This window comes from Vanessa cardui, chromosome 7 (assembly GCF_905220365.1).
Source record: "Vanessa cardui chromosome 7, ilVanCard2.1, whole genome shotgun sequence".
NCBI classification, from domain to species: Eukaryota; Metazoa; Arthropoda; class Insecta; order Lepidoptera; family Nymphalidae; genus Vanessa; species Vanessa cardui.
In genome coordinates, this window is record NC_061129.1 from 10072106 (window position 1) to 10216284 (window position 144179).

General features: G+C 31.7%; 15 protein-coding genes and 1 long non-coding RNA gene across 19 annotated transcripts; 8 read left to right on the forward strand and 8 right to left on the reverse strand.

Moving 5' to 3' along the window:
• The first annotated feature begins 369 nt into the window (after positions 1-369).
• LOC124530829 (activating molecule in BECN1-regulated autophagy protein 1-like) lies at positions 370-14596 on the forward strand. Its single transcript, XM_047105153.1, has 14 exons — positions 370-536; positions 950-992; positions 1134-1331; positions 3687-3745; positions 4888-5074; positions 5420-5592; positions 5689-6007; positions 6132-6252; positions 6946-7066; positions 7145-10151; positions 10238-10478; positions 10607-10735; positions 11738-11929; positions 13129-14596. Exons 3-14 carry the CDS (start codon positions 1137-1139, stop codon positions 13281-13283), a joined length of 4899 nt encoding a protein of 1632 aa, XP_046961109.1. The 5' UTR covers positions 370-536; positions 950-992; positions 1134-1136; the 3' UTR covers positions 13284-14596.
• A 3406-nt stretch (positions 14597-18002) lies between these two features.
• LOC124531158 (protein Mo25) lies at positions 18003-21523 on the reverse strand. Its single transcript, XM_047105630.1, has 7 exons — positions 21362-21523; positions 21045-21230; positions 20853-20969; positions 20635-20777; positions 20254-20422; positions 19572-19841; positions 18003-18942 (listed from the first exon to the last, which is right to left on the reverse strand). Exons 2-7 carry the CDS (start codon positions 21171-21173, stop codon positions 18763-18765), a joined length of 1008 nt encoding a protein of 335 aa, XP_046961586.1. The 5' UTR covers positions 21174-21230; positions 21362-21523; the 3' UTR covers positions 18003-18762.
• An 818-nt stretch (positions 21524-22341) lies between these two features.
• Positions 22342-26346, forward strand: LOC124530850 (lysine--tRNA ligase). Of its 2 annotated transcripts, none has more exons than XM_047105191.1 (8): positions 22342-22500; positions 22705-23077; positions 23461-23712; positions 23892-24284; positions 24357-24539; positions 24614-24774; positions 25263-25503; positions 25700-26346. In XM_047105191.1, the coding sequence occupies exons 1-8, from the start codon at positions 22466-22468 to the stop codon at positions 25796-25798; spliced, it is 1737 nt and encodes a 578-aa protein (XP_046961147.1). In that variant the 5' UTR covers positions 22342-22465; the 3' UTR covers positions 25799-26346. The 2 variants fall into 2 exon arrangements, with proteins under 2 accessions (XP_046961147.1, XP_046961146.1); XM_047105190.1 differs by having other exon boundaries at positions 22388-22633.
• A 247-nt stretch (positions 26347-26593) lies between these two features.
• Positions 26594-27883, reverse strand: LOC124530851 (deubiquitinase OTUD6B). Its single transcript, XM_047105192.1, has one exon. The coding sequence runs from the start codon at positions 27732-27734 to the stop codon at positions 26883-26885; it is 852 nt and encodes a 283-aa protein (XP_046961148.1). The 5' UTR covers positions 27735-27883; the 3' UTR covers positions 26594-26882.
• Positions 27884-28804: 921 nt separating this feature from the next.
• LOC124531072 (platelet-activating factor acetylhydrolase IB subunit beta homolog) lies at positions 28805-31298 on the forward strand. Its single transcript, XM_047105525.1, has 4 exons — positions 28805-29088; positions 29244-29450; positions 29577-29699; positions 29771-31298. Exons 1-4 carry the CDS (start codon positions 29023-29025, stop codon positions 30050-30052), a joined length of 678 nt encoding a protein of 225 aa, XP_046961481.1. The 5' UTR covers positions 28805-29022; the 3' UTR covers positions 30053-31298.
• Positions 31299-31359: 61 nt separating this feature from the next.
• Positions 31360-33336, reverse strand: LOC124531071 (NADH dehydrogenase (ubiquinone) complex I, assembly factor 6). 2 transcript variants are annotated; one of them, XM_047105523.1, is made up of 5 exons: positions 33037-33336; positions 32697-32931; positions 32377-32609; positions 31714-31876; positions 31360-31609 (listed from the first exon to the last, which is right to left on the reverse strand). In XM_047105523.1, exons 1-5 carry the CDS (start codon positions 33147-33149, stop codon positions 31430-31432), a joined length of 924 nt encoding a protein of 307 aa, XP_046961479.1. In that variant the 5' UTR covers positions 33150-33336; the 3' UTR covers positions 31360-31429. The 2 variants fall into 2 exon arrangements, with proteins under 2 accessions (XP_046961479.1, XP_046961480.1); XM_047105524.1 differs by having other exon boundaries at positions 32697-32935; positions 33037-33335.
• A 4619-nt stretch (positions 33337-37955) lies between these two features.
• On the forward strand, positions 37956-44398 carry LOC124530842 (tyrosine aminotransferase). The gene is made up of 5 exons (XM_047105173.1): positions 37956-38223; positions 40642-40970; positions 41692-42165; positions 42360-42542; positions 42901-44398. The coding sequence occupies exons 1-5, from the start codon at positions 38079-38081 to the stop codon at positions 43093-43095; spliced, it is 1326 nt and encodes a 441-aa protein (XP_046961129.1). The 5' UTR covers positions 37956-38078; the 3' UTR covers positions 43096-44398.
• LOC124530843 (ER membrane protein complex subunit 4) lies at positions 44251-45071 on the forward strand. The gene is made up of 2 exons (XM_047105174.1): positions 44251-44434; positions 44518-45071. Exons 1-2 carry the CDS (start codon positions 44379-44381, stop codon positions 44978-44980), a joined length of 519 nt encoding a protein of 172 aa, XP_046961130.1. The 5' UTR covers positions 44251-44378; the 3' UTR covers positions 44981-45071.
• Positions 44998-47418, reverse strand: LOC124530844. The gene is made up of 3 exons (XR_006966484.1): positions 47206-47418; positions 46126-46179; positions 44998-45192 (listed from the first exon to the last, which is right to left on the reverse strand). It is a non-coding gene; the product is annotated as an uncharacterized LOC124530844 (long non-coding RNA).
• A 1274-nt stretch (positions 47419-48692) lies between these two features.
• Positions 48693-63500, reverse strand: LOC124530841 (zinc transporter ZIP10). Its single transcript, XM_047105171.1, has 4 exons — positions 62989-63500; positions 52530-52671; positions 50244-50438; positions 48693-50156 (listed from the first exon to the last, which is right to left on the reverse strand). Exons 1-4 carry the CDS (start codon positions 63148-63150, stop codon positions 49237-49239), a joined length of 1419 nt encoding a protein of 472 aa, XP_046961127.1. The 5' UTR covers positions 63151-63500; the 3' UTR covers positions 48693-49236.
• A 15222-nt stretch (positions 63501-78722) lies between these two features.
• Positions 78723-92673, reverse strand: LOC124531144 (large neutral amino acids transporter small subunit 1). The gene is made up of 5 exons (XM_047105611.1): positions 91842-92673; positions 87585-87803; positions 83657-83927; positions 81618-81942; positions 78723-79294 (listed from the first exon to the last, which is right to left on the reverse strand). The coding sequence occupies exons 1-5, from the start codon at positions 92119-92121 to the stop codon at positions 78902-78904; spliced, it is 1488 nt and encodes a 495-aa protein (XP_046961567.1). The 5' UTR covers positions 92122-92673; the 3' UTR covers positions 78723-78901.
• Positions 92674-93214: 541 nt separating this feature from the next.
• On the reverse strand, positions 93215-97343 carry LOC124531232 (angio-associated migratory cell protein). Its single transcript, XM_047105730.1, has 4 exons — positions 96502-97343; positions 96110-96284; positions 94279-94395; positions 93215-93591 (listed from the first exon to the last, which is right to left on the reverse strand). The coding sequence occupies exons 1-4, from the start codon at positions 97111-97113 to the stop codon at positions 93275-93277; spliced, it is 1221 nt and encodes a 406-aa protein (XP_046961686.1). The 5' UTR covers positions 97114-97343; the 3' UTR covers positions 93215-93274.
• A 658-nt stretch (positions 97344-98001) lies between these two features.
• On the forward strand, positions 98002-99463 carry LOC124531039 (39S ribosomal protein L10, mitochondrial). Its single transcript, XM_047105453.1, has 3 exons — positions 98002-98170; positions 98253-98762; positions 99146-99463. The coding sequence occupies exons 1-3, from the start codon at positions 98152-98154 to the stop codon at positions 99379-99381; spliced, it is 765 nt and encodes a 254-aa protein (XP_046961409.1). The 5' UTR covers positions 98002-98151; the 3' UTR covers positions 99382-99463.
• Positions 99464-99939: 476 nt separating this feature from the next.
• Positions 99940-102282, reverse strand: LOC124531198 (iroquois-class homeodomain protein IRX-2). Its single transcript, XM_047105687.1, has 4 exons — positions 102227-102282; positions 101501-101757; positions 101151-101310; positions 99940-100707 (listed from the first exon to the last, which is right to left on the reverse strand). The coding sequence occupies exons 2-4, from the start codon at positions 101605-101607 to the stop codon at positions 100150-100152; spliced, it is 825 nt and encodes a 274-aa protein (XP_046961643.1). The 5' UTR covers positions 101608-101757; positions 102227-102282; the 3' UTR covers positions 99940-100149.
• Positions 102283-104799: 2517 nt separating this feature from the next.
• Positions 104800-131270, forward strand: LOC124531148 (large neutral amino acids transporter small subunit 2). Its single transcript, XM_047105616.1, has 7 exons — positions 104800-105214; positions 109983-110281; positions 116066-116191; positions 118638-118779; positions 127110-127233; positions 127868-128068; positions 129678-131270. The coding sequence occupies exons 1-7, from the start codon at positions 105072-105074 to the stop codon at positions 130077-130079; spliced, it is 1437 nt and encodes a 478-aa protein (XP_046961572.1). The 5' UTR covers positions 104800-105071; the 3' UTR covers positions 130080-131270.
• A 2004-nt stretch (positions 131271-133274) lies between these two features.
• Positions 133275-137968, forward strand: LOC124531105 (sorting nexin-21). Of its 2 annotated transcripts, XM_047105561.1 has the most exons (5): positions 133275-133337; positions 133430-133657; positions 133987-134208; positions 134308-134501; positions 135043-137968. In XM_047105561.1, the coding sequence occupies exons 2-5, from the start codon at positions 133433-133435 to the stop codon at positions 135167-135169; spliced, it is 768 nt and encodes a 255-aa protein (XP_046961517.1). In that variant the 5' UTR covers positions 133275-133337; positions 133430-133432; the 3' UTR covers positions 135170-137968. The 2 variants fall into 2 exon arrangements, with proteins under 2 accessions (XP_046961517.1, XP_046961516.1); XM_047105560.1 differs by having other exon boundaries at positions 133313-133657.
• The last annotated feature ends 6211 nt before the right edge of the window (positions 137969-144179 follow it).

A 144179-nucleotide genomic window follows, 5' to 3' on the forward strand; every position in this document is an offset into this window, starting at 1 on the left:
CTTCCTATAATTTCCTGTTTATTCGATATAACTACTTTTGGAATAATAAAAAAAGAAAAGTTCACGTTTTTATATATTTTTATTTATCTTATAATTATGGTATGATTAAAAATACTTTAATGTTCATATTTTAATTAATTTAATACTTTTTTGCAATGTTTTTGACCATGTGGCTACAATTTAAACTTCAATTTCTTATGGTATATAAAATTTTATCTGAGAATAAATATAAAATAATACTATGCGAGATGAATATTTAAAGCTTATATTCATTTAATATTTAATAATTTAAAACTTTAAGTAGCTTATTTTATCATCTGTATTATTCTGACGTTAGTTTTCGAACGCATTAGTTGATTTTGACAGTTCGCAGCTGAATGTTTGCCGAACGAGTTTCATTAACAATTTTGTATCATAAAACCAAAATCACAGTAATTTCAATAAACAAATATAATTTACAAGTTTAATTAATGCAATCAAACAAACCGTAATACGTTAATACAAACATTTTCAAATATAATTACAATATGATCCAGGTAACTGCCATTGTTTATCGACATCAAGAAGTGCGATTCATCGACAGATTGTGTACATAATTTTAAGCGATACACTTTCGACCTGTGCTCCTTTCTAATATACTATGATGAATTTGAGAAATATTAGCATAAATAAATGGAATGATTGACGCTAGGTAATAGGTTGACATTTTCCAATATGGCTCACTTCAATCTATCATTTGCGGGAAGATAGATACACTTCGATTTCTGCACATATATAAATGGACTGTTTGTTTTTCATATTATTAATGCGAATCTATTAACAAAATTTGTACATAAATTTCCTTTGGAAACGTAATTCATGAGATAATTAAACTAAAAATAATGTTTTGTAATTAGTTGTTATTCAAATTAGAAACTAAACAACTATTCGTATAATGTTTATTTTTCAGATTCCTTCGTTCTTTCCTTCATCTTTTTTCATAAATTAATAAGGTAATAAAAATTTCTTACATAATAACTTGATTTTTATAAAGAAATCATACTCGAATTACTCACAATTTTTTTACCAACGAAATGTTCTAATGAGATTTTAAAATATCGTAAATTGATGAATCCAAATCAAACCTTTCATAGGTAATGGATCCAGTGTTAGATAATGAATGGCTTGGATCCAAGAATGATGCAGTTGATGAAGCCCAAAATGTGGGCAATGTTGTCAGAAGTTGGCAATGGAGGGAGAGAGGAATTGACCCATTAAATTCCCCTCCCAACAAGACTGTTCTTGAAAATGTTGCTGAGGACATACTTGTTCAAAAACCACTAAAAATAAGAGTAAGTTTTATATATATTTTAAATAATTCATTACAAAAAATTTAAATCTATACTAAGGTTTTAGTACTTTCAAAACAATAATATGTATGCTCCTCGCTTGTATGAAATGATACAATGATTTTAACAAACAAAACTTATGCTGGCTTCTGTTTAATGAGAGTAATGAACGTCTTATTTGATTGGTAATATACTCAAATTAGCTTAACTATTTAAATAACAAACTATGACATAATAATGGCAAAAAGATGATCAGATATGTAATTAAAGATTTTACTATACATAAAGATTTCCTTAAGTAATGACCTGCATATCCACGCTTATAAGGTTTGGAGGTTAATTCACTATGCTGCTTCAGTCTCAGTTGATATACCAACAGATTACTTAAATGAATACTACCATTAAATGAATTATGAAACACAAATTGTGTATATAAAGTTTAATCATTCTTACCTGTGTTCAAACCTACAATCATTGGCTTAGATTAACCTATTCTAGCAACTAGAAGTACAATATATTTTATAAAAATATGCTCATATGATCCCACAAACACATTAAAAAATCCCTATAACTGAGATGAATATTCATAAATATGTGTGTGTGTGTATAAATAGATTTTATATGTATATAAACATCATTTTTAATTAAAAAGATTAAGAACAATACATAGTATCCCAATATACAAACTCAATATAGTTTACTACAGTATGCTATGCTCGGACACATAAATCTGTCATTAGGCTACAAATTTATTACATGCACCAATACCATTGTGGTAATTTTCAATGATTTAACTGAGTCAGAGCATTGTCTCATGTGGTTTGTCAATGCATTTGGACTATTTTTAAAACTTTCATATAATAATAAATGAGTTTATTTATAAAACAGTTTTTAGTATGATTAGTAGGAATTTTGTTGCTATTGAGTTACAAATTGTAAATTTAAATTAATAACATTTAAGTTAATATCTAAATCAATATTTTATCCTTATAAATATAGCATAGCACTGAGAATATTTATTGACTGTATAATAATATTGTTTTATGCAATAAAAAATACTATTTGTTATTTTAATTTAGTGTATTATACAAATGATGACAGATAAATGAAACACTTGATGGTAAATGGTATTTGGTTTCCATAGGCACTGGGACCATTAAACCATTTGAATGTCCTTTATAGAGATAATGAGTTACCAATCATGGAAATCAAGATTTGATATTGAACATCAACATCGAAATCTCTCACTTGCCTCCAATTTGGAGGGTATCAATAGAAAATATGTATTGCAGGTTGACAGAAAAATAACTGATATATGAGTGGTACCTATCCAGATAATATTTCTTAAATGCTGGTATGGACAGCTATTAGGCCATTGCTCAAAGTATTAATATTACATATATGTATACATTAAAATCATTTGGCAATGCTTACAACCTTATTCTGTGTAGAAGAATAAAAATATATGTTATATATAGGATTATATATAAGTAAAAGTCAGTTGTGTCAGTGATTTTGGACATTTCTCTAACAATAAGGGGCAAAGCTTTTTATATAAAATTCTCCATTTTTGTAGTTAAAAAGAGATAATCCCAGCAGTCTCTTTTTTTATATGTAAGTAATTTATCATCGATGCAACCAAGTTTAAATATTAAACCATACATAATGTTATACAAAAAATTCATTAAAAGGTTTCAAAGTATAATCTTAATCAGTCACCTTCGTAAGCCATAAAGTGGTTACTTAAAGACTTTTATGGTACATTATTGATTAAATAAAATTAAGATGAATGTTACTTCTTAAACAACAACAAATATAACTATATTTAAGTATTACATATAAGTTATATATACATACATATTTAAATATATGTATATTAAACTATTATATGTACAGTATGATATGTCTCGTCATTTTTAATTTTTACTGACATAAGTTACTTTTAATAAACAGTAAACAGCATGGTACGAAAAGCTCTTCCAGATCTTACCACATAGGAGAACTATAAAAAATATAATATTAAAATTTTCTTATATAAAATCTAATAAGCATGCAGTTGTTATGCAGTATTTTTTATGGGCCACCATGGTCACCACTACCCATAGACAATGACTCTGTAAGAAATATTAACCTTGGGAACTAAGATATTATGTCCCGTGTGCCTGTAGTTACACTGGCTCACTCACCCGTCAAACCGGAACACATCAATACTGAGTACTCTTGTTTGGCCGTAAAATAACTGATGAGTAGGTGGTACCGACCCAGACGGGCTTGCACAAAGCCCTACCACCAAGAAAATGAAAAATGATATTGGAATATATTATAATATATTAAAAATTAAATTCGTTTTAATTTCAGTGTTGCGATTTACCAGGCTATCCAAGATCAACTTATCTCATGGTATTTAGTCCAGATGGGTGAGTACTTCATGTAAACTAAAATTATTTTACTCTTTTTTCTTACGATTTATGATATTGCGAAGCGAAATTTTTTGAGTAAACTTGCATGTTTCAAAATAAATTTCAAGACATGGATCAGTTTCAATCTTTAAATTCCCCCCTGATATGAGTATCCCATAATTTAGTATTAATTCATTGACACACTCATAGAACCAGTAATATAATGGAATAGTTCTTACCAGCATTTTTATGGGATCGAAAATTGATATAAAAACTGTTCTTTTGTATTTTAAATAAACAGGAGTAGGATAAACTATTTTTAGATTTATGTAAGCATTTAGCTACTAGTTCTGACGTATTCTTCTTTCAACGGTTCATGATTAATATCTTTATTGAAAGTATAACACCAAACTTTTCATATTCAGTCTATGGTCAAAGTTCCGATAACAACTTCGTCGACGTTCAAAACGCCGTTTTTCATGAATGCATAATTAATACCATAGGTCCTTTTAGTTTTGTGTCAATTCAAAATTTAAGCTGTTTTCGTTTACCCCAAATTCCTTTCCAATAGACTACACATCAAGATTCAATTGTATTCACTTATTGTGTAATGTTCTGAAGCTGTCCTTGTTTAATAATAATATGATGTCCCTTTATAGCTATTTGTTCATATATTTCTATGTTGTTTGTACTATGAACAAAAATATGTATAATAATTTCTTCTTCGCCTGCTAAAATTTTGTTATTAATTGTTTGTATTAATGATACATATAATGGTAATATTAGTGGGTAATAATAAAAAAAACATATTTACAATCTATAATTGGGCTACAGCTGCACTAAAGTTCACTCTTCTCCTTATTAGAAGACTGTAATAAAATATTGTTATTTGGTTTCCCAGTATTTCAAATCTAATTTAATGAAAAAAAACCATAAGTGAAAGTTTAGGGATATTATTATAATATTTTCTAAATTGTGAACAATTTATCTTTTAAATAACAAGCTATGAATTAATATAATCATATTGATTGAAGTGTGGATTCGAATAGCAAAAAAAGATAAAAAGCATAGTTGTTATTCTTGTAACTTTTAGTAAATATATATATTTATAAGTAAGATACAAGTTTAAGGAAAATAATATCTATTTTCCATGTTTTTAGAACTAAAGTTGCGTCAACACATGGAAACCACAATGTATATGTATCAGAGTTGGCAAGTGGCAAACATGTTAGAATATTGAAAGGTCATCCACGAACACCGTGGTGCATTGCGTTTCATCCTTCCCATCCTCAACTAATAGGATCAGGTTGCCTCGGTGGTCAAGTGAGAGTGTGGGATATATCTAGTGTAAGCTATTTCACACATTTTCTACCAAATTTTAAGCATGCACCTAACTTATCTTATTAAACTATTAAAATAGTTATAGCCTGTTTTTTTTTACATTTATTGTTTCGAAAAGGATACACATAACTTAATCTTTATCGATTTTTGCTGAAAGTATGCGACTATATGATATCTGTATTACATTTTTAATCTTATTTGTGTACTTCTAATGAAATAAGAACACATTTGTTAACAATCGAATGTCTAAAATATGTGGTACGAAACAAATAATTATAACTTTGTTTTTAATCAAATTAATTAATCTACATGTAGTCTATTATTATTTTTTAAGAGGCACATTATGTACAGGGTGGCAGCGAAGTTTGGAACGTAAGAAATGAAACAGTCATAGCTTCTATAGCATTCCATCCTAGAGAACAATTATTAGTGATCGGTACATACAATGAGCTCTACTTTTGGGATTGGAGTCAACCCGCGCCTTTTACCAAAGTTTCTACGAATAATATTAACGAAAAAGTCAGGTAAAGACAAACAATAATAATAATATTTTATCACAACAAATTCCTATAAGAATTTATAAGTCTATATTAATAAAATATGTGTTTTTTTTATTTTAGATATGTGGCTTTTGATTCTCTGGGTTATAAACTAATAACAGGAATATCGTTGAGAGCGACGGTTGCAGGAATGAGCAGTTCTGTTCTGCAACAAAATTCAACGCTAAATCCTGCAAACAACCAAAGCAATGTAAGAAGAGACGACACTGACAATAGTCCAGGAAACAACCGGCCTCAGGACAATTCTGGTTCCACACAGGATATTATTGTGAATTCTTATCAGAATTTAGTGCAGAGATACGATAGCCTAGTGAGGAATTATCAACGGCTCTTTATGGTCCGGCATAGACTGACGGTCACCCCTCCTCCGCCAAGCACGGTAGATAAATTATTACATGTAAAATAGATATGTTGTAGTACATAATTTCAATATAGTACAGATGTTTACAAGTTTCATGTACGAGTTATTGATTTTTTTAATGTCTTGTTCGAATTCTTTGTAGATGGACCGCGGCACGGACCCCATGGAAACGGATCCGTCGCCGGAAGCGAACAGTTTCACTCGGACAGCACAAACTTCCCAAACATCACAATCATCCTCGACGCATACAGCGAACGAAGAAGGTAACATGCAAATTAAATAAATTTAACAAAAAATTGAGCCGAGATGGCCCAGTGAGTCGAGATGGCCCAGTGAGTCGAGATGGCCCAGTGAGTCGAGATGGCCCAGTGGTTAGATCGCGTGCATCTTAACCGATGATTGCGGGTTCAATTCCAGGCAAGCACCGCTGTTTCATGTGCTTAATTTGTCTTTATAATTCATCTCGTGCTCAGCAGTGAAGGAAAACATCGTGAGGAAACCTGCATATGACAAATTTCATAGAAATTCTGCCACACGTGCATTCCACCAACCCGCATTGGAACAGCGTGGTGGAATATGTTCCAAAACCTTCTCCTCAAAGGGAGAGGAGGCCTGGCTGGCTGTTGGTGTGGCCCAGTAGTTAAAACGTGTACATCTTAAGCGATGATTGCGGGTTCAAACCCACGCAAACACCACTGAATTTTCATGTGCTTAATTTGTTGTTTTAATTCATTTTGTTCTCGGCGGTGAAGGAAAAGATTGTATAATTTCATAGAAATTCTGATACATGTGTATTCCACCAACTTGCATTGGAACAGCGTGATGGAATATGTTCCAAAAACCTTCACCTCAAAGGGAGAGGAGGCCTTAGACGAGCAGTGGGATATTTACAGGTTGTTGTAACAAACAGTTTGTGATACTACGACGTCGGGCCATATATATTTTTTTGTTTACAGAAACTCCACCTCCAAGCTCTTCTAATAATACTACACAAGATAATACTGAAAATGACGATGGAGAAGGAAGTAGCCGTCTCCTTAATCTGGACGCCTTGTCTTTTGACAGTGGCCCTTCCAGGTAAAGCTATCATTGCTGGAAAAATATCATAACATCATAAACACAGATTTTCTATTTCTTTTTATATATTTTTTACAGGGAGCGTAACTTAGACCGACACGTACATTCCTTGTTTGGATCACGACCTTCTGCATTCCACCCTCTTAACGACAACCCTGGAAGATCGTTCCGAACAGTCGACCAAAACGAAAGAGCGTCCAGACTTTTGCCGAATCCTTTTTCATCGACCAGTGGGTCACAGCGACCGAGCATAATATCGTTCACTAGTAGTCCATCGACACAAACGACTGATAATGTTCCCAATACATCGCGTACGAGCATATTTCCAGCTTATAGGCCAGATTCCCCTTCGATCCTGGACTTGTCTCCTCGCAGATGGAGCGGTAGCCGGCGAATTTTTGTTTCAGTGCCAAACGAGAACTCCTCAACTCTCACAGACAATGTTTCTCCCACAAATACTACCGCTGCACAGGATACACCTATTGCTTCTACAGCGAACTCTACACAAAGGCCATCCACTTCGTACTCTTCTTCGCAAACCCAGTCTTCTGCTTCCGCGCCCGTTGATGCACAAACCATCAATGAGAGTCTCGATTTGATACGAGATATTTTAAGAGATTCAGGGACTAGGCTGTTGAATTTGATTACAAATATGTCACTATCAACGTTGGCCAGCGTCGAGGAGGAGCTGCCTCGCCGTACTAGGACAACCCGGACTCAATCAGACAACAACAACGAAGGAGAAAGTCCTCGAGAGACACCCCCGCGTGCTCGAATTTTTAGCTCCCACTTACGTCCTGGTTTCCTATCAACCAGCTCTGAATCAGACAGTGATCAGTCTCCAGAAGTCAATATTTTTAGAACTAGGAATTCTACATTTAGGGAAGAGGACACAACAGAAACTGAGAGACCTGCTGCAGAACCTTCAACTTCCGCAGCTCCTGAGAGACCCCTAAATCCCACGGATAGGCTAGTTTTTGACCTTGATGATTCTAGGACGCAAAATGCCAATTCTGAGACGGGTGGTATAAATGTTTCAGCAAACAGCAGCCGATTTCGTGTTCGGACGCAAAGTAGCACTCCTAGTGAGGGCCCAAGTACAAGCAATACTGAAGGCACCAACACTCAAGAAACACAATCCCAAAACAGCAGCAGCAGTGAATTCAACCCCAACAGGCCGTCTACCAGTAGAGATAATTTTTGGGCTAATGGTTGCGTAGTACCACCGGATGAGGCTTTTAGGAAAGTAAGGGCTGGTGTTAGTGCATTGCAGAAGCATACCATGCAACTCACTAACATGTGGCTGCGAGGTAACCGAACCACGATGCCAGAGCTGCGTAATATGTGGGAGAACCTGCGTAGAAGGATATTAATGTTACACAGAGAAACCGGTCGACAAGACTTACCCAGTTATTATACGAGGTCACTTTTAGAAAGATGTATGATGCTCACTGAAATGACGGATAATGTTACCCGTGGCTCTAGTCGAGGCGCGAGACCCACAAGCAATAGTAATCAAGGAAATTCTGAGGGCGTTAGAAATCCGGAACCTGTTAGAGATGAACCAGCTACTTCAGATAATACTAGTGTTCCCGCTGAACCCGAACAAAGTACTTCAAGGGAAAATACAAATGACAATCGGCAGCCACAGGCTAGTAGAACTTCTCAAACGAGACCAAACATTCGTTCGTCTCCATCGCTTAGGAGAAGGTTACAGTCGAGTTATAGGTGGAGGCCAGAGGATGAACTGAGACGACGATCAAGAAATTCCGCCGCTAACCGATTGTCAAATAGATATTCAAACAGGCCGCGAAGGGACTTTGCAAGAGCTATAGAGATAAGTGCGACAAGGCACGAGATACGCATGCGAGCGATGCAAGTGCTCTCTGTTATGTTTAACATGATGATGATGTGTTTGGAGGAGCGAGGCTTGAGTCAATTAATTATAAATATGTTACGTACTTTAAAAAAGGCATTAGCACTCACATGCTTAATGTTAATGACCAACAGAAACAACGGGCGTGCCAGTAACAACGCTTCACCTCAACGCGTGGATTCATTGAACGTCATCCGTTTGGAAAATGTTGACCACACTGGCCCTGTTAACGTTGATGGTCCAGATGAGTCACCACACCATTCAATGGCTAGTGAAACAGAAGAAGATCGTTTGCAAAGCAATGCTAATAAACGTATGAAAAGAGAAACATCACCAACTGTTCAACCCACGCCTGTTGAAAATAGTGCCAGGGAAAATACAAACCAACCTGCGCCAGTTATATCTCAAAGTAGCGCAATTCAAGCATGGAGTAATCGTCTCGCTGTACAAATTGCTGCTGCCAATAGAAATAATTCAGCGACTGCTAGGAACAGGCGCGAATTATATATTGAAAGTAGGCGACTTAAAGCTTTGCATAAAACAAATCCAAACGCTCATCCAATGATTAAGAAGAAAGCTCTTCCTCCAGCGTCCACTTACAGAATCCCAACATTGCGATTACTACCTAGTAGAAGAATTCCTAGGACTTTGGCTGCCTCGAGAAATTCTCAGAGCACAGAACCCGTAGCCGGCCCTTCCGGTATTCTCTCTGGTAATGACGGCGAGTCAAGTGGTCCTTCGCGATTGCCCCCTGACGTCATGAATGAATTCGAGCATAGAATAAATTTAATACGAATGGCACACATGCAAGCGGTTAGATTACGAAATGCCGCGCGAAGCCGGTTTCGACGTCTCCAAACGATACGCTTGTACACTCCCTCCTCAGTTCGCGAAATGTTTACTTTGCAGCCGGACAGTGAAAACCCGCACGAGAACAGATCTCCTTTACAGAGTAATTCGGATAATCGTCGTTCTTTTACTTCGTACGACTACAGACCTCATATTCTTACTAGAGAACGCATATTCTCCAGAGGATCCGCCAACAGGCCCTCTCAAGAGTCCGGTGAATTCCATGCGGTCATTACCAACGCCACGGTACCGTTGATGCAAGTTGGTGATCTCAGTATCAATAACCCCGACGCTCAAGGGAATCAAAACCAGAGGCTACCGAGAATCCATGAGTACTTGCAACCGATAATACTTGCTCAAGTGAGTACTTTTGAATTGTATAAAAAAACGAAACGGATGTCGGCCTTAGTGTATCATTACAAACGTTAAACTTATTGTGTCACCAGAATGCTATGGTGGTGGACGACGAGGGCAATGCTGAGGGCGGTGGAGGTAGCGGTGGTGCTGGTGGAAGGGGCCCCGGGGGTGGGGGGCCAGGCGGGGGAGGGGGGCTGGGTGGAGTTCGGCGTATGACGGGTATGGCGGGTCTGCTTGACGCGGGAATAATCTCCGAAGCGCTGCCCGCATCGTCGCATCGGGTGCAAGCCTGGGATTTCACTACGGGTAACACTCCGGATATCGCCGATAGTAAGTTATCGTTTAATATCAAATAAATAACAAATTTTATATGAATTGTATAGAGAGTTCAACCAACATTGTCGACTATTATCCTGAAATATACGGTAAACAATCAATAAACTTACGAAATTGTTCAGGTTCAAAAAATGTGGTGGTTCAGAGGTGCAGAATACACAATGACGCGAGCATCGACATATCCAAGGACGGAAGGCTCCTGGTCGCCTTGCTGCCGGTGCCTCGAATCAGAAATACTAATCACTGGTTAGGTGAGTTCGTTTGAAGATTTTATACTACTATCATCGTAAGTGAAGCTCCCCTATTTTTAATAAATAAAAAGTAATTACCGTCGCTTAATAATTCGGGAACTGGTAAGCATTTCAATATATGATTTGGTCGAATTGGTCCATTTCATAATATAGACATTACTCTCAATTAAAAAAAACACAAAGGTCGAAATGATACTGAAAACAAAAGAATCGGACATCCATTTTGCCTTGTCGCGGGATGTAGTTATGAACTATAGAAGAATAAGTAATTTGCTCATGGTTCTAAGCCGAATATTTATAATTTGTTTTAATACAGTTATTAATTAACGAGCTGAGATATCTGATTGGTGAAAACAAAAAATCACGCAAACACCACTGAATTTTCATGTGCCTAATTTGTGTTTATAATTCATCTCGTGCTCAGCGGTGAAGGAAAACATTGTGAGAAATTGTGACAAATGTATAGTAGGACACAAATTAGATGTAGCATCGGAAAATGCAATGGAATGAAATTAAAACCGATTACTGCCGATTTACTTGACCAATAGAAATAGCTCCCTATCGCGCCATTCGACGCTATTCGTCGCTATAGATTCACGCGTCAGAGAAAACAAGTGCATGTAAATCGACGCGTCAAATTGTCGAATATATTAGGTCATATGATATTACAAGTTATTAAGTTTGTGCAAAGATTATATTCGCATGAGAAATAAATACTGATAATTTGGTATAGCGTACTCAATTCGGATGTGATCGGTTTTACGAATTTTGCCGATGCTACATCTAAGTTGTGTCGTACTATAAATCCACCAACCCGCACCGGAGCAGCGTGCACAAAGCGAGAGCGAGTAGTAGTAGTACCAATGAAAACATTGTGAGGAGACCTGCATGTCTCTAATTTCAACGACATTATGAGACATGTAAATCCTTATCCCGCACCGGAGCAGCGTGCACAAAGCGCGAGCGAGTAGTAGTGGAGCAGTAAGTGGGCGGCGGTTGCAGGCGTGTACTCGCTGGAGTGGTCGCGGCTGGGCCAGTGCCTGCACACGGCGGTGCTGGAGCAGAGCGCGGTGTCGGTGGCGCTGTCGCCCACGGCGCGCCACCTGGCCGTGGGGCTGGGCTCGCGCCGCTTCACGTCGGCGCCGCACGCGCGCACCAACGTCTTCGCGCTGCTATACCGCCTCGACCCGCTCGGTGACCTATCTCACTATTACTATACGAGCCTCATTTATACCATTGGATCTGAGAAAGTGACCAATATTATGGAAATAAAAATCGTTTAAAAAATGTTCTATTGACTAGCTATTAACGTCCCAAAAACCAATGGCTGCGGGCTGCATAGCTATATTAAATTTGACATTGACCTCAGACATTGATTAGTATTTATTAATAATATATATTCATAGGGACTTGGAGTGCACCCGATGCCCGCTCGATTTAAAAAAAATGTATATAATGGTATTAATATATATAATACATTATTGACGATAATAATTGACGACCTCCATGGTCGAGTGGTGTGTACATCGGTTTTTATGGGTACGCCACTCTGAGGTCCCGGGTTCGATTCCCGATCGAGTCGATGTAGATTACCATTAGTTTTCTATGTTGTCTTGGGTCTGGGTGTTTGTGGTACCGTCGTTACTTCTGATTTCCATAACACAAGTGCTTCAGCTACTTACATTGGGATCAGAGTAATGTATGTGATGTTGCCTCATATTTATTTATTATTATTTATTTATCTTAGAAATTGACCGATACTATAGAAATAAAAGTCGTGTAAGAAAAATTTTCTATTGACTAGTTATTAACAAATGGCTGCGGGCTGCATAGCTATATTAAAAGCCCTCAGACATTCATTAGTATTTATTTATAATATATATTCATAGGGACTTGGAGAGCACCCATTGCCCGCTCGATTTAAAATAATGTATATAATGGAAATTAATATATAGAAAGAGTTTATCATACATCAAGCGAGAACTCGCAAGTCATTTGAGACAAATTTACTTTTTTTTTTATGTTATAGGTTGGCGGGCGAGCATATGGGTCACCTAATGGTAAGTGGTCACCATCACCCATAGACAATGACGTTGTAAGAAATATTAACTATTGCTTACATCGTCAATGTGCCACCAACCTTGGGAACTAAGATGTTATGTCCCTTGTGCCTGTAATTACACTGGCTCACTCACCCTTCAAACCGGAACACAACAATACTGAGTACTGCTATTTGGCGGTGGAATAACTGATGAGTGGGTGGTACCTAGACGGGCTTGCACAAAGCCCCACCACCAAGTAAAGTCAAGTTAAAGTTAAATCTCATTAGAATCGTGACACAGGTGACAGACACATGAAACCAAAAAAATAAAACAAAAACCTTTCCATTTCAGAGAGCTCGAGTCGGACCGGTTTGTCGCCTATCAAAGAGTTGGAGCAAACGTGGGAGCACGGCTTTACGAGTCTCAACTGCTTGCGATGGGCGCCACAGCCCGGACAGGGGCTCGTGTACGCCAACAACACCGGACAACTCATTATTATGAGTTGAACTGACCCAAAGAGTACATATTAGAGATTTCTTTATCGAGACATTTTCAATTGATGAGCTGAGATGGCCCAGTGGTTAGAACGCGTGCATCTTAACCGATGATTGCGGGTTCAAACCCAGGCAAGCACCACTATATATATGTGCTTAATTGTGTTTATAATTCATCTCGTGCTCGGCGGTGAAGGAAAACATCGTGAGGAAACCTGCATGTGTCTAATTTCATCGAAATTCTGTCACATGTGCATTCCACCAACCCGCATTGGAACAGCGTAGTGGAATATGTTCCAATCTCTCTCCTTAATGGAAGAGGAGGCCTTATCTCAGCAGTGGGAAATTTACAGGCTGTTACTTTACTTTTACTTTTTCAATTGATAAACGTGCACACTTATTGTATTGTCTTAACCATTGGCACTGACTATGCGATAAGAAATCTATAATGTGCGGTTACGATAACCACTCGACCTTGACCTTGTTTACACTTTGTACGAAAAAAACATTATACTTTTATTCTAACACAAACCATATCCTTCGTTGAAACTCCATCATCAAACAAACGATCGATTTAAATTTGGAATTACATTAGTAAAGGAAACCTTGTGGTTCGTAATTTTATGATTTGTGAAAATTTAAAATTCCGAGTGTAATTATATTGTATTATTGAAATGAAATCGAATCTATACTTTTTACAAGAAAATTGGTTAGTAAAAATATAAATTATGTTCGCTTATGATAATATTTAACAAAATTATATAGATATAAACGCCTGTTGTAAATTATTGCGTAAGCATTGTACAGTTCATGAAATTAGTGTTCTTAATATGATTGATCTCTTTGTATTATGCGGTCTTAAAATAATTTCATAATATAACACTAGTTTGTAATTATATCTACACGGCAAAATTAGTTTAAGGTACCATATTATATTAAATATCAACATCAGACAACCCTATCACAAAAAGGCTATGGACTCGCGATAAAATCAACAAAGATCATTTTATTCTCATAGTAACTTTATAATTTACAATATCTGCCTTCCGAATGATCCACATTAAGTAACATGTATACTTAACTTTGCATTTCTTTTACATCGAAATTCCTTAGAATGTATATTTGTATGAATGTTATTTATTGTAACTACAAATTAATTTAAAAACTTAAATAATTTATTCGTATATGAATATTCTTTCATTTTAGTTTAAACTATGTTGTAATATCGAAATTGAAAGTTCTTTTGTGACTATTTCCTTTATATGGATTATCGTTTCTTGACCTTTGGTTTGTGACCTTCAGGTCACAGGGGAAGGCTGCAATTTGAAGAGTGACAAAGCAGTATATCAAACCTGTTACTGAATGAAGTATTTAAGTTAGACATTAAATGTAAATAGTGCCTCAAGATAACACATAATAATATACTAAGAACTAAATTTTAGTGCGATATAAGGTTTGCCATATAGGGTTTGCGGCACAAAAAAGGTTAAGTTACGATGACGATGACGATTTTTATTGCAGACGCACTGCTGTACCCCAGACTACCATTTGCATTCACGATATCAGTTGCACTGATTTAATTATACATAATCCAATAATTTCAGTTCCCATAGATAAAGTCTTTGAATAATTTCAGTCTTGAACTTTTGTCTATGGTCACGGCTCCTGTGCAATTTTGTAAGTGTAATAATTTTCACTTTTTAAAAAAAATCTTAGTGTCATATAAAATTGTAGATTTCATATATTATTACTAGATTGTCGTAGAGTCCGCTTCACTTAATGTGAACAGCGTAGTACCGTAAGATGTATGTTTTTCTGTTCCGTCTCATAATATCACGAAACACTAAGTGGATGGTTTGAATTTTACTATGAAATAGGCTAGTGGTATTAATATAAGTCTAAAGCAGATCAGTTTCCTAAATACTATCCATTATTATATTTTGTAAATAACTTTTTTATTTCTGAAAATAATCAAAATACAATTCTTGTGTACATACTATATATTATTATGTTGTTAATATATATCCAAATATTGATTTTATTTTATTACAAGTTGTACGAAACGAAAACATTAAATAATATTAGAGATGTAACGGTAGTTTCATGTCAAATTATATTAAATATTAACAGAAACAGCATTATTTGTGGACGTATTATTTATTAAAAATTTTAATTGTTTTCAAACTTATAAATACAAACTGTAATAAAATAGATTATGGTACACCAGTTTATTTAAAATCCATGTAAATAATATTTCTAAATCTATATGTGTGCTTAAAGATTTCCCAGTAACTTAATAAGAGTCATTAAATTGCTTCAGTAGAACTAGAATAACTCATAGTTTGTGAAAAATAATAAACTAAGTTCTAGTTTCTTTGTTACTTCTTATCAAAGGAATTTTTATTTTCATTTCTCTTTTTTTATAAAATATAGTACTCTTCAAATTATATGTATCTCTTGATTCAATGTGTTTGTAACTTTTTTTTAAATGAAAATGGATTAAGTTTGTCTCTGAGAGACCCATTTCGAAGGAATCCGCCTCAATTTCTTAATTATAAAATCGTGCAATACACTTAACATAATACAGGAAAAAAATGTAATACCAATACCACTTAAACTGTTATCAAACAATAACATTGATATTTATAAAATAATGGTACTATGTCTACGACATTACAGCTGACACTGCCCATACTCCTACTTATATATGTATATTAATATTGACAATGTTTATTTTTATATATATTTTAGAACTGTATTAAAATTAAAATTTGCCGGCCTAAGACGTGACAGAGATGTAAATTTTATTTTCTATGTATTTCTAGAAAATAAAAACGTTATTGTCATATACTTAGCTGAAACACCGTCATAAGTTTTTATTTAACTTTTTAAACATAATAAACCAAAACGAATAAAATATATCAAATTTATAAAGAATAAAAAATATATATAGATCAAATTTAAAAAATCTGATGGAATAACTTGCAATATCAAGAGTAAATTTTTGAACCTGTAATTGTTGATTACAAAGCCGACCGTAAAAATTAACGAATAACACAATATGTTGCATTAAGATAATGTTTTATACCGATGTTTATTGCCACGTAACTAGAAATTTTACTGTATTATATTTAAGATGTAACTTAAGCCGAATTTAATAATCATGTATGTTCAATTTTATCTGTACAATTTATTTTTATGTCACGATAGTAGCAGAACGTTGTCACCTCATTACAAATGCATGAATAAATTCGGCCTTGACTATTATTTACATTAGCAGTTGAAGATCTAATTTTGTGAATGTTGTTCAAACTAATAATAATATAATCGAGATTTTATCGTCGTCGGTCTATGAAAAGCACGTTTTTAAAAACACAATTAACATTCATTAACAGACATTCATTATCAGACATGACAATGTGTACGGTTTCAAAATATACACAAAACCGCAAAAACACTTTACATAGCTAATTTATATCTTATTTTTCGTATGTATATATTTTATTTGTATTTTGTGATAAATATGAAATGTTACTTTTAAAAACTATGTTTTATTAACCATAGTTAAGCCAAGGTGTACAGTGGATTGCTTGTCTAATAAAAATTATGACAGTAGAAGTTGCAGTGTTTTCATTCATCATTTTTATTATTATATATCAAGAAAGCTAACACGCAATTCTTCCATCAGGCGTAATAAGTCTGCCAAGAAAAGCCTGGAGTTTTCAGAAAGGAAAGGTAGTCAAATCATATAATAGAACTATTTATTTTCAATATAAATACCTTTAAAAATGGTAAATACGTTAAAAATCATAAAGCTGATTGATGCTGCCTGACTATAAAGGTGCAGTAACGCTACCAATTTCAATAAAATAAGCTCATTTGAGCTGAGCTGGCCCACACACGCGTGCATCTTAACCGATGATTGCGGGTTCAAACCCAGGCAAGCACCACTATATCTATATATGTGCTTAATTTGTGTTTTATAATTCATCTCGTGCTCGACGGTGAAGGAAAACATCATGAGGAAACCTGCATAGTCTAATTTCATCGAAATTCTGCCAACCCGCATTGGAAAAGCGTTTTGGAATATATTCCAAACCCTCTCCTTAATGGAAGAGGAGGCCTTATCCCAGCAGTGAGAAATTTACAGGTTGTGTTACTTTACTTAAAGGTCATTTGTGTTGATACCGCTTGATTTTGTTACGTTAGAGTAAGCCAGTGCCAAGACAAATATTGCCTACACCTACTGACCATAGACATAACATTTTAGTTTTCGAGGTGGCGCATTGTCGATGTATTTAACAAACACCGATAATTATAGAAGTGCTTAATTTAATGTCGTAAATAAACAAATCCTGTAGCATATTGAATACCAGTATTGCACCCGTGCGTAGCCGGGGCGGGTCGCTAGTTGTTAATGTTTCTTAGTGCCAAAGACTACAAAAAGGCTTTATTTACAGAAAGCCATCAGGAGCCCTATTTGGCCGTCCTACCTTTATTAAATATATAAAAAAAAAATTAATAAAGGCAACAGTCTTTTCAAATATACTCAAACCTTAGCTAAATTATATAATCTCATAACTAAATTTCACAGTACTTAACTTTCAACTTAGTTATTAAATTTATTTTTTAGAAGTTCAATACGTATGCTTTACTCTTTAACGAGTCCGAACAATTAGCCTAATAATAATCAGAATTATAGCGCAAGGGTAAAAATAAATTAAAAATAAATAATAATGATACAAATGTTTTATTCAGTTTCAAAAATGTATCTGCATTAATGTCGCTGATAAAATAAAATAGACTTTAAAATATAGGATAAAGAAATTTCGATAATACATACAAAAAAATATTCATGAAAATATTGCAAATACTATTACAATGTTTAAGCACAGCAATGTTATATCAAAATAATGTAGTACAGAAAATATGGAACAATATTACTATCGCGTAATAAATAACCAATACTGACAATATATAAAATATATTTCCTTCATATTTAACAATCTATATTTCTGATATTGAGAGTACAAAAAAAAAACAAAAAAAGATGTCATATTTACAAGTCCTTAGATCTCGACTTTCCAAATTTCGATTCCGTTATGTTCAAATTTCAACAATGGTTCGTAAGCTAATGTGATAAAATATACTATTTCCATTGTGACTTAGGAACTGTCACAAAACACGTCATAAAACTAAAAATGGTTTTAACAACTTACAAAAGATATAAGTAAAACCAATAAAATAATGCTAATTCCTACAAATCTTTATTAAAAATGTTAATTTGCTCGTAGCACAAATATACTTTCTTCCTGACTCATCACAGACCGAATGTAAAATCCATTAGAATTCGAATGTTTTATTTTTACAGAGCCCTGTCTCAGCACACAACACCCTCTGGTGACTTAGAAGCGTTTAAATATAATAGCATCTATAACTAACTTCTTTCGAGGAGGAAGTGGCGATTTTTTAAAATGCAATAAAATAAATGTTAGTGTTCTAATGGCTTCAGCTCTTTAATTTGCTTTATTAGATAAGCCTTCTCATCATTAAACTGTTCGTCTTCAGAACGGTCTGTGTGGAACTTGGTGAGGAAATCTACCAACTTGTCTTGATTTCTTAGCAGAATGTCCAGTATTGGTTTGGGTTTATTAGGATTTGCTACAAATACCTGCAACATAATACACAATTAATGTCATTGTTGAGCTTGAAACTTACATAAATATAAGGACTCTTATAAATGTAAAAGTAGCAAATTATATCACACAACATTCTGTATGGTCTGAAATTACATAATGATGCTTAAATATAACAATTTTTGTAAATTATATAGTCTAAACTTAGGAAAATCCTGATCTTATTTTAATCTATAATATATTTTCATGAAGAAATAATTTGTACAAGAAATTTTGAAAATGTTCATTAATCATTATTTTGTTCTTAGAAATATAGCATGAAATCTTTATAAAATCAGTGTAATTTTTTAAATAAGTAGCAAATACATAGTCTAAATATAAAGAGTAACCTATTTTTTATCATCATCATTGAGTGTAGCTGATATATTTATATACATTTTTATTTTTAACACAGAAAATAATATAATAATTAACTGTAATTTTGAATTCAAAGTTTAGTAGAGAACCCATTTACATGTTTTACAAATATCCAAATGTATTGGTGTCAGGATGTGTAAGGTGTCTTGAAGAAGGAAGAAAATATAAGACGCATAAACAACACCAACAAACAGCAAAATTAACAAAAACATATTCCACATGCATAATTTTACAAAAAAATGTTTACCTTAAAAACATGGAAAGCTTCAAATTGTATGTTACGTGACTTTTCTTTAAGCATATTCATCATCAGTTTAAGGTTGTCGGGGTTGGTAATATAGCGCGTCATTATAGAAAAGTTGTGTCTGTCTAAAAGCAACTCTCCGAGTAACTTCAGACTTTGCCGTCGAGTAACATAGTTTTCAGAATTCAACAGTCGTTGATAATGACTAAACACCTTATCATAGTTAGCTTCTAAAAACTCAGCACACAAGATTTTGTGTCGAGTTAATAATTCCTTGAAATAAAATGTGTTTTGTTAATCATAAATTCTATTAAAACATTATTTTCAAGCCAAAAGAGCTGCTGCTATCTTTTTTTTTTACTAAATCAATTAACATTTAGAAAAAATTTATTAACAATTGTTCTGATAAGATTGATATGAGAATTTATCTTTAATTTCAATCTCAAATGAATGATGAAATTAACAAAAGTTGATATCAAAGAAAAGTAAAAATAAAGACAGTAGTGATGTTTAAAAAAATTAATTGAAGTATTTCATTTATGTCAGACATGAATAGTTTATACTTATCAAGCTTTGACAGGTAATGTAAGACTTTATTACCACACTAGCTTCATTCCTGTAACAGCCATATGTTGAAAACAAATACAACTATAGCTTGCAGATCATACAAATAGTTTCAACAAACCTTAAATGTAGAAAAGGCATCAGAGGCAATATCAAAAGTGGATACTTCTACATAACGGAAGAAATTGTAAAAGTCATCTGAATATAACATTATCTTGGCTAAAGCTTCATATCTAGCACACTCTCGCAGCATTGTCCCGCAGTTGGAAGCTATTTCCTGGTGTTCATATCTGTAAGGAAACATTGATAAAACTTAATTTATGCACTATGACACTAATTACTTATTAGCTAAACATTAGTAATTTTAAAATATGTTTATAGGTAATATACAGTGTGTATATAATTGAAATATATTTACCATTAGGCTCATTAAGCAAATATTTACATAAGATTATGATAATAAAACAATTATGTAAAGTTTACTAATATGTATGGATCTTACCCTGACATCAGAGTAAACAGAATCTCTGGTTTAGTACATATGTACTCAACTGTAGGGGAGCGAGTTCCTATTTGACGCCTTAAAACATTATTGAACACTTGGGCTACATCCTTCTTGCCTTCAAAGTCAATACGGTTTAAATTCTGTATGAAGAGAAGATTATTAAAAATTGAGTAATAAGAAATATATATAGAATTGTTTTATTTAAATATTTTTACTTGAATCAGAAGAAGAAGAAGGTTTGTATTATAAAGCTCCTGTGCAAGTTGAGCTACAATAATATCAGTTTGTGGCTCTGCATCAGATGTTCCATAAAGCATATTCTTGATTAAAACCTGCATTAAAAAAGGTTATATTACTATCCTTGAAAGTGGAACTTAAAAAAAGAAGAATTAATCCTTACGACCTACCAAATTCTTGCTCACATCTTCTTGTGCTTTTTCTGCTTTCTTGTCACCTCTTTCTAATGCAGTGACCGCATCTTTTAAGGACCTTACTAACTCCGCGGGGCTCTTCTGAGATTTCCCAAAAAGAGGCATAGTATTTAAATAACTTACGCGAATGATATTCGTAACAACCGTCTACATAAGATGTACCTGGAATAAACAATTATACACAAAAACAGACTATGACAAGATCACAGAACTAAGTACATGCACTTTAATGTTCACTACAATGCAAGAGAAATAAAAATGGGATTTGAATAGTTTATAAAACGCACGCCAACCTGGCACACTATCTCCGAATGTCAAATATATCTTTAGATTGGTTTTTCCTGTTCTATGGTAATAAAACAAAATTTCACTCAAATGTCCAATAATTATTAAAATAAAATCGTATCTAGCGACACAGAGCACAGACAGGCAGATGAAACGAACAGCTGTGATGTCAATACAAATATTGCCAGTAATATAAAATCAATTTTATTAAATTACAGAAAAAAAGTTCAGTTCGATCATATTTTATAAAGTTACATTTATTCTATATTCTATTATTCATATGTTAGTGATATTATATGATTTTGATATCCTCATAAACCAGATCAAGTATGGGTACTTGCTTGGATCTGGTTTCCCTTCAGTCCCTAGTTTACTAAGCCATTAAAGCAACTATAATATTAATATGAATAACATTCAGTATTCGGAACATTTTCCTACATTTTCAATACATTTTCCTATAAAATAAGAATAAAGAACAAAACTTAAATATAAGGTGCATATTTTTATTTATTACTTTAGCGGACTGGTTGGTTGCCCAATGATAAGCACTTGCTATTGCCCGATGATACCTGATACATCTTATAGTACACAATGGGATAATTGTAAATCATAATTCTGACTAATTCACTTGATCACTAAATTGTTTCATACTGGATATGGATTAAGCGAAAATATAAGAACACATTCGTTTTACTCAAATTAACACTTGCTCTTCAAAAATACAAATAAAAATATGTTGTTTCTACATATGAAACATCTAGCCACTGCACTTGCATTTAGCATTTGCAATTCAAAATTGTACGCTCAAAAGCATGTGCAACAATTATTAACACTATGTTAATTAATCAAGTAATATTATATAATAATTATATTATTTTTTATTATAGAAATAGGCATTGGTCTACCGTTTACGTATGAATTGGTTGTGCTGTATTTGTGTGTAGGTATGCCTTTAGTTTCGTCATTTCAATAAAATGAGTCATGTGTCAATGTCAAATCGAAGATTATGACATTTCAGGATCTTTTGAACGTGTCTTTGCCATTTTTTCTTAGGTTATAATCAATTTATTTGTGAATATTAACTATAAATAAAGTGAAGCTTTTCAATTAAAATGGCTGACGCGTCCAGTGAAAAAATCTCAAAAAAGTGAGTATTGTGTGAGAAATTTAGTCAAAATGTTTATATTGAAGAATATTGCTTCGTCCTTACCTACCTTGGCTGAAAGGAATTTTAAATATATACCAAATTCAGTAAAACGTTTTGCAGCAGTGAATACACGGTTGGTTTTACCCCTTACGATTAAGACATTACGGTAGATCTACATTAATATAATTAAATAATCGTTTACAGTGAATTAAAACGTCGATTGAAAGCCGAACAGAAATTGAAGGAAAAGGCTGAAAAAGCTGCACAGCAGCCTGTAGTTGTAGTAGAGAAAAAAGATGTAAAAGCTGAAGAAGAAATAAGCCCAAATGAATATTATAAACTTCGCTCAGGCGCAATAGCGGCTCTGAAGAATGGAGCCAAAGAAGATCATCCATACCCTCACAAATTTACGGTTACTATATCATTAGAGGAGTTCATTGAAAAATATAATCATTTAAATAGTGGAGAAGTTCTAGAAAATGTCACATTGTCAGTGGCTGGTAGAGTGCACTCAATTAGAGAATCTGGTGCAAAGCTTATATTTTATGATTTAAGAGGAGAGGGTGTAAAAATTCAGGTACTTAACAAAATATCTACATGTCTGGTAAACCCCTGGTAATCCAACAAATAATTTGTAACAGGAGGCTAATGATTATTGAACTACAGAATATTGCCCCTGTTTCCTCCTATTAAAGAGTATTTTTTTGTCTTTGTAATCTGACAAATTACATAACTATTTTGTTATTAACAGGATAAGACATGCTTAAAAAACATTGAGAAAGATTTCTAGATATATGTAAATGCAGTAAATCTGCTTATTATGTATGTATATGTACTGTAAACATTATATATAACAATATAGGAAGTGCTGGATTACCACGGGTCAATTATTTTAGAGTATAAAATGAAATAACAATGGTAAAAGGGTTTTCCATATATAATTATCTTTATTTTTACAAGGTTATGGCAAATGCTAAGATGTATGAATCGGAGGCCAAATTTGCTTCTGACACTGACAAATTGAGGAGAGGAGATATTATTGGTTGCATCGGTCATCCTGGAAAAACCAAGAAAGGAGAGCTCTCTGTCATACCGAAAACTGTGAAATTGCTTTCTCCATGCCTACACATGCTGCCACATCTACATTTTGGTCTTAAAGACAAAGAAACAAGATTTAGAAAGAGATATTTGGATCTAATTTTGAATGACAAGGTAAAGAGATACTTATGACTTTTAACAATATATTTAAGATATAGTTGAGCCTATTCAGACAAACTAAATATAGTGTGTTATAGTTTTATGCTTTAAGTTTATATGAAAGCAAATACTCAGGCCAATAATTATATTAATCTAATTAAAAAATAGTATAATATATAAAAATGTAATTGCAGGTCAGGCAAATATTCTATACCCGAGCGAAAATTATTGCCTATGTACGACGCTTTTTAGATAATATGGGCTTTCTCGAAATAGAAACTCCTATGATGAACATGATCCCTGGAGGTGCAACTGCTAAGCCATTCATAACCCATCACAATGACCTTAATATGGATCTCTACATGAGAATAGCACCTGAATTATATCACAAAATGTTGGTTGTTGGAGGATTAGACAGAGTGTATGAAATTGGTAGACAATTTAGAAATGAAGGTATTGATCTGACTCACAACCCTGAGTTCACTACCTGTGAATTTTATATGGCTTATGCTGATTACAACGATCTGATAACAATAACGGAAACAATGCTATCAGGGATGATTAAATCTATTCATGGTACTTACAAGGTAACATTATTTACATGTAAAAAACACTATTTGTCTTGCTGTTTTTATTATAACCATTTACCATGTTTATAGATAAAATATCACCCAGATGGACCTGAAGGTGAGGAGCTAGAAGTTGATTTTACACCACCATTTGCAAGAGTGCCTATGATTGCAACACTGGAAAAAGTTTTGAATGTTAAACTTCCAGCACCAGATAAATTAGACACGTCTGAGGCAAATGCTTTTCTGAGCCAATTATGTGAGAAGCATGAGGTATGTATGATTAGACATATATATATTCTGTGTAAAATAATAAGTTATTTATATAGAATTTGTCTTACAACTAGGTGGAATGTCCAGCACCTAGAACTACAGCTAGACTATTGGATAAACTAGTTGGGGAATTTATTGAAGAAAAATGTATTAATCCTACATTCATAATTGATCATCCACAAATTATGAGTCCATTATCTAAGTACCATAGAGAAATCCCTGGACTTACAGAGAGGTAATTTGTCTATGTTTATTAATACAACAAAACAGATTTTTATTTTATATTTTCTTATCTCTATGACTTTGATAAACTCAATAAGTATAAACATTGAACCATATCTACTTTTTACTTGCATCACCTTGCTTGCAACTTGAAGCATTCTTTATATTTTATGTTTTTTAAGTTTATAATAATTAAAAATGATAGTTCATTATTTTATATCAAAGAATTGAAAAATAAAATAAAATCAAGGCTTTTAACTACTGATATTTTTTCTTTTGTTGTGATTGAATTATTCTTATGTAAAAGCAGTTAGAGAACCTCCTTTAGATCCTTTAGATCCTCAACATAACATTTTCTTCCATTATCAAATCAATATTCTCCTATTTTAGATCATATATATATTCATTATAATCTTTTGGAATTAATGTACTTAAATAAATGTTATCTTATTATAATATATAAATCAACACTTAATTTTTATGCCTGTAATTACATTTTAGGTTTGAATTATTTATTATGAAAAAAGAAGTATGCAATGCCTATACTGAGTTGAATGATCCTGCAACACAGCGAGAACGTTTTGAACAACAAGCTAAAGATCGTGCTGCTGGTGATGATGAGACCCCTCCAACAGATGAGGCATTTTGTACTGCTCTAGAGTATGGGCTTCCACCAACTGGCGGATGGGGAATGGGAATAGACCGGCTAACTATGTTCTTGACAGATTGTAATAATATAAAAGTAAGTGTATTTGCATTCTGCCTATTTCTTTATTTGTTTAATTTTCAATTAGCATAAAACTTTATTCTCGTAATGATTATAATATACTATTAGTAAAAATGAAAATTACCATTCATTCATCAATTAAAGATACACATACTTATCAGTAGCATAGAGATAGTCATCATATCATAACTAATATAATTTCAATTTTCAGGAGGTACTCTTATTCCCAGCGATGAAACCTGATGATCCGAATAAACATTCTGAAGAAGAACCTTCACCTGATGTACAATCTACTCAGAATGGGGTATAAATAAGTTATATCTAAGAAAAAGAATACTGTGTTTTTTCTGTATTAATGATGATTTTTTCTAAAGAAATATAGCTTTTACTAATAAATCATCATCAAAACATCGTTGTTTATTTTTAAATCCTGTATATTCAATAAAAATGTCCTGTGATTGCACAAATGCAGCTCATTTCAACAGTATCACAAATATTACAAAGCAATAGTGCTTTTAACATAGAAGCTATAACTTACAAATTAAGAGCGAATAAATAATTATTTACTACCCATATGAATCTTCTGAGTATCAGGGAGCATTGGCTTTGGACAGCTCAATATTTATACAAAAGAATGACAAAATTGCTATAGTTTTTGACAAAATGTTAACCCATTAACCACCATGCTTTGATTAGTGTAATGTGGGGAATAGACCACCTGAAAGTGTGATCATTGCTTATACTTTATGGAACATATATAATGACACTGGAATTTTTTAAATCATTTCTTATACAACCAGTACACCACCAACCATTGGCACTGATATTTTAAGTCCCTTGTGCCTGTAGTTTTGACCAGCAATAAAAATATTAAGTAATGTGGTTCCAGTTTGGCAATAGAATATGATCATTAGGTGGTGTCTACCCAGATGGACTTGCAAAAAGCCCCATAAAAAAGGCTTGAAACCCTGATTGATATTGTCTGTACATTGCCACAACTAAGAATAACTTTATTTTATTTTTCAATATACAATAGTTTTAATTGTTAAGACATTGTTGACAGAAACAAAAATATGTATGCATTTAAAGTACTATTAATCAAAAATATTTCAAAAATTAAGTAAAGTTTATTGCAAAATCAGCATAACTTATAATCACTTTGGCAGCTAAAAGGTTAAAAAGAAACATCATTTACAAATACAAAAGTAAATGGTATTTTTTTATCAGAAGTCAATACATTAAACACTTATACTTCTATTTTAATGTAAATTGTTGTTGTTCAAATAATATTTGTTTTAATTCCATGAACTACTGAGAGTCCAAGATCCATTCTCACTGATATTCAGAATTTTATGAAATAGTTTGTTGACACTATACAAAACTTACAGTTCCAACTAAGCATCATCTTTATTAACAATTTGAGTTGAATTGTAATGTTCCCCTAGACTATACATATGTCTGTGGTACGATATGGTTAAGGGCGGACCCGGGAACTCAGTGCCTTGTTCTATTGCTTCAGGTCCTGAAGCCTGTATCACAGTAAGTGGACACTTTAAGCAATTGGATATGGCCCTTATCTCTAACTGTCCACCCCACACCTTTGTATTTTTTATTTTATCACAATATTCTTCAAATTCTTGATCAGTTAGCATTTCATTTGTATCAGTATTAGTGAGGAATGGCATAAAATCTTCTTTGTGCTCAAAAATATACTGAGATACTCTATCTCTTAAAGCATCTACTTGTAATTTCTTATCATACTTAAGTTCATATTGATGTGCAACAGCTTTATAAAGGCAATCACCATCCGAGGGTATTGGACAAATTTTCAAATTTCTTTCTTCTAATCTTTTGTTTATTGCTTGATTTTCTATGTTTCGAGGTCCATTGATATTTTCTATTTCTTGCATTTTGATTTCTTTTTCACGATCTCTCTCTTGTTGTATTTTTTTATCTCTTCTTTTTTGAGCTTTTGAAATTTTTGGTTTAATATCGTTTTCTATAATTTGTACATCTGATTCTATATCAGGGCTTGTACCATTTCCATTTGTTTCAATTTCTTTTTTATGGCGTTCCTCTAAATCAGATTCTAATTTTATTATTTCTGCGTTGAGTTCCTTTTTCTTTGTTTTATCATTTTTGGCTGCCTTTTTCAGAGCTTGAATTTGAGCTTGTAGCTCCTTTTTTTCTTTCTTGTGCCTTTGTTCTAATTTAAGAGTTTCATCTTCTTCACTGTTGTCTGCCATAATAAACAAATATATGTGGTATATTGAAGTTGTAGATGTATTTTAAAAATATGAATATTTAAGATTAAACTATATCTAAGTATGACTTGAAATTTAGAGGTTAGATGTATTTGCAGATGTCACTTGTCAATATAAATCTATTCTATAAGTCTCTAATTTTTATCGCATTAGTGTTTCCAACTAGAACTTTGCCATAAAGGTAGGTCTAATTTCAAAAGTTCGTAGTTTTTGACCAATCTACTGAAAAGTAGAACTCCAGAATAAATAAATGTTATTTCTAGTATCGTTAATATTTAAAAATAGGGATATTAAAAATAAAAATATTTTCTGAATAAATCTACTTATCTATCTTACTATGATAATTTTTATTATTGTGTTATAAGTTTACTCCACAATTTTGATTGGTAAATTATCCCAACTTGGCACAAAATGAAATAGTCAAATGGTGATATTTATATAGAATCTCTGGTGCAATCATTTGTTATAGCTTAACGAAGCTATTATTTATTCAACCCAAAAGTAGAGTATTTTGGTCTGTCAAGCATTTTAATGGATTATAAAAAAAATAATCAGATTTAAATCCACTGTTTGTAACTTTGTATATCATTAAAAGTTGCTAAATCTAATAAAAAGTTGATGAGAGTGGACAGCACTGATTGGGCTCAGAGGTCAGAACATTCAGAACAAAAACATTGAATTGAATTCAAGTCGACTGTATTACGCACATCGTATATTATTAAAATGTTAAATTTTATTAACATTGACATAAAAAAGTAAACAGTATTATACAGGTTATGTTTAATTTTTTTTGGTACATAAACTATTTTATGCTTAATTCCTTATTTGATTCTTCTTATTTTATTAAATTCCAATAAGCATATAACTTACATACTTTGAATCCATGAAAAAAACAAAAATCATTTAAATATAGAGTTTTATTATAGTTATTACATTTTAATTAAAAGCCGTACCAAAATTGTATTTCGAATAACTTTTAAAAGATTCCGTAAAACCACAAACAATTATTCTGTCTGTTATGTTATATCTAGAGATTTTGAACCGGGCAAGATATTTTTTCTAATCAAAAATGAAAGATCAGAGAAGCTAAAATATAATTATTTTTTATCTGTTTGCTTTTGGTATTTGGTAACTTGGTTGTAAAATTTTCTTTAATTGTTAATTTGTATTCAAAAACAGTTACAGCTAAGGTAATAAGTATTATTTAAATAAAGGTCAAAGAATAATTAAGGGTTATTATAAGTTAAATAGCATAAAAAAAACTGTTAAAATGAATCCTTGTTCTGTGGCAGCCCCACAACAAGATACTGATGGTGATGGCAGATGGAATAGCATTGTAAGTTTTAAGTTATTTTTGTTTTATATTTAAAATAGGTTCTTAAGTTTATTTCAATAAAAGATTACAATTAAAATCGTGTGAAATAATGTTTAAAACAGTTGTGATTTTGATATATTTTGATAACGAATTAAATATTTTTTTGTGTTTTACAGCATAACAGATTTCTTTCTGATGCTAAAGGGAAAGATGGAGATGTTATTTTCATCGGCGATTCTATATTACAAGCATTAGAACACACGGAAGTATGGAACCAATGGTTTGCTCCACTTCACTGCCTTAATTTTAGTATTCACAAAGATCAAACTCAAAATGTTTTATGGCGCATAAAAAATGGAGAACTTGATCATGTCGATCCAAGAGTATGTTATAAATTTTTACATATGATTATTTTTTTGTTGCTGATTTTTACTAATTGCTTCTAATAGTAATATTTGTGAAATGGTTTATGAAATATTGATAACTTTTTTAAAGCTTATATTTTATAGGTGATAGTTTTGCATGTGGGAACAAACAATGTTGACCATACTCCAGAACAAGTCTGTGAAGGTATATTAGAAATAGTCAATACGATCAGAGAAAAACATCCAAGTGTATACATTGTATTACCAGTAAGTAGAAATTATGTTATTAAAATAATATAAGTCAAGTACATAACATTAACAAATAAAAACTGTTTTAGAGTCTACTTCCAAGGGGACAATATCCCAATGTTCTGAGAGAAAAAAATTCTAAAATCAATCAACTCTTGCGTGACAAGGTTCCTTGCTTGAATAAGGTAGAGATGGTATCAATAGATAAAGGTTTCATACAGAGTGATGGCACAATTAGCCACCATGATATGCACGACTACCTCATACCAACGAATGCAGCTTGTCGGAAGGCTTTTGAACCAGTATATGATCTCCTACAACAAATACTGTCTGAAGGCGAGCCTGAAAAAGACTTGACACCCTCTGAATAATATTTTATAAACAAAGACACTCAATAGCTTTTTAATGTGCAGCAAGCTTATTGTGATTGAATAGTAGTACTTAAATTTAGCTTTTTTATCTTAGACATAAGTGTCAAATGTTTTATATTAATTTATTGTTTTCCTATTTTTACTTTTACATTCCAAATTAATTAATTATTTAATTGGCTGTGTTAACTGTTATTAGGCTCATAGAAATACACCACGCACTAATAATAATTTACATACTTAGGGAGAAGCACTGATAAATAAAATAATCTTGCATGATATACATATTGGACATACTATTATTCTTAACTATACAGGTAATTTTTACTACTTCGATAATAATAAATTCTCTTTACAAAGTCAAAATGTAAAATAGTCATTAAAATAATTTTAAATATCTTTTAATAATTATAATGTTAGACTAGATCCAGTTCTTCATGAATCAAAATGCATTTAAAGAGAAGTTGTTTTTTTACTAATTGAGGACATCAAATTGTGGAGAAAGGTTGTTATCTAAAATTATAATTCAAGATTCTGCAATGTCATTATTATGCTTTGTGTACTTATTTTTATATTGTTTAAATGGAAAATTATGTGTGTGAATCTAGCTAGTGACTTCCAAATTTTATTTTATATAAAATAGATCCATTTTTTGAAGTTAGCCTTCAAATTATTTTCAAAGGAATAACCAGTGCTCATTATCTCCTTGGAGGAATTCTGTTGTGTTGCAAACACCAAAAGCCAGAGAGAGTCCACTTTGTACACACTTACTGATTTACTCTTATGAGTTCTGTAATGTAACTAATGGGTGTTGGGAAAAATTGAGTTTTCAGGTTCCCTGGATTGTGTAAAAGCCAAACGGTTTTTGTTAAAGATAACATGTACTTTTGTAAGTTATTAATGTGTTTGAAACACTTATACTAATATGAATTACATTTAATGGAATTGAGTGTAACCAAAGATTTTTTCAGTCTCAACCAAAGTGTACATTACAATGAGAATGATATTCATATTGGATTTAAATATTTTCTAACAGGCTCAAAAAAAAAAAGACATTAAACAATAAACTGTTAAAATCCACTGTAGTTTAATAATTATCGTAATTATATTAAAAGTTACTTCCTATAATGATTGTATAAATTACCATATTTTTTTTACTGATTTTTAAACACAATGTATCTGAAAGTATTACAAATATTTATGGTACTACATATATCTACTCGAGTTGCCAAACTGCTTGAATCTCAAATGTGATTATTTATTTGCATGAATGAAAAGGCTTGGAAGTAAAAGTGCAATTTTTTCTAACAATGTTTTTTATTTCTCCTACAAATGTTCATAATTAAATATAAATTTTAATTTCCTAATAACTCATTATGATTAAAATTTATTTAAAATCCTTTTGTAGTACAAAGTTAGAGGCAATGTTGGACTGCCTTGTAACAATCTTTTATCAAAGACATTAAAGTTAACTTTCTGAAGTTTTGTTAAGTATTTATCAATGGCAATTGCTGGTAAGAAAATCTGATTTGTTATTTTCGGTACTTGAATACTTCTAGCCTGAAACAAAAGTTGTCATTATTGTACATAATAACTTCTACAAATTTTAAATCTGGAATGTATTACACATTATTACTCTAAAATTTTAATTATCTATAGTATACCTTTTCCAAGTGGCTATTGGCTCTGCTAGCTACCTCAAATATAACATTTCTCATATTTTCATCATCATTTCCTCTTAGAACAGACTCTTGACTGACTTGATGCTTCATCAATATATCCATTGGTAAAGATACTGTCTTATGATAATTAAATACATGGACTGACCTGAAAAGTATTGTTATATGATTAATAGTTTGTTATTTGATAAATAATAAGAATCACAATATTTAAGAAATTTCTGGTATAATAATAATGGTATAATTGGTGAATAATAATAATAATCCAAAAGGATCAGTGATGGACAAATTAATAGTACAAAAGTGAAATTTATTTGTGCACTATAATGGTAAGCTCTCACCCATGCAGTCACTGATTAAGCATATAACTTAGAATTTTATTAATGCACTAAAGTTCAGCTCTTTTTTTAGATATTAAACAAAGAAAAAACTTAAACAATGAAGAAAATTTAAAAAAAAAATCTAGTACAAGTATCATGATTGTATTCTAAAAACATTTCATTGATTTGCTCTATATAATTCTTAACTATGTCATAATTATAGTAAATATGGAATAAAGTCTAAAATTTATAGATTTTTTACCAAAAACGCCACACAGGATCACAATCTTAAAAGTAAGGGATTAGTTGTTACAATATCAAAACATACCTGAGTATATTAGTCATTCCCTGTGCTTTGCCTAAATGGGAGGCAGCATGATCTGCATGTACATTTGTTACACCGGCAATACAGAGGAGTAAGTAATATATTGTGGAAACTGTATTTTCAGTGTATATCTCCACATCTTCCATTGTTCTGAAGTATTTTGTTTTGAGTAAACTTTGCCTCGAGGAAATAAGCCTTTCCATATATCTTTTTGGTAATTTGTAACTATTACAAACCTACAAAGTGAGAGTATAGATAATAGTCATAAATATATCGTGATTGTGTGTAATGTGGTGGTGTGTGGTCAGTGATTTTTTATTTACCTTGTATAATTCTTGCGTAATGGGATTGGCAGGTATTTTGTGTGACTGTTGGTTTTGATATATTAAGTTGACAGCATCATGCCAGAACTGGAGTCTCATTGCTGCAGTTTGAGGATCAGTAGTTTGATCTTGAACCCTCGCTATTTCAGCATTGAATGCTCTTACAACAAAAGCTGGAGATCGAAGAGCTTTGGTCATGAGCAGTGTTGCTAAGTAATTTTCATAATCATGCTGTCTACCTGTGGAAAATTAAGACGTACGAGAAGCCCTTTTTTTTAAAAAATCCTAAACATTTTACTTCGTTACTTAAATACTAGTAAATAGATTTCTTTAATTTTACCTTACAATGTTTGCACAATATTGTAGTGAGTTTTCGCTTGATGTGGCCTTTTGGGTAACAGATCTTGTTAATGGAATATAAATCCTAAGAGTATTCTTTAAATGGTAAAACATGGTTAGTTTATGAAATATAGATTATGTGTGGTAGGATAGATAAATATATACTTAAAACGAATTATTTGATATTTTAACTATTTTTTTATTCACTGTTAATTAATTGCTTTAATATTCATTTTGTTTAAATAGTAATTAAATTGCGTATAACTCTTAGGATAGATCTGAGATCTCTCTTGAAAAATATATACTTCAAATTTCCAATGTCAAATGTCAGTTTACTGTCACTAAACACAGAGTACGTAATCCCAACGGCACGATATTATTTTCTATTTATTTTATTTGCATAAGAATTATTCACATGATAGCCTTAATTACCATGTTACTTAAAAATAATAATGACTATTGTATACTGTAAATTTATTTATTTATTAACTCTTTATCGCACCCAAACATAGGACTAAAAATTACAATTTTGCTCTACAAAGGTTGCATGAGGACAACAGGCAACCTTATCGCTAAGCAGCGATCTCTTCTAGGCAACCTTTGGGCAGAGGATCATAATTAATATTGACATATATGGGAAGGGTATTATACATATTTATGTAAACTTACTTAAATTATTGTATAACGTAATATATACTATAATAAATACCTACATAAAATATGTATAATAAAAAAAGGAGATATGCTATGATATGATATATTAACAAAACAAAAAAGTTAACAACGACAACGACTACTTCGTATTACTAATGCGACAAGTAAAAGTTCTTAAACATCCTTTTAAAAACGGCTAATGATTGTGCGCGCCTTATAGCTAAGGATAATGAATTCTAAAGTCGAGAAGCTTCAACAGTGAAGGACTTAGAATAGTAAGAAGAAGAGTGGGAAGTAATAGATAGTATTAGATTTTTATTCGCTAATAATATGGTTAAGACAGCGATCTGCCTATCCAGACTACTTCATTCAGTGCTATTTGACAAATTGGATTAGGTAGAAATCGGTACGCATTTGAGATACGATTTAAGATTAAGAAGATTTAATAAAAACCGTAAAATAAGACAGTCGTCGTGAACCCTACCTTAGTTAAACTTAAAAGGAGAATGGTGTTCAAAAAGTATCCCTTAATCTTGTTCAGGATACTAAGGTTTTGAGGAACTTATTTTGTTCTTGATTTTTGGGATTGGACGAGATGTTAAAATAAGTCACTACCTTTCAATTGAACACGAGCCACTTTTTTGCTTTCGAAATAACGCATGATCTATAACTGGTCGTGTATTTCTTTGCAACAGTATGTTATCTGCGCACCCCAAAACATTCGGGTTTTGCAGACAGTTGACATAGGCCTGTGCTTACGATTGCACAGAATACGGATTCTTGACCGAATTTCAGTCACGGTAATAATGATAATATTGTCTCGAAAGAAAACGCATGGCATTGGCATTGCTATTGCTTTAGCACATTAACTTGAGACTAGGCATAAATATTATAATTGTAATATTTAATTGTCGTCAAGTTTCAGTTACACAAATAGCTATCTATTCAAAGGTCATTTGCATAATTATCATTTATCAATTTAATACCCAATAATAGTTCATTACAATAATTAAATAATTTAGAACAAAAAAAAATACTTTAACGTAGTTTAACGTAAATACACTTAACAGATATAACGTATGTAATTTTACTAAAAATGTTTCAGTGGTGAAATTGTTTATGTACCTATATTGGAAATAATAAAGGAAACATAATATTCTAACGATGCCGAGAACGTAGCACATATAAAAAAAATCATTGAGACTTCTTGGTAGAAAGTACGAAACTAGATTCGGGTTGCACCGTGGCAAATGTCACAACCATCACGGCCCATATGTATAAGGAATAGGTGGTCGCCGTCTCCCTGTGGTTGTCGGTACCAATGGTGTATTGATAAATGTTGTGCAGTTGCAGTCGATAAATCTTTATTATGGAGTATTATTCTACTTCAGTGGTCCATAATATTGATTTATATTTTATTGTTTTGATAACAATCCCCAACAAATATTTGATAGTTACAGTTGCTATACTATAACCGTTATTGCACCACAGTTCCACCACATGTGCTATAACGGTCTCATTTTTTATTAGTTCCATATTCATATTATTCAATATTGTACCCAATTTCAGATGTCCGATCTGAAATTGGGTACAATATTATGCTATTTAGTTACGTTTGTTAAAATAATATAAAAGACTGAGGAATTGTACCCATTAAAGTCAAAAAATTAATATCGTCATGATTACAGTAATAAATTAAGTAGAGTACTTGTTAATTATTACCTAAACTCATAGATATAAAAGACCTACTTACATAACTATTTAAAATAACGCTATTATTACATATTTTTAATAAAAAACACAAAAAACAAACATGTACCTAAATAAATATTTAAATGTTTGATAAAATAAATTTAATACAATTATATTGTATAATTCGAGGATAATTTTATTTTCTATATATATTCATAGGTGGTACCTACTTAGTCATATTATACCAAAAGCATTTGTGCAAACTTGTTGAGAATATTACATTAGACATTATAGACTATTTATTCATTACTCTAAATACTATCTAACTAATTATCTTATCTAATATTGTTGGGATAAAAATCAAAAGGATGTAGTTTAGTAATTACTAAAAAGTAAATTGTGATACTGTTTGAAAATAAAAACATGTCTGTGGAGGTCTGGTTATTACAGAAAAAGAAAAAAGCACAAAAATCTGTAAAAAACAGATTTAGGGTTGCAAAATTTCAGTCTTCAGGTCATTCAATTTTGCAATAAATTATTTCAATTAGTAAGTTAGTATTTATAATTGTTTTGTTATTAAACAAAATATATTGTGCTAAGTATAGGTTTGAAGGCTTTCCGCGAGCTCGTCTGGGTCAAACGGCAAAAGGAAGTACTTACCCATATCCACTTGTTGATATTGTTGAAACTTTTACAACTCCAACAACATCATTTATCCCGTTGTTTGAGGGCAACTTTATCAGTAAGTCAGAACTCTCATCATGCTCAATGCCATGTTTAATATTAACATATTAAAAGTATAATCGTTTAAAAAGCCTAAAAAATACAGACGAATTGATAACCTCCTTCTTTTTGAAGTGGGTTAAAAATTTGACGAAAGAATAACGTTAAACAACGCAAGGACTGTATATACCTGTCTTTTTTATTCTCCTAACCATCCTGGCAAGAATTATTAATTTTTTTATTTAATCCTCGGTTATTTGATTGAATCAGTGCCAATATTTAAGACCAAACAATTATCATAAAGTGAAAATAATGATATTTTTATGAGTTTACGTATATTTTTAAAGAGCGCTGAACCCTAGCCATTATAATAATGACCTAAGCAAACTACATTAAGTTATATCATATCACAAAGTAGTTTAAAAAGAGAGGCTTACGCTATCATTATTTATTTGAAAATTGCCTATCATAGTGAGTTATGGTTATAAATGAAAATTTTATATTATTTTCAATATAGTGAATAAAAAGGAGTAAAAGGATTATCACTCGTAAAATTTTTCTGGCATAGGTAGGTAGTGAATACGTTTAAAATTTTGAACGTATATAATTAATTAATTATTAAATATTTTAACCTAGTTTCTATTTTAATATTACCATTGGTATTACATTATTTAATCATTACCTCAAAATATATGTTATATGTTTTGATAATGTTATAGTTTTTTTAATTAGGGGCTCACCTACCCCGTGCTAAGTAATATAACTTAATCGGTTACACATACATTTCTTTTTGTATTTTTTACTTTTATATCCAAATGGTTTAAATTAAAGTTAATAGTAAACCAGCTTTGAAACATAAAACAATAAACATTTTTGTTAAGCAAGTATCACAGGCAAATATAAAATGTAGGAGCTTAAAAGAAACTCTCAAGCTTAAGTCTATTATTTTGACAATTGTCATTGTATGAAGACAATTGTGAATTAAGCACGCTTATTCGTGGAAAAGAAAAGTTTATGAATGATTCGGTTTCCATTCAATCTTTCAAATGTAAACATTGCGCAATGCAAGAGTCAATGAAAAATATGTTTATCTAGTCTGAAGAAAAAGAATTAATTATTATTAGTCATTGATGCAATTTAGTTTTGTAACCATAACAAAACAATAATATTTATCGACCTTGTTTGTTTATAAAGTCAACGACTATGCTAATTTTATAAACATACGTCTTAAACTAATCCCTTCTTTTTGATAATTTAGATGGTACAAAGCAGTGGGTTATATCGATCGGTAAAAATTACATCACAACTAGAAAGGTTAGCTATGAAATCGTTCTATTACATTCTAGATAAATCTCTAGAAAAGCCTCAGTAGTATAGTACAAGTTACAAGCATTTAACGATTTGTTAGATTTATATAAATGATCTAAGGAGTAAGTCTATGCAAAAATTATTCTTATTATTGCAAATATTATGAATAGTGCGTAAATAAGATTTCCTCTGTGTATTTATGAACTTTATTGCTTTAATACAAGCTTATATAAAACTTAGCCGGTACATCCTGGACAACTTTCCGAGTACAAATTTTATCAATGGTAAATTCTATGAAATTCAGCATTAGATGATAGCAGGCACTTGTTATTTTGGGCAAATATTAACATAGTATTGCTTCGTTGGAATCCTGAATAATATGAATTTTTTATGATTGTTAGCATATGTATTTGTTTAGTACCTTTGGATCGATACCATTGTAAGTATAATTAGTATGTTAAGTGTCGCAGTAGCCAAGGGTGGAATATTTAAACAACTGGCTCCGTTGTCGTCATCTCATATACATTTTCAAACCAGTTCCGCGACTTGGAAGTTAGTATCCGCCAAATGGCAGTATTCATACAAAACTGAGACGTATCGAAAGGCAAGCTCTATTCTTGTTTCACGTTTTGCCGCAGCTTTGAATCTACAGCAACTTTTGTGCTGATGTCGCGAAGAACCCGAAGCAGACAGGAGTGGGAGGTGCGCGCTTCTACTCTAGCTAGGAAAACTACAAATCTTATCCGGCGTATCGTTGAGAACCTGCAAGTGGAACCGAACCCTAACAAAGAACTTATCGCCTTATCCATTGGTAAGTAAAGTTATCAATACTGCGACGCATCTTTGGAAAATATTTCTAGAAAGTTGCATTATTGCGTAATTTCGGCGTTTGGCGTTTGAATTTTGGTTATTCGGAAATAGAAATTAATGTAAAGAAGTGAACGGTTGTATAACTTAAATAGAAGAGCTAATCGGATTTGGAATTTAGCAAAACAAAACTTAAAATTAGAAAGGATTGAGTTGATATTTTTATTGTTCTTACAAAATTATTTATAAACAGGAATGTATTCCAGCGAAATCTGAATTTTTAAAGATTAATTGCATATGAAATATCAGCGCTTTGAGCTGAACTAAAGAGTAAAATACAGCTAAAACGAATTTTGAATAAAAAAATAAATATATAAATTATAATTAATATAATTTTACTAAAACAAAAATGACGATATTTCTATCCAAACCACATGCTTAACTAAATTTAATGTACACACAAAAGAGTCAATATAAAAAGATAAGCTATCTTCGGCACGTATTATTTATTTATTTAAATTTTTTACATAATTGTTACTTACAACCCATTTACCTCTTACCCTCAATTTATGTTCTCTATAGATAAATAAGTCACCTTTTTAAATATCACATACCATAATTACTCAATTTTGTTATCTTTTACTTTATTTTTATAAAGAAAAAGTAATCATTTTCTTAAAATTTCTTAGAACGAACGAAAATAATTTTGTATAAAAATACGGAATGTTATGAAACACTTACAAATGTGGAAAAAGAACTGGCAACAGAAAAAGCAGTTGCATTTATACAGTTTCATTTCTTATATAAATATAAGAAACAAAATTCTAAATAGAATGTACGTTAGATCAAAATGGAAAATAATTAAAATTGAATATTATTAGGATCGCCCGAAATCACCGCAATAATTCTTGCCAGTATTTCTTATTTTATAGCAATTCCCCTTATTTTGTAAGCTGATTTTAAATTTACCCAAGTCATCTGAAATTTTTTATAAAACAAGTAGTAAAAATAGAATTTTTATTGAAATGATAAATTTAAAGACAAAAATTTAGTTATTGGTCAAAACATCTTACGAAATTTATAGTTTTGATTTTAATAAACGTACATTGATGAAATATATATATATTATTCAAGATAGAATATGAAACTATTTCAAATACTTTACGAAAATTATTTATAAATCATCATTTAATTTGTATTTTTTTCTGAGGTTCGAGATTGAATGTTTTTATATATATTTACGCGATATTGACTCTATTAAATATTTAATTTTTTGGAAAGGAGTCTTTAGGTCAGAAATAATGCGTAATTCAAGGTTAACACGAACAAAACTTGTTTTTAAAATATTTTTTTAATGACAAACACAATATCACATGAATGATGAGTGTGCAAAACATAATTTTGTTTTGTACACTCTAAGCATTACTAAAATTAATTTAGGTTTACACTAAATTTTATAGTTTATAATAAAATTGAGTGTAATCATCATCATCGTGACAGGTTAAGTAAGATTAAATTGATAATAACACTGAACTTGATTAAACTCTGTTTGAAGCAAGCTTGTATTTAAATGGGCACCTGAAAGTCGCGGGCGACAACTAGTATTATATAAAAACAAGTTGTGATGAAACCGCCCGTGTATCACCCACTTTAAACGTTAAAACTTCGCCCTCGTGGGTCTAAGCACATGGTAATATAATCTATAATCTTTATAAACAAAATGGACTATCCTGGGCCAAATCGGACCGAATCTGGACCGGATCGTATTGCTTTCGTCTTGCGTCATAATGATTGGATGATGAGAGTGTTTGCGGCTACTAACTTTTCTGTTTTGTATAATTTTCGTTTTATTTCTTGTTTTTTTTTTTTATTTCTTTATATAAATAAAAAACGGTGACTGTGGTACTCGGTAAAGTTTATAAAACTTATGCTGTACTATAATAATTTGTTGCTATTTTGTATCATGCTAAACGAATAAATAAAAAAAAAAATCATTTTATTGGATTCGGTCTGATATATTCTGATATTACCGCATTCAAAAAAACAAACTTGTACTTCATATTATTTACCTATCTACTCGTAGTATAGACGAATGTCATGATGAATTCTTAATTGACTTAAAATTTTGTACAGTACTTGCACTTGTATGACGGTTTAGGACGTAGTACCTTAAATTTATAATCAAAGTTAGCGAGCGAATCATAGCGGTTATTTTATGTTAAAAATTATGTGATAATAGTATTAAATAACGAGTAATAAAAATAACATAGTCTAGTAGGTATATTATCAAAACCTTTGACTTCAAGAATATTATTTCATGACTAGTAAAGGAGGCAGTAATTTGACGGTTGATAATGATCGTTAGACATATCAGTATTCGGAAGTTGCTATAATTGTTTTGTACCCATCCTATTATTCACAGGTGATCCAACAACATTTGGAAATTTAAATCCTCCTGAACAAGTTTTACAAGCTGTTCGCGATAGTATTGAGCTAAATACGAGCCGAGGCTATGCCCCTTCTAAAGGGCATTACGAGGCAAGGGTGGCCGTAGCAAAATACAGCGCTCATCAAGGCAATGTTCATCCAGATGACGTTATATTATCCAGCGGCTGTTCACATGCGATTGAAATGGTTATAACAGCACTTGCAGATTGTGGTCAAAATGTTCTCATACCCCGGCCGGGTTTTTCTATTTACCAGACTCTGGCAGAAGGATTGGGAATTGTTATAAAGCACTACAATCTCCTGGTAAGTCCTTAAACTTTACATACTCCATAATGTATAACTCAATGAGATTAAACAAAATTAATTAATCTTATACACAGAGGCTACTTAACGTATCACATGATATTTCTAGAAAACATACTGCCAAATATATGGAATAGTGTCAACATTTTTTATGAATCCTAGTCATTTATCTAACTGTTAAAATGTCTAAAAATTATTATTATACATATCAAAACAATTTGTTTTTAATAAAATACATGATGTAAATAAATTACGTCAGTGACAACTGAACGTGGACATTTTCAATATAGCGCTACGAGCACTAAATCACTAGCTGTTCTAGGCAGACAATCATGAATTATTAAACTAAGTCTACTATTTTGATGAAGGCGTGACTGGCTTAAAATAAACTACTTATTATTGCCATTAACAGGATTTTCGGCACATCACCTCATTTAATTTAACATATCATACTATAACCGTAAACGAGTTTGAAACAGACAGAACAAGTTCTGTTTCATTGTGGTCCTTATTTGCATATTTGCGCCGCATTCTCTAAACAACTTATTAAATCCTGCGTTGTGTATTGATTGTATAATAATTCTTTAATGATAAAAGTATGATAGAGATCATACGAATCTAGCGATGCGTATTTAGTAAGTAATTGTAACTCGTTTGAAACTTGTAAGTAAGCACTAGCGATAAAACATATTTTATAAAATAAAAATATTTTATTTTACAGCCAGATGAACAATGGAAGGTAGATCTTGATGATTTAGAGAGCCAAATCGACGACGATACTGTCGCCATTGTAGTGATTAACCCATCCAATCCTTGTGGATCCGTATATGACAAAGAACACTTAAATGAAATTTTGGATGTAGCTTCAAGGAACAGATTACCAATCATAGCTGACGAAATATATGAACATTTTATTTTTTCCGGGAATAAATTTACAGCTATATCGTCTCTATCCCAAGATGTACCGGTTCTTACATGTGGTGGACTCACGAAACGGTTCCTAGTACCTGGTTGGAGAATGGGTTGGGTGATCATACACGATCGAAATAATGTTTTAGGAAAGGAAATACGAGAGGGTTTATCAAACCTTTCGATGAAAATACTCGGTCCGAATACATTAATACAGAGAGCTTTACCTGCTATTTTAGAATATACGCCGCAAAGTTTCTTTGACGACGTGTTGTTGTTTATTGAGGTGAGTGGAAAGTTCCATGGCGTCATCTTGCAATATGTTTTTTAATGCTTTTATTATGGGATGATACAGGCTTAAATATAATCAATAATAAGTCGTGCGTTACGGGTTTAAAACGTAATGCTAACGTCTATAAAAATTACATTAACGATCTTTTTTTCAATGTATTGACGAAATAAAGTTACTCGTTTTTACAGAATCAAGCGAAACTTGCTTATGAAGAACTTCGGCATGCACCAGGGTTACGACCAATCATGCCTCAAGGAGCCATGTATATGATGATTGAAATAAAATTATCGCATTTTCCTGAATTTAACAATGAGTTCAAGTTTATAGAGCGTATGGTATCAGAACAATCAGTCTTTTGTTTACCAGGGACGGTAAGATAACCAGTTTTTATAATTTTACATGTATTATTATTATACTAAAGTCATCGTTTGCGTACATGAACAAAAACTTCGATATTCAATACGATGTTCATTCTGACGGATTACATAACAATAATAATAATGATATCGGCCACGATGGCGATTCTCAGACTAGTCATTTACGCAGGAGATATTGCAAAAGTTTCTGCGCAAAGACAAAAGAATGTGCGCAGACAAGTTTATAAGTTGTTGTGATAGAAATTTAATAGTTGATTAGATCATAACTTTTAGTATATTCCAGTATAATCATATTGAATACCTCATTTTGAAGGTATAAAATTTGTTGAAAGACCACTTCTTCTCTTTTCAGTGCTTCGACTATCCAAACTTCATGCGAATTGTTTTAACCATACCTGAGGATAAAATGCGGGAAGCTTGTCAAAGGATTGTATTATTTTGTAAAGAACACGTAGTTTTTAGTGAGAAGAGAAAAGATATTGAAGAGGACGTATCGATAACGTCGGATGTTCAAGTTATATGTAACAATGACGCTCGCGCAGCTTAGATTAATTAACTAGTATAATGTATAGCTTAAGTCTCTAATCGTTGATAAGGGTCCTTATACATATTTCATAAAATATTGCTTTAAGGAAAGAAGAACTTTAGAACAAACTCTGAAATGTATTTTGATGTTCCCGATATGTTTATAACATCTTCATCGATGTTTTGTCAATTTAAAACAAAATAAACCAAACCGATTTGTAGATTAACGTCTGCTCAATTAACTTAAAGAAATCTTTTGTATATCCTTTGAAACCTTTTGTAACTAATTGTCATGCCCGTCAATGAGCAGGGCTGTAAAAAGAGATATATAGATATAGTTCTGTTTTTTATTAAGTAATTTTTACTAAGGTAAACTTAGTTTTATATACGGTAGTCGACCTGTTGACCAAAACCATATAAATCAAAATAGAAAAGGAGATTGTGAACTAATACCAGAAATACTGATTTATATATAACATATATTTAAAATAATATAAGATAAATAGTTAAGACAGTATGTTTGTAAGTAAATATTCGTTCCCAGTGAGAAAAGTTTATAACAAAAACAGTCTTTGGAAAATTACTTTTAACTATTACTGTTCATACCAATCTTAATTTTTACATTTGCAAAGTACTGACTCTTTATTGTATATTGTCAACCTGAATTTTCCCATGTAGTATTTATTGTAAAGTTTACAATTGAAATCAATTCAAAGTATTGTCATAAATAATTACCATAATAAAGTCATTTCTAGTAGTTACCTACTAATAGTATAGTCAATGGGCACTTGCAGAGTGCATGATAATGAAATATTATAATAAATCTATCTAGATATAATTGTAGCCAGTGGTTTATATAATTAAGATTTTACGTTTGTTGTTTTTTATAAAATAAATAATAAAACCGAGAAAGTTTTTTGCTCAAGTAACCCCCTTCCCCCATGGAATCCCTAGTTTGTCATGTGTTCAGAACTGTATGTTTTGATATAACCATGTCTGATTCAGAGGCTGTCTTTATGATGAATGCTATATGTATGTGTACATTATAAAAAAAAGTTAATTTAATTTTTTAGTTTCGCGATTAACAAGTCTAGGACTGTGAGACAGTATCGGCTTAAAACGATCGCATGCTTATATATCGAAAGTCTGGCGCTGTCGTAACAGTAGTATTGTCACAGATGTCAAAACCCGAACAACAATTATTACTGTCATTGTCTAATTGTGATTGTCACTTTAATTTAACTCGTCTCAAGTGGTTTATAGAATTCACGAGAAACTATTTATTTATTAAGTAAAAATAAAAAGATGTCTCAAGTAAAATCCAACAAAAAATTTAAATGGGCATTAGACTTTAATCAAAAGTAATTTATTTTTTTCTTCAAAATTTGCTTTGTAATTACATTCTATTAACTCCTTAACATTAATCAATGTTTCATAATTTCAGAAACAAAACCCAAGCGACTGAATTACCGTCACCACCTGGTTATAGCCAATCTGCTAATGCCAGCTATACAGAATCATCAAAGGAAACTGATTCTAATTTACTTTTGATTAAAAAACTTTGGGATGTTGCTCTTGGGCCTTTGAAGCAGGTGCCTATGAATTTGTTCATAATGTACATGGCGGGCAACTCTATATCGATATTCCCCATTATGATGGTTGGTATGTTGATAGTGAGGCCCATTAAGGCATTATTTTCGACTCAGAGCACATTTAAAATGGTTGAAGGTACTCAAGCAGCAGGGCAAAAGTTTGTTTACATCATTGGAAACATAGTAAATATATTTTTAGCACTTTATAAGTGTCAAAGTATGGGCTTACTACCGACCCATTCAAGTGATTGGTTAGCATTTGAAGAACCAATAACAAGGGTTGAATATGTTGGAGGTGGTTTATCAATGCTTTAAGTAAATCAATAGACAAATTCTGTTTTATTCCTACATGCTTTTATTTAAGATCATTACAACATTATTTACAATAAATAAAATTTAATAAATGTACTGGTGTATCTATTTCAATCCTTTGCATTTTTGGTGGATTCATTCATTTCATCTAGTTTAGCTTTTATGAATGCTTGGGCTCTTTCAAATAATACTTTGGGGTCCTCCACCTTATCGATCTAAAAAAAAATAAAAAAAATTGTAGATTAAAAGAAACTGTTAAAGATTTTTGAACATTTATGTGTTTATGTTTCAATTTGTCAATTTTCAATTTTTAACACATTTTTATTGTAATTGAAAACTGCTATTGTTTTGTAATATAAAGCTAACTATGAGTAATGACCATGAGGTGAACAATAGTTAAAATGTTTTCAATGCTAATAAATGTAATTTGTTTGTACTGACAAATTGTCGAAACTACTAAGCAAATATACATAAAACTTATCTAGAAGAAGCAGAGAAATTTCAGAGATTTTAATACAAATTATTAATATATAAGTTGAAAATTTATTCAATGTCTTATGTCTCAAAAGTAAATTTCACGTTTAAATAAAAAATTATTCCTGGTTCAAAAGAAATTAAGTAACAAAAAACAAACCATTTCTTTTATCCAGAACCCTGTCACATTCGTGAGCTGTTTTCTTACAGACAAATTCAACAGCGCCCTGCATCAAAAACGTACTTGGTAAATCTTAGTAATTTAAGGAATATGTGTCAAAAGAGGCCATTACATAAACATAAAAAATAATATTTGAACCAAGAATAATTTTTATGTTGATATAGTATTATGTGCTAATGTTAAAAATTTCAGCATTGTATAACCATTTTGCTTAATAAAAATATGGCCTCCTTTGTGAATCCAATATATCTTTACTAAAAATGTTTTGAATGTTTATATAATTTGTGAATTCAAGACAAATTACTATAGCTTGTTAAAGTATTTTAGACTAATAATTAATTTTCAATGTTGTGTTTATTGATCTGATATTACTGTGCATTATACTGAATATATACATATGCGGAGACTCGATTTAAAGTTATGGATATGAAAAATAATGTTCAGAATCGTGGCTATTATATGTGTGGTAGATTAACTCCGGCACTTTTTATACCTGATAATTTTGTGCTATGTAAACACCTGTGTATAGTCCCGTTCCAAAAATGATCTGCAAAATGAAAATATTTTGGTTAAAATCATTTTATTGTTTTATTGCCACAAATTAATTACAGAATGAATGAAGATACATTTTTAAATATTATATTATTCTAGAGCATACTTATTATTCATAAATGAACAACTAATATTAACTAATTCTGTTATATAACAATATCAATTTTATAGGTATCTACTATAGAATTCAAAAAGGAGCTATGTTCCATTTCTGGGGCCTTTAAATTGACTCAGTAGTGGTCCCCTGAGTAACATTGAATTTTCTCATAGTATCTCATTTTTCACAGATAATTTGTATGTCTATGTAGTACATACTTACTGTAGTTTTTAAAACAGATGTAAAACAGCCCATTGCTTGACCTTTTTTTAATTATTTTATAAAAATATAGTTCATTCCTACTCAGAAATTTAACGTCCTACATTTTTCCCAAATAAAACAGCTTACAACTGTTGTGTATTATTGACATAAAAAATGTTATAAAATTGATTTTCTAAATTTGAAAGTTTCTGTCAAAAATATAATGACAAACTGTATGACCAATTCTATTAATGTAAAGATTTATGTGGTAATGGTAATATACCCATAATATTATACCACATAAATCTTTTTTTTTAAAAACAAGGAATTATTCAAAATATTTTTAGTTTGAAATAGATTAATAACAATTGATAATTTTATACTTATTAATATAAAAAAGTCTTATAACATAATAAAATATTGAGTCAGAATTGAGTGTTCTAAATACAAGGCTATAGACACCAAAATACAATAATAATATAAGTTTTTTTTTTATGAAATTGTGATTATTTTTCAGTTAATATTAATAAATTATTATATTAATGGTTCCTAGTAAAATTGGGAATACTGTGAATTGAAAAGGTGAAAGTCATTATTGCTTAAAATAGCATATATGATCTTATTATGTTCATTGTGTTAGTGCGTCTAAGAGTACAATGGATTTTTACAACTTTGTATAATTGTAATTTGTAGAATATATTTTGTAAAATTAACAATACTCACCAATCCTTTCAACATTTTGCTTAGAAATACCATGAAAACTTATGAAATTTTTGCTTATAGTAAGATTTTCGTAAAAAAATCAACAAGAATGACTATTCTACGTACAAGAAACTTTATTTTAAGATTTTTTACTGTCATAACAGCTCATACCAGCTGATGATAACACCGGTGACAGTGATGTTTAAGTTTGTTGGTGTTGCTAACGAAACATAGAAATATTTGCCTAATATTAATCTGTGATTTTTTTTTATACCTGAGAAAATTGTTAATCGATTGTTGTCTTTTTTTATTTCAGATAGGTAGGCGGTCGAACAAACATTAACTATCCCAACATTGTCATCTTTAAGATTTCCATCATGCTGTCATCCCGTTTTTGGGAAATCTTAATTTTATTAATACTACAAACGATTCTTTCGTAAAATTATGTAGGATTTTAATAATTTAAAACTTAAGAAAAATACTTTTGAAATCGAATGGATTTTCTTTCATAACTATGTTGAACTACAAATGATTTAGCACTCACTTTATGTCGATTTAAATTTAATATTTAAAGTGCTTTGAGCAGTATTAATTGTTTTTGCTACATAATCAATGATACTCCAAAATTCCTTTTTCTTGAATCGGCATACCTTTAAGACCCTTATTATTCTCGTTAAACTAAATTTAAATCATCTGTATGTAAAAGAAGCCATTGTAATAGTTTCGAATGAATCAGTTTTCCGTAAAATCAATTTATAGTTAATGATTGATAGGAAATTCATACATCAGCTTTTTGTGTCATCAAATGTATACTGTAATCGTTCATTTTGTGAATCGATTTATGGCTGTCGGATATTGTATCTGTGAGAAAGATAAATTTTTGGCGGGCTTTCGAAATAAAGCTCTGTTAAAAGGAAATAAAAAGTTATGGCCCTGTAATATTAAATTAAAAAATAAGCATTACTCGTTGGTATAAAGGAACAGAATACAAAAGATGAAGTTATCATTTCAGAATGTTATATTGCAAATAGGCCGGAATTATTATAATCAGTGCATATTACGAGTTCAAAAATGGTTATTTACTAACGATACTTGAAAATAATACTTAATTTATTCAAAAATCAATAAATAAAATTGCATTTTTTCAAACGTTTGTCACGTGACACAAAACGCTTCTGATTGGCCGAGCTTATGATGAAGTCACTTTCTTGTAAATCTTGCTTTTCTACTATATGTACCACAGATTAAAATACAGCAAAGTGACATCACCGACCCCATTGCAGCGCCATATTGTCCAAGTAGCGTTTTCGCGCGTTATTTAAATATGGATTTTTTAATATGATATATTTCGGCAAATATGTACTAGAAATAAAAATATCAACTTTTACTGGGTTCCTTAACCTCTACTAAATAATATAAAATGGATTTTAAAAACCAGTCAAATAGCCTATTATTATATGTAACTTTATAGTTTTGGAAGATTTGAAGGTGAAATGAATACTGAAGTATTATATTTTAAAAGGCACAATCATTTTATTTTATTTGTTCAATTACATCTTGCATAAAATACTACTCAAACATTAACCACTTAAAAACACATAAACTTATGTCTAGAATTTTTATTTGCTTTCATAATATTCATATTTACAAAGACGACATACATGCATTCTCATATAGATAGTCATTGGAAGACAAACAATCAATATTACAGAACATAATAGAACTAAAACATATCTACTTATAATTTAATACAGTTTATAGGCTTTTTATCTATGGATAATTTGCTCAAAAGACAAAGTACTAGAACAAAATCCTATTACATATAACAAACGACTTCGTTAAATATTTAAATAGTTTTGATATTCCTTGGAATGTATAAATTTTATTTTCAGTTCGTATTAATGTTCAAAAGTTGCTTGAGCAGTTCAGATTTTAAGTTAAACTTAATAATAATACTTATTTTTATGCTTATCTAAGTTTTTACAAATAATTTTAACAACAACCATGAGTAGTTAGGTTTCGATAATTATTATCACATGATACACTTCTTTATCATTGTTCGGAATTTCTGAAAAGGTTTTGTATAGAATCCTCGTGGAGGGCTATAAGTAGCATAATAATACCTCCAGTTAGGAAACCGAGCACGGCTAGTACTAAATGCACACTTTTCCCTTTGTTGTTTTCATTTATTTCTGGTATTAAGTCCGCTAATGCGATATAGAAGAACGTACCAGCCGTCGCAGCATATATCCACTGCGAAGCAGATTCGTGGTCTTCAGCAAGCCAGATACCACCTCCCATTCCCATAAAACTGAGAGCGGAAGAAAGTAAATTATAATACAAAGCACGTTTTATACTCATGCCCGAACGGAGTAATACTGCGAAATCTCCTAACTCATGTGGAAGCTCGTGGCAGAATACGGCAAGTGCTGTTGCAAAACCCGTTACTGGATCTCCACTAAATGCTGCTCCAATTGCAAGACCATCAGTTAGATTATGCAACCCATCACCAACTATGACCATGAGAGCTGTGGATGTCATTGGGCGCTCAACTGGTGGTGGTGGCGATCCAGGCATCATAGCACCAAGCTCTATCGGCTCTATCTGCTTTGCCGATTCGACTTTTAATTCTTCAACTGATTTATTTGACGCATCATGAGAGTGAGAATGGCCTCCGTTGAGCAGTTGCATGATAGCTTCGACTGAGTAGAAAATGAGAATAGTCAAGAAGGTTACACTACATTTAAGGATAACATCGGTTTCTTCTTGAGGTTCATTTGGTGATCCATGGGACTTAAGTGCGTGAGGCATAAGATGTAGCAGTGCGTCTCCACATAAAGTACCCACAGCGACGGCTACCAAGAAGTGTATTACATGGCTGAAGATTACGGACTTTAACATAGGGACTATAGCAACTCCTAACAATCCAGTAGCACTAATTACTAGAATGCTTAAACTTGCATATACCCATGCTGAAACAAACGAATTTTGATAAATAAATGATTAAAAAAATATATAACTATGAATATTTTATAAATAGAAATAAATATGGTACTTACTCCAAACCCTGTCGAGTTTCGGTGTAGGAGCATCAGTCTTGTAGCATGATCTTTGATCTAATTGATATACAAGAGCAGGACACATTTCTAGAAATGTTTTCGGATTTATGGTAATGACACCTGGCTCGTTTTCCATTCCATATACTTCTAATATTTCTTTTGGAGATAGACATGATTTCTTCAATATAGGTGTTGCTGTAAAGTATTGTTTTAATTAGTTATAGTAAGTATAGCTATATATATCTCAAAATCAATTTATTTTTGTAACTTTACACTATTATAAAGACAATTAAATATTCAATTATTATTGTTATCAAGAGATGAGATATGTACCCATAGACAAATGTAAAACTTGTGGTACTTTTATGAGTTGTATACTAGCAAAATAAAAATATCTATTAATAATATAGTATTGAAATTCTCGTACAAGGATATGAACGAAAGGGTCGTCGCGCATTAAGTGGGAGCGTCACTAGGACCATAATTGGATAATGGCGGGTTCATAAATGACGAATCCGCTTCGCCGTCTTATTGCGCACAATCTTCCTACATGTCGTGAATAGTGAACATTTATGTATTATGTTTCTCATTATATTTTAATCTATTTGATATTTCACATAATTTTTATTAAAGTTTAGTTTGATACAGAAACAAAATTATTTTAAATGATAAGACCTAAATAACGTTCGTTTTTGCTGATTAAGTACCACTATTTCTCTGTAAATGGACCACTGAATGGTAAAAGCAGCACCAGCTCCGGCTAATAAGTAATAAAGACATGTTCGTTTTTGGGTACTACTTTTTTATACGTGTCAATATTGAGACATATTTCATAACTATCTTCTTTTTATGACACCATAAAGCTTTGGTTCGTGTTATGGTAAAAAGTATGTACCTACAATAATAATCTGATAGAACGTTCGTTTAGATCATCGACCGTCATGGAGGACGAAACACAATCAATAGAAATTTGTCACAGTAATGAATATGCACAAAAAATACTTTTCATCAGTAAGGTTAGCAACGAAACCAATATAAAAACAAGTGTTTCTGTTATGTTTTCACGTAAAACATTTTGCTTTTCGTCCAATGAAACGATTTCTTAACTTGGTGCTAATATAAATAGCACTGTTATAGTTGAAAAAAATTAATCTCTTTTATATTGGGATTTACGACCATGATTTGTTATTATTCGGCACTTTTGCCACTGAATGTACGGAACAATAGCTACGCAAACTGTGAGCGAGTGAGAAGCATGAAGGTCAACATTCAGAGATATCCGTTACAATGATCATTTCTCAAGGACTCTACAGACCGATCCTGTCTAATGTTCTGATACCTACATTTATAATAGTTTCCTTCTTTCACTCACCTTGTAAACGTCACTTACTAACTAAAGTTTGTAAGTTACTTATAAATTAGTCGAAGCTTTGCATTTATATTAAATTATTTGTTTGTATTTATTATTAAAGCAACTAATATGTAAACTTAGAAAATTAATCAACGTCTTATGGCTCATAAATCATGTATTGTATAAACTTAGTTTATAAAATTAATTTATTAAGTTATTAACTACCTATGCCTTTCATTTTTGCGTTGAAATGTTTAATGATTGTCGATAGGTACATAAATACTTAAATATAATCTTTAAGTTTATATTTATTAGTTTTTAAGAGTTTACTAATAACATAACATACAAATACAAAACGGCTTATCTTTATAAGAACACAAAGAAAACCATTTCAAGTAGGTAACTTGCAAAATAAAGAAAACGAAGATATTTCTTGTTAAAACATATTCATTTATATTAAACCTACTAGTGACCGCGAAACTTCGCCTTCATTGAATAGATTTTTACATAATAAATACTTGATTTTGGTTTTGATTTCAATGTAAATTGACGACGGACGTTTGTTCGCACGTTTTACATTTAAATTGCAACGGTTCAGTAAATTTTACTGAAGAATCAGCTTTAATTTTTGTAAATATCTACGGCTGCTGCTAGATCTCTTTAAAATGATACCGTAACTAATCTTTCATGTGCGCCTATCATCCTATATATGTCCAATAATCACAGTTACAAATATCTCATCTCATAAAAATATATATAAACAGCCTAATGATATTTTAAAAGAAAAAATATATGTTTTACAATAATCTGTTACCATAATCGTACCGTAAAAGTAACCGTTTGTAATCGTATCTGAATCTACCTATCGTTTGAGTTTCGATTTATCTACCTAACTGTTTTACGATAATGTAATCAGTAATAGTAAATTTACTAACAAGATGGGGGTGATCTCTTATGCCGGTGCTGGGTATCGTGTAATTGTTGAAAGCTGCCATTTATTCGATGAAGGGCGAGGTCGTGTGGCGAGCTGAAGACGCGCCCTCCCAAGCCAAGACTGTCCAGCAAATGCTCGAAGCCCTGAAAAATACAACGAAAATAATGTAACACGAGTTAAGTATTTTAAATGTCAGAAATATCAAGGTGAAGGCTACGTTTTATCTTTATTGATGTGTAGCTTTATCCTCATTATCAAATATACTAAAATACTTTGTAAATAATAATTATTAGATCTTTACGTTGTACCTTATAAATAACAAGTAATATTCGTATTATTAAATAATCTTTTGCACACCTTTAAGTAATCTTAAGAGTTTTATTTTAAAATATTTTTTTGTTATTATAATATTTCTATTATTATGTAACATAATAAATTGAACATTTTTATTTAATTAGTTTTTCACATCATGTGATACTTTTCTACGTACCTACTACATAGATTGTATATTGTAACTTAATTCTATTCATGAAATTCATAGCATATAAATATAATAAAAAACTAATAGTGCTCAGAAGATAAACGTCTTATGAGCAAAAAAATTCAATTTTGACATTTTAATGTTAATTGTACGAAATTATCATCTTCCAATGGTATCTAAGAATTTGTCGCGGTATATTATTTTATTTGTTTTATTTACAAACTAAGAGGAAACAAGGTTAACAGTTACAATGTAAAACTTGATCAAATAAATCAACAAAGTACCTGTTTCTGAACTATATAAATAATTAGCTGTAGGTATTTCAGATATAACCATTATATCAGTATTATATTGTAACTATTCCTTCCAAAACGTCTTTTTTTCAATTTAAAGATATTTAACTTTCTATAAAAAATATATCCAATAATCTCCTAACTCCACGTGACTCTGTAATATTTAAATGTAATCTTCACTATAATTTAGATATTTTTTATATTGATATTGATTGACATTTAGTGGCTGGCTAATAAGCTGGTTCTAGAATTCCAGCCTGAAGTCTAGAAGTTGGGAATGATTCCACATCTGTGCCTTGGAAAGCAGATAAAGCTGTTGGTCTAGAACTGAACTCTTTGCTGTCGTGTCAGAGTAGCTAAGTAGTCTTAAGAATTGCTATCAATGAAATCAATCATATAATAAATAATGATCATCATTTAATTCGTTAAATATATATATATATATTTTTATGGTATAGGTTGGCGGACGAGCATATGGGCCACCTGATGGTAAGTGGTCACCATCGCCCATAGTCAATGACGCTGTAAGAAATATTAAGTATTCCTTAAATCGTCAATGCGCCACCAACCTTGGAAACTAAGATGTTATGTCCCTTGTGCCTGTAGTTACACTGGCTCACTCACCCTTCAGACCGGAACACAACAATACCGAGTATTGTTATTTGGCGGTAGAATAACTGATGAGTGGGTGGTACCTACCCAGACGGGCTTGCACAAAGCCCTGCCACCAAGTAAAGTATATATATATATATATATATATATATAGCCGTTTACGCGAAAAGCTGTTTTATAGTTGCAAAATATAATTTCGCGTAAAGCTAATTTTATCTGAATATTTTGTTAAGTTTAAATGTTATGAATTTAAAATCAATATATCATTTTTAAAGGGGGATATTACGTAACAAATACATCATATTTTACTTTAGTTGTATACAATTGAGTGTAGCCAATATGGATTAGTTACGTTTTTTGAAATGTTAATATACTTGCCATATTTTTTTAAGAACTCTATAATGGAAGCGTTTTAAATTGTACTTTAGAACAGACATGTCACAATATTGTTGGAAAAGTTGTTTACATTCAGAAAATGTAAATGTTTATTGCTAGAAACTTTTTTAAAATAAAGTACCTACCTACATATGTTATTTAAAAATATAAGAATAAAATATAAATGCTTAATAGTTTCTAAATTAGACGTCGAGAAATGTTTGAAAAATTATTAATTCTTATATAGAGAAAAACATAAATTCTATGATATGTGTGATTGATGAAAAAGATACGATGATGATAATAAATATTAGAAGGGTTAATTTAATAAGTAATTAATAATGGAATAATTATGATATATTCGTTATATTTTTTTAATTTTTAGACAAGGCTTGACTTGATAAGAGCAGCTTGTAATTATTTATTCGTGGAGCTTTTAACCCCACTTCTTCAATTTTATTAAAAGCTCCACGAATAAATAATCGACTTTCGTCCAAAGATGATCGAAGTTCAATCCTGCGGTTCTATAGTTACAATAAATAAGAAACTATAATAAAGAAATCTAAATGGCCGTAAAAAAATTGAGGTGTTATGTTGATATTGTCTGCATATAAGAATTGCTATAATTAGTACTATATTTGATTATTATAGAGACAAATGAAAATATTTAGTGTGCTATTTTGACAATAATGTTTGAAATTGACGATTGTATCTACATATGATTATTACTATAGGTACTTATTTACCTCGTTTGGGCTACCTAGATGTTCTTATATCAATAAAGCCCTCGTCGAAAATTAAATAAAAGGATAATTATGTTTATAAAATGTTTGATTAAAATTTATTTTTAAACTATCTTGACTATAATAATAATAAATGTTTCCGGATCTGTGTTTGAGACAAATAGCTGTGTTATGAAATGAAAATGAGGGTACCATACCGTGGAATGGTTTAATTCAAATATTGTATCAAATTTTTTGGACCATATTTTGACTTATCTCGAGGAGATGGTATGTATGTCATCGAACTGACGACAAACTTTCAGATCTAAAAATGTTATATAGTTTTCGTGTATCTGATATAGTTTTGGTGGTCGATTAGAAAGCGACCGGGTGGTCAATTTTCTTTTTTATTACGTTGACATCATAAGCTATTTTAAAACAGTAATGGATACAAAAAGATCTCTTGATCGCTTATGTTGAAGCGATAAGGACCGACTTGCACTATACACTTTATTTATTAATAACATCTATAATTAATATTTTAAATGCGAACGTTGCTCTGTCTGTAACCTTAAACTATATACATTATAATTCATGATTTATTTAAAATTTGGTATGGACGTAGTTTGAGTCCCGGGAAAGGATATAGATTACTTTCTTCATTTTAATGGCTAATTTAGGCGCGGGTAAAACCAGTAGGTACAGCTAGTTTTGTACAAACTTATTATGTAAAATAAAGATTTGATGTAAGAAAATGAAATTAATACAAGAGTAAGTTCGTTAATTTTCCATTGAGTCACTCAGAGATCATTGTTCAAATAATGAAACTTAGGTCAGTTTTTCTGTTGTATTTTATATTTTGAATATTTCTAGTCCAAGTAAACGAGATTTTTTTTTATACATTTGTCCTTCAACTTAAAAGTAAAAAGACAGTTTTTCTATATAAAACGAAGCCGTAACCTGTAGATATTTTGAGAAACCTGTGCCCCGCGTACACATCAGAATCATTATTACCCTGTAATCATTTATATTTGCATTATTACGACAGTTTTGTTAATCACAAATAGTCATATTAATTTTAAGAATAGTTATACCGAAATCTAATTTAATGTGATTTTCTATAGAAATTATAATTAAATATTAATGTAATATAATAAGTATATATTGTTAGCATTGCCTAAACACAAATTGAAATTAAAAAAAAAAACATGAATAAATGAGATATATAATAACACGACACGTCTACATAGATAGAAAAAATACTGGGTTGGTATTTCCTTTCATCAAATAGAATTAAATTCATATAATCCGGGTACACATTAAATATTTGAAAAAATACTGCAATGGTAAATACCATTGCAGTATTTTTTCAACATACGTACTTAAAATTTTAGGAATAGTAAGTACTGAATTTCTTAACCATTATTCTAGGTAGAATTAACATAACAAATCAGCATCTTTACGTATTTAATTAGAATTCCACACATTCAAGAGTACTTGATAAACATATACTTTTATTAATTTAAAGATAAATTCATTCGATTAACAGTTTTTCAAACAATTTAAATCAACGTTGGTATATCAGTTTAGTATTTTCAATTGAGTAATAAATGCTTACAAAGTAATCACGTTAACGACATGCTACTGTTTATCGATTTTGTTTAGACATATTTTATGTCATTATTTGCTATTCAACGTTGTAAAGAGAGATTACAAAGATATCATTTAATATGGCGAAATATATTTTATTACATATTTTTATTTATAACGAAGTACTTGCAAACTGGTCATCTAAACGTATGTGTAAAATAAAAAGATATTTAACTCTTAATAACCGAGTTATCCTTGTCCAAACTGTTAGAATTTATTTATTTATGAAGTGATTAGTTTTTCTTAATAATAATTATTTTAGGACAAACATTTGTTTGTCATTATTTTTAGATCGAGAGATAGTGAATAAAGACAACATTCAACAACGTAAATCAACAAAAAACAATACGTCTTTTCTAGGGCACTATGTTATAATCTATATTCTTTACCTTTATATCATTTTATTTATCTGTTAAATTTAATGAATAGGGATGCACTTGAGTTTGCCCTCACATTAGTAAACATCCTGATTTATTCCCCATTGAGAAAAACAGCCGTAGGCGAAAAACACAGGAGAGTATTGAGTTAGTGAAGATTTCAGTTTACAATTAAATTGAATGTGTCACGTAGGAGAGGTATTCCGTAGATTGTTTGATTTATTTAGATGTATTTAGTTTACAAAAGTAATATTCCACTGTCTTGTAATTACGATCTGCGTCTAATGATTCTTGTTTGATGTATTACGGTCTGCGATTCACTGTCTCGTATTAATGTGATACTAGCTAACTTCCGGCATGTATTGCAATGCCTCGTTTTTAATTTTTGTAAACAATTATCCAATACAATCCGTTCGTCACCTCTGTCGACGAAAACTGCACAAAGTTTTAACTCATTCGGATATATGAACGTACAAAATGCAAACAAAATTAACGTAATTTTTTTATACGTAGGTTGTCTTGGATATAATGGAGTTATAGATAGTGTTTTTGAGGTAACGATCAGTAATACATTTGTTTGAAGTATATTCCATGATGCTCTCATTCATTCAGATACAAAATTACCTAAGAAACCTATTTTTTCTTGCCGATACTGAATTCGAAATCTACGCGATTCTGGGCGTTATTTTTATATAAGACTCTAAATATGTACTATGCCACAATAGGGTAAAGAGACATAGAAAAAAATCATTAACAACATTCACAAATAACATAGTTAAACAATAATTCACAATAGAAGATAAACTGTGTCGTGTTTTTGTGTCTTTATGGTACCCAATAGCGACATTTCATTAATTTCTAATCTAGTTTTCTTCCCACGCAAAGAGTTGAAAGACCGACTCTATAATTATACATACAAAACGTTAACTCTAATATCGCTAGTCTGTTCATATATCCAGATGCAAAATTAAACGCCGCGTAATACATACAAACTCATAAATGAGGCTTGAAAATACAAATGTATTTTTTAAATAGTTTCCGCATTAAATGTAATATTGATAATAGTATTAGTGATAAGATCGAGACGGAATGTAAATATGCATTCAAATAATTATTTAGATTAAAAAATGCTTTCGTAAAATTTATAATTTATCTATAGTTACAAAAATGTTTGAATGTGACAAAATCACATTGCTAGAAAACACGTTTATATTTATTTTTATTCGAATCCACTGTTCGATATTATTAGGTGCCAGTGCCAAGTAAACTACATGCGTCATTTAACAGGGTTATCGACGTGGATTTAAATTAAATATAATCATAATAACATATTTTCTTTCAGGTGGTATTAGGATATACAATAAAACTCAATCCATAGCATGGTAATTTGTTTTACATAAAAAAAAATATCATTTGATAATGTTTGTGAGAATCAGTGGCGTAGCTAGGTGAGGAAGGGCCCCGGTGAATAGAAAAAGAATCGGGCCCCCACCTCCTCTTTCCCATCCCTCTCAAACTAATAATTACGCTATAAAAATTATAGATACCAAATAAGAAATCTTGTTTTTCTAACTTCAGAAGCTTAAGGTATAGTTTAGAGGGCCCCCTGAACTCCGGGGCCCTGGTGCACTGCACCACCTGCCCTACGATAGCTACGCCACTGGTGAGAATTAGAAACACGTTGTTAAGTCGTTGTTGAACTCAGAAGCGATAAATAGCATGCTACTTGCGAATTCAAAGGCTAAGCATAAAGACAGTAGGGTAAATACACAAAGATATACTTATGTCACAGTAAAAAAAAATACTAAGCAAAACATAATTCGTTATGCTTACTTTTTGAATTACTATAATAGTTTAGTATTTTGAGTTACTCTGGTAGGAGTTTGTGTTTGGTTCTCATTATTTAATTGTAAGTCATAAATTATTATAAATTGATAATGAGGCGGATCAATGTAACTACAGGCACAAGTGGCATGACATCTTAGTTCTTTAGGTTGGTTGGCGCATGGGCAAAGTAAAGTAAAATTAATATTTCTAAAAGCGCCGATGTGCCTATGGCGGTGGTGAATTAATATCAGATGGCTCCTTTGTTGGTCTGCCTACCTATAAAAAGCATGTTTTTTCTGGTATTCTTTTCTACGTAATTTTTTCAGCGACCTCATCTTTACGTTCTGTCAACCCTAACTCCACTTCTCTGTAATATTTACTTTCTTTTGAGAACAATGCTCTAAGGCAGAGTTTTCGCAGTTTTATGAGTTCAGTAGCAAAATTAAAAATAAAAAACATCGTCGCGCACACCTGTGCTGAGCTAACACATTGTATATTAACGCGTGTATATCTTTGATATAGATATAATATTTCCATAATAAATGAACGTTTTTCTTTATTACATCGTCTACAAATACTAATACAGAAGAAAACAATAAATACGATGTATTTTTATTATATATTTTTTTAAAAGTTATTTTTAATTTCAATTTCTGAATATCAAAAATCAGGTATGAATTAATTTACAATCTTTCGGAATTGGTGATAGCATAAGTAAAAAAATAACCTATAAACCATTTTTGATATATATGTATATGATCTCCGCTCCGAATTAATAGAAATAAAAAAGTATAATCATTCATATTATTAAAAAAAATATATTTAAGAACAGGGTGCTCATTGTTTTGTTTTTCTTTTTAGAATTTACTGATTTTTACTGACAATTTTATACTTATAACTGTATTGTTGGAATAAACAAGCAACATCTGCGTCAAGTCACACACCTTCCCTTTAAAAAAAAAAGGCGGGAGATTCGTAGTTGACACATTGAGAATTGCAATTATAATTATTACGGTGTAATGTGATTATTGATGGTTATTTGTGTTGTAGACTAAATGTTTTTCTATTGTGGTAGATTGACTGTTATTTTAAATTAAAGATAATTGTTTAAGAGGTTAACCTACTTCCTACTTCTGGTTCTAAAAGTATATATTATTCGTTAGGTTGTAAAATTGTATCCACATGTTTATTGATAGGTAACGATAGAGTTTTTATATTTAAAATGTCAGACTTAGAAATACATAAAACTGATTTTATAATGACGGCAATTTTAAAAATATCCGTGAAACAAAATTCGCAGCGTAGGTTATTTTAGATTGAAAATGAATAGTCGTCTGCGTATTCTTATATAACGTCGTTATAGTTCGTTAATGTTACGTTAGAGTATTTTCGTGTACGTACAACGAAGTAACTTTCCGCTGTCGCTGTGACGATTTGTTTTTTTTAAATACAGATAATTTTACTTTATATTTTATTGGGCTTTAAAATATGATTACACTAAAAGCCTAAAGTATATTGGTTTTATTTAACGGTATAAGAATGTGATTATGAATAAAAATATTTATTTTATTTCATTTTCAATTACATAATGTTATGCAGTGTATTTAAGTAATTGTTTGCACCAAATAATAAGAGTTAACTTACGATTATTGACCATGTATAAAGAAAATTTGGAAGCTAATTATCGCCAACATATTTTCCTGATTTTATGTTATTTTATATACATTCCTTAAAACAGAAGTATCAGAATAGGTATACTCCATTTAAAATAGCAACAAACATGTTAAGATTTCAATAGATAAATACTAAAGAAATAATAATTGTTTTAATTTTTTTTAAATCATGCAATAAATTTATACTTCCTTTAATTGAATCGATATTTATGTGTATACTTATTATTTCTGTTGAATAATAATTGCTTAGCCGACAAACGGACGTGACAAAGTTATTTCAGTTTGATTACTGCACTAGCGTAACAAAATAGTACCGGACAAGTAACAATAAGTTTGTACAATAGACATAACATAAAAAACGAATATTATTTATATTAGGTTAGTAGTTATTGTAGGTTTTTTTACGTACTATTGAAGTCAGTTATTATTGAATTTACCGAAATAAATAACTTGAACGCCTCTTGAAATCTTCCGAGTTTAGACATTCTCATTTTCTAATTATAAAACCCAATCAGAGACAAATCGTTAATAGTATTAATTAATCTTCAAATGAAATCAATACAAAGAAGAAATAACGACTTCTCAGTCATTAAGAACGCGATGTGTGTATTTTAAGTAAAGTTACATTTTTTATATCTCGGCAAATGAACCAAAGATAACTTTGTTAGTTATGTACAGGTATTAATAATTACCAGTAACTAATTAAATTTCATTAAAATATTCGTTATATTAACTAAAATATGATCTACATTGTGTTTTATAAATTTAATAATTATTTATCGACAAAAAAATGTTTCATAGCACAATTTGACATGCCATTTTAATTACTTTTTAAACTCGTTTTATATACGAGAAAGTTATCGACATGATTCTACTTTCCACTGTGGGTATATTCTTAATTAAGAATAGAAGGGTATTAACAATGGGATCGCAATCAATACCAAACGCAATTAGAGACTGTTTCAAACAACTCTACCTGATACATTGTAATTACGAGTATAACTTGTATTTGTTTAATCAATAAATCTCTTTGGTATAGAATAACAACAACAACTATTCATTTATTGCCATTTAAATAAGAAATTAAACAAAAATGTATAGTTTTTTTTTTATAATTTCATAATGTGCTTGCAAATATTAGTTGTCAATCTGCAGAATTGTGTTTTTTCTGTATGTAACTTGCTTTAAATGTAATTTGCTTTAAATATATGTTGAAATATATAATATAATAATAATAGATAAGATATATTTTGGGGTTAAATATAAATGAAGTAATGAAGTTCATAGCCATAATCATTCCAATAGTCCATTCCATAGATTTCCAGTCTTTTCTCGTATTATATTTGATATAACATAATATAAATTCGTTTATTAAATGACTTATAAAAATATTGATTAATGTGCCATATTTATGTTTACACGTACAATAATACTTTATGATTGTAATAATATATCACGGTAAAATAAATTATAATTCATTAAAAACTTTAATATAGGTATTGTAGATTCAGAATCATTTAAAAACATTTTGTCTTCGTCGAATAAAAAACATATTACCCATGCCTAATTCATCCTGCCAGGATTTAAATTCGCTACTTCCTTTTCCGCAATCTAGACTCGCGTACTACTGAGACTAGATGTAATACAAATGATACAGTCGAGTCCATTCAATCAGCATAATAAATAAAGAATGAGCGTATGTTTGATAATATCACACCTAGGTAGAATACTTAGTGTGTAGTGTGTTCTTTCATGATAACGATCATTTATTGTAAAAGTTAAATAAAATTTCTCAAAATCATCATTTATATTAGATTATAGTAGATTTTTGAGAACTACTCAATATAAATTTTCAACAGTATATAATTGAAATTTGACTTGTTTTATCGTTAATATTTATAATTAAAAAAATGATTAAAGATTCTGTTTATATTAAAATCTATTTTTGTATTTCTTATTTACATTAACTAATATTTAAGATACCTAATATCAAAATGGAAGAATACATAATTACACAGTTTCTGATAAAATCATAAGTTAGATAATATGAAAAAAACAAACACTTAAAATCCCCTAATATTAAACACACTCATGCATTCGGATTACATTTATTAGTTAACTATAAGGAAGCTAGACATGTTCTTAATAGATTATATTCGAAATGATAAGAATTTTTTGATTAAGATAACCAATCGATTTGTTGTAATATTTAAGTTCGATGAACTTCCGTTTACGAAATAGGGAAAGGTGTTTTAGAAAATTGTTATAGAAATTTTCCGTTGAGCTTGAACCGTGAAGTGTGGGAATCAAATTTCTCATATTATGACAAAAAGAGAGCGCTAATATGTCACTTGTATTAGAACTACCACAGTAATTTACACGCTTGAAAAAGATATTATTGAATAAAATTTGTATGAAACACTTTTAATTATTATTGTTTGATTACATACCTCAAATGTAATGACTCCTTTGTCTCCATATTTATCGAATATCTTGTCTATAAAGTATTTCTCAGCTGGGAGGGTGTTGTTCTGGTCTGTGTCTAGTGTCTGGAGATTGGCGGCGTAGAACGCGTCTACCGCTAAGAGGACGATGGCGCACGTTGTCAACATAGTAGTGACTGAGTGCGCAGGTGGCCGGTGCGCCGGCGGCGGTCTCGCGTCTCCGCACAACACTATCAAGCGATCAACTTCGAATGACTCGGCCGACCTGATATGACGCGCCACGTTACGACCACGCTTACACGACCCGCGCTATTTTGTTTATTTATCCGTGATAATCGCCAACGAAATCGCGAACCGGCTTTAAATGTTAAGCAGGCGACTTCTTAAGTCGAAGTAAAGTATGCGTCTGAGACTTTCACCCGTCGCTCACTGGTGTCTTTGAGGCCGGTTCTAACACCGTTACTGATAAAGAGTTGTTTGCGTAGCGCTTCGCGGCCATTACTTCAATTCGAGTACGAATGTATCCCGGAATCGTTAAAGGACAACGGTAAGTATCTCGTAGCACTCAAATACTTCCTATTTTAATGACGTGTTAAAAGATCGTCTACTATACTGAATGATGTGAATCGATGAATAAACATTTAAATTATTATCTGACCGTAAGTGAATACTTTTGCAATACATGTAACTAAAAAACACACATAAACACTCGTACAGTACAGTACTTACGCAAGTAGTACAAATGTTGGGTTTGATTCATCTTTAACACGAATTCTAAAGATATGGACCATTCCTATCTTTATCTTGATTGCGAAATAATAACTTGCTCATTTAATTATCTAATTACAGTATCTACTACTTACTGCAGGTACTTTATACATGTGCTTAGCTTGTAAAATTTTGTTTCTTCTTTTGAGATGGTATCTTTCAATTTTCTTGTTTCATTATTCGCTTATCACTGAAATTAAAGACTTTAATTAAACAATCTAATCATCAGTACAGTAGTATCAGTAGTATACATTGTATAAGAAATGACGAAACGTATATGTTTACGTACATATGCATAATTATTATTAATTCTACGCGAAGAAACAAACAAACAAACACTCATTATCGCATTTGATAAACAGTCTGTGAATGGGAATGTTTACTTCCGCATTTCGTGTCGTAAAAATTAAATGTTAAATATCTTAATGTCGTCATTAAAGAATATGACAATTGAAATAGACTGTGGTGTGAACTATGAATAGAATTTTGTGATTCGTGATTAGTAACTTCGAATCATTTGAAATTTACTTGTTGTTATGTTTACAAAACCATGTCAGTCTCCCAGAAGGTGGGTACGCCCCTCCGTGTTGTCCAATTTACTGCGGACTATCGCCGACATTAGTGGTCCCAGAGGGAAACCTCGTCGAATCTTGTAGACCAGAATCTGCTTCTGCGCATTAAATCAGGTGCAAGTCTCTAGCATATGCTAAGCAGTCTCCGAGTCTATGCCACACAGGTAACGCACCGTCATTTTCTCCAAAATAATCACGATTTGTCATCTGTATACGTTGAAAGATTATTGTCGCATCCAGGCTTCGAAGGCCGAAAGAATATATTCGACGATACGTTTACACGCGTAAGATGGTTTCATAACGTCGCTAGAGCCCTCTTGTGCTCTCAATACTTCAACGCCTTGACTCCGAGGGATCGCCTTTTCGTCGTTCTGACGGAGTACGCGGGCTTTCGGATAGAATCTTATACTCATTTTTACCGCTTCGTGAGATATGTGGACGTGGCCACTCTATGCTGCTAATTTTGGATACTCGACACTTTGTTTGACCAATTGGGTGGCCCGTACAGGGCTATCGATCGCACGTCGCCGGTAAAGAGACGGCGAACATAGAGATTTTGCAAATTAAATTTATACGATATTTTTTTGTTATAACGATCGTATCCTGATACTTTATGGGTCCATATACAGTATGAATTGTATGCATATTTAAATAAAGCTTTGTTTTATTAATATGTATGTTTTTAAAGATCAAAAAGGAATCACGTCTGAATACGCGCACATTTAATATTCAACTCAGCTAAATAGCAAAGCGTTATGAATTGTAAAAATTAAATACGATTTTTCATTAGCATCATAGACTCTTGGTTTAGGAAAACAATTGGTAATGTAACTAGTTTAATCACTGGAGGAATGAGGACTTTTAAATAAGGTTTTAACCATGGACTTGTATGGATATAGAAGTAAGGGATGACCAAAGGAACGATGGATGGATTATGTGAAAGACGATGTGACTGAAAAGATATTACATGTGAGATGACGTCAGAAAGTATGGAGGAAGAAGATATGCCGCGTCAATCCCGTATTAATTTGGGATAAGGGCAGGAGGATGACGATGATAATAAAGTATTAATCAATGGTATTGGTACTCCTCAGGGGTAAGGTCGAGTGGTATACCGACGCAGCGTCTTCGTCAGATCTGGACGAACGATGTGACGCTATTTTAGGCCGCCATGCCCCCTCTCCATCACTGCCATTTACGCAGCACGTATACTTTAACAAATACGAATCATAGGAAGAATAAAAAGAAATAATAACATTGATTTTTTTAATTTACTGAACTGACATGATTTTATTGACCAATCTTGAACAATCTGAATTGATTTTCTGATCTTAATGACTTTAGCGTTGTTATTGGAACTTTGGAAATAAAATTAAAGTGAATGTAGGTAGTTAAGTGATATAATGTTGTTTTATAAATAAAGTCACATTAATCAGCACGGTAGTGGATCCTATAGGTATTAATAGCTCTATTAAGCAAATAGAAAGAAAAAAGTAAATTCAAGATTACTATATGAGAATAAATCGTTGTGTATATACTATTATAACAAAGTTTTAATTAGTTTGCTTTATAAAAATTATTAATTTTGCTGTTTTAATTGTGAGTGAGACAGTGAATGAGAAATATAAGAGTATATTCGTCGCTTGACCGCCCATTGGCTGTGTGGTATGGTATCGCTTTATTTCTTACCCCTGTAAGAAATATAAGTGGTAAGGACGTAGATGTTGGCCAATAATCTCTTACCTATGGTTTGTTCAGTGGTTCATGATTCTTAAATTTTAAGGTGTGTCCTAATTAAATACTAATATCTTAATTTCTGTATCTATAAAAATATAATCGTTTAATAGTAATAATATCAACCCAAATAATATAAAGTCATGAAGATAATTCAATTGAATTGAACAAGACACCTACGCAATAAAACAAAAAAAAACTAAGCATCAACAAAAATCCGAATTTATGTAATCTATATGTAATAAATCTCAAAAGATTAGATTACGGGTAAAATTATATAATTTCATGAAAATACAATACAGTATATTAAATATAAATACAATATAAAATATAAACTGAAAAGAATCGTTGGTTTTTATTTTTAATATCGTAAAATTAAAGATTTCAAAGCTCTGAGTAGAGTACTATTTGCCATCTCAAGTTAGGTTTATGCTAATCAATTATTTTAGGCTATGATATTTTTAGGCTACGTAAACAATTATTTATATATTAATAATAATTAAAACAATCCAATTTATCTTTTATTTGACAAAAATAATTAATGATCATTCTATCACTATTTGAATTAAAATTTTCAAATAATGTTTCTTCTGGTTCGGAAAAAAAACATTAAATCTACGCAAAAACCAAACTATTTTATAAATATTCAAAATAATATATAGAGTCGAATTGAATTACATAATCTCAAATAATTTTCACGAATATTTGTCGAAACAAAAACTAATTTTCATGGAATATAACAAATGAATCTCTATCAAAAGTACACTAAAAATTGAATGTACTTGGACGCTTCAGTCTGTGTGTTTCTCGTGTCAGTACGTATATTATCACATTTTTAAAGTGCGCGTAGAATCTAATTTAGTGTAGATAAATACGATGTATAATATAATCCATAGATTATATCGGTTATATCTTTGTCCATGACTGGTTATAAAAAATATAAATTCAAGGGCAATGTTAAAAAAAAGCGACTATAAAGTTCTAAAAAACCTTACTTTTCGTAGATGATGAAAGTAAGGTTACGGTTACAAGTGATTGAGCATCAGTTTTTTAATGTGAAAAGTACTATATTTTAAGTTTCTTATCTATTTAGGATAGTAAAAAAGCGTGTCTCTGCCAGTAAAAAAAAAATTAACGGGTTTTCTGGTTCGAATTTTAATCAATAAGATTGTAAATTACAATCAATGATATACTTGAGTTCAAGATTGTAGTAAAATAAGTAAAAACATATTTAGTTCTTTTGTCTTTCACAAATAATTAATTTTACTGTGAAAATAATAAATATAAAACTGGCAACCAACGCATACGTCAACATGCAAAAAATTGGGCTGTCAAAGAATTATTCAAAGAAATTTATTTAAAATAGTCTAAATCTGCTTTTAAAACATAAAAAAGCAAAATACCAGTATATAAAATACAACAGTAATAAAATATGCCTATATACCAATATGATTGTTCATACATATAACAACAGTATACAGAAAATGAAAGTGACAGTGTCAAAACACAAATAATGTAAAAATCTAAGATCATGTTGACAAGAGCCAGACAACGAGCGCACAACAATGCATCTCCGGACCCGCCGCTCAGCTCCGCCTCACAGGCACAGGACCCCGCACAGGGAAATAATCTGATGTCCGCAGCTGCGTCGAGCTCGAGCGACGAGTACTTCTCCCCGCCGACGTCGCCAACACCTGTACGTCGAGCGGGGAGACGCCGGCCACCGACGGGCTTGGGAGCCAGAGGCCAACTGGTCTCAAACGGGGTCCCCGCTTCCGGTGGTGGTGTGCAGCGCATGCGATGGACACAATCCATTAATGAAAATGTCATGCGCGCATACTATGGGGCTACAGAGGGGGGAACTAACCTCACGGCGTACCGTGTTAGGATGCTCTCTATGTTTCAGGCACTTGAACCAGCTATCAACGTCTCGGCTCAACGACTGTCGGATCAGGTGCGGGTCATTCTGCGTAACAACAGGCTGAGTGACACCGTGCTTGATCGAATTCGCTCAGAACAGTGTAATGGCAGTGTCACTTCCGCTCCGTCACAACCCGTGGTACAGGGACCACTTCCTGCAATACCACAGGGCCCATGTCATGATCATGATGATGAGGGCGAGGGTGACATGGCTATTACAACAAGTAAGTACAGTGATCAACTGAGGAGCGCACTGGAGGATGCGATTCGGGAGTATCGTGACATTCCCGTTGAGCTTAGGCCACGGTTGCCACGTTTACCCATGACTAAACGGAATAGGGACCTAGTGTGCACTCTGGATTCACTGCTCGCAGATTATATCGAGAGCAGTGAAAATCTCGAAGATACGCACTCAATTCTGTTTTGTGCGGCTGTTGCAGCATGTCGTGTAGCTGGTGTTACATTTGAAGACACCGAACGAGCTACACGACCAAAGACTGTTGCACCGGCCTGGCAGAGCAGGATTGAGAAACGTATTAATGAGACCAGAGTGCTCATTGGAAAACTATGTTGTTTTAAGGAAGGGAATACGCGTCCACGTGTAATGCGTTTCGTGGGGCGGGCGCTCTTGGGGACAGGTATCAGTCCGCAAGAATATCCGTCCCATGTCGTGGAGCGTATTGACTTCCTAAAACAAAAAGTTTATGCATGGGCAAGCCGCATCCGTCGGTACAGGCGGCGTGTGGACCGTTATTACTTGAATCGCATGTTCCATAGCGATCAAAGGTGGGTGTACAGAACGTGGGAGCGACTCGACGAGGGTGTGAGCGATGGGTGTCGCCCGGATGATGACGCCACGAATACATTTTGGCGCAACATCTGGTCGGTACCCGTCGACCACATAGAAGGTGACTGGATGCGGGAAGTCAGGCAAGCGTGCGAGCCTTTGGAAGCGATGGGAGAAATTTCCATCGCTTCTGAAGATGTAGCTGCTGCAGTTCGGTCCGTTCCAAACTGGAAGTCTCCAGGACCGGACGGGCTTCATAGCTTTTGGCTAAAGTGGCTGCGCAGCTCGCATGAATGCTTGGCATCTCAGTTCCAGTCAGCTCTAGAGTCTGGGTCGCTACCACAGTTCCTTACCACCGGAGTCACCCACCTGCTCCATAAGTCAGGTAGTGCAACAGATCCTAAAAATTATAGACCGATTACTTGTTTACCGACGGTCTATAAGCTCCTTAACTCCATTCTGAGAGATAAGATTAATAGTCACATAGAAAATAATACTATTTTGTCCGTCTCTCAGAATGGATGTAGGGGTGGATCACGAGGCACTAAGGAGCTACTCCTCATTGATATGACCATTAGCCAACAGGTTCGTCGTTCTCGAAAAAGTCTGTCGACATGCTGGATAGATTACAAGAAGGCCTATGATTCCGTGCCGCATACATGGCTCTTGAGGGTGCTGGAGTTGTATAAATTAGATACAACTCTATGCAGTTTCTTGAGATCATGTATGGGACAATGGCGGACAGTCCTTCGCTATCCAGGATGTCGAACGATTCATAGTAATGACGAACCGATAAGGATTGAGCGGGGAATATTCCAGGGCGATAGTTTGAGTCCATTGTGGTTTTGTTTAGCCTTGAACCCTCTAAGTACTCTGTTGGAGAGCTCAAGGCTGGGCTATCGTTTGCGAAGAGGAGGTAAAGTAATATCCCACCTACTTTACATGGATGACCTTAAGCTCTTTGCACCTTCAGATTCACAACTGGTAGAGTTCCTAAAGGTAACAGAAACTTTTAGTAATTCTATTAGAATGGAATTTGGAGTTGACAAATGCGCGGTTATGCATGTAAAGCGAGGAGAGATTATGGAATCTGACGGATTACAACTTTCAGATTCCATAAACTTTAAGTCACTGTCCGCAAACGAATCATACAAATACTTGGGTATGTCGGAAGCGTTAGGCATCAATGTGACCGACATGAAACAATCATTGCAGGAGCGTTTCTTTGGTCGCCTGAAAAAGGTACTCAAAAGTCTTTTATCAGGTGGCAATAAGGTTCGCGCCTTCAATGGTTGGGTCATGCCGGTCTTGATGTACTCTTTCGGCATACTCAAGTGGACTCAAAAAGAACTAGACGCATTGGATAGGAGAGTCCGTGTCCTGCTGACTACATATCGAATGCATCATCCTCGGTCTTCGGTGATGAGATTGTACATCCCACGGAGATGTGGTGGCCGTGGCTTTCTAAATGCCAAGACCCTACGTAACCGTGAGGTGTACAAACTCAGGGAGTATTTTCTCCACACTGACTTGGATATGCACCGAGATGTAGTTACAATAGACAAGGGACTAACTCCGCTCTCCTTAGGCAAAGAGAACTGCCGCAAACCTGTAGTACTAAGTACTGAGAACCGCAAGGAAGTATGGAAGAGCAAGGAGTTACACGGACGCTTCTATCGGGCCCTTCATGGACCCGATGTAGACTTTATGGCGTCCGTATCTTGGCTACGGTTCGGCAACCTATTTGGTGAAACCGAAGGTTTTGTCTGTGCGATTATGGACGAAGTTATCATGACGAACAACTACCGGAAGTATATTGTGAGGGATGGCACGGTGGACATATGTCGGGCGTGTCACACACCGGGCGAATCCCTTAGACATATTATTTCCGGTTGTTCTCGTCTTGCTAACGGAGAGTATTTGCACAGACATAATCAAGTGGCCAAGATTATCCATCAACAACTTGCACTTCGATACGGTCTTGTGGTATCAGAGGTACCATACTACAGGTATGTGCCCGACCCAGTTCTCGAGAATGGTCATATCACGCTGTACTGGGACTGCCGATAGTTGTTTCAGCGAATGGCCTAATGGCCAAGAGCCTCGACCAACACCTTAAGAGGCTCTCGTTAGGTAGCTGGGTCAAGGGCCTGATGCAGAAGGCAGTACTCCTCGGCACGGCGCGTATTGTGAGGAAGTTCCTCTCGCTGGAGCCCTGACACGTTTTCGTCAAGCATAGCTACAATGATTCTAACTAGCGAAGTAACCTTACTAATGTACCTACCTATTATTAAAGAACTTATAAGATTAAAAGAAAACCCTAGAACATTCTTTAAGATATGAACAAATAAATTATAAGTAGATAAAACTCGAATACTACAAACAATAAAAATATACTTGTATACATGTTACCGGCCATGACTGTCTTCCACTTAATTTAATCCGTTTCAATGTTATGCCGGTCAATGTACCAATCTTTTATTTATTAACCAATCATGTACACGATCGATGTTACATTTTATATTTACAAACTGCACCCAACAAATATTCCCAACTACCGTCACAGATAGCGAGAGTCAATATTAAATCTGATATTAATGAAAATAAGCGATATATATTATAACAAACATTTAATTTACTCTGAAGACGTAAACTTTCAATTAAATCTATATGAATAAGGAAAATGCGTAATGTATTTGCTTGTATCGTGTAAGTATTGTGTCTTCGTTGCTTTTCCTTTTCTATTTTTTTTTTAATGCACTCTTTGTAACCTGTCTGCTGTATGTCTGCTGCAGTCAAGCGGTCGATCAAGTCAAAATTAGAATCCCATACTCGTTAACATTATATAATTTATTAATTAAGTATTGGTTTTTAGTAAATTTCGGCAAAATAAATATTATATATAACCCAATGTAATACATATTGCTGATTTTTTCACCTTAAGTGTAGGCCTCATACATATGGGTCAAATTAGTTAATAATTTTATCAAACATACTATACATTAGTTATATTATTACACTATTGTTGTGATCGCTGTTGCTGAATTTTTCCATCTTAAGTCCAGGCTTCACACACATGGGTCCAATCTATATACTACTATACTTTGACAATTTATCTCAATCAAATCGAAACGTGACCATTGCCTTTTTGTCATTTATATATGCTTTTATCACATCGATTCATGTGCATTTGCTCGATGCTAGGTTGTAATTTTTATGATTGTTTGAAATAAAATTATTTCATGTAAAAATTGTAGTTGACCAAAATATTTAAGAATTTAAGTATTATAATTTTTTTTATGAATGAAAATTATAAATTTTATTATATTTATTTTGTAACATCAATATGATTCAGACTATAATCGCTACTCATTACTTGTATGACAATGTTTGATACTCCATCTATTATGCGCTCGAGATGGCGCGTTTTATCTAGTTTTGATAACAAGACACACTGTTAATTAATTTGCATGATCTCTCATTATCAATTATATTTTGGACTATAATCTTCTAAGTCTTAATTTTTTAATTGTAAACTATGTAAATTTATTCAATTAGACGCCGACTTAATATTTTTCAGGAAATTCTGTTGAATGTCGGTAATCCGTGCGAGGACCGGTCTTATATCAAACGACATCAAAATATACTTACACAAGAATCGTTATTTTATGGAATTGTATTAAACGTAAACTTACTGCAGGTACGGAATGTACATACTACCGAGAAGAACCGACAAGAAAATCAGCACATACCTACTAATAGTTCAGATAACTGAGTTACTGGTCTCCATTAAAATAATATATACAAAGTCTGAACCCAGGGTAAGATTGACAGATTTTCTCGTAAAATGAGAGATTGAAAGTAATTGTTTGCGAACGCATAATGAGAAAAACTAAAATATCTCCTACGTACAGACCTAGGATAGCCAATTTATCAAAGTTTGGCTGTCCTAGGTCTGTACGTAGGAGATATTTTAGTTTAGGAGATAGCCAATTTATCAAAGTTGGGCAACTTTGATAAATTGGCTGTCCTAGGTCTATATAGAATATTGCACCATGTAAAGTATGAAAAGTGTCTTTAACACTACCACTATTATTTCAAACATGCATATGGGACTTGTGGGTTATGGTCAAAGATTTCACAGAGGCCGCCGCCTAAATTTTGTCATCCTAGGTCTCGGCACTACTCAAAACTAGACAAAATCTATACAGGAATCTATCTCTAATTTAAGCTTATTAAATTTAAAATAATTAATACATAATTAATGTTTGAATGAGGAATATAATCAATTCATTTGGAATTGCCAATTGGAAAGGATGGAACCAAACTTACCTTTGTTTGTCAACAGAGCTGAGATGACCCAGTGGTTAGAACACGTGCATCTTAATGATTCCCGATGATTGCGGGTTCAAACCCAGGCAAGCACCACTACATATATCTGCTTAATTTGTGTTTATAATTAATCTCGTGGTCGGCGGTGAAGGAAAACATCGTGAGGAAACCTGCATGTGTCTAATTTCATCCAAATTCAGCCACATGTGTATTCCAACAACACACATTGAAATAGGATTTTAATGGAAGAGTAGGCCTGGGAAGGCCTGAGGCAGTGGGAAATTTACAGGCTGTTACTGTACTTTACTTTTTCCTTTTGTATGTCAAGCATATTGACATACGATTTTCTTTATTTGTTATCCGAACATATACATGAAAACTATAAGATTCCACTTGAACTTCTTCTCAAGTATATTTTTAACTGATGTTATGAATTATAATGATAACGTAATACCTTCAGAATTAGGCATATATTATTCACGTTAAACATTATTACAACATCGCGAAAAAGTAAATTTACTTATCATTTAAATAAATATTTTGCTAAATTTTATGCCTGTGTAATATATTATTACGTATATAATATAGAGCAATGACGATTATACCGAATATAGACATATTCTAAAGCTCTAGAATTACATTCAAGTTATCTGGACTAAGTTAAATATAAGTTTATTGAAGCTATTAATGTATGTGAAAATAAATATAGAATTTGTATACATAAAAAATACACTAAAATATTTGATCGACAGCTTATATCTATCATGCGACCTTTGCGTGTTTTTCACTTTAAAAAAAGTCTGATGACAATTTCATTGACTGATATTAATATTGTTGTCCGTCCCGTAAAGGGTTACGATGTTTGCTCGACAGGTTTACTTTACAACGTGAACTCCGGAAGTGCTGAACAAATATTATTAAATATATTTTTAGTGTAGCCCTCTATCAAGATAAATCAAATTTTAAAGTATTTTTTGATATTTCTAAGCGGGCATTTCATTATTTGTATGATGATGTGAACTAGCGATTTTGAGTTCAGATTTACCCACGTGTAGCACCAAATCCCATATCACCTGGGAACGATTATTTTACAATATACTCATATATCAGATAGTATGTGGTCAAACTAACATTATAACCTAAATACAGATGAATTTGCTTATTTATTTAATACTATTTTATAATATTGACTAACAATAGAATGAAAAAAAAGTATCAAATTATTCGCTTAAAATCGTTTTAATAGTAATTTTCCAGTAGGCACGTTTCTTATTTCCGTAATGCTTATGAAACCTCAATTTCCTTGACTGAAATACAATAGAGACGTCGTGGCCGGGCTCCAGACGACTGTAGTGCTTCTTAGAGAAACATTTACGTGTCTGTTTCACGGTTCACTTGATTCGTTCAGTTAAAATTGTTTACGTTCTATTCTATGAGCTGTCAAATGTTATCTCGAGACTGTGCTGGAATAAAGTACTGTTTATTTAAAAATTAAATCAGTGACTATTAAGTATTTTACAACAGAACAAATAATAGCTTAGATTGTAATCACGGCATGTTTTTTGAGTAATATAAAAAATAGTTATTAAAAAATGATTTTAACTAGGATCAATAAGAACCATTAGTTTTTATTTTTAGCACTATAACACCACAACAAGGCCCATTTTGCCCATGAAATAGAGCACAATGTGTGCGAAAACAAAAACAAGTAACTTTCAAAAACGATTCGCTTAGCTAGTCAGCTATATACGTATGTATCTGTAGGTAGAAAAATAGTCTAAGTTAACATTTTTATGCTCTACTATGCATTAATCGTAACCTTCTTCGGAAGAGGTATTCTTGAAGAATGTACTCGTAACTCACATCGTAATATAAGCGTGAAATATAATGTCATATGTGACATTGGGTATAATGAATCATTGCAGTGGGCCCGATGGCATCTCTCCTATTGTGATGTTTTAAAGGTATCACAAGTATCATATTTAAAGGTATCTGTTTGGGCTTCGGCTATAGACTATTGGAAGACAGCGTTTGGTGCACTGGTCGAGCTAACTATACAAGTTGTTTTTCAAGGTAAGTCCATAATCAACTTAGGTATAGAACAGCGAATGTCAGTATGATTTTCGTTGGTATCGTTCAGCTCTCACGCGGTGAGTTTACCTGACTCATAAATTGTCTGAAGCAGACTGGACATAACGAAGATACCTTTTTCGAAGCTTTCCGGGAATCACCTGGGACCTAGGTAGGGACCTATGGGCTTTCCGGATAATAAAATAACAGTCTTCGATGTACCACGTTGTTTACGATATAATTTACCTTATAGGTATACCAGCTGCGCTGATATTACTCGGGAGTACATATTATACGATTTGATACTCATATAAAACATGTGTATCAAATCGAATCGTTGCTAAGCAAAGTCGCGGATGAGGCACTAAACTTGGCCCAAATCATTCCCAATAAAACTAAAATTTCCGCGTTGACCGTTTGTTTACTTTTGAAGACGCAACAGTCCATTATGTTGGAGCATTGCCTAAAACATTACAAGGCGCAAAATCTGGCCTACATCGAGTTTGCTCTTATTTTTTTTACGGGAGCGTCCCAGTCTTCTTGAATTTGACCGCATTGAACGAAGAGCGACTCGAACTCTTCATGATCCAGTTATTTCTGTTCGGCTCAAACCTTTGGATTTGCGTAGATTTGGGATCATTCGATATCATTAATCACATTTTTCAAGGAAAATGTGCAGATAAGTTGTTTCGATTAACGACATTGCGTTAAAATTATAAATTCCATCCATACCACTTTTATGAAATCGGAAATCCACAAGAACGCGATTTGAAGGCATTAGCATCACTCATTGGGATCAACTCTCGCAGGCGAGTTTTCGGAACCGATAAAGAAAGTATCGTTAAGCTGAGCGTGAGTAGGAAGCAAATCATAATTTATGAATTGCTCTTGGTTTTACTGACCGTAAGCAAAGCGAGTCTTTTATCGTATTAATTAACCAGATAGTGCTGCAGATATATAGATATAGATAGATTTTCAAATAATCATACTAAACTAAAATAAATAAGGCATGTTAAAGTAAGTGGCGCCTGTGTGTTTATTAAAGCAAAAAACATTTTTATGACTTTAAGCTAATATACACACATCAACACTGTCTAGGGATATTTGGAATTTACTTAATTATTTCAAAATTTATTAGAGATAACATGCAACATGTTTATATTTTTATAAAGCCCATTTATTTGACTATACTCCAAAATAAAAAATAAACCTTATTATATAAAGAAAGAAAAAACGTAAAATAATGGTAAAACTAACAATTAATGTTTGTCTCAAGAAAATGTGAAAAATATAGGAAAGTTATTGTTTATAATAGTCATATGAAAAATAAGTAGTCGGTAAAACCACCCAGGACCTTTATAATGATCCTGCAACATTTTTTCATACTTTGAATTAAGTGATCCAAGTCTTGCTGCGGTATATTGTCCCAAGTCCGACTAAGATGCAAAAAAAGTTGCTCTTCCGTCGCAATATTTGCAGGTAAATTCCTCAAAGCCCTTCTTTGGAGTATGTCCCATGCATACTCTATGGGGTTTAGGTCAGGTAATTGAGCGGGCCAGCCTAAGACCGATACATCTTGTTCCTGCAACCACTCTCGCTGTGTGCGGACGGGCGTTATTGTGCATGAGCGTGAATTCTTGGCCCATTTTTAGTCTACGGGGCTAAATTATTGGCACAATCATCTCGTTACGGTATTTATCAGCCGCCATTGTTTTTCTGATCCAAACGAGATCTGTTCTTCCAACAAGATGAATTCTCGCCCAAACCATAATTATCCCGCCGTGGTATGAATGGACTTTCTGAAGATGTTGCAGACGGCTATCATGACCAGGGAATCGCCAAACATGTACTCTACGTGTATCAGGATGGAAACCGAACCGGGACTCATCGGTAAACAGCACTACAGACCACTGGTTATCTTCTGAGAGCAAATTTACACGAACCCACTCTAGTCGTCGCCCACGATTTCCTCGGCGAGCTCTAGAGCTGGAGTGCGAAGCGGTCTGCGAGCATGATGGTTAGCTACATGCAGCCGTCTCCTGACAGTTTGGTCACTCACAAGCAACTGATCCTCTGGCTGGAGCCTCTGAACCAATTGCAGTGCCGTAACATTTGGATCTCTTTTCGCGGCAACTTGCAAATATCGGTCTTGTCGTTGAGTGGTTATGCGTTTCCCACCTGGATATCTTTCCATCACTTCGCCAGTAGCACGGTAGCGTGACCATAACCTAGATATAACGTTTTGTCTTATTCCAATCTCCTCAGCAATACTCCGTTGAGTAGCCCCAGCTTGGAGCATGCCTACTGCCCTTAGCATTACTTCTTTCGTTAAATGGCGCCGCTGCATGATGCACACAATAGGTTTAACTCGAAATTAATCGAAAATTTGTCATAAAACTTGAATTTGACACAAAAAATATCTCAATATGACTGTAGGTAAACGAAACTTTCGGCCATTGCTACCATTATGTCGCGTAAATATTTTATATTCAAATTCAAATTTAGAATCGTCCAAGAAGGTTTACAAAATAGTCTATCATCAAAAGATTTTAAAACTGGCTATGATTTTTTGAGTTTAAGAATTTTATACAAAATATCCCTAGACGGTGTTGATGTGTATATAAGTGAAGGACTGTTCTAAAATTGTAGAGGAGAGAAAAAGTATCTCATATGGGCCTTGTCCCGAAAATGTGCACAGAAATGTGTAATGAGAGAGAGAATATTAAGTATAGTACGACACAACCTAGATGTAGCATTGGCAAAATTCGTAAAACCAATCGCATCCGAATTAAGTACGCTATCCCAAATTATTTCTTATGTGAATATGACCTTTACGCAAACGTAATAACTTATATTATCATGTGACCGTCATATTCGTCAATTTGACACGTCGATTTACATGGACTTGTAATCAATCTATAGCCACGAATAGCGTCGAGTGGCGCGATAGGGAGCTATTTCTACTGGTTGTATAAATCGGGAAGAATCGGTTTTATTGAATTTGCCGATGCTACATCTAAGTTGAGTCGAATTATACATTAATATTTTGGCGTTTCTAAATTGGATAAATTAAGTATCGCCATATGTAAGGAGATTTTTAAGTTTCTCTACAATTTTCTTGTACTCTATACATTATTGGCGCGATTTTCCAAATTTAACCCACTAACTTCAGCAGTCCCGAGTAATTTTCAGCGATTTTGAAAGATCATTTTTTACTTTGATTGTTTAATAGCCATAAGTATCCATTCGTCATATGATATGATACTCATAAAAATGTGATTTAATTATTTTTAGTATTATTTTTTTAGAGTTGAAGACTTATCGGGTACTTTATTTTACGGGATTCCTATTTTTCAGAAGAGCAACTTTGCTTCAAAATCTATTTGCGTTAATTGAAAAAAATTAAAGTAGGTTAAAATTATTGTCGGACATTGATATATAATCCGTTATATATGTTTATCATTATATATGTTGCAAGCTAAAACGAAAAAAGTAATCACTATTGTAAATGGTAAATCAATTCTACATAAACATGTAATTTACATAAATAAAGGACACAATGTATAAGAAATTTATTATAATTTGAAAGTCTAGTACAAACTCAATCTTATTTTACAGGAATCATTTTAAGCTTAATAATTGACTAAACAGATCTAAAATTAATTATGCAGATAAGCGCACATTATATAATGTTAATAACGAAAGCACATCACTCTTTAAGCTGAAGTCTTAACGATCATAAATCTTTCGAGTCTTCTGGCAGACATAGGAACATTTTGGAGCAGAAAACGTTGAAACTGTTGCAGGCGTTCAGCAGCCAGCTCGGTCTGTCTTTCCATACAATGAACACCCAAAATACTGGAACACCGAGTGCTATGAAGGCCACACCGATCCCGACCTCCATAGGGTGAGTAAAACAGGAGAAGACTACAAGGAATGTACAAATGATTAGGAACGCTATTGGTAGAAGGAGGTTGACGCGGATCGGTCGTTGCAGGTCAGCGCGAGTGTACCGCAACCACAAGAGTCCAGCCACTGAGCACAAGATGAATAAAGCTTCGACCGCAGTGACGTACACGATCAGAGACTCCACGTTGTTGGACATCAAAAGCACGAGTGTCACAAGGCACTGCAAAGAAAAAAATCTTATATTTAACATACACATAAATAATGGGCTATTAATATTTTGTTAATAATATGCCGTGAATCTTCATATTACAATGTAACTGTGATACCTAATCTTTAACCTAAAAACCTAAAACGAGATCTTAATCGACCTCGGTTTTTTATCAATTCACAGACTACATTTACCAAATTTCCCAAATTGTCAGGCAAGCAATTATTATCTTGTTTAAAGAGGCCCCAGTTAAAAGAGGATGAAATGGTTTTGATGGGTGAAAATGTTAATCAATAAAATATGTTTTAAGATTTTTATATTTATAGTAGCGGCTTTGCACGGGTGCATTGCTGATACTTAATATTCTACAGATTTTTTTTATTTACGACATCGCAATAAATTATCAGTGTTTCTCTAGTACATTATCTATGTATTATACACAAAAACCTTACCCTCGAATCACTCTATTAAAAACAGCATCAAAATTCGTTGCGTAATTTTTAAGATCAAAGCATAGGGACAAAAAGCGGGAAGCGACTATGTTATATACTTTGTAAAGATTTATTTTCGTGGAAATAATATGTTATTTACTGTATAATCTAAATGAAACTTATAGTTTAAGATAAACTGATGATTTCATTTGTGTTTTTCGAAACAAAAACTTTATTTACAAAAAAAGTGTTTTGTAAATAAAGTTTGCTTTAAAGCTCTAATAATTCCCAGTAACAGAAATATTTTAATGCCTCTTAAGAATGAATAATTATTTATCTATATATATGTATATTTAGATATGAATCACTTTATTTTACTCGTTACATTAATCAGATATATTTTGAAATAATAACATAAAATTTTTATTTTATTATAATTTTAAATATGAATGTACTGAAATGGATTGAATCAAAGAAACTTTTAAAGTTCCTTATTTAATTAACCTACTGTTTACTTATGACGTTATGGATTAAATAAGTTATATAAGTGGAAATAATGATTAATTATTAAAGATTTTTAATATAATTTTTGTTACTCTGTCGAGTCTCTTGTGATTTCTAAAATCATTAGAATATTACTAAAAAAAACTGGTCCCGATCTGTAGACAGTAGACAGTTCGAGTCCATAGGTATTTATTAATACGCTAATTTATTTAGATTTTATACAAAAATCGTAACAATTTATGTCAAGGATAACAAGTATGTGATTAGTGTTGTAAAAAAGGATTTCATATAAAAAATCGCTTTCATTTTAAAATGTAAATCGCTATCTCTGCTAAAATAAATCAACATTCTTTGCTAAATTTTTTTTTTCTATTACAATTACAAAGTTGGCATTGTACAGTCCGGGTAAGAAAAGGTTCGTCACCTTAAGATCTATTTTCGTGTGCTCAGTACGAGCGATAATCTGCTTTACCTATCGAGAATGACATATTCTGTCGTAATAATTTTATGTTTAGATTCAAAAGGTATTAAGAATTTAAGACTTTAAGAGGAATTAATTTGAAAACTGACGAAGGTTTTCTTACTCTGACTGTACATACTGATAATATTTTCGTTATGGTTGTTAAATGTTACGTATATTTTATTACTAACGTATCAAAGCGTTTACTTCAAATCGTACATTAATGCCCACTTTATATGGGCAGTGATTATTTTATGACTTTCAACGAATAAACATATTTTCTTATTAGTTCAGCAAAAACGGATATTTCAATTAACAATAATTACCATAGAGTTGAATTTATTCTACGTTTGCTAAAATGTCAAAGTTAAACTAATTTCTTCAAAAAGGCTTTATATCTCTATAATTTCATTAATCTACAATTACTCTGTGTATCGATACTCTGTGAACAAAACGTCACCACGGATTTTCACTTATCGATATTATTTTAAAAACTTTGTTTCCACTAGTTAACGATGTTAGTCATGCTCTATACCTATATACGTTTATATGTATACAAGAACTGTTATAATTTTAATATTGATATCTTTTTGCACGTTGTCCTTTGTTTAGGTAATATACTTAATGTTTAGTAAACATGTAGAAAAATATTAAGTGGCGATTAATGACTCTTTCATGACATCTATAACATTTCTATACTATTTGGTCATGAAAAATCAATTAAAATCATTGTAAGTATATTATATATAACGAGTAATAATTTGTAGGATTAAACATAGTTGTATACAATAATGCAATTTATGTTTCACTATTATCTGTCCCCTTTACCAACTGTCAGGCTCACGTTCCTAATTATGGAGGGCCCCTCCATCGAGCCTGGTGGTCAACAATCATCCTCAATTTATTTGGAATGAAAACAAATATAAAATCATAGACATACCATAAAAATAAGTGAAGGCACAGGCGTGAGACGCTTTATGTCGATGAGAGAAATCGCCAAAGGCAAATGTCCGTTCCTTGCTCCGACGAAGAAAAGCCTCGACGATGCATAAATAGCTCCATTGAGAGATCCGAAAGTACAGAGTGCCACAAAAAGAGGCATTATCCAGGACATGACACCCAAGATCTTCTCACTAAATGTAACGGCCACCGCTTCTGAGGCGCGAATCTCATTATTTGTAAGTACAGCGAAATATGCAACGTTGGTCAATGCGTACACGAGAGTCACCACTGGCATGGAAATGCAGATTGCACGTGGAAGGTTTCTGAAATATAGAAACGTAATAAAATAAACATTTGTTTACAAATATTATAACTATCTAATATTAATTATTAACGTCCAGTAACAATTAATTAGATCGCATTTCAGAATCATATACGTTCGCTTACTATTAAATTATCACGTAATAAATGTACGAAATATTTTATTAATAAAAAAGCGGTAATGAAGTTGTGCTGGATATATGTTGTTACTCAATCAAATCAGAATAGCAAAATTTGCAACAGATATATATTGGTCCATCACGGATGTTATGGATATGTCATTTCGGATCTGAATATGGAAACGGATATATTAATTATATTTTATCGGTTTTAGATGCGGATACGGATACGAAATGATTTCGAACTATCGGAGAATATTATTATATTAGATTATTACTATAAGATAACAATTTCACCTTATTTGTAGGCTGTTGTTTAGTAGTAGGTATAATCGCAAAACAAAAAATTACACTTTTAAAATACAATTAGCTACTCTCTTTAGGTGTAACATTATACAAAAATAAATATATAATAATTTACAGGAATATATTTTTATCAGTTACGGTTACGGATTGATTTTTGTTGGAATATCTGATAATTAAGGTGACGGCTACGCAGCTCCATAACATCCGTGATATAGCTTATAATCTGGAATACCACATACGTTACTTTTGATCCCGGAAAAATGTACCTAATCGTGACTAAGACCTGCTTCTCAGTTCTGATGGCAGTGGTCTAGGACTATTAGTATCATAAATGCGAAAGAATGACATGACATATTTTTTAAATATTGATAAATGTAGAGTACTAAAGTGTTACTGATAGTGCAAATGTTCGTACGGAAAAGTTGTATACTTTAGAGGAAAATAGATTGAATAATAATAAGTTATATTGCATGAATGCGACACTATTTAATAATGTATGGAATGCATCTACATAATAGTATATACCTAGTAGCAGAAATTGTCTACTGGGACATCTTAATATAATTATATAATAATACTCTACAAGGCTATTGTAAGTAGGCTCCATGTCAGATATGCCCTTACAATAATAAATACGTATGTATATACGTATTTATTATTGTAAGGGCATATCTGACATGGAGCCTACTTACAATAGCCTGGTAGAGTATTATTATATAATTATAACACTAATTTCTGGCCTCGTATATCCCTAATCTATACAGATTAGGGATATACGAGGCCAGAAATTAGTGTTATAATTTTAGAAATAATTAATACTAATTGACCGTCTTTGTAATGCAATCATGAAAATCGCCAAAATGTTTAACTTTATTATTTTTTTTTAAATTTACACCCACGGTCTCTCAGTTGCTCGTGTCTTTTTTTACTTTATACATTTTGGCGTTTTGTATTTTATATTTTTACTAAACATCTTCGCTGGACTTCAAGTTTGTCGTCTTCTTGGAAGACGTGGCCCACACTGACTTTTTTCATTTTAAAATTTGATATGATTATCCATAATGCAAATAAATAATACGTAAGTAATTCTTTTAATTCTATTTACTACAATCCAGCGGGCCCAGCTCCGTGCTCAATCAGAGAGAGTTATATTAATATGAAATTCATCTTTTCCTTTTTTTATCTTTTATCTGTTTCCATGGTAAGTTATGCAGATTTAATATCACATTTTATCGGTTAAATATATATTGTAAATGTCTTGTTAAAATATGATTTATAAGGTAAAACTCACTTGTACGGCTCCTTCAATTCTTCCGTCACAAAATTTAAATAATTCCAGCCAGAATACGAGAACAGGCCCGTATAAAAAGCGATTGCAATATTTCCTGGTTCAGTAATAGTACCCTGCATCATGTTTTCAAGGTTCTCAGTGTGTCCAGAGAATAAGTACCACAAGCTGGCGAAGAATGTTACCAGTAATGCTAATATTTTCGCCGCTGTAAACGAATCTTGGATACGAGTCACCCATTTCACGTTGAAGCAGTTAAGAGCTGTCAAAAAACCTAAAAAGAAAAAAAATCAAGTAATAATATTTTTTTACTCTATAAAATAATAAAACTTCTAGAGTTACCTCGATGAATGTAATTCATTCATTTAGAGCCAGTGTCTTTCGTAATAATGGATATATTGTAACGGATGGTGATAAAGAAATTCACATACATACACATAAGAACTACGAACATTATAACATACACATTAGTTTTGGGAAGTCGTGTGAAAATTACGCCGCATTTTGAAAATAATGTCTTTTTCTATGACTCTTTTTCAATTCAGGAATGCTTAGAGATGCAGCAAAATTTAACTTAATCATACCTATTGTCAATATTTTACTTCTTCACCGAGTACGTGGTGAAATATAGACACAATTATGTATTTGAAAATTCATTGATGACACTGGACTGAAAGCGCATCATCTGTTCAAATTTACATGTTTTAATACGAGTCATATCGGCTTTTATCGTTAGTTATTAATTAAAGATTATAACTTTTTATTTATAAAAAATGAGCCGAAGAAGAGGTCAACGATAGTAAAATATTTTGCAAACAAACAGAGATAAAATATTAATTTTAATTTATTAAGAAAAACCGTTATCGAAGTATATCGGATACCTTAAGAATAAAGTGTTTTAATTACTTTTTTATATCTGATAAGTTATTGATATTTCATGTTTTAGCATATTGTTTTTTTTTTGCATAACCTATGTTTTTTTTATTTACAAACGTTATCAATATTATAGGGCATTGACAGTAGATTTAGCTTACAGAAGAAAGAAAAGAAAATGCAGATAAACTAATTATTATTTTATTTCATTTGACCCGAATTTACTTCGATGACCTATTATTTATTCTATCAATCAACCTGTTCATAAAATGTGGTTTGATTGACGCATCCCTACTCCTTAACATATATAACAAAATTCTTCATTCAAATCTATACAAACATAGGCTAAGAACAACGCAGAAAATGTTTTTCCTTCTCTGTTCGTCAATAAACAACTTTTTTGTATTTAAAATAAAATTGTTCTTCTCAAACTGTCAATAATGATTATGGATGAATTTTGACTACAAAGCGAACACTAGTACTATAATCAAGGTAATTTTATTTTAGTATATTTATATTTTGTTCAACAAAAAATATGTTTTATTTACGTACATATAATTATCTACTATTATAAGAACATTTTTCCCAAAATATATGAAATTAGTTACGAGAAGTAAAATGTTATAGATAAGGAAAACAACAATAAGAATGACTAATGATTATATTTACACTGTTATAATTTATTTTAAAAGTATGTAACTAAGTATTTATACAAATATAAATATGTTTTTTATCGTCCTTACTAATAATAGTTGTACAGGGTTGGGATGATAGCGTCAGAAATCGGCGTTGTGATAAGTTGATCTCTATTATCATTTCTAATTTAACATTCTAAAAAGGAGAAAGCAATTGTTTTTGTTTTTTAGAATAATTAGTTTTGAATACCAATATAATTCACATAATAGATTGCATGATGATACCAAGTGTTATCAAAAAAATAATTAGGTAGACCGAAGATTTACAGTTGTGGTAAAGCTGCTTTAAAGGACAAATATAATCACAGCAAATCATTACGGGCCCTTACGTTACCTACGATCGGATAATTTTGCACAGAGTACGTGTCAGTATGATGCGGGAGGAAACCGTCATTATCCTGTCAAGCACAATCAGTACTGCGCGCCAACACAACGACGGCATAAAGACGCGGATGGAGGCGACAAATAGATGCCGTGGCTTGTATTCATTCATTTTTATTGCATCGACACTGACACGATTTTTCTCGTGTGATTATGAATTACAGTTTTTTTGTGAACTTATTTTTTAAGTAGGGTCAGCAGAAATTTCAAAACTAACTTTTTTAACGATTACATAGTAAGCAGTAATGTAAAGTATGATAATTAATTATTTGTTTATCCCATACTTTTTCTCTTATTCATCATGGCAAACGTAAAGGACTACGAAAGGTTTTATTATAGAATCGAATGTCTTGCACAGATTAAGTATACATATACTTTTAGTAATCGGAAACATGGATTTATAAATTTCTATACTGGTGACGTTCATAATTATAATTACGGTTGATAAACGTTTGAATATATATTGTGACGCACGAGTAAGTACATCTACTTTATTAAGAACATCCGGAAGGGAATCTCGAGTTCGGAGATTATAAATAGTCCAAATAGCTCGTTTTTGAAGAATGAAGACAGTTTTAATGGCAGCGTCGTTAACACGGCGTAGGTAATGTTTTATGTCATAGAAAATATACTTAGGTCCTAATGCAAATACAATCAATGTCAATACAAATTTGATTTATTTTTGAGTAACTTTAGTGTAACTTAAAAAAGGATAAGAGAGATAGTAGTATATTCGAATTATTTATAAATAATAAAAAAATATCGAAAAAATCAGCGAAATCCCAGCACTCTTAAATAATTTCTCATTGTACCTAATCATTATTACTTTTACAATTCAGCACGAGATGTATAATTTATTATGCAGTCATTTTTTCAAGAAGACAACATCACTCGCATTAATATTATTAAAAATGAAAAACGATTATCGTGAATAATTATTAACGTTCCACGAAATATTTTTTATTATTACTTTTTACCAGTAAGACCATATCAAACATCGAAACTGTTTATTTGCTCATTCGAAACCATCGAACAAAATAAATAACCGAAATATTTAAAGCCGGTTGGTATGAAAAAAGTGCAGTTTCTCACCGATGTAAGTTGCAAGACTGTACGTAATTTACTACCATTATGTATATGATTAAATTCTTCGTAACGTCAAATGGACGTTCACCTCCACGGAATAAGACCTATTACACGCTACCAAAAAGTCGTATCATCAATATACTGCGAGTATCTTCACTGTTTTAAACAGAAACGGTTGTTTTTAAATAACCGAAAAACGTTGCTGTGCAAAGAGATTATATTTATTTACGTACAAAAGAATAACGAGTTTCTGATTGATGATACGATGGGAACGTTTCGAGGAATAAATACGAATTTAATGAGCGCGTCATGTTACCCAAAAAGTACTTATGAAGACAAGGGTCTTTAAATATTTTTGATGTACAAAACGCAACATGATTTATAAATGACTGACCAATGTTTCCATGTATTGCGTTATAAAAAATAAAAGTATGCAACGAGTCGAATATTATTTATGATACAAAGCGTACATTGTGTGTACTTCAGCGAGGAATATTTCGACGGCCAATATCATTGGTAACTACCAAATACGCAGGATAAGGGCCCTATAATATGTTTAGGGTATGTATCCCCTGACTACATTCTCTCAAATCCGATAGGTCAGTTAGTCCAGAGTTAATTAAGGGACAAGATCAACAGTTTTATGTAATTTCCGAGGCGCAGGAGACCAACCTCTGAATTGTGGTTAGATACTGACAAGTGTTTGACAGATAATCCAATACCCATCTACAGACTAGGCCTGTGAGGCAATTAAGAGGACTATATAATACTGAGAGGGTGTTGAAAGATCATAGGCACACAAACATTATATACTTTACATGTTAGTTCCTCAAATAATAAAGTTCTAATATAATTAGACAGTTTCGTATGTAAAAAATAAAAATGGTTGTATTTACATGTAATAACAGCAGCTATAAGGCTCACAGCATCTGCGGGAGGTTCACAAACTGGCCATAGAGGCTTAAGTATGTTTTGAGCAAAGGTGAGCGCTGTGATGGCGTTGCCAGTGGGCACCAGGATGAACAGCGCCACCCACAGGTAGAGGAATGCTGGGAGATCTCCAAATGCCTCGCCAATGTAGGCATAGTCACCTCCTGACTTTGGAATCATTGTACCTGAAATTAATATAAAGATTTAAATACATATATTTGCAACTTCTTCCGTGCGTATTAACTTAACACACGATTTTATTTTTTAAGAATTACATTCCAGTAGTTATTTTGTTTTTTAATTTGCGAATTGAATATAAATAATATATTCTGGTTAAATATAACTTTCTATTAACAAAATCGATGGTAACGTTCTTAACTAAGAAATTTTACAGGAAATGCATTAAGCTCTCCATTCTCTGTCGTTCAGAAGGGGTAATTACATATTATGCGGTAATTTTCATTGGAAATACGTTGGACAGTTAAGTTCAATAACCTCTCACAAAATTACATATTCTCAGTAAGAGTTTACTTTTTTCCAAGAGACCAGTTAAAAATGTATAGTAAGTTACTTCAGGAAAAAAGGTTTTATGCAATTTTACCCAATCAATAAAATATAGACAAATGCTATTAAATTAGATTCTATTAGATTAGATAGATATGTCACTGATTATTTTCAAAATGATACAGTTTTAAAAATATGGTGTGTTTATTTGACTTTTTTAATCGCAAAATAAAATTTGCTCTTATAGAATTGTTAATAGACCAATCAAGAATTTAAATATTATTATTAAACGAATTATGATAAAAATATGGAGCATAAACTGGATAAAATGACCTCGGATATTTTTATTCTATATAAATAGTGCCACAATAAAAATGCATCACATAAATAAATGAGAGAAGCTATCAAGAAAAAATATTACATAAGCATTATACTATAATTTAATAACTGTATTATCTACAAATAATAAACAAAGTTATCACAATAGAATATTGCGATACCATATAACTTTTTTGTTACTTTACTAGTAATATCTGTCTCGGTCTAACAGTTTATTAGTTTACTCATAAGTAGCAATTCTCTCCTTATAATGCTTTCATAGAAGCGAAGATTGATACTTTCTAGAATATTACAAAAACCAGAAGTCGCTTACATCGACAGACTAGCTAAATGATTACGGGCAGAGTTCCTTTATTTACTCGTTAATAGTTTTAAGCGAAGTTGACTTTACCACAATAAGGTTTTTTTTTTTTAATAAGTATTGTTTTTCTTTTTAATTATCTGTATTTTTTTTCATTTTACTTTATAAAATAAATGACAATTAATTTGGCTTTGTATTTAATCATTAACGTTATTTATTTGATTAATTATGGTAATTAAATAATGATTTTATTATCTATCTATTTATAAAAACAAACAACGTTATTTACATAACATAATGTTAAATGTCGCGCTCGTTATTATCCCAGCAATGATTTCCTTACTTTTTGACCTGAGTTTAATTATACGAATATTAATGACTGCGAAAAATGTACATCCAAGAATTTGTCTTTCGAAATTTTCGCCGTGGACCTTCAAACATGCTCTTCAAAAAATCCACCTCGGTCCATGTAATTATTATAATTTCTTAATAATATCACAAATATGACAAAATCTAATACGAATTGGTATAAATATTTAAATGAATACAGAAAAATAATATAGTGACCTAAAACATTTTTAACTTTTTCTTAAAAATAAAAATAGACTCGCTTGGTCAAAGAGCGACAGCGAGTTCAATAATCACACAGCATTCATGGAGTGGGATTAAAAATATGAGTGGGATACGAACATAGACTAAAAGTGATAGAATTTCTCATAACACATTCCCTTAAACCGTCATAAACTTGTAACGGTGCTATACACATAAGTCTGCCCCATGTTCAGGAGCCTTATTCGCTAAGCTATTCGGGAATAAGTCGTAGGACTTTAGAAAATATTTATGTTTAAGAAAGAGTAGAAGGAAGTATAGAAGCATGACCAAAGAGAGCTGGAAAAGGAGGTTTTATTTTTTAGGTAAAGTAATATTATATGGTTATTAAGGCGCAAAAAACCATACAGATGGAAACTATTGAAATTGAAATAAGATAAGTCACCATCGACTCATTCTGAAACAGATTTTATCATCTCAGAGCTGCTGATTTTGTCGAATTGTTTTTTTTTATGTTATAGCGGGGAAGCGAGCAGGAGGTTCCCCTGATGGAAAGTGCCACCGCCCATGGACATCTTCAACACCTTGGCTTGCAGGTGCTTTTCCAGCCTTTAATGAAGGTGTACGCTCTTTTCTTGAAGGTTCCCAAGTCGTATCGGTTCGGAAAAATCGCTGGCGAATCCTGATTCCACAGAGTGGTTGTGCGAGGATATCACGAATATAAATGAAAGGTTCATACATAGATCCTTTTATCTGCACTACAGGTTACTGCAGATAAAGGGAGGTCGTGTCAGGTCAAACGGCACTAGAACTTACGCGGGAAAGTTATATATCGATAAAAACATATAATCGTTTATATTTGAGATCATAATATGAAATTAATAAATATTTTTGTTTCAAGATCATTGCAGTTCGAAATTTAGATAATAAAATTAATTGATAATTAATATTTACGTAACAGTTTTAGTTGGTGTAAATCATGTTTTCAGTTTAATATATTAGTTTTAGTTACGTTTAAACTGTCAAACAGTAATAAGGGATCATAAAATAAATAAAAATAAATCGTACACGTGTTCGATTTATTTTCTTATTCTAACAATGTTCGTTTAGTGACATTTGCAAGTGGGCATCGTTAACGATCGGGCACCCTTAAGGGTTTTGCACATATTTACTGTAGCTGTAAATATTTTCTTTTGTATTGTTAGTTTGTATCAATAGATTTTACCGCTGTTTAGATAAGCTGTTCAAAGAATTTCTATTTTTTCGTTTAAGACTCGTACTACATTAAATGTAATAGAACTTAAAAGCTGCACTACGCTAAATACATTGAAAGTCGATAACTCGTTGCATAAACATCCGCAGACGCCAAGTAAGCTTATTGATTCGCTGCCTACACTATGTTAACGCAGTAACGCTGTCTTTAAGCACACGAAAGCACGTAAACTTTCTACGTTTTAAGCTTTCAAACTTCATGATGTTCTATTATTATAATATACGAGTTTCGCTTTCGTTCGGAAAGCGCCAGTGTGATTAAAACTTTAGAGCGATACAATATAGGCCAATGTTAAACGGTTTTAGCGGTTTTATGTCATCGTGTACGTAGTAACTACAGTTTTTTTATCCTTTTTTTTATAATTCTGGTCTATTGTAAATTTATAAAAATTGGTTTATTATAAAAATGAAACAGTATTTTTTTATTATAATATTAATGAAATTAATATTAATACTGTTGTTGAACACTACAACTATTTTATGCATTTACATATTTAAATATATCCAAATAACACTAAATTATTAAAAATGCACAAATGGTTAGGTTGGCAGGCTAGGATGGCTAAGGACGGAACAACTCTTGATTTGGTCGACATTTCGTAAAAAACACTTACTAAGTACATTTAATAAATAAACGAATTAATAGTTAAAGTAATGTTTTTTTCTTTGATTGAGTCGATTTTGATGTAGGTATGTCTAATAATGACGGCAAGACACAGATTCAGAAAGTTCTTATCACAGAAAAGCAGGTCAAGGTTCGCAAAGAAATTAGAGAAGGCTACATTTGTAAAGTAGAATTAATTATTTTTTTACCACTATACTAATGCTGTTTGATTGAAGTCCAGACAGCATAACATTTTCTCCGGTAACGCGTTGGAAATTAAATTTTTTGACTCATATATTACGTTTGAGCATAATTTTCCGCTTGACGAATTTTGTGCTAATTTATTTTCCAGTTCTATTTTATTTTATAATTTAAGTTTATGGTACTGGAACTACATTAACAATCAATTTGAATATTTGTGTTTAGACGGCTAAAAAATAAATGTTATTGTTTTTTTAATGTATGCACAAAGTATAACGAGAATTACTATAAATAATAAAACAATAGCTACAACATATACATTTTAGTTTTTATAATATAAATGTTGTTTAGTTCACAAAATAATAAACGAATGATGTTAATCACACTCCCCGTGTAACTGATAAAAATCTTATTGGAAACGCACCTTTCAGGAACAAAACAAATTTCACTCACCTAATTCCGCATAACATAGAGCTCCAATCATCGACAGGAATCCAGACAGTATCCACACTATGAGCGCCATGCCCTTCGATCCAGCGTATTTCAAGGCCAGGCTGGGGGACACGAAGATACCAGACCCCACAATAACTCCCACAATTATCGCTACACCATTCAATAAACTTAATTCCTTTTTCAACCGTACCCCTCCATTTGAACCCTCTGTATTGTCACCACTTTCACCCACGTCCATGGCCTTCGGAGTCAAACCTTCAGCTGCTGATACTTTCGTCATTTTCGATGTTTTATAAATATCAAACTTTTGTCTCTAAATATTAAATAAATTTAACACTTTATATTAAATGTTCAATGATATACACATGGTTTAAAAGACACATAATGCTGGCTCCTGTGGATATTCTGTTCTTCCGTCATGCAAACATTGCATCACACTGCGTTAAGCTTCCGCGGGAAACACCACGTGCGATGTAAAACACCATTAAAACGGTCCTGTCCTGATAACAATGTGATCAAGTCGGTTGACCACTGAACAGCTGCTGATAACACGCGCCGTAATATATGCACGCAATAATTATGCACAGAACGGAAATTTGAATAGGTTAAAATATTCAATTATAAATTATAGGTCACACATTTTACTCGTATTGTACTATTTAGTTATTAATTTTGTATACATATATGTGTATTAAATTTTAAATATTTTTTGTAGATAGTTGCTCAGTATATGTTACGGGAAATTTATATGCCGGCAACGTTCGTAACTACGGTTCGAAGTGATACGAATGTACACACGTTCAACGCTCTCCGTCCCCACTTTACTATTCATTTTACTTCGTAAGTTAACCACGAGTCCGACAGTACAAATGAGTCAACATCAGAAACAGCGTATAATGAGGTATGCTCCGAGCATTATAGTTCTTATGAACATTGTGTATAAAGTATATTTTTGTATTTAAGAGCCAACTCACGAAATCATTGCCAAGTTTGAACAACGGGTTTTGGCTGTCTCTTTCACGCCTGTCTTAACCACGTGTACGGTTGCCATATTTTGTAGAGTTATCCTTGAAGTCTCGAGTGGAGTCTTACATCCCATGTCATGATGAAATAACTGTTGCTTGTTGACATATAAAAGGATATGAACAATTGATTTATAATATTTGGGGTCATTGACTGAGCCACAGAGGTGTATCGTCTGTGGCACGTTTTTGATAATAGTATTCACAGATCAATCACCACTGTCTAGATAAATAGGTAGTCAACAGTTAATGAGTTTTATACTATAGTTAATATTGAACAAAGAGATTCGAAATTGTGCCAAGGAATGCTAGAAATGGTGTGTGATAAAGATGAATAAAACATTGTCTTGAATAACATACTCAAATATATTTATTAAAAAATAAATTACAAATGTAAAATTTTATTGAATGTTAATCGTTTTCTGTTTTGACGGCATACTTGAATATTCTTGCAGTGCCATCATCTGAGGTGGTCAAAATAAGCTTTTCCTTGAAATTGTAGCTTAAGTCGAGTATTTCGGACCAGTGTCCAGTCAGCGTGAGGCTCCGACTGCCGGATCTTGCATCATACACTCGCACGGAGCCATCGAGGCAGCCCGTAACTAACTGGTCGTCTACCCAGATCATTTTCGTCACGCCTGCGGCCACATCGTCGCTAGACTTAGCACAATGGTGACGAATCATTTGCCGCGCCGTGTCCCACACGGTTACCGATCCATTTAATGTACCTAGAAACGAAAGTTTTCATTTTTACACGTTTACACTCAACATTTAGTAAAGTGCGCGGGAAAATTTCATCATGTTTTTATTATTTATACTTAAATAAAAAATTCCACGTAGATTAAAAAAATAAGGCATCGTAATTAAATTCGCAACATATACATATTTAAAAGATCCTTTTAATATTTGGCGTCTAAATCTGCACATAAATTATAACAAGACAACAACTTCTCCAGAAATAAATATAATATAATTTTCAAAAAATTATGTCAATCATGATTTTTGAAAAAACTATGATTGATTAATTGTACGATTATCACAACTCGTTTGCAGGATAAAATAAAAAAATAAACGAATATTTACATTTATAATATAACATCTATGGGAACGAATTGTCGATTCAAATGTCATAGCTATATAAGTATTTAGGAATGTCCTTTATGTTCATTACTATTATTCCCAACTGGTTCACTTGCAGGAACAAGATCTTTAAAGACATTATATGTATAGACCATCAGATGCGGGTCCAAGGACAAGTTAAACGAGTAACCCATGCGAATAAAACGGCTCCATATTTTTTCGCACATTTCAAACAACTCAAGTATTTAATTCAATTGCGTCGATTATTAACTTGAAAACAACTTTGTCAAATTATAATTATTATATACAAATGTTATATAAATTCACCAACATACCTAAAGCGAGGAAGTCCAGCTGTGGATCTGGTGAAAAGGCTACGACTTCTAAATCAATTTCCGTTTGCAATTGTGCAACAACTTTACCATTATTTGATGTAGTCAGGACGATTTTACCTAAAACAAATACAATATATTATTAAAATTAATACAATTATTAAGACGTATTATACTGGTAAGGCGATAGTTCGTCGGTTAGTTAGGCGGTTTCAATGAAAAAATGTTCAAACCACTATTTTGACGATAGTAAATTAGGTACCATGTTATCAATAGTGTCTCGAAAAAATGAGCAACGTTTATCATTGTTTGTGTTGTCCATTGTACTATCAGGTAACTGCTCCTAAGAACAATTAACGTGAAATTCCTAAAGGGAACTAGTAAGATAAGATAATCTAAGTGTAAATATAAATAATATTATGAAGAGATAAATTTTGTTCGTTCCTTCCGCACTTTTACTAAACCTACTTTGATAAATATTAATTTTACTATTTCGATGCAGTCCTGAATGTGTCCAAAAATTGGCCATTGACTATTAAGGATACACGAAATGTATGAAAGATTTAGACCTCTCAGATGTTAGCCAAGAAGTAACCTATCTTTTAAAAATAAATCACACTAACAATACTGATATTTTAAAAATGTTAGCGTTAGTTGCATATTTGCGTATTCTGAAGCTGCGAAGTTTTTCATGAGTTTATAAAAATATCTCGTAACATTTCTACAATTACTGTTTCGAATTCGACTATTTAAAGGTAATTTTTATATGGATATTAAACGTTCACAAATTATAAATTATTTAATTTCATACAGATTACTAATTTGTGATAATTAAGCTAGAGTTGTTATTATCAATTTCTAAGTTTTGAACAGAAATATATTCGTCGTTGCTTTTTCGTTGAGATTAAAAATCTCTTTCATACAAAGTTTTCGCATCATATAGCACAAGTGAGAAAAAATTTTTCGACCATCCGAAAAAATTATTACCAACTATGTTAGCATTATAATCTACATTTCGAAAATATACAACAGAAAAATCAATCAAGTATAAATGGCTCATTAGGATATTAGATTTCTGGTGACAATATGTAACGCCAAATATGGGCCTGCGAGGCAAAACAGGCAGCCTCTATTACAGTACATACAAATATCATCTAACGTTGTTGTCAATCTCATTTAATTTGATTTGCTCGCAGTAATACTATTCTTTGTTTGTTTTGAATTGCTGACTATCAATCAACCGACACTGAATCCAAAATACAAGGACTGCCCATTGTCAACGCTTACATTATATATGTTATGTACATTCTATTCAGATAAGAGAAATATTTGACATCATTAATTTAATTAACAATGAAATATAAAACCTTGTTTCCTAATTTATTGGCTGCTTAAACAGCTAGCCTTGTTAGGGTTTGTTGCCGATAATTTCTAAGGATAATCACACTCTGTTTATATTATACACATATCACAAGTTGCTGACAAGTTGTTTTTGATTAAAGGATATAAATAGAATATTTAAAAAAGTATGACTTTGAGTGTGCCTATTTGGTTGAGTACTATCAACTTATCAAGTAATTTTGTCTAACCACTAAGAACAGCAAGAAAGTGGGAGACAGTTAACAGACATACATACAGAGGGTTTTAATCCGTTGTTCCTGTCGTTAGAGGTGCATTGCCAATATTTGTGGTGTGTCTATCAGTACATACACTACAGACCATCACAATCCCATTTGCTTACCCACGTTACTAAATAAAACATGCCCTATTTTTTTCTTAAGTATTACACAATATTTCTTCAATAAAATCAAACATGAATAATAAAATACAATACCATCAGTTCCTATGGATGCAACAAGACTATTTTCTGGATGGGTATCTATGGCGGTGACACGTATTTGATGTATTGCTGCAGGCACCTGCTGCAACATTGTGCATGTTTTCAGATCCCAAATTTTAACAGTTCCATCCTCATATCCAGCTGCCAATCGAACTCCATCATGAAACATCTAAAACACAGGTATGCCGTTTAATAATGTGCCTGTTTTAGGAGAAACTGTACAAAACATGTTATAAATAACTAAATAATAGATCAGGTATTTATTCAGTGTATTAAGTTGTTTCTAACAAATATTTGATATACGAAGGTGAAGTTTTAATATAGTAGTTTTACTAGTTATTACAATGTAACAATTTATATGATAAATAATATACTTATTGTCATACCTTACCACACTCCGTCTTAATATTATGACCTTGCAAGACTTTAGTATCTCCTGATGGTATTTTAAAAATAAATATATCTCCAGTAACAGCACCACATATAAGCACTCGAGCTCCAAAGTGCCATTGTGCCCAACTCAGATCATCTGCCTCATATTCAAATACAACAGGCCAGGGTTCTTGTTGACTACCTTCCAAGTTACATTTCCAAACTTTTATTAGACCACACATATCGACACTGGCTACGAAGGCTCCGTCAAAACTAAACCCGACAAAAATAACGGAATCCTTGTGACCAGTACAGTCCATTACGACATCACCGGTTTCTACAGACCACACATATGCTTTATCGTCTTCACCCCCCGTGATTGCAAGCTTACCACTAGGATGTAGATCACAACAAAATATAGAACCATTGTGTTTATCAAATACCATGATAGAATGGTCTTCTGGTTTCTCCATTTCCATGTCTTCTTGGTAATCTATCCCGTCCATGTCTTCATCGTCTAGATTTATTTCTTCCATTTCTTCATAATATATGCCTTCATCATCCATACTGCCAATTTCATCACCATTTATAGACGAAGGTGGTGTATCTTCTTGTTCTTTCTTCATTTTGGGTTTGCTTGCTATTATTTATGTATCACGATGACAGTCTTCTTTTTATTAGCTTCTATTTCAAATGATCAAAATATACGAGATAATAGAAAAAAAAAAATATGGTTTGATAAAAAAAAAAAAAGATAAAGCAATTTCTATTACGGTTATTTTCTGCAGTAAGGTTATAATTGCAGTTAAAAGTAATATTGCACAAATCACATGTTTATGTTATTCTGCCACTGTCAGATTAAAAATTATCAAAAACGTCAAAATGAGCTCCAAAAAATGTATTATGGCTATATAGTGGCCCAGTAGGCTCGCAGAAGGATTAATATAATTTATTATTATGAATTTTTCGCCAATTTGTCTCATAATAAGTGATCTTTTTTATTATGTGATTTTAATATATCTTTTTCTGCTCAAATATCGTAGATCCGAGCTAGAAAAGAAGTATGTTATATTCAACATAATATTATAAAATCGAAAGTTTCATTATAAAATCAACGATTTCTAAACATTTGAAACTGAAATTTAACTTTTTATTATTCAAGTATTACATTTTATATTTCCTAATTCGTAAAAATACGTATTTAGGTTGTGCATGAGTACAAAAAGATTTGAAAAAAAACGCTAACGCTAACTCCAATCTTTATAATTACAAAAAATGGTAGCGGTATTTTTGTGAAAATCGAAACCAATAACATTTAATTTATTATTATTTAATTCGAAAAATGCAACAAGGACTGTTCAATAGTAACTGTACAAAATTAGGACACTGGTGAACCAGCAAGAAACTGCTCAACGCTTTTTTAGAAACAGCATAATTAGCATAAATCTACTAAATTAATAAAATGAACTATAATAAGCACAGCAAGTTAATAGTTGTTGTTGCCATAATTTACATTGGTGTCAATTGTCACTTGTCAGTGTCATTTTTTTTTGAGGTTATAAATACAAAAATAAGTAAAAAAGATTTGAAGAACAATTCTTTAATGAAAACACATATAATTATAACTAATTGATAATTATTAGTATACATCAAATATTTTAAAGATGTCATCTATTAAAAAAGGTATTGTTTAGCTGTGTTTTTATATCAGGTGATGTTCATTATGTTACTTACTATGTATTAATGAATAAAAAATCTTTTACAGCTTTATTGCAGAGTCCTGTGCCATTTTTGGTCGCTAAACGATTTCGTGGCAAAATAAATGTACAAAAACCTCGTAAGCCACATTTTGAGAGGCAGCTTTTGCTTGATATATCAAAACCATTTTATGGTCCACCAAAACATTCGTTACCAGATATTGAACTATGTGGAAATAAGAATCCAAGATTTGCCAAAAGGGAAATTGATAATCCATTTGAAAGAATTTTAGCTAAAGAATGCTTGGATTGGTTTAACACATCAAAGATGGTTGTCTTTTTGCATGTTAATTCAATAAGCATGGAAGATAAAACACCAATTTTTGCAGCATTGAAAAAGAATGATATGCATTTAAGGACTTATGGTAAAAAAATTGTGAGCATGGCCACCAAAGGAACTCGATATGAGGTTGTTAATCAACTGTTTACCTCACATCAAAATGTTATATTTGGTCAACCTGAAAAAGCAGCAAAAATGTTTAAAATACTACGAAAGACTCCTCAATTAGTTGTTATGGGTATGGAATATTTATTAATTATATTATCAATGTATGTTATAGAATATCAATATTGAGTTTAAAATTTTTGCTAAAATGCATATTTATGTTTAAACTCTTGAAAGCTGGTTATTCTAATCACATCAACTATCATATCATTTGAAATTTTAGTTATAACTTATCAATATATATAAAAAAGTATGTATTATGTTTTACTTTGCTCAAAATTATAGCATTTGGAATTAAATATTAACCTTAATATTAATAAATTAATTTACTTTAAAACAAAACAATTAGACAAAGAGTCACAATTGATATCATTGTTGTATCAAGTAATTATAATTGATATTTGTTTTAAAATTATTGCTATTGTTTATTTCTTAATAATTTTATCTATTTTACAGGTGGTATTATTCAAGATAAGTTATTATCAAAGAATGAATTGGTAGAATATAGTAAATTGCCCAGCTTGGATGTAGTAAGGAGTCAGCTTTGCTCGGTATTGCAAAGTGCAGGATCATGTCTGGTAGGACAACTCACTCAGAATCAACAGATGCTTGTGTCACATCTTGAGAAACACATAGAAATACAGAACAGCCCCACAGATAATGCAAGCACGAGTACAGAGAGTGAATCTTAAAGTTATGATAATAATGTTTTACTCTTTGTATGAATACAAAAAAATAAATATAATATAATGTAGTTGATAAAAATAAAATGATTTCGATAAATATTGTTCTTATTTTATGCCATATGCACCTCTAACATAACATGCTAGAGGTGCATATGGTATATGAATGGAAAAAAAATATTTTAAATATATTCCCCAGAGTGATATAAAATAACAAAAAAATGCGATTAAACATTTCTTTTAATTAACACTTCAATAAATGAAGTACTAAAAAAACTGCAAACTGTTTAAATAAAACTTAACGGTTGATTAAACAGTTCTTATCGAAATAAAATATATTGAAGTCGCAATTCTTTGGATGTATATGAAAATATTTACTTATTTTATACATTCAATTACATATTAATTTAATTAGATTGCTATATAGTAGATCAAGCATTATTATGGAAAAAAATATAAACTAGCTTTAATAATAAATGTAAAAGAATTAAAAGACTACTAAGTTTTAAGTACAAAATGATGGAGTGTCTGGAGGAAAATAAAAGTAATGTTTTAACAACACTTGTATTTTAATTTTAAGTACTTACAATCTTTGGTATGGTTTGACTTAATCTAGTATTTGAGAGATCAGTACCTACGTATCTACTTATTAATAAATGGACATGAAACAAGCTTGAGCAAGATCGTTAATAATAATGGGTTTGTGAATATATGTTTAACTTACATTTATAGGAATTTTACAAAATATTTATTTTTAATAGTTTTTATATATCTGGATCAAGGTGCGGTAATGCGATTGGTTGCAGACGCCAACGCAGTTAGAGCTACTGCAGCTTCAACTTCGTCTCTCCCATGGCGTACGGGATTAACTGCTAATCGTATCTTTCGCCGTCTACCTTCCGCCCACCAAGAATAATTTGCTTCACTAGGCTGAAACCTAGCTGCACTTTCTAGCCATTTACTTAATAGGACAGGACTAGTTATCGCTTTGTTATCACAATTAATCTTATCGCATCGTTCTATTTCATTGGAATTGTTATTAAAACTTTCATATTTCTCATTCGATGTGGAAGATCCGTCGGTTTCGTCCTGTTTACAAACCGTTTCTGACTCAGGACTGTTGTCGAACCTTGTTTCAATGACTAGAGATTCATGGTCGGGACTCGTGGGCTCCGGCTCGCTCCATATGCTGTCATCTGAGCAAATGCTGAACTGTTCCACGTTGCCTTGAGCGCGATCATTGTACGTCCGAATTAGATGACCCCACGTAAGTTGATTTCTGTCTGCATTAACGTTTTTCAATTTTCTTCGCCAGTTAGCAAACCAATTACAAATCTAAAATGATACATGACATTAAAACGTTTTATCGACTAGGTAATTGGTGTTATAATAACGTTACACTTATTACATTTTAAATTATTTGTTATTATTATTTATTTACGGTTTTCCAGAGACAGTACTAGACCTTACCTAGTTATGTTTGTAATCATAAGCAATGAGTAAAAAAGAAATATTTACTACAACGAATGTAAATGCATCAGAAACATGATCAGTGATATATTTAAAAACTTAAGGTGGAAACAAAGCTAAATTGTGTTTAACCAGGCAGTGACAAAAATAGTGCCTATTTATGTACAAATAGCAATTCTTGGCATTGCGCCAATTAGGCTGACTATAGGTAGGTACCGATACGTTACTAAAGATTCTAACCAAATAAAAATAATATTATTTTAACAGAACTTGGTGTTATTTTGTTTTCAAGTTTGCTTAATACTTACTTGAATGTATGTTAGTCCAGTTTCACGCGACAATTGTTTTTTTTCTTCACGGTTTGGATAAGGATTGTCTCTCCGTCGGACGAGCCAATCTTTCAAATACCGTTTTATTTCTGGAGTAAAAAGCCTCTTCTGTGGCCGTTGTCCTGCTACTAAACATCGCCTGTAAGAGTATTAACAGTTATCGTACCTATTTTTTTGTTTTGAAATCATTGTTCGTGTAAATAAAAAGGAATATTGGCGTTGATGTTAAGAAATTTCAACAAAAGGACATAAATGTAAGTCATTTCATGAATGACGCACAAAGGCAATTATTTACTTAAGTCTGAAAATAATGACTCATATCCACTAACCGTGTGTACCGTCTGTTTCTTACAGGTCTTAAAGATTTTCCATCTTCTCTAGATGAACTCTCCATTTTTTCCACTTTCACCTCGCTGACTCTTTGAATCAGCGTCATCGGTGTACGAGTATCGTTGGAGTATCAAAACTGTCACTAAAACTGATATTTTTCTTTAGGTGTGTGGTAGTTGAGCACGTGCGAAGGGCACCACGGCTTGCGACACTCTCGTGTCTCGAAACTTTAACGCTGCGGGGGATGCTTGTTGATCTATTAAAAAATAAGGACATCATGACATAAATAGATTGTCTTTTAAACATGGAATAGAATACTGTCCGATTACTTTGGACGCATGAAGAGCGCATTGTTGGTATTCAATCTATGCGTTGATGTAACCGAAACATGACGGTCACATTCCACGATCAATTTCAGATGTTATTAGCTCCTAAGAATTGTAAAATTGTGGAAATAGCCATTCATTTATCCAATATTTGAGCTAAGATATCATACTTATATTAACAGTTAACAGTTCTTGAAATTGTATTCAGCAATTATCATAAAAAACAAAAAACATGTTAACTATTACGTGTGCTGTCGAGGTCATTGTTCCTTCCCTAAAATTTATTATATTCGTTTGTTTATTTTTATAATCTTTTAACGATTAATAAAGGTTATGAAAATTACAAGATAAAATTTGTTATGCCTAATTAAAAAAAAATTGAAAAGAGAAGGTACGTACCTGTTTGCGGGAAAGCTCGTGGACTGTGTGAAAATGGCGGCGGATAAGCGTACGACTACAGCGCCACTGCGCCGGCGCACCGTCGTACTGCAAATTCATGTTATTTCAGGATGTCTCCCGCGATGTCTTTAAACTTGATTGCAAATGCTGTCGCATTATAAACAACTAAATTTTATTGATGTTTATTTTAATTTATCCATGATGTCAAGCAAGTAACATGTTTTTCTCTAAATAAATAAACTGATATTGATGATAAATATTTTTTGTTATTTATTGCTTGAGTTGCTTTAAATGAATGTATTTATTTGAGATTAAAAAGCATAAGTCCGAAAATAATTTATTTATATATCGAATTAGAGTCAAGTAAAAGGTTACATGTGCTATTATTTAAAATCTTGGGATACTTTTTGATTATGAGAGTGAAATCTCTCAAAGGATTTCAAAGCAATTCCGATTGGGTACAACGCTGTATTTGAACAGAGATATCAGTTTAAAAAAGTGCTCTAAAATTATTACACTAATGTTAGGAATTGAGGAAGACCTTTTCGCTTCTTTTCTCCCAGTTCATGATTACAGAAGCTCTTGCTACCGACGAAGTTTCTGCTCTTGTTAAGGGCTTTGGAATTTGCCGTGAGATCTGACTAGAGACAATCTTTTAATTGACCGATTCTTAATTCTTGGAAGAGAGACATATACCATTTTGTCGAAAATATTATAAGGACATTAATTGCATGACAAGTGGCGTAATTATTCGTATCTACATAACAATTAATAATAAATACATTCAGACAATTTGCAGTTGAATCATATGTATATTTGAGTGATAAAATGTATTCTATATGAATTGAAACAGTCTTAAAAACAATATGATTTATATAGAAGTATCAATAACATGGTCTAACTTTGGTCGGTATTACTATTATACTTTTAAAGTGTGAAAGTGCTGGTTATTGTGACATAACGATAATAGTTGAACACATGGTAGCGCTAAGTTTTTATGTAGGTATTGAGATGAAGATGTTTTACGCCTTGGGTTACGTTACTTCGGTTTGGGTATCCTTAATCTTTTCTAGCACTATATATAGCCTATGTTACTCAGGGTAAATTTACCTTTGCCATGGTGAAAGATATTTTTGAAATCAGAGCAGTAGAGTTTGAAATAAAATATATTGTATAGGCCGTTTTGATTATTAAATATTGCTATGTAATGATATGCTATTTATGCCGAAATAATAAACTGCTTGTTTAATTATTTATTGCTTACGAAAAATTATATGCAGATTATAGGAAGAAAAATAAAGTTCATAACAATAATTTTAATAAAATTGTAAGGAGGTTGAGAAAAATTAAATATTATACATTTTTACTAATATCCCAATTAAACCCTTGGGAACTAAAATAATTTTATAGCTATTTTAAATACTATACAAAAATATATTTCATTATGCTGTATGTATATCACCCGCATTTCGGAGTGAGTTATGTGTTAATATCTTGGTCATACGAGCATTATGTGCTATTTTGTCTTCTAATAATTCATTATAAATATTTTTTGTATTACTTGTATAAAATATTGTGATATATTTACCTATATCTATATCTGTTAATTATGTTTACAACACAGGATAGATTTTAAAATAAATATGAATAAAGATATTAGAAAGTCTAATGCAGCCGCCTTCTCAAATCGTACTGGAAAACATCTAACTTCCTATTTGGAAACCAGCTTTCCTTAAATTACTTCTAGTTATTAGCGCCTACAATAATCAGTCTACACGTTTGGAATGGTATTTTTAATTAAGTATTCATTTAATTTGTAAGATCGATTTTGATTTAAAATGAAATATGGTACTATAGCTATTTTCCAAGAAAAATCTCGGCTTCAACGTAAACGATTGTGAATTAAGAAAATTATATGGAACATTGACTTCAATGACATTTTTTATCGACGAAATCGTTTTTTGTAATATAGTTTCTAAAACTAACAGCTTTTTAATATAAATTCCATAATACAATTTAATTTCAACACCAAATATTATATAACTGTGTTCATGAAGGTAGAGTACCAATAAATACCAGCTCTTTTAATACTTACAAGCGATTCTATAATAATAAATAATAATACAATTGTAATTTAATTGCATGAGGTAATGTTTTTATTATAATTGATAATGCTGACGCTGCTTTTATATGAGTAGGTAGACGGATGTTTGGTAAATAGTAAATTGTTGTCGGTCAGAACGATGTAGATCAATGTAGAGCTTCAAGAAAATGATGCAACAAGTTCTTTAAATGGCATCAGTATTATGTCTTGCTTTTAAATTATAACACTCTTATACCCGTTCATATAACTAAACTTAAATCTATTATTTGTTTTAAATAATATCTATTTTTCATCTTTATTGAGTAGGGTCCAACGAAAAAAAAACCCAACCGTTACATCTTATTATTTTAAAAAATGCCCGCTGTAGCATTAGTTTAACATTGACAGAACGATGCTTTTACTCTGTCTAACGACCGGTTTAAATATTCGCTATCTCGCTCATTGCGTATGAAACACTAGGTACTCGCTACTCAGTAATCGCATTCATAAAATCACAGGCCACACATGCGCCGAGGTGGCTACTCGCCTTTTACGCGTCACACGTTGCACGTACTTTTTGACGTCAACTTCTCTTCGTGTCTAGTTTCGGAGATCGTAAAGATGGTAACAGAAAGTGAATCAGTCGTGTAATAAATACCTCTTGGAACAGTTCGTAAGTTTTCGTTTCACACAGTGTAGCAGTTGAAGCTCACTGAGCCACGTGCATTTTGTTTATCGCTGTCCGTGATTGATTTTTGCGGCATGGGCGAAGAAACTCAAGCCGGCGACGGAAAAGTGACATTAAAACGTAAAATAACACTGTTTAACGGTGTCGGTATAATTATTGGAACAATAATTGGCTCAGGAATCTTCATATCTCCGACTGGAGTTTTTCTTTACACGGGGTGAGTAAATGTGTCAAAATTCCCGCCTCTACATTTCTATTAATATTGTTTTTGCTCGCAAAATAGAAATAACGCAATGCGCATGCTCTGCTGTTTAATTTGTAATAAATTAACAAAAATAGCAACTTCATTAAATACGAAATACATTCTAAATTAAACAGTACGATAAAGTGTTGAAATAGGTACATTATTTATTTTTAAAGAAATAGTACACGTAGGTATAAAATATAAAGTATCGATATAATTGAAGGAAATACATTTTCTATTTAACAGGTGATAAATTAGGACTAGATGATTTTTAAGAATATTTATGCGTTCTCGACTAAGTCTTAATAGTTTTAAATGAAGCATGAAAACCGATGGTAATATATGAACTATTGTGAAAAATTGTAGTAATTCACGATATAAGAGCCTATAAGACTAAAATAAGAAATAATAAACTAATAAAGTTGTGACCGCGACATATATTGTAGAGTAATTTTTATTTTTTAATAATTATTATCTTACGCAATTTAATTTATTAGTATATAGTTTAATTCGATTGAAATAAATTATCTATAAATAAACTATCTATATTTTTCTTAAACATTTTTAAGAGGTTTTCGTCGATTTTTAACTTTGTCTATGAATAAATTTAAATGTATGCAAAAAAGTTAATCACGAATCATTATAATAGTTAATGATAATAAGATCGAAAGTTCTAGTCAACAGCTTTGTCTGATAGAGAAGTTTTTCAGTAGGTATATTCCACTAAATGGTACTAATGAAATATATGAATATGAATGAAATATATAAATGCACTTGTGTCAGAATTTCATTCAACACATGCGGAATGGTTTTCTTCGTAGTTTTTTATTAATTGTTACGAAGTATAAACCCGTAATGCTTCCAAAAGATACTCGTTTATGTATTTAATTAGTAATTATTATAAAAGAAAGGAAATTGTGCAGAATTTAGACATACCTGCAATAACCTTTAGCCTTCAGTACCTATTAGGCAGCTAAGTGTATATATTTGCATTTATTTATTTATTTTTGTTTAACACAAGTAACTGTCGTGTTGTTGTGTGTAAATTAAATTTTATAAACTTGATTCTTGGGGCGGTAACTATATGTATTTAGACCAGTTTAACTGAGGATATAATGATACAAAATTGATTGTTGAATAATGAATAAGATTTCGTCGATGAAATGATTAAAATTATATTGTTATTAATAGAGTAATTAAATTACTACTGCCATTTTATGATTTTGCACTTATAGGCGTTGTGGCATATTATACACAAAGCCCTACGACCAAGTTTAATTACGTACACAATTCATACGTATGTGTATATGTCATTGAACTCTACATAACCGACTGGTGTTTTTTTGTGAATTTGAATGGGTACCTGGGTTTTTTTATATCAGTGTCGGTAGTTAGCGTTACGTTCAAGTTCGAAGATATTTTATTTAAATAATTAATTATTGCATAATTATTATTTAACGCTTAAGATTAAGTTAGAAATTATTATTGACATGTAAAGATAAGGCTGATCTAGGAAGAGCGAAGGGGATATATTAAATGTAATGTTCAATATTTATTATTTTCCTATAGTGAAATAAAGCCAATAAAAATAAAAATATGTGAGTTTAAAGAACTTATGATTAAACTAAAAATATTTTAATTAAATGTACGAGTATATACCACTGTACCGGAAAATCGATTCTAGCATTGTACCGGAAATTAACTTATTACTCTAATTCATTATTTATGTTACACTTTATATATTCTTATAACTATATATATTCTTCACGTAGTGCTTTTCATACAGTTTAATATGGTAGTATTACTTGAAAAGACAATACAATTTTTTGTCCCCGATACCGAAGTCGCGAGTAAAGTTCGACTGTATTTACAATAATCTATACTGACCACAATAAGACGTAAGTCAAATAAACAACACTATATTTCGAATGCGATATATTTAATCGATAGTTTGAATCATCTATGGATTCTATATTATTTTGAGATTTAAGTATAGCATATTCAATCATTCTACTTGAATGCCAGTTGGTAGAGTTGATTTGAGGACATGAAAATGAATTCGTTGCTTGCTCGGGCTTGTACCTCAAATTGTCGGTTAAGATGCACTTATTCTAATCTGACACTGAGACATCTCCGCTTTTTCACTGACCATTCTAATTATACCTAAATAGGTAACTTTAAACTGTGCGACATGTTTTGTATGATGTAATGATTGAATTAAACATTTCGCCTGACAGCTTGAAACAAGAATAATAAAAGTACTATTTTTATCGCACCATAGTATCTCAAGATTCGTTTTGTACAAAGTTTGAATGGATGAATAGATATAGTAAAAAGTTTGTATGTAAGTTACTAAATTTTTCTAGAACGGTTGAACGGATCAGAATGAAATTTCGCAAAGAGATAGATAATGTTCTTGAACAGCACAGATATCTGTATTCTACTGGTCTGATTGATTATAAATGATTTCTTATAAATCGATAGGATGGTAATTTTTGTAATGAAATCAGCTCCTAGTTTCATCTTAGTTTAAAAATAAGACACTGCATAAAAAACGGTTAAATAGGAAGTCAGTGTGGGCCGACTAAACAGTTGTTTGGAACATAACTCGACCATTCTGTCTATGTTAGAGCAATTTATAGTACAGACAAAAAAAATGAATCAATAATTTTATTGATTTGTAATAAGCTTTCCGTTCCAAAATAATTGACAGTCACACCGTTTTTTCGCTTATTGTTGCCGCCATTTTTACACTATCATCTGGAAATAATTAGTGTACTATATAATAAATACTGTAGAATTATATTCTGAAGTAAATTTTAAAATTTAAAAACGAAATTGATCTTAATAATTGCAATACTAAAAAGGAATGAAGATAAATAGCGTATAAGTGAGATTCGATGTGATTTCCCACAGAATAGCATTTGTAATCGTTCGTGACTAATGTATAATTATAACCGAATAAATAAATATATAATAAAGGTTTGTCTTACGCACGAAGTCAGATGAAAATTAAAATTAATTTCGCAAATAAGAGAATGGGTGTCAATTTTCATCTTCAATTTTAACTGTGCCAATTAGCACAAGTACTTGTAATGTACTCCTTTAATTGTCTTGTGGAAGAATAAGGGTTATATAGTGTTTTAAATTCGAGTACCCATTTTTAATGCAAAAAAAATGTATATAATTCTAATAAAGCTTGTGGTTAAAATAACAGAAATATTCTTTATTCAATTACACTCATGAAATGACTTTTGGATGGCCATATTTTGAATAAAATGTAAAGCTAATACTTGATCCTAAAGTTGATTTTACTGAAAAAAACCGACGAGGAACTAGGTAATTTAAAACCCTTTTCTATAAATTAACATTGTTATATTGTAAATTATATATATTAACATTGTTATATTAATCAAATACTATTAAATTTACTAGTTATCCTGCATCAATGAATACCAATTCCACCAAACTAATTAACTATATCTTAAGTTTATTGAGTAATGTTTCTAAAATTTGTTATGAAATTTATATCTATCAATTTGAAATAATTTCCAACCAATTAAGCTAAAAATTTGCACACATTTGGCACAAGAGATAGCACATAGCTTATAGCAAAGAACACACTTAAGAGAGATAAACTTAAGCTAGCGAATGAAATAGAAAAACAATAATATATCTATTAGCTAAGCCAAAAAAGCTTCAATACTATTCCGAGAAAATATTGATACTGGTGATAAAACATATTAGTATTATATACAATTATGCATATACTCGAAGTATTTCCTTAAGAACATTTTTATTACTAAAAAAATATTTGATTTGCACACACTAAGAGCTAAAAATACTTAAGCAAAAATATTTAATCTCGTTTTTTAATGACAACACAATATTATTAATTATAATTTTATTAATGTCAGTGATTACAGTTATTGAATCGAACTTGCTAACAACAGTTGAATAGTGAACGCAACGAGTTGGCAACAGGGCCAAGGCTGATCAGAACCTACTCTATCAACACACAAAAGTTATCACCTTTCTGAAACGACCCTTAGTTTATTTTAATGTTTAGCACGTCATGCCTAAAACTACAGAATCGTTTTTATTTCATTTACAAACACGAAAATAACCGCTCGTATTTGTAAATTTAATAAAAACATTTCTGTAGTTTGAGTTACCTACTCATTTTTTTTGTCATCTTTTTAGAAGTGTGTTATGGTTTTTTACTCACCAACCGTTCTGTTTAAGGGTTATATACTTGGATACAGAGTGTTTTTCTAGTAATAATCTTCCATCGGTCTTTTGTATTGTGAAAACAGAATCAACACCAATTAGTTTAAATTAGTCCATCAATTGCTATTAGGGAACTTCTTTCCATTCTATATAGAGATATATTACTTATATTTTTAAAAGCGATAAATGTTAATCCCAGGTGAAGTCATATGTCATATCCTATTTCACTGTGGTTTCACCCAAATACCGATCCTTCTCAGATCATGTTATAGGAGCACACCGTATAAGTACGCACGCAGTAAACAGTATTATATTCCATGACAATTCGTGGAAAATTCTTATAGAGTTGATTATAAGAAACGAACTGTCTGACTGAATCGGTGGCAAAACTCACACAGTGATCACTTCCTGTATCATTTTTATATTATGCCCCAACAGTTTTCACTCGTTAAATATGATATTTGATTTATCGTTTTATTCGTGTATTGATGTATTTATGTATTTGTTACAGATCAGTAGCCGCGTCTTTACTGATATGGCTCGTGTGTGGGCTATTATCGACGTTAGGGGCACTCTGTTACGCCGAACTCGGCACCTCAATATGCCGGTCGGGCGGTGATTACGCTTACATCTACACCGCTTTCGGTCCCTTGCCTGCCTTCCTGAGGATGTGGATAGCTCTACTTATCATCAGACCGACGACGCAGGCAATCGTGGCGCTGACATTTGGACATTATGTCGTTAAGCCCTTCTTCCCCGAATGTGATCCACCTCAAGATGCAGTCAAACTTCTTGCTGCTGTTTGTTTGTGTGAGTAAAATTTCTTTTATAATTTGAAATATTACAATTACTTATAACTACTAACAATATTTTCGGCAAGCATTGTAAAAAGTTTGAACTAATATTGAAAACAATAGAAGATTATAGTAGTATATAGTTAGTAATATTAGTACCTAGTTGTAAAGTTTAATAAAAAGTTAAGTACTTGAAGGTTAGCATGTGTAATGTTTAAAATATTTCGCATTTTAGTGTCATTGTCAAGTTATAGACGAATGACCTTTGACGATGTGAAGTTAAACACTATAATGCTCGATATACTTTCAAAACTATTAACGTTCATAAATAGTTTATTAATAAACTTTGTTATACTTACATACCAAATAGTTATGTTCTAGTGTATGAATGCTGAGATAATGCTTGTAAAATAAAAACCACATTTTTTTAGCTGGTGACATACTTAAGGCTTAAGCTATTAGTGCTGACCTTAATTATTCAAGACAGATTAATCATGCGTTTCAGACAAGGCTCATTATTATGATTATCTCACTAGATAATTCGTTTTCTTAAAATTGGTGTGTATTATGGGTTTGACATAAGGGAAAATTTAGTATACTTTTTAAAAAATATCTTTATGTCAATGTTTTTTGTATCTTCAATATATGCGAAGCTGTAATTACAGGGAAATCCTTTCCCTAAATTGCAAGTTCAGATAATACTTAAAAGGAAAATAGAGAAACATCTATAAATTAACTCAATGCGTATGTGTATTCTATATTTAAATTAATTCTATATACATCAGTCTAATATTCTAAATTTAAAAAATATTATAACTGAAGAAAAATCCTTAATCTATTTTTTTTTTAATACAGTAAGTTAGTTTTTATTAAATTAGTTTAAGCAAATCGTATTGAATATATATGACTCATAAAGTCATTCCGTTGGCGCCAGTAGGACGACAAACATTATCTACGGGTAAGATCTCATCATAATATCATTACGCTAATCTCACTCCACATACATTGCTTTAACGACTTTTTAAAAGAGAAATAAACATATTAGATCGCGATTAAAGTATTTCACTTATGGTAGATAATTTAGTTAACATTAGAATTATCTTGGAGGACGTTTATATATTGTTTTAGGAATTTAAAAAAAAGTTAAATTGTCTATGCCTTAAGCTACATATCTATTAAATTTGACATTACACCCGAAGGCAGCACGAGTAGAGTCTATGATAGATAATGTTAAATTAATAGTGATTATAATGCAGTATGTAATTAGAAAATGTCAAGCATATTCAAGCTCATAAGAAAGCTTTCTCCGTCATCTTGAAACGATCAATTCTGTTTTTATTTGTAACTCTTCATTACGATATGAAAATCGCAATTATAATAACTACGTTGACGCTTTCTAGGATCGCTTTTAAATATTATTATAAAAAAAATACACGAAATATATAATAAAACTTAAATCAAATAAATATTTGACAAAATTTCTTCGAATTTATCACTAAACCCATCAAATATAGTAATAATATTTAAATCCTTTTATAAATTACGGATTTCTGCAGAAAAATGCATTAGGAAAGGCTTATTGATAAGTTCTTTTATTATTTCAAGCTGATAAAAAATCAGCCACTTCAGCTTAAGTACATTTTGACATGTAAAAAGTGACTGGACTAAAGGACTACCGCTCATATAAATGTATATTAATTATTAATATAATATAAAGAGAGATCATATTAATTAATTCATTTTAATATATGTTGCAATACTCAGTGTAGGACTTAATTTTTTTTATCTATTTGCGAGTTCTTTTCCATCGTCGACTTTATTTCACTTTCCATGAATCCGTGTATATCTTGGAAACAAATACAGTTACTTTAAAGCTATTAAATGCCTTGCAGATACTGGTATTACAGGTCGCTGTCCTTTTGAGTGTAAATATGATAATCACTACAGCGATCTTGGGCTATTATATTATCCTATTCTGATATAGTTTATTTCTGACTCGATTTGAAATAGTTTTTTTTTAATATTAAAATCTCAAGACTAATTTAAGATAAAAGAAATATAAAAACATTTAATTTTTTTTATAAAAGAGATGATATGATATGTCACATATATAAGATTAAGCAATAATTTTAAGTCGAATCTGAGCCTATACTCCAAAATGTTAAAAAAAACATTCGAATTTTTAAAATAATCTGTTTGTTGTACATAGTTCAGAAATTAATTTTAGTAACATAAAGAGATAAAAATCAGTATTAGTAGCTGGCTACTAAATTCAGTATGCCTCATGTTTCTATATGCATATATAGTGACGCCCCAGATCACTGATCATTGTCAATATGAGAGATTGATCAGAGGTTGGGCATCGGATATTCACTTCATCCTATTACACCAGACTAAATGAGTTCGTAAATTGTTATACAGCCAATGTATAAATCATTGTTACTTTCGAGTGTAGCATATTGTGAATTATATAACATAAAAAAATGTAATTGATTTCAATAAAATCGAGACAGAATAGTATCTTGGGATACTCCTTTATCGTAATTATTGAAATACTCATCAGTTTAGTTTGAGGTAAAAGGTCTCATATGGTATCCAATATTTGTATTTGTTCACAACAAAAGCCTTTTCAAATTAAGAATTGGAAATAGGATTCAACGGTAAAATTCTGGTGGTATTCTTTATAATATTTCGCAGCCAGTTTCTATTTTTAATCATATATTTAGTGCAAACTTTGATGATGGTTCTAAATTAAAAGTTTGTTCCTTAGAGAGTTACTCTGAAGTAATAATAATAGGTACAACTGACCACTTAAAAATGTCAATGTCAAACAAAAGGTAAATCTCAATAGTGCTAACATTAATTATCATTAATATATTCTTGTAACTTTTATTGAAATAATCATATGAAGGAATTTATGACAAACAAAAAGGTTATATATCATAATAAATGATATCCGTGCAACATTAAAGGTAAACATTATTAGTTATTATTCATAAGGGAGCTTTAATACAATCATATAATTGTTTGTTCGAGCGAGTATGTGCTCGAGTATAAATTATAGTTGAACAATGTAGCCTACCTATATAGCAATAATCTCAAGCTTATGAGACTTTCGATCTTGAGGTTCGAAGTTCAGTTAATAGAGCATATCTCTCCGTTACTCTAAGATGTAGCTGATAAGTATGTATGTATCTCCAGCGCAGGAAGTTTTGAGATTGGTTCCTGTGGCAAAACTTGTTCATTAGGATATTATTATTTTGTACCCTGGAGATATAGAGAGGATTAGAAAAACGAAATTGAAACAGATGAACAGCAGATGAAACGAAGTTTAATCAGTCGGAAGAAAGTGAAAGTTTTGATATATTAGCAAAATGATTACAATGTCATTAAATTTTTCTATTTAAATGCACTGTCACACCTTTAGATAACATTAAAGAAATTAGGTAAATTCTGTAGCAAGTGATATTTTTTACATATGTATGTTAGGTATTGGGACACTGACATACTTTAAAAGCTATCTGTAATTCATCTTCCTTGTTGTTGCGGAAATTTCCACTTAACCCAATTACTGATCGGAGAGTAAGACTTAGGATATATTAACATACAGCTGTATATTCTCATTATATATGAGTGAATATGAGGCAAGGAGAAAATTTAAACCAAAACCAGGAAATTACATGCCGTCGAAGTATATCATTTTTGACGATTTTATTTATACTCATTACTCATGTAGTGAAACAAGCGAATATAAGCCTTATTTCGGTATTGTCTCGGTTTAGATACATGTAGAAGGTAAATTGCATTAACGTATTTAATTAATATTTATTGACATTGACGACCTAACCCAATATTGAAATTTAAAAAAAATGTATATAATATGACCGCGTTGAATTGAGGTTGAATTGCTAGTACTTTTTTCTTGGGCTTGTTTTTATGGACGATACTAATTCCATACTTACTATTATACTTTTGGTAATAGTGAAGTACCAGCCAGGATGTTACACATTAAGACTCTTTTACTTAGGTATTTCTACAAAATTGGTAAATTTCACAGTGATGTATTAGTGATAATATATAGAATGATTTTTATGTAGATATGTTTCGTTATAATACAATCCCAGTATGATGTGGTACTAGAGTAAGTTATCGGTATATTATCCTTGTATTGCATAATAGCCGAGGTGACCTTGTGGTTAGAGTAATTGAATTTTAACCGAATATTATAAGCAAACATTAAGTATCAGGAGTTATTACAGTGAGTAGACTCATGTAGGTAGATGAACGAATGGGCTAACTGATGGAAAGTGCCATCCTGCACAGACATTTTCATAAAATACACCACAAGCTATAAACCTTTCCGTACGACATCAATGTCACTTACCCTTGAAATCAGAATACAATAATTTTGCGTGTTGTTATTAATTGGCGGTAGAATTTCTGAAATAGAAGCGCCGATATGGCTCAGTGGTTAGAACTCTTGTATACTACTACTTGTATGTGTTGTTCTCTTAAACTTCATTACGGGTTCATCTCGTGCTTGGCGGTTAAGGAAAACTTCGTGAGGAAACCAGCAATTCCCTGTGTCTTATTTCAACGAAATTCTGCTCCTGATCTCCTCCTCAATGGGAGAAAAAGCCTTAGCCCAGCAGTGGAAAATTTACAGGCTGTGACTATTGTATTATTGGTAGAATTTTATGTGTAGGTATTATACCTATTCAGAACGGATTGCATAAAGCCCTACCACCACGTGAAGTATTTTTACAAATGTTCACAACAATATTAAAAATTTTCATTTATAGACGACCTCGTTACAGTTTTTGTCTGTGGAAAAATTACGGTCCACATAATTATGGTTTGACTTGTCGTATTATTTATCTCCGAGAAAAGGTTCAAGGAATCAGTTATCAGAGGACAATGTTGTAGATTGATATATGATCATATTTTATTCGCATGCATAATGAAGATACAAATTTAGATCGATAAATATGTCCGTAATAAATCATGTGTCTGTCGTCTAAAAGATACACATTGAGGGTCTCGAAGATATAAATGCTATGCTTTATTCCTGACATGTATTTTTCCTATTAATTTATTAGCATTTTCTTGTAATTATTTATTTTTATTAGTGAGTTGTTTAGGGGTGAGTGGTCACCATCGGTCATCTACATACATGGCTCCTATACGAAATATAAACTTCCCCTTTCATCGTCGACTGTCACTATCCTTAACTAAGGGAACTTAGATTATGTTAATAATCAAGACTAGTTGTGCCCACGACTTCCTGTCCATTTTAATTTAACAAAAAAGTTATTGCTATAGCCTAAGTTAATCCTTATTATATATATTAACAAACAGATTAACAAAAATATGCTATTTTGGTATATATACCGTGTATACATATACCTATACATATGCATTTTCTAAAAAGTAGTTATTTTAATATTATAACAGACACTCCAATTTTGTTATATATATGTTGCGACTGAAACATAAGGAACATGACATCTTTGTTCGATTAGAACATAAATTAATGAATATTGATAATAAAGGCAATTTTTCTAATCCTTGCTATTTTTTATTTATTTCACAATCATATCTTCCTGCTTTACGTACATACATATACACAATTATATGTTCAAAAAGCAAAAGGCTTCATCAAAAGTATAACACCTCGCCTCATTGCCTTCACTGGTGACTGTATATATTTAAGCATTTAATGTTGTTAATTCTTATGGTAATAAATTGTTTTTATGTTCAATAGTTTTTACATTGATTAAATTATTCGTCTCTTCGACAGGTGTGCTGACAGCAATCAATTGTATCAGCGTTAGATGGACTATGCGCATTCAAGATGTGTTCACAACATCGAAGCTTTTAGCTTTGGTCGTGATCATCATATCAGGATTATACTACATATGTATCGGTAAGTAATATGTAACAACAAAACAGCTGATCAACTTTTATTGGGGAAAATAATGCACGACCAAAGAAATTATTTGCCGATGCCCGATAGTGTTATATAATCTGGTTGATAGAGTATGTGCATATTACAAACGTACGTGGGTTTAAATGCGAGTTAATACCATTATGTTTTCCCGTGTTATTAAATAATCGCGGATTCAACGTTAAGGAAAAACATCTTAAGCAAATATGTTGAACAGTTGTCGAAATATTGTCGAAAAATCATCTGCCTAGAGAATAGTGTACTGTACAAATTTCTTATAGTTCAATGGTTGGATATTTGACCCTACTGACAAACATCGCGTACGTTTAACCTATTTAACATACTTTCAGAGGCACAAGTGTATCACATCGGACTTCTTACTTCCAGGCTTCTGTTGAAAAAGTCTTAATAGAAACAAATTACCGTTAACCTTCATTCGATCTAACCTGAATTCAAATCTCACCACAGGTCACGTACTTAGTTATAAGCTAAACCAAACCAAAAAAATAGTCAATATATCAAATTATATTTTAATACTAGCTGTGCCCGCAACTAGTAGGCGTTTGAATTTGACAAAAAATAATATTATTTTACCCTAAGTTACTCCTTATTATATCAGTTATCTGCCAGTGAAAATCCCGTCAAAATCGGTCCAGCCGTTCCAGAGATTATACGGAACAAACAGACAAAAATAGTAAAAAATGTTACTTTGGTATATGTACGGCGTGTATACAAATGGATTGAGTAAAAATCAGTAAAAAGGGCTATTTTAATATTACAAACAGGCACTCCCATTTTATTATATGTATAGATGACTAAGGCTTACAGCTTTATAAATGCATTTTTATAAATTACATAAAATAAAAAAAATATATATAAAAACGTGAAAAGGATGTTTAGACTATAATGTAATAACAACTGTTATATAATTTAACAAAGTTTAAAATAAGTATGATAAAAAATTAAGTAAACATTTAGATAAGGTCCTAAATACCTCTTAGATAGGAAAATATTTTAGTATCACTTTGAAACATCTCAATAACATATTATTTTGAACACAACATTGTTCTTGTTACATTATCGGAGTTCCATTTTCTAATCATATTGATTTATAAATATATAATTGGGCCTATTTTAATAGAATCTTGGTACCGGGAGTAGGTATATTAGTAACCTGACGAAAACAACATATAAAGTTCCGACTTGTTAATAATTTGGACATGTTCGAACTAAATTGATTTATTTTAAATCATTACGTCTGTTGTCGCTGTATTTATTCCATTATGTCAAGCCAATTACACTGCCGGCGTGAGAATCAATACAACAGGGATAAAGTTTCACAAAGTTACCGCACGTCAATGACTCTATATTTGTTATCTATACTAAATACTAGTTGAACTTTGCGGCTTTACCCTCGCGAAATTTATGCACCACAAATTTTCCACGCTTTACCCCCTTAGGTACAGTTACGTGAAAATTCTCTCGGTTCTCAGCGGATGACTACAGCCTATAGGGATCCTACCTACCAAATTTCAAGTCTCCAGTTGTTTTAGTTTTTGAGATATCGTGATTAATCAGTGAGTGGTATTGGTCACAGGGCCGTATTAGGAGGGCAACGTATTAGGAGGGCAACCGGGGCAACTGCCCTGGGGTCTCCACATGAGAGGGGCCACAGTTTTCAGCAAGTTAACAAATACTGAGATATAGTCTAATTATAATAATGTTACTATTTAATATTTTAAAAGTTACAGATACAAATACGAAACAAATGATAGATTACTGATTGAAATAAAAAAAACGAATTATTTCAAAATAATGTAATTATTAGGGTGTTCACGCTTCTGTTTGTCTAGGGCCCTCACTGCTTTGTGGCCCCGGGGCCTCCAGACCTTTAAATCCGACTCTGATTGGTCAGTATTTGAAATGCTAGCTTTGGTTGACATCTTGTGGTTAATTGTCAATCAATCAATCAAAATAAACTTCATTCAAGTAGGCTTTTACAAGCACTTTTGAATCGTTATTTAACCACTATATCAAGTGAAGTTACCACCATTGATATATTTGATTGCAAATTGCATCTGCTTATGGTTAATAATGTTATACGTGCCTCGTTGTTCTATTGGGTAGGTATCGTAAGGCAATTCCCAAGAGCTTGTGATCAAACGAATTAAAAAAAGATATTCAAACAATAATAGGCCGGTGTCTGGGAATTGAGAGTGCTTAAACTGGCGTGCCTCAAAAAGCGCGTAAAACCGGTCTGAGTCTGATCTTTGAATGCGAAATCTCTGTGGATTAGCTAATTGTTTGTTTTTGCGTGTTTGAATTCGCCTGGAATGATAAAAATATATATTTAATCTGCTATTTCATCTGAAATTTTCAATTTATTAACGGAAGGTGTGTGTTGAAGTTACTTTATTTTATGCAGGTCATCACGAAAACTTCCAGAATGCTTTCGAAGGCGAGTATAGTGCCGGGAAGGTGGCTTTGGCCTTCTATTCGGGTCTCTTTGCGTTCGGCGGCTGGAACTACCTAAACTTCGTCACTGAGGAACTTCAAGATCCTTATAAGTAAGTACACAATACCTTTATTTTTATTTTATGGTATAGCTTGGCGGATGAGCATATGGGCCACCTGATGGTAAGTGGTCACCATCGCCCACAGACAATGACGCCGTAAGAAATATTAACTAAGTATTCCTTACATCGTCAATGTGCCACCAACCTTGGGAACTAAGATGTTATGTCCCTTGTGCCTGTAGTTACACTGGCTCACTCACCCTTCAATCCGGAACACAACAATACTGAGTACTGCTATTTGGCGGTAGAATAACTGATGAGTGGGTGGTACATACCCAGACGGGCTTGCACAAAGCCCTACCACCAAGTAATATTATAGTATTACTAACAACTTACAGCGTGATGTGGCAAATAATAATTATTTTTGGAGATCGTTGTAACATACACATAAACATACATGACATAGAGATAAACGGATCATTGCTCATGAAGATAAAATAAGTAGTTAGTTACAAAATAAACTTATACACATAATAAGTAAGTAAATATGTAATTTTAAAATAGTACTTATATTTAACAAAAACATATATTTATGTAAATTGAATTAAATAATAGTGTACTTGTTTATAAGATTTGTAGATTTAGAACTAACTTTGACAGAGACAGCCGCTTTATATAAGTTTCAGTTGAATGAATGAATGGATAAATTAATTTAGGTTCGGTCTTCGCTCTGAGTGCTACATTCATCGTATATTAAATTAGTCTTGTTAGAAAACTTTATTTTGAATTAATAAGATTTCGATTTACTGCCGGACTGTGTTGTATGAAAATATAATGTAGCCTGCGGTTAGCATGACATTAACTTGTTTTTCATTTTTATTGACACTTCAGTAAAGATTTCCTGTAATTTAAATAAAATAACCTATTGTTATTCTTTGTTATTATAATAGCCTTAGTCTATCATTGAGTAACGATGAGTTTATAAGCCCAAGTTAACGAAGCCACTGACAATAAATTCTTCCTGTGGCGAGAAATTATTTTCTATACCCAAATACTGCAAATATTTTTGACTGTGCCGATTTATAAATTCATACGATTTGTTAAAATATTAAGAAATAAGGCATATTTTTAACACAATTTCATAAAGCTGATAAGCGATAAGCATATTACTTTCATATTACTTGTTGACTTTCGGGCAATATGTTATTGTATTCAACTAACATAGCCTTGCATTCAAAAGGGTAAACACTGAGTTAGTTGCCGGTTCTTCCCGGTAGAATCTACATTCCCAATCTGAGCTTTACGTTTATAACAATTCCGTAAAATGACGTTTCAAAAGTGCTTTTAAAAGCTTATTTGAATAAAGTATATTTATATTGATTGATCAGTAACTAGAACAAGCTATTGAACAAGATATTAATGAAATGACGGACAAGAACAATTGCTCTTTCGCTACATTTGTATTGATATGTACGATGAAAATAAAAGTAAAGTAAAATCACAGCCTGTAAATTTCCCACTGCTAGGCTAAAGTCTTCTCTTCCATTAAGGAGAAGGTTTGGAAAATATTCCACCACGTTCCAATGCGGGTTGGTGGAATGCACATGTGGCAGAATTTCGATTAAATTAGACACATAAAGGTTTCCTTACGATGTTTTCCTTCACCGCCGAGCACGATATGAATTATAAAAAACAAATTAATAATTAAGGTTTGAACCTGCAATCATCGGTTAAGATGCACGCGTTCTAACCACTGGGCCATCTCAGCTCTAATGAAAATAATCGTGAGAAAAAAATGTGATTGAAATGTCCCTTATGATAAATATGTCATAACAACCCTATTATAATATGGTTCTTATGACATATTTATAGAGTGCTATTAACGTTTGCTAGTTGCAATGGTACGGGTTAACAGGAGATGTAATCGCTTCTCCAAACCTAGCTCTAGTTTCCTTTCCCCTTTGTGGCGTCGTTTAGGTTAAGGAAAATATTAATTTAACTATGGTCGTAGTAAAGGATTTTTAGATTCTTAGAAATATTCGACGACCTTTGGTCGAGGAGTGTGTACACTGGTTTTCATGGGTACGCCACTCCCGGGTTCGATTTCAGGACGAGTCAATGTAGAAAAAGTAAATTAGCTTTCTATGTTGTCTTGGGTCTGGGTGTTTGTGGTAACGTCATTACTTCTGATTTTCTATAACATAAGTCCTTAGCTACCTACATTCTGATCTGAGTAATGTATGTGATGTTGTCCAATATTTATTTATTAATTCATTTATAGTCAAGAATATATTGTATATAAATTGACATAATACCATTATAATTGTTGCTCAGATCGAATATTACGGTACGATAAGATATTTATTGCGTTTAAGTTTTCTACTTATTTATCTAACGAGCTTCGTTTGGTATCAGCACGAGTGTCACGCTCCCGATAAAAGTTAAACGGCTTTTTATGTTATATTCTATATCTAAACTAATATTATAAATACGAAAGTATCTCTGCCTTTCTGTTTATCTGTCGGTAAAACTACTGAATCGATTTTGGTATAAAACAAGCTGAACTTCAAGGAAGAAACTTGAGGATCTTTTGTGTCTCATGTAACTCTTAAAATATTAGTGTAGTCGTGGGCGACTACTAGTTTTTTATAAAAACAATTAGTTCTGTTGATATAAAAATGTAATATACGACAACATATCAGTCATTTTCTAATGTTTTATTTCAAAATAAAAAAAAATCAAAATTAACCTTGTTCAAGTGGGTTTTTTTTACATGCACTTTTGAATCGTCATTTAACAATTAAGTGAAGCTACCACCGGTTCGGAAAGTAGATTCTACCGAAAAGAACCGGCGACAAAATCAGCAGTTACTCATTTTCAAAATTTAAAAAATACAATCATATTAGTTAAATACAATTATTTATGTATGTAATGTATCCTGCCTGGAAATCAACAGGTAGTATTTATTCGAGTAATCATTCATTCATTCGTCATTCAAGTTGAACTATTAATAAAAAAATACCTACAATGTTCTAGCTGTGCAAGCGACTTCGTGCACAATTCAATTAAAAAAAAAATGGTTGTAGCTTAAGTTACTTAAGTTACTACCTTATCACATCAGCTTTATGTCAGTCAAAGGACCGTGAAATTCAAGCTGTTTCAGAGGTCATCCGGAACAAACATACAGACAAAAATTGTAAAATATGTCATTTTGGTATATGTACCGTGTATACATACATATGGATATAGTAAGAACCCATACCCACACCCACACCCACACCCATACCCAAACCCATAGAACCCATTTTATTGTATATAAAGATTTGACCAAGATCGTTTGTTTACTTATTTCGTTTTTTATACAATGACATTACACTTTTTGTCTATCAATCTACACTTATATTATAAATGCGAAAGTAACCGATTCTCTGTTGTGTTTCAAGGTCAAACCAATTTATCGCATTTGATGAATTTTTTTATGAAATAAGCTTGAACATCAAGGAATAGGTTTTATTTCACCTGAAGATCAAAAATCAAAGCCACGGGCATCGACTAGTTCTTTATAAAAATCATTTAGAAGTAAAAAATCTTAACTGAGAATAGTATTATATTTACTTTAGTATCTAAACATATATTATTAATTTCTTCTTAAATATTAATTAAACTATCAAGCCGATTTTGATTCCCCCCAAAGTAATGAATGAAATAATAATAGCAAATGTTCTTCCTGTTACTCGAATTGTCTCCATATGAAATTTCGTTTAAATCGTTTCAGCGCTTTATGCTTGAAGTGGTAACAAACAGAATGACCAAGGTTTGATAATAATGTATGAATGACAATAATAAATTTAAATTTTAGCATCTATTAATAATATTGCTCCACAACTGTGTTCTTTTCGTTCGGTTAAATAATTCCTATTGTGATTTTATACTAATTTAAAATTCACAATAATTCAACTGACTAGAAAACGAAGACGTTTTTTTATTGATAACGTATTTTACGTTTTATTCTTTATAATGATATAAGCTGTATAATTTCAACTGCAATGCACTAAATATTTCCGATAGGATATATTTTGCTTAAAAAAAAACCGTAAATGCTTGATGTGGACTGTTATCGAAATTTCTATAGAAACGAGACGAGACAGTTGACTTCGAGTTGTTATTTAAACTATATACGAGTACATTGTTATACAGTTACTTTCAGTAGTAGGAATATTCGTTATACAATAAAGCAGCTTGCATTATCGCCCACTTACTCGCATTCTGTACTTATAACTTTCATAAAAAATATTTACACTGACGAGCTTGGTTCAACAAAATTAAAATATATATTTATGTACTCCTTTTACAGATTAAGGAGTACCCTTTGAGTATATAGCTTAACTAGTGTACCCATTTCATTCACGGTAATCATATTCATACTTCACAAAACAATACATAAAATACAAATAATGTATGTATTAAATACAAAAAGTACTACATAATATAAGTGCATAAACAGTAAATCGCATCTAGCACTTTAATTTTGCATGTATAATCTCATTAAGTACAGTGCCACGCCAATATATTCAATAAAAATTGAATTAAAATAATATTGTAATTTTTATTTAATTGTTATGTATTTGAAATGATAAGTAAATAAGTTTTTCTATATAATGCCTTCTTCGCACCTGTATGTGTAATCAACATACCTGTTTGCATGTTTTGTGATTTAAAAATACTATTGTATTACAATAGACGACGCAAGTATGTATAGAGGTGTTCTAGTTTTAGATCGAGTTCTAGATCTTTAAATAAATGTACTTTATATAAATTTAAGTAACAGCCTGTAAATGTTGTACAGCTGAGCTTAGGATGCACCCTTTTTGGTTGGCGGTTTAGAGGTTTATACACCACTCTGCTCCATTGCGGGTTGGTAGACAAATGTGGCAGAATTTCATTGAAATTAGACCCATGCACGTTTCTTCACGACGTTTTTCTTCACCACTGAGCACGATATGGTTTTCAATCCGAAATTATTAGTTAAGATTGTCACTTTCTGATATTAATGAGTGTCATTGTTGTTCTGTAAACATTTTGCAGTTTTAGTCTTCAAAGCTCTACAGCTTTCCTTTTAAAACTGCGGAGCAGAATTAATATTTTAAGCGAACGTTTTATTTTTATTCACTACCAACAGTAACTAAGCTAGAGAAGATTGACACACTTAATGAAAGTGGACAAACCATTTGAAGGAGTTCCCGCGAGAGCTCGGTAAATAGACTTTTATCGAGACGATTCCCGCAGTTTGTATATAAAGAGAGCTTAAATGTAAACGGATAAATTGCTTTGAATATCGGGGGAAATATTAAACAGCTGGTATTGTAATTAGGCACGCACACATCGATCGTCACGTGATAAAGCGTGATCGTAAAACAATAGAAGCTGTGTGCGTTTTTAGCACGAGAATTTTATATGCGGCCTGTTTCTTTTGTCGCGACTGAAACACAATCAAAAAAATTAATCAAATCATCATTCATCATTCGCGTGAATGTGAATATATTCAAATGGTTTTTCGGTCAGGTTTTCGATAGGTCGTCTGTCTGATGACAAAGTTCTTTGGGTATATCTTTGTTAGTTAGTTGGTTATCTGCAAGTATATTATATGGGTTGACGTGCTGACGTGGTAGTTGCATGAATATCAGTGGTTAATTAAATTACCTGAATCTGAAACATTTACCCAAACAAATAAATTTATTCATACCTTTTTAAGACGAAAATGAATTGAATACCGAAGATCGTGCAGGAATCACAGCAGATATTCTTTTGTAAAGACAATAAAAACACTTTTTAATTCAAGTAAAATGCTTTGTTTTTACAACTGATTTAAAATGTAATCATTTTTTGTGTGTGTGTGTGTGTGTGTCGATTGTGATTGTAAACCGAAATCATATTTAAAAAAATACCGCCCCAAAATGTAATAAAGATAAGTCACTCTGAAAGAGATCTCTATATTTAAGTATATATTGCCCGTACCCATACAAAAGTAATTCATGATTTTGAAGATTTTGTAATGTATAATTTACCCTTTATTGTATAATGTGTTCTGTATAGAGATTGAATGACGTATTCATACATGTTTCGTTATCGTAATTCAAGTGACCGTGTCAGGACGTACATGCATATGTATCGACATCTACATACATTTCACTTTCATTCGGTGCCTTTGCTCTTATCTTATTGTATACATTATTCATACAATCCTTACTCAGCGCGTCAGCTTCACACATATACTACATACTATATAAATTAAATGGACCACTTTGGTATATTTATGTGTGTATATTTTTAAATAATCGTGGATACATTTTTATTAATAAAAAAAGGCTACTAAATTTATTTTCGAATGTGTGAGTCATTGGGGGTTTCCAGTTCGCTTTAAATAGAAAAACACTTTACATTTATATTGTGGCATTCAAATATAGTAACGAAGTGTATAGTATACGCACCACGCAAAGGAGGGGAAGAAATCGGCGTCAGAGAGGGCATGACGGCATAAGAGTTATGCCGTTTGTCGTCTCAGCAGAAGGGGTTAGACACTCAAAGCGTTTTGTTTTTTTCTTTTTTCGGTGATATAGAATAACACTTTCAGTCGAATTAGTGCGACTCTTATCTTGCAATTTTCCTTTTGCCTATTAATTCACATTAGAAATAAATTAATAATAATAATAATAAATAAATAAATATGAGACAACATCACATACATTACTCTGATCCTAATGTAAGTTGCTAAAGCACTTGTGTTATGGAAAATCAGAAGTAACGACGGTACCACAAACACCCAGACCCAAGACAACATAGAAAACTAATGATGATCTACATCGACTCAGCCGGGAATCGAACTCAGGACCTCGGAGTGGTGTACCCATGAAAATCGGTGTACACACCACTCGACCACAGAGGTAGTCAAATAAATATTACTCTACTGTGATTTTATATTATTATTATTGTCACAGTTCGACGATTTTATAGCGTGCTGGTTAGGAATATTCCTAAGTTTGATAGACCATCTTTGTTCCTTTTATCACGTAATATCATGACCAAAAATGACATCAACTCCAATAAATAAAAAATTACCACAGATTTTTTATTAGGAAGTCTAAAGTGGAGTTGATGTTGGGGGAACAAAAATTACTGAGACACATTATTTTGAGTAATGTGATAACATGAATCAAATCGAAATAGAGGTGGATGATTTTGAACAATTTCGTAATTGTGCGGTGTAATAAGATCCGAAAAAATTATCTCGAAAATAGACCTTATCAAATACGTTAATACGATCATTTTGTCAAATAAAATTTTCCTTTTTATGAAGAAGTAAATTAGCTTGCTTCAATAAATAACTTTACAAGTCTATAGCTATTATATGAGATAGATGGTACTGAAGCTTTTGTTATGAATACTCCACCGAGTCTGACGGCTCTATTGATGATTCTTTGTTACTTGTAAATAAACTATTCATTTACTTAGTAATATATACATAAGCTATTCAAGAAATCTTCTTTATTTATTATTTGTTATAAATATAACATTATACAAATTTATATTGTAAAAAAAATGTTAGATTTCAGCTGAAAAATTGTATCGTTTTTTAGTCGGAATATTCATATCTGAAACAGCCCGCATTTAACGTACTCGTAAAAAGTATAAATTATGTTTGTACCTATGTTACAATTAAGTAGGTAGAGGAGACTTAGTTTGTCAGTAAAAAGATTTTACTTATAATATGTGTATTGATTTAGTTTATATAAAACTTTATCAATTAAACATAAAGTTTGCAAACATATTGAGATGAAGAGTGATTACGCAGTAAAGTTAATTTTAGTTATATTATTAAACTGGTGTGACATGTCGCTATACAATAGAGATTTAATACAATACGATATGTTTAATAATAGAATCACGTTTAATCTAGGTTGCAAACACATTAATACCGATTCATATTCGATTTTTAACTACTCATTAAATTATTATTATATTAATTATCTATAACTAATACAAAATTATATCTATTAAATAAAATTAATAGACAAATCAAAGGCATACAAATTACTTATTTTTAAATTTATTTATAAATCAATGATATGATATATTTCTTATAATTCTAAAAAAATAAAAATTACTGTAACGGAATCAAGAAGGCTTCGTTTTATTTTTAAGGCAAAACAATTAACAAAAATAAAACTAGAGTCTGTGTACCTTTTATATTAAAAACAAGCAAATTCTGATGATATTTTTTTATTACAATGATAATGCCGTAGTGTCCCTAAATGTATAATAAAATGCGTTATCTCTTAAGTATGCCAAGGAACTTTTTCATAGTGATAGTTATTGCGTTTCAGGAATTTGCCGCGTGCGATATGGATCGCTATGCCGATGGTGACTATTATCTACGTGATGGCGAACTTGGCCTACTTCGCTGTTGTATCCAAAATGGAGATGATGTCCAATCCGGCTGTTGCTGCGGTAAGTCCTATCTGTAAAATTATTAATAAAAAATATTAAGTACTGAAGTCTTGTGAAAGTTTTCGAATGGTAGCTAGCATCAAACTGATTTTTTTAAAGTAACCTAAAAAAATAAGAATAAATTCTGACTCTGATTGGGTTTTCTTTAACTAAATAACTAACTAACTAACAAAATAACTATTGTGTAGTTTCTTGTGTCGTAATAACTATTAATAGAAAACTTTTCTGTAAAGTTTCTTCTGTGCTACACGAGCTTCTTGTAGAGTTATGAAAAGAGTTACCTAAGTAAAAGAACAAGGTAAAAAAAGCGTTCGGCGGAATCTTCATAATTTCTCATACACACCCATCACAAATTTTCGAGAGCTTTCATTGAAAATAAAGCCGACATTTAATTTTTCTTATAATCAAGAATTCATTGATACTGTAATCCATATCAACAAACTAACTCTAATCCATTGGCCTGGGAAAGGGTGCAACCCTCCCTGCAAGTAAACTTCTCGAATTCTCTAGAAAATGACTTGTGATGATTATTTCTAGGCCTCACGAAATTTTAAAATATTATAACCAAACGTACTTCTAAAGTGCTGAAATTTTATTCCAGTTTGTAAAGAAACTGACAATATAATATTTCTAGGTTTTCGGTGATCGCCTATTCGGCGGGTGGAGCTGGTTGATCCCAGTATTCGTGGCTCTGTCAACATTCGGAGGAGTCAACGGAGTACTGTTTACGTCAGCGCGCCTCTTCGCCACGGGGGCACAAGAAGGTCACATGCCCGGATTCTTCACTCTGTTCCACGTGGATAAGCAGACTCCGATACCCTCACTTATATTTACGGTAAGTGATTTAAATTTACAAAATTAAATTATTTATCGATTTTTAAAAGGCAAGTAATGTCTTTCCTTACATTTATAAAATTATCACAATCAAATTAAATATGAATGCATATAATATACAACATAACAAAACTTAAAATTTTGGATGAAGATAATTTAACAATTGTATTTAAAATTAATTTTCTGTAAATTATAATATATAGCGAAATCCAAATATCAACGAAATTTCGTTAACATAAACATAACTGTAACATTTAAAACGTTAGTGTCCTGACTTGTAATCGCTGCGAAAGTGAAAACGAACAGAAAATAAAAATCAACTAGGCTCGTCGTGTTTCGTTTTTCTATTGGTATGTATGTCATATGAAAGATAAACTCGCGTAATATATTGGGCGTGCTGAATTTGCGGAACTGAATTAAAGACAAATTTATTACTGTGGAGCTGTTCTCTAAGAACATGACGAAACCATCGACGCAAAACTCGATCGTTAAATCACTCGTGAAATTTTAGAAACCGACATTACTTGCTACGCTGTTTTGATGTCTGTAACCTTTAAATATTTTCATTAAATAAATAAGTAAATATTGGACAACATCACATGCATTACTCTGATGATCCCAATATTCGTAGTTGTAGCACTTGTGTTATGGAAAATCAGAAGTAATGACGGTACTACAAACACCCAGACCCAAGACAAAATAGAAAACTAATGAACCTTTTCTACATCGACTCGGCCGCGAAACAAGCCCGGGACCTCGGAGGGGCGTACCCATGAAAACGTAATTGGTGTACTCACTATTCGACAACGAAGGTCGTCAAAATATTACTTACATACTTTATACTTTTATTGTACACATAGAGACAATTAATAAATACAACATAGACTAAACCTTAATAAAAAAGGCCTACAATTTTGGTGACCTTATCGCTACATAGCGATCTCTTCTAGGCAACCATTATATTTGTTAAGTTTTTTTTTTAATTAAATTATTTTGTATTGTGTGAGCTATATACGAGTTCCACAACAATCATTTTATAAAAATATTTTTTTATTTGAGAGTTGTACCGGAAACCACTTTTCAACATTTTACGATCGGATTGAGCATCGAGCGTCCGCTTCTTACAGAATAGCTGTGTTGATATTGATGATATATTGTGACTACTAATGAGAATAGTCTACTAAAAATGTTGTATGGAACAAGATTACGTCATAGCATAACATCGAAAACCGTTTCTTCTTGTTCTAGGATTTATTTACAACTGAAATAATCATTGAAAAACAAAAACGAAAAGCTTTATATAATATGAGATTAAATTGAAATAGAACACATATTAATTTTAATACAATTAATGTTTATCATTCATAGTATGATAAAAATAAATTTACCCTATAAAACTCAAGGGTAGCACATTTTTTTTAAATTGGATTAATCGTACTAATCCGAGTCAGAATTAATTCTTATTTTTTGAGGTTATTTAAAAAACAGGTTACCCCCCCGTACATATATAAAAAATAGTTTTTACAATACAACTTTACATAAAATGATTGCTAAATAACCTTATGGAAATTGAGATCGTAATTTAAAATATCATTGTGTTTTATTTTCAGTGTTTCTTCTCACTGCTGATGCTGACGACGAGCAATGTATTCGACCTAATCAATTATTTCTCGCAAACATTGTGGCTGTCTGTCGGCGCGTCCGTTGTCGGCATGCTGTGGCTCCGGCGGACCAAGCCCGACATGCCGAGACCCATCAAAGTCAACCTCATCATACCCTACGTCTTCCTCCTCGCGATTGGCTGTCTGGTATTCATCCCAGCGATCACCAACCCCATGGACACGGGGATAGGTTTAGCGATTCTTCTATCCGGTATCCCAGTGTACTACGTATGTGTGAAGTGGAAAGGGAAACCCGAATGCTACAACGCATTCTCAGGCTGTGTATTGAGGTTCCTGCAGAAATTATGCTCTTGTATTTACGTCGATTCGTTGGAGAAACTATCTAATTGAACGAATGGATGTTACAATAATGAAGATATACGAGCTTTCCTATAATGGACCAATGTGTACTATTGTACGTTTAAAGTTGAAGAATATTTATTGGATATTTGGTGTCTTATTGATGTTGTTCTAACGTTGATATTTATTATACAGCAGAATGTTTTAACAGATCATGAATAAATAGAATTTATTAATATTATGACACTAAAGTCATAATATATATGTATATTTAACTCGTAACATTCAGTATCTTTATTTGTAAGCGAATTTAAAATAATCTATTAGTATCTCGTTTTTAATAATCGTATAAATTATTGGATTATAAAAAAAACGCGTAAGTTGAATGAAATATAGTTGAAATTTGATTGTTTGACAAAATCATTTAAATATTTAATGAATAAGATCGAGATATCACTTATGTCGTGAATTTATTTAAAAAAAAAACTGGAGTTAAAAATATAAATAGGATTTTTCGCACATCATTTTTTATAAAATTTTAATACAATCTACATATATACATAATAGAGTATTTTATTTTCACACAAAATCAAAACTGTAATTGCTCTCTTTGTTTTAAACGAATATATATTTATATTTTAAACGAATTAAAGGATTTTTATTATTTATATACAAATAGTAATATGTGTTTTTGTCTTATTATAATTTAAATACTGTTTTACTTAAATGTATATAGTATATTATATTAAGTAAGGATTATGATACATTCCTAATTTTGTGCGATGTTTTAAGCTATTATTGTATAAAAATGTAGTGCTTAAACGAATCCAACGTGCTCTATTTATAATTTATTTTTAAATAAATCATCAATTGAAGACTTATATGAAATCTTAAAGATACTTGTTTAACTTAAGTAGATTTTATTTTAAAATCTGACCATGGCTGTATTGCACCATACCTGTGCCTTGTCAAAGAGGAAATAAACAAAACAAGTAATTCGTCTATTGCTATTTTTTTATAATTTTCTGTATAATAAGTTTTATACAAACCAATATTATAAATAGTAATTAGTTAAGATATTTAAAGATAGATATATACTACGATCAAAAATATTACGTAACCTTATCAAATAATTATGTAATCTCGCTATGTAGTAGTACAACTCATTAACTAATAAATATTTATATAGTGGCATTAATACTCGTATATCGTCGTCGTGTTGTTATGCTGCGTACAGATAAACCAAACAACCAACAAAGATTATCATAGATATTATTTTATCTGTAATGAAATAAGTTATTTAAAAATAAACAATTAAAACTCAAAAATTCCCATTCCTTTATCACAAACATACATGAAATCAAATTCATAGACATAAAACTGTAATATTGTTATTAAAAAAATCTGGAGAATAAATGTTATTATATTACTGTATATTGACTTAAAGAAGTATAAATAATCATGAATTTTGACTTCGAAGTTATATCTTACCTATGTACCTTACATTAATTAGATCGCAATATCATAGTTTCAATTTCATGGAATAGTCTTCATTATATTTTTTAACAGTGACAAAATAGAGTAGTTAAATATTTGTTAATGTTAATATTTATTTAATTATTCCTCAAAGAAACTAAATAAAATGTCATAGTTCAAAGGCGCTTTTTTGGAAGTTGCACCTACAGTTAACCCATACGTCAACGTTTAAAAAAAAAAAATTGAATTTGATAAAATACGTACGTGTGCGTACATCATTAAAATTTTTGGGCTTTACGGCCGCTGTTAATCTTCCAGAGGTCTTCTAAGCTTGAGGACAGCACAGATCTAGACCTCTGCTGTCCTCAGCCAAGCTATCTAGCCCAACACAAATCATGAAGCCCGTCCTTGTAGATTATCAAACTCGTCCCCACATTAGATAATTTACTGTCTAGCATTGTATTACTCCGTTCTGGATTGAATATTGAGAGACATGGAAAAGATTATTGACGGTATCAAATATATTGCCTCATTTACCGTCTACGTCAATATACTTAATAAATTAATGAATGTATTTTGTCATTTAATATAAACCTGTTTATTCACCCCTACGAAGCTGGGATGGCAAATTTAAAAATGTGTAGAAAATAATATAGTATGTCTTCACAAATAGTTATGGAATGCATGATATAAAAAATCTTATATTATGTGCAATGTATAATATAATACTACTACGAGCTTTAAATAAGTGTATATTTATTATTTAACAATATATTTTGTTATATTTATATTTACCTGCGAGCAGAATATTGCCCATTTTTATGTAACCTACTTAATTATATTATGTAATATGTACTATTATATATTTAAATAATGTTATAAATGTGGCGTATATATTTAAATTGCAATATTAAAATGTACCAGGTATTTCTTTGTTATTTTTATATTTTGACACCCTAATTTTTTTATGATTTTAAACCTACATTATTATCTTACTTAAAAATACAATTCGGCAGTGGCATACAGTTCTGACTGGAATTTGATATTGCTTGTACTTCCGTTTCTCGAATATAATTAAATGAAATAATGAGAGTGCCGGAATTTAAGTTTATACTTTATTTAAATGTTGGTTAATCTTTCTTGAACACGGCCACCGCAGTTATAATCTCTTGGACGAAGACATAATCACTAATGATACGCACGCCTTAAATATTATGATAAATGAAGAATAGTTATGTATTGTTTAAAGAAAATAAATTTTTAAATCAATATGCGATCCTTTTGGTTATGATGAAAAGAGCAAAACTATATATTTTATCCTGGGAATTCTTCTTCAAAGAAAAAGGTAAATTTGGACATAATTGTAGAAATTATTTGCTAAATTTATATGTACTTGTATGTACTTATAAATTACCATAATATACTATTAATTCTGATGAGTTGTATAATTATCATATGAATTATGTTAACCGTCGTTACTTGTTTATTTATATTAACGTAGTTTTTATACAAATGTAATAACTTCTAAAATTGTTATAATGTTATTATTGATGAATTTAAATAAAATAAAAATTTCAATTTATGTTTTTAGCTAAGCAATACATGTTTAAGCTATTCTCTTAACTTATATTATCTACGAAAACTTTAAATTTGCAACCGATTCATTAATACACAGATTATATTACAACAGATGAAGGAAATGCGTGACATGACATGACATTGACATATTAGTTCTGACAGCTCTAATCAAAATTTCTTTGTTATGATTGTGGATTGTCATTTGTCACTGCAGTCATAATTATTAATTAGTTCGCCAACCAAAATTTATTTATAGTATGTGTTCGTAGAGATCCTAACGTTATTAAGATTTTTATTTAATATATACGAATTATTTTGTCAATAAACTTCATTGAAATAAATTATAGGGAATGTTGAAGTTTGAAATAGTGTCTTCTCGGACCGTGGAGGGCGTCGACAAAGAGAAAAAATATGTAGCGTATATGTTACAAGTTAGACAGGATGCTACCGAGTCACGAGTCTTCGACCCAGACCCAGCGAATGTAGAGAGGAGATACACCCACTTTCTAGATTTATACAATGGCTTGAAGAAAGAACATCCAGCATTATTAAATACCATTTCATTTCCGCGGAAGGTATGACTCATTATTTTTAGTAAACAAACCTTTGTTTGCTTTGTGTTACCGCGATGCTAAACACACAAATTTAACTATGAATAAATTAGCATTCATACATTTGAGTTGATGTTATATATGATAATGCAATAGTGTGTTTAATTTAATTAGTCTCATACAATTTAAATACTATGACTCTACTCTATTTAGCTCTTACTGCCCTAGGAATAGAGTTTTGTATTGTTCATCTAGAAATTGTATATAATGTTCCAAGATGTTCTAGTAAATACCATGTAACCTAAATAGCATTAGTGATGTATTAATTGTTATTGATAAGCCCTTTATTGCAGATAGTCGTTGGCAACTTTGATCCAAATTTAATATCAACTAGATGTGCTGCATTTGAGTCACTATTGAATTTAATAGCAAATGAGTCACGCTTGAGGGATGCCCCTGCAGCTATCGCATTCTTTCAGGATATAGAATTGAAAGAGGCTAGAAAATTAATTGATGATGGGAAATTTGATCAAGCTTTATCATTATTAGAAACGAGCTTTAAATTATTAAATAAGGTATACAGCTGCATTCCTTAAATATTTTATAATTATTTTCAAGTATTTAATTTGATGAAATATTGAGTGTGTAATTAATATTAACCTATCTCTTTGTAGGTGTATACAGATAGATCTCGAGTAGTCTTAAGTGTACTATGCAGAATAGTGGCATGTGCAGGATCCAGTGGTGGAGCCTTGGCAGGTCCTGTGGAGAAATGGGCTCAATTAGCACTCAGACGATATGAAGCAGTCAGTGATTCCGACTTACTGCTCATTTATATACCACTTTTGCACACATGCATTTCTATATGGTAAATATTGCCATTGTTAACTTATTTATGCACAATAATAATTATTGAATTCACAATATTGTTTTAACAAAGAGACTAGTTCTGTACTTGATGTAATATATTATTCATAGTATAAATATAATACAATGATAAGTCAATACACTCAATTCTAGTCTAAATGAGGTAATCACAATACCTATTGTTTAAGTATTGTTACATCTTTGTTTGTATTTTTAATTAGTAAATTATAAAGTAAAATAAGGATTTAAAAGCAAAAAAAATACTAACCAAAATTTTTATGTTGGATACATCAACTGCTGGCAGTGTGCTTCTATGCCCGGAGTTTAAAATATTCCAGTCTTACAATCAAACATGTGTAGCTTACACAAAGGACCATAGTAGAAAAACAAATAAAATATATTTTTGTAGATAAGTGGTGTTAATGGCATACGATAACAAAAACTAGCAGTGGGTTGCCAATTTTTTTTTAAACGTTCAATGTTTTACATTTTATATTATATATACATGTTAAATTGATACAATATAAAATTAATAATTTCAGGGAAACATTGGGTCGTGATAAAGCAAGGCTGGTTGAAGAGTTGAACTCGCTACGTAAAAAGGGAATGAAAGTTGATTCTGTGCCAAGCTTGATGGAAGCTGTAGACAGTTTGGATGCAACCATTTAATAATAACTTAAGAGATATACTGCTTTAACAAATTTGATAAATAGTTTTTAGAAGACCACCTTATATATGATAATATTTCATAATATTTTAGCGTGTTATTTTTGAGTCAAGTATATTTACGCAGACTAGTATTTTGTTAATCTAAATCATGTTAGCTATCTAGTTTAAGTATAAAAGTCGGCTAATTTTATCGTAGTGTTAGTAGATCTTCAGTTTATTTGTACCTGCATTTTATTTTGTGTACTACTTTGACTTATTTATTATTTTTAAATGTTTAATGACGACATTTTTACCGAAAATCATTTAGACCATGATAGATCTGCAATCAGTAATATTATTTCATATTTATTACCTAAGATAAAAGTATAATGTAAGCCTTTTAATTATTTAATCATTAGTCAATGTTACATTTTACTAAATAATATTCAATAGTTTTTAATTACATACTATTATGTCTTTTTTTAATGATAAAATTAAGCACACAATATTGCATGTTGCTTATCTGTACATTTTGTACTTTCGTTTAGCTAGAAATAGTGGTAGTAATCTGTTAACGGAGTAGGAAATTATTTTTATTGTATTTGTGTAAAATTGATGATATGAATTTTTTATTTTTGTTCAGTAAAATTTGAATGAACCGGTGCTTTCTTGATATTCAATTAAGTTATCCGAATTTTACGATAATTATCAAACAATTTTTGGAACTGGGAATACAGGCAGGAATTGATAATGTTTACGGGGACACATATAAAAATAAATAAAAAAGTATTATTCATTTGCATATCATTTGTTTAGGCTTTGCAAAAGTTATTACAGAGATATCTACATTTTTAGTAAGATTGAATATGAATCATTGTATACAATTAACAATATATGTTCAATAATCCATTCAGTATTACTATTGTTATCTGATAGTTCTCTTTCAATTACTTTAAATTTATGAAGAATGGTCATTACTAATTAATTTCCTAAATCTCATATTGATGTCACATTGTGTCTTTCGATATGCAATATTATTCTAATAGATGTAAACGTAAGTAGACAGCTTGGAACTCTTTAAAAATACCTACTTGTTAACTTGTCATTGTTATTTGAACTATAGTTAATAGGAATAACAGATGGCGCTACTGTGAGTGCATTGAATTGAATATTATAATAGTTGTTTTTTAAGGATTGGCTGCTATTTCATGCCTTTCGCATTTCTTTATATGATTTTAAAATTTACGACTCTTTAATAAGGCAAATTATATGTTACGCAGTATGTCTTAAGCAGCTAGATCAAATAATTCGCCTAAAAATAAAATGTGCCTAACTTAGTATTAAATTGGATTGGAGCATAATTAATAAATTGTGATATTTGCTGGTCTCGTATTGTATATACAATTTTACAAAACTTGATATTTGATCGTAGAAGGATGTTTAGTGCACTGTGATTTTATTTACATTGATAATTTAAATATAGTGCTCGCAATAAACAGTAATGTTGGTTCTAAACAAATCGATTATACTTTTAAGTCCTCGTGTTATAAAGAAAACAAAAAAAAACAATGTTATACTCAATTATCGGCTATAAAAAAGTATATATTTTTTCGTATTATAAAACGTTTTTTTTTTTCGAATAATTCAGTTGCGCGTGTAATAGTGAGAATGTGATAATTGTAATGTTGTAACCATAGATAAAAGAATAGTCTGATTAATTTTACAGCTGTCAAATTAAATACGCGCGAAACTGTGAAAGATAAAGCGATCGTGCGGCCAGTTTTTGTCATTTACCGTACAGATTAATAAAAAAAATATAATACTAAAAAAATGTATAGCGAAAGTGCATAATTCCTCCCGTTGTTGGTTAAAGGAAATTATTCCTATTAAGAAAGATTTAGATGTAATTCCAATGCATTGCTCCACTTTGCACTTGGTCGTCGCACATTCACTTTTTTCCCTAACAGTTTGACAAACTCTTTGACAGTTGTAAATTTTCTGAGATAGATATATATGGTGAGTTTTATCTTTATGACCTTTATGATGATGTTATAACAAAACTTGGTCATGATCGGTGATATTGGAAAAACAATAAATATAGATTAATTTATAAAATTGCATTCAATACATTATCTAGTCTAGTGATAATTGTGTATTTCAACGTAGTGTTTTGCTTAATTATCAAAAGTATTTAAGTCACAAATTTCATTTATTACATAACTTTGTTTAGAATATCTCAAAAAAGTGGAAATGGTCGCAGGTTAAAAAGGCGATTTCTATATCTATTGGGGGGATGATTAATTTGTGTGATATCTATCATGTTATTTTAAACGGATTCGAAACAAAACACCAAATTGTGAATTCATAATTGTTACATTATAACTGAATTAACTTCATTTGTATGTACAACAATGTGTAACAATTAGCGCGTAAATTTAAATGGATTCTTGTTTACAAAGAAAGAATGAGGCATTGCAATGTATGATAATTGCCAAGAAAAGGTAGTTTGAAATAAATACCGACTAATATGAGCCTTTAATTGCTTTAAAACCATAGTGTAAGATAGAACGCTAAATACAATTGTTTTATGTATTCATATTACATTTTGTCTATGCGTTTCAATAAAATTATTCTACCATTAATGTAGGTTTTCGCTTTAATTGTTTTCTATTATACGATGAAAGAAAGTAATCTTAAGTATATTATTTACTTCAAATAATGCATTACGTTTCTAACACTTATTATTATACCCGATAGTTTATCATAATAATCTTAGTAATAATAATTCAATGTATTCGTAAGTAAAATTATTTAATTCGATTTGCTTATTTTTTTTCTATGATATTATTTTATTGATTAAGGTGACTGATATTTTGTACATTTGTAGCCATAATAAATATAATATATTTGAAAATGTTTTATTTTTTGTATGGCAATAATGTCATCATTTTATATGAAGCAACACTGAGATTAGAGAGATAAAAATAGTAAATTCAAAATATCCTAAAAATTACTTAGGTTTCGTTCAAATTTGCGCAGGCAATCTTTAAAGTCTTTAAAATGGTCGTTTTATTAATTCATAAATTGTTTTTGTACTCTGCAACATTTAAGTATACCTATTCAGATAAAAAATAAACAAATTTGTAATTTTAGTATGGTGGAATTACCAGGGCGATAACAGGACGATTATTTTGATTAGTCTTCCTATTAGGTACAGTTCACAGAAATCGATTTTGTTGAAAGGTGTCTTGTGTGTTTATATTCGTGTACTTTTATTTTCGTAGCGAGTATGAATTATGATAATAGCTGCAGATGATTTTAGTCGGAAGCGTTGCATAATGAAATTAGTTTTATATTAAATTGATTTAAAATGTATACTGTGTTTTAGTTAAGTTTCACTCAGTTTTTGTTTTCATTTTTATCTACTACACTTATTTTCATCTAACAAAGATTTGACATCAAAAGGAGGTTTTTTAATTTATATTTTTAGTCGAGTGACAAATAATATGGCTTATTTAAATCATTTAAGAAATATTAGATTAGTTTGAGTTTGTTCATTTACGCAGAACTACTGTTCCGGTTGCTACAGGATTCTCATATTATATAAGTTTATAAATTTTGAACGTGAAAACTTAGACATGCTCGTATTAGTAAAGTCTATCTGCGTGAAAATTTAGACATGCCCTTATTAGTAAAGTATGTCAGCGTGTTTCTTCGTCAACATCTCATCTATGTAAAGATTATATCTGCTATGTGTCCTTCAAGCAGGTTATCTATCACATCTACAATTGGCCCTTAGTCCAAATCCCTTGCTCAGACCAAAATCATTGTATTATTATGACTTTAAAGTTAATAACTTTTTAACTACTAGTTGCACTATAGGTATCGTATATAGCGATCATTATTACACACAGAAACACAGCCTTCTGTCGTATTGATTTGTACGTAGACAATTTTACTACCTTTAATGATTTCATATGTTCTTAACAAATATTTATTGGGTTTTTATTCTATGTGATTCGAAAGTATGTGAAACACGAGTATTCGGTTACCTACTGTGCCTAAGATATCTCGTAAAACCGTTTATTCCTGCACTTGAATTAATCGTTGTTAGTGCCATCCCATTGGAATATATTGGAGAATGGATTGGTCAATGTTATTCAAAATCTTTATTCAATGTAGAAACATTACACTAACTTCTGAACTTCTGTCACTGTCAAAAATTCTGCTTATTACCGGTTTTGAAAGTAAATTCCCAATACCCGAGAAGATTCAGTGAGATATATGTACATATTTTTTCTCTTTCAAACGTTTCGTAGCCGATCTTTTAATCCCTATTAACTTGGAAGTTCATCATCATCATCATCATTAACCTGATTTTGTCCACTACTAGACATAGGCCTCTCCAAGTGCACGCCACTGTGGTCGTTCTCCCGCTACTCGCATCCAGCTTCTGCCAGCCGTCTTGCATAAATCGTCACTCCACCGTGCCTGAGGTCGTCCTACACTAAGTTTGCCTAGACGCGGTCTCCACTCTAGAGCAAGTTTTCACCAACGGTTATCGGTTCTGCGACAAATATGGCCAGCACACTGCCACTTCAGCTTACTAATACTAATGGGCTACGAGTATGTCGGTGACGTTGGTTCTCTGATGGATCTCCTTATTTTTGATGCTATCCCTCAGAGAAACGCCGAGTATAACCGTTTCCATAACACACTGAGCAACTTTAAACTGGTGGACCAGCCTTGTCGTGAGTGTCCTCGTTTCGGCTCCTGATCTCATGAATCACGGACATGACTCGGAAGTTATTAGTTTTATAATATCCTTTAAGATACGTTCTGTTATTGACGATGTTTTTGTATTTTGTAACAATATAAAATTCATTACATGCATATAAACAATACAGTTAAGTTTAAGGTATTCGAATTTTAAAACTCCTGTACTATGTTTCTACTTACTTTTTTAGTCGTATTCCTAGGCGTATATTCGCGTCGTTCGAAGGAAGGGGTTAAACCTCATCAAAGACTGGTACTTCTGAGGAAGCTGAAGGCAATTCGTTTCTCTGTCAGTAAGAATTATTCTTACGCATATAGGTATAATTACGCATCAAAGGGTTTTATCGCGATAAGAATATTATTTTTTATAGTTTTTTTACATATAAATTACATAATGTATTTTTTAAATCTGAAAAATGGTACTTGTGGTAGGACTTCATGCAGGCCCGTCTGGGAAGGTCCCACTCACTCCCAACTAGTTTAAATATGTACGTCAATATGTATGTATCGCCGTCCCCGGGGAATAAAAAGATAACTAACAAAACGTAAATTTTCAGGAGAATTAAAAAACATGTTTTCGTCAATAACTTTTTAAATACTGGACATAGAAGCGTGATTTAAAGTTTTTAGAAAATTAGATTTTTAAAAGCTTTAAGTTAATAACGAGAAGAACCTGTAACCTATGTTGAATATTTAAAAAATAAGAAGTTAGCCAAAATCAATCATCACCTGTGTTGCCTAACGCCTGTTATCATTTTATTCACAGTATTTCATATCCAAAGTCAAATATTGTACAACAGCTATATCATTTTATTCTTAGGGTTTCAAGAGTCCAAATACAAATGATAATACAATAATATCATTATGTTCTCGTAAATATTCATTTACCATTTTATGTTTAATGACTGTAATCAATTTTACTTGTAAAATTTTGATATGGTTATCACGTTTAGTTTTGTTTTTTCTCATGATACCGTTTTATTAAAACAAAATTAAACCAAGGAAATACAGCAAAACGTTCAATATTTTTCATCTGTTTTATTTGAATCCTTCTTTAAATCGAGTAAATAAGTAATCCATAGTTCCATATTATTAATTAAAAAACTTAATACTCAACTACAATACTCAACTACCTAATCAAATAAATCAGTTTTAATCAACAATTGAAATATTAGTCATGATCTTCTTCCTCGTCATCAGCATTGCTTCCAGAGTTACCCTGATGAGTTAGAAACTTGTTAAGAGCGTGATAATGCTTGTGATATGTCCTGACTTGGAAACGCACATAAAACTATCATACATAGCCTTGCTTACTGGAAAAAGTTCAGTATACATATGTATAGCACTGGCAACTCCGTCACATCGCTGGGGTTTGGACTATCTGTCGGGTATCTCGTTTCATACTGATTCTTCACAGATTCTATGTTTAAATTATATCTGTATTTCAATACTGATTGCTGTGAATGGGTAACACTCTCTTCCATAATTTGAGTCCACAATATTCTCTTACCATCTTACCAGTTTTTTAGGCTGCCCCTTAGGTTGTAAAACTCTGATTTCACCATTTCCTTGACGTTATATCTGTCGCCATTAACATATGTGTTCCTAACAATTGAGTAAATTTAATCGGGAGTATATTCTATTCTATGTTTCAGTTAGCCCTCAATATTGAAATGCATCGAATCTCCCACACTTTGGTCTTAGCCAATCTCAAAACATCTGTCTGTTGTATTAAATCCTAGCTTTTGTGAGGTAAATATATATCAAACTAAAATAAATCTGTTTTTATTTTGACCGTAACGTACCTCGGAGTAAAATAACATGTTATAGACGCCTCTTTTCTTCTCATGGAGTAGCAATTGCCTCAAGCAAGTACCTATTTCATTAGCACCTCTTTTCGCAATCTGAGCATGCCAAACATAGCAATACCTAACAAGCCTTTACAATTAATATCATCATATACTGTGAATTTGTAAAAGAAAGTATCCTATACTTTCTTTTATAGTAAAAGGTACCAACTTCAGACTATGAGATACTCAAAACCGTTTCTAAAATTGGTTTCTGGTGTCAATCTTGCGCGAAGTTTCGACGAATTCCAACCCCCTGGACAGGCTGGGTTTCGGACTGGTTTGGTAGAACAACCTTGAGGACGAGGTGAATAGAAGAATTCAGGTTTGGCAGCGTTTCGGAAGTTACGTCGAATCATTACATCGTCGATCCTACAGTGCCTTAAGACGAAAGTCTTCAACCGGTGCCTCCTGTCCCCGTCCGTCCCGTCATGACATACGGAGCCAAAACGTAGTCACTCACGTCACGACAAAGCTGGTCCACCAGTTTAAGACTTTAAACCAGCTCAGCGTTTCTCTGCGGAATCACATCAGAGTAAACATCATCACAGACCCGATAACCGTTGGGGAAAAAGTGTTCTAGAGTAGAGACCGCGTTTCGGCAATCGTAGTGTAGGACGTTCTCGGGCGCGGTGGAGTGACGATTTACGCAAGATGGCTGACAGGAGTTGGATGCGAGTAGCCGAAGAACGATCTCAATGCATACAATTGGCCTATGTCCGGCGGTGGATGAACATGAGCTGTTGATGATGAATATATTCAAAATCCCGTTGCTCTCCTATGCCATGTACATTAATTCCAATCTTTCCTTTTGATGGTTCATTTTGATTTTGAAACCATTCATTGGCACCTCCTTGATAATTTTTTTTAAATTCCTTGATAATATTTTTTTATATTATAAATCTTAGTTGGAGTCAAGTCAAGAACACATTCTGTCTTTGTTTTAGGATTATCTGAAATTTCATGAGCTTCGTATATAACATAGCGATGCTATGATATTTCTTGTGTTAAAAAAAAAAATATATATTTTGGATATTGTTTACAAATTTTTTGTTGCTTTTTCTATGGAATCCGAATTGCCTCCAGTACTTGACAGACAGTTGAGTTGCAATATTTTTGATGTTGTTTGTAGACTCGACTAATACTGTGATTCGTCCGCCGAGAAATCTTCAGCTATATCATTTTCCTCGTAATAAATTCCTTCTTTTGGGCTCTTTTAACATATAACATGGTATGAGTTATAACTACTTCATCAAAAGTATTATTACAAACACACCTTATACGAAACGCGTAGACTGTTTTGCACAAGAATAAAATGATAACTGCTTTTATCACAAGCTAGTCGAGAAGTTTTCACGAGAAAATAATTGTTAGGCTGTTTGTCCTACAGTAAGATATAAAGACATTTAGATAATAGTACAATATATTTTTGTTCTTGAAATATCAGCATGAGTATAATCGTAGAATAGTAGTGTAATATTTTGTAACTTCGTAAGTATCACTACAATATTTATGAAAAAAATTAAGCAGATGTATTCGTATCCAAAGATCTCAAAAATGACAAAACACTAAAACGATGATAATGGTAGTTATCATTTTGTTCCCCGGGGACGGCGGTATATACCTACCTATTTTCCAAAATGTTAGTTTGGAAGGGAAGGCAGGGTAGCGAATAATCTGTGCCTTCACGACAAAAATAAAAGCTAAAATAGGTATGTAGGGTACTCTAAAAATTATTAAAACATAATATAAATTAAAAATACTGTTTTTAAATTCCACTTATTCAGGGATCATTATTAAATTAAGAATATGTCATTAAAATGCGTAAGTAGCAACGATTATGGATTCGATGAGTCGATGTCATAAAGCCGATATATTAACTAAATTGTTAAGGGATTCACCAAAACAATTTTCCCTTCATAAAGTTAATGAATTCGGCTCAAATCACCCTTTGTAATGATTATGATATGCGGTCCCTTCGATCGACGTTTGATTACACGGTAATTTCGATCGGCTAATGCACTTATTAATTCATATATCGATTCCGAGTGCGAAAAGAATATGGAAGCTTAAAGGGCCAATATCAACGATATTATCGTGTTAAATAATTTCTGCTCAACCTGCCTTGTTCTGTTTTGGATTTCATTATGTTTTTCAAGGTGGAAATTGAAATAAGCAATGCCTAAATTGTAGGTCTCTTGTGTTTTGAATTCATTAGACTTGTTTCTTGAAATTGCATCTGCTTATAAAAATGTAAATTACAGCTAAAGGATTACGATATCTAAGTGTCATTTAAACGTAACCGTTTTGACAGGTAACATTTCGTGATAGTACATAAGTGTTCGTTTTCTATGATAAGTAACACTGTATTTGCATCATAATATATATTTGCTTATCAAACCGACATC

Coding starts and splice junctions, on each gene's coding strand:
- LOC124531039 (XM_047105453.1), top strand. Junction 98,763..99,145: donor TCCTCAATTAGTTGTTATGG/GTATGGAATATT, acceptor TCTATTTTACAG/GTGGTATTATTCAAGATAAG.
- LOC124531105 (XM_047105561.1), top strand. CDS start 133,433: ATGTTGAAGTTTGAAATAGTGTCTTCTCGGACCGTGGAGGGCGTCGAC. Junction 133,658..133,986: donor CCATTTCATTTCCGCGGAAG/GTATGACTCATT, acceptor CCTTTATTGCAG/ATAGTCGTTGGCAACTTTGA. Junction 134,209..134,307: donor GCTTTAAATTATTAAATAAG/GTATACAGCTGC, acceptor ATCTCTTTGTAG/GTGTATACAGATAGATCTCG.
- LOC124531158 (XM_047105630.1), bottom strand. CDS start 21,173: ATGCCTCTTTTTGGGAAATCTCAGAAGAGCCCCGCGGAGTTAGTAAGG. Junction 20,423..20,634: donor CTGTTTACTCTGATGTCAGG/GTAAGATCCATA, acceptor GTTTCCTTACAG/ATATGAACACCAGGAAATAG. Junction 18,943..19,571: donor AAGCTTTCCATGTTTTTAAG/GTAAACATTTTT, acceptor ATTATGTTGCAG/GTATTTGTAGCAAATCCTAA.
- LOC124531144 (XM_047105611.1), bottom strand. CDS start 92,121: ATGACGAAAGTATCAGCAGCTGAAGGTTTGACTCCGAAGGCCATGGAC. Junction 87,804..91,841: donor TCTATGTTATGCGGAATTAG/GTGAGTGAAATT, acceptor TATTAATTTCAG/GTACAATGATTCCAAAGTCA. Junction 81,943..83,656: donor GAATTGAAGGAGCCGTACAA/GTGAGTTTTACC, acceptor TCTATATTTCAG/AAACCTTCCACGTGCAATCT.
- LOC124530843 (XM_047105174.1), top strand. CDS start 44,379: ATGTCTCAAGTAAAATCCAACAAAAAATTTAAATGGGCATTAGACTTT. Junction 44,435..44,517: donor GCATTAGACTTTAATCAAAA/GTAATTTATTTT, acceptor TCATAATTTCAG/AAACAAAACCCAAGCGACTG.
- LOC124530842 (XM_047105173.1), top strand. CDS start 38,079: ATGTCGCGAAGAACCCGAAGCAGACAGGAGTGGGAGGTGCGCGCTTCT. Junction 38,224..40,641: donor ACTTATCGCCTTATCCATTG/GTAAGTAAAGTT, acceptor TATTATTCACAG/GTGATCCAACAACATTTGGA. Junction 40,971..41,691: donor TAAAGCACTACAATCTCCTG/GTAAGTCCTTAA, acceptor TTTATTTTACAG/CCAGATGAACAATGGAAGGT.
- LOC124531072 (XM_047105525.1), top strand. CDS start 29,023: ATGAATCCTTGTTCTGTGGCAGCCCCACAACAAGATACTGATGGTGAT. Junction 29,089..29,243: donor ATGGCAGATGGAATAGCATT/GTAAGTTTTAAG, acceptor TGTGTTTTACAG/CATAACAGATTTCTTTCTGA. Junction 29,700..29,770: donor GTGTATACATTGTATTACCA/GTAAGTAGAAAT, acceptor AAACTGTTTTAG/AGTCTACTTCCAAGGGGACA.
- LOC124530850 (XM_047105190.1), top strand. CDS start 22,530: ATGTTTATATTGAAGAATATTGCTTCGTCCTTACCTACCTTGGCTGAA. Junction 24,540..24,613: donor AATTATGTGAGAAGCATGAG/GTATGTATGATT, acceptor TCTTACAACTAG/GTGGAATGTCCAGCACCTAG. Junction 24,775..25,262: donor ATCCCTGGACTTACAGAGAG/GTAATTTGTCTA, acceptor ATTACATTTTAG/GTTTGAATTATTTATTATGA.
- LOC124530841 (XM_047105171.1), bottom strand. CDS start 63,150: ATGTTGACAACGTGCGCCATCGTCCTCTTAGCGGTAGACGCGTTCTAC. Junction 50,439..52,529: donor TAAGAGATCACCCCCATCTT/GTTAGTAAATTT, acceptor AATACTTTACAG/CAACACCTATATTGAAGAAA. Junction 50,157..50,243: donor GAAACTCGACAGGGTTTGGA/GTAAGTACCATA, acceptor CGTTTGTTTCAG/CATGGGTATATGCAAGTTTA.
- LOC124531232 (XM_047105730.1), bottom strand. CDS start 97,113: ATGAAGAAAGAACAAGAAGATACACCACCTTCGTCTATAAATGGTGAT. Junction 96,285..96,501: donor TTAAGACGGAGTGTGGTAAG/GTATGACAATAA, acceptor CCTGTGTTTTAG/ATGTTTCATGATGGAGTTCG. Junction 93,592..94,278: donor GCTGGACTTCCTCGCTTTAG/GTATGTTGGTGA, acceptor TTTCGTTTCTAG/GTACATTAAATGGATCGGTA.
- LOC124531071 (XM_047105523.1), bottom strand. CDS start 33,149: ATGTTTTACCATTTAAAGAATACTCTTAGGATTTATATTCCATTAACA. Junction 32,610..32,696: donor TTACGCAAGAATTATACAAG/GTAAATAAAAAA, acceptor CTCACTTTGTAG/GTTTGTAATAGTTACAAATT. Junction 31,877..32,376: donor GGAATGACTAATATACTCAG/GTATGTTTTGAT, acceptor AATACTTTTCAG/GTCAGTCCATGTATTTAATT.
- LOC124531148 (XM_047105616.1), top strand. CDS start 105,072: ATGGGCGAAGAAACTCAAGCCGGCGACGGAAAAGTGACATTAAAACGT. Junction 110,282..116,065: donor TCTTGCTGCTGTTTGTTTGT/GTGAGTAAAATT, acceptor TCTCTTCGACAG/GTGTGCTGACAGCAATCAAT. Junction 128,069..129,677: donor TACCCTCACTTATATTTACG/GTAAGTGATTTA, acceptor TTTTATTTTCAG/TGTTTCTTCTCACTGCTGAT.
- LOC124531198 (XM_047105687.1), bottom strand. CDS start 101,607: ATGACGCTGATTCAAAGAGTCAGCGAGGTGAAAGTGGAAAAAATGGAG. Junction 101,311..101,500: donor AGAAACAGACGGTACACACG/GTTAGTGGATAT, acceptor ATACTCTTACAG/GCGATGTTTAGTAGCAGGAC. Junction 100,708..101,150: donor CTGGACTAACATACATTCAA/GTAAGTATTAAG, acceptor GTATCATTTTAG/ATTTGTAATTGGTTTGCTAA.
- LOC124530851 (XM_047105192.1), bottom strand. CDS start 27,734: ATGGCAGACAACAGTGAAGAAGATGAAACTCTTAAATTAGAACAAAGG.
- LOC124530829 (XM_047105153.1), top strand. CDS start 1,137: ATGGATCCAGTGTTAGATAATGAATGGCTTGGATCCAAGAATGATGCA. Junction 6,008..6,131: donor CCCCTCCTCCGCCAAGCACG/GTAGATAAATTA, acceptor AATTCTTTGTAG/ATGGACCGCGGCACGGACCC. Junction 10,152..10,237: donor AACCGATAATACTTGCTCAA/GTGAGTACTTTT, acceptor TTGTGTCACCAG/AATGCTATGGTGGTGGACGA.